Below are 121,896 nucleotides of genomic sequence, written 5' to 3' on the forward strand. Positions count from 1 at the left end.
TTAAGCCCCCCAAGGAGTGTTAAAGACCCTTCTCAGTCACATACACACACACAAAGCACCAGGAGGACCAAACTAATAGCATGAATATTCAGTGACCCATAATACATGTACTAATTATTGTCATGAATATTAATGCAATCAGCGCTCGTTCTCCAGTCAGGCAAGTCCGAAATGAGCTCTAATGAGAGGGAGAGAGAGAGAGAATGAGAATGAGGGAAGGAGCGAGGGAGTTGTAGAGGAGAAAAGAGAGATAATTCACAGTGGTACGGCAGTCAAGCTTTTGTAAGTGAAGTATTTGACTGTAGGGCTGGGTCAGCTGCGTGAACACATGCACCTCTTATTCCTTTGGTTTTAACATCTCATTTTTGCGAGAGCTCCAATTATGCACCGAATCCATTATAGCATATCTTCACACACTGCTGTTCTTGCGCTGTGTGTGTGTGTGTGTAGACCCTTTTCTGCCCTCATACATACATAGTGTTTATTTTCCTCCAGACGACCACTGATGTAAAAATGTAGTTTATCAGGGCTCTCCTGAAGTATGATCAGCATTTGCCATTTACCCAAAGGTGCTGCCGTCTGATTTATCCGCTACAATGGAGATTAAATTGAGTCGTGACATTTCATTCAGTCGAGTTTGCAACGGGCCAGTGGAGGCCCGTGGGTACACCTTTTTGCAACAACAACATATTAAAAGCCAGAAAATTAAGTATTTACTGAACCCTCTTTTTTGTGTTTAAACTACATTGAGTATTTTGTGTGTGACTGTAGCTAGAGCAGACAGTATCATCAAATCAGCGTTATTTACATTTTGTTCCCCGCTATTGGACAAACTGTTAGATTTGCTCTGTTTGTAAGCCCAGAAGCCTTGTGGTCGATTGTGTTTGAGTATGTATGTGTGTGTCATATCATATCCCTCCCGCGTTCTTTTGTAAGCAGTTGTGGTGAAATCTTATTAGTGCGATTAGATGCGGCTTCCTATGATGTCCACTTTAATTTCCACATCAGACAAAGCTCTCCCGCAGTTCAATGATGACTCACGGTGGTGATAAATAATTAACCTTCGAGTAATCTGATGTCACTATTTATGCACTTTGACGACAACAAATAAAGAAGTTCTGTGCATGAGTGCTAGTAACACTTATTATTATTATTACCATTAACAAGCATTAAAATTGTAACAAAGACGCGCTTGGAATAAAAAAAAAGAAAAAAGAGGGATGCATTGATATTAAAATTTTGGTCAATATCAGTAAGCTGATAATCACAGTCGTAAAATTGGATACTGTCTTGTTTGTATAAATTAAAGCACTAAAAACGAAATTATTTGGAATGCCACTAATAATTAATGCATTCCAACAAAAAAATAATAGCCCATTTTTTTCTGCATATTTTGTTTCATATTACATTTTAATTGGTTAGTTTACCACAAAATGCAAAAAATTATCATTATTTACTTAGCTTAATGCAATTTCAAATCCATAAGATTTTCATCCATTTTTTGAATATAAAAATGCATTTTTTTTTGTTCTCTCAACCATTAATTGAAAGTCAAGGTAACCTAAATTTAAGCTTCAAAAAGTTCATAAAGACTTGTAAAGATTTGTCGAAATGACCATACCATATTAAATAACTGACCAATACTGCTAAAAACAAATTCTAATATTGGCTGATAACCAATATATTGTGTCAGTATATTTTACTTATTGTAAAAATATTTTTATAAACCATTATTTGCCAAAAAAATAAAAAAATTAATAAAAACTACACTCTAAATGTACACTAGAATACCATCAAAAACTATATGGCATTACAGTTGACAAGAACAAATCAGGAAATTTGGTGCATTGGGTATATTATATTAATGGTGCATTAATTTTTATGCGTCTCTCTTGAAGGATCTGTGACCAGTAGTTCTTCAGCGTCTCAGATGGCGAGTGGCATCAGTCTGGTGTCGTTTAACAGTCGGCCGGATGGGATGCATCAGCGCTCGTATTCTGTGTCCAGTGCTGACCAATGGAGTGATGCCACAGTTATCGCCAACTCAGGAATCAGCACGGGTAAGTGTAAGGACACATTGCCATGTGCAGCCCCTCGAACTGGTGCAGGGGGGTTTGCTTTTTATGCATGTCGTCGTCTTGAAGGTTTTTCTTCAGAAGTGAGAACAGATCTTTAAACAGTGATTTGTTATCCTATAGTTGTAAACACACACATACACCCACTCCACCTTTCATTGATCCTTGTGTCAAGCTCTAATGCTGCTTTAACTGTTCATCAAAGTAATGGCCACTCAGGAGAACCACATTACCAAAGGCTCATCTGTCGACGGCTAGCAGAAGAGAAATGTTTGGAGCATGATGTTTATCAGTCTGTCACCTTTCTGTTGTCAGAGAATTTCATACTTGGCTATTTTTATTAAATCTTTCATGTCTAAACAGCCACAGGGCGGGAAATGGGCATACACACAGAGGTCACTATTGGACTGACAGCTGTCAGGCACAATGTTTTATGTGTGCTGATGAACTGCAGTGACATGGTGTGACTAGTTTTAGGTCTGTTATTTGACCCCTGCCTATAGTTTACTCTTTGTTTCCCCCTGATAACAATTAAAGCTGTGAAACACTTAAATGGGCTCCTGGCCGTGTTCGCAGCAGGACACTACTTGCACACAGCTGAGCCACAGGCCCCACATGACTTCAACAGTACATCTTTTAAAATGTTCGGTTTTTTTATTCTAATTATTTTCCACAAAACATGTGGAACTCTAACTCTAACCTAACCCTAACCCTAACCTAATTCTTACCTAACCCTAACCCTATGTTTTGGTTTTTAATATTTTCTGTCACCTTTAAACCTGTTTCACACAGCACACATAAACACAGGGTTTCCGCAGGTCTTAAAAAAGTATTTTAAGTCTTTACCTTTTCATTTTTTAGAAACAATTTCAAATTTGTCAGTTTTCAATGATATATGTTTAAAATATCAAAACATTATTTATGTATTAAAAGTTTAAATATTCCATGTCCACAAAGCTGCATTAAGCAGTGTGTAAATGCGTCTAAATGGCACATTTAATGCCGCTTCCGCTTTCCAATTTTGTTGATACTAATTTCATTTGCTTGGTAAAAGCCCAAATGCAAGAATTTGACTCAAAAGATGGTGCACAGTTTAAGAAAAATGGCTTAAAGGTAAAAATGGCCATGCAACTATATGGAAATGATTAATATCTATTATTGCTGTGAACTTACCACACAGAAGATGAAGAATATAAAGATTCAGGAGCCAGCTGTTAGCACAATTAGAGATAAGATATCAGCACAATAACACTATAGCAAAACATTATTTAATTACCGTTATCGATAAAATCCCAGAAAATGATTGAGATATCACTTTTTGTCGATATCGCATAACCCTTATTTATATTATTTAATTGATATAATATTTTATCGATAATAATTGTTAAAAATAATATAATAATCAATACTTTTGACTTGTCCATTTTCTTAAAATGGTTTAAAGGCTGAAATGTAAAGTTAGCTTTTTATAAAATGTTTTGTTTTTGTGAAAACTTGGGTTGCACTTTATTTTACAGTACGTGTTAGATTTGTACATGAGGAACAGGACAGTAAAATAAAGTGCTACCAACTTGTATTTGAACTGTAAATTATGATTTTTACAGTAACTTTACAGTTTAATGTGGAACTATAGACATTGCCCAACCTCGCTAATATGGTATCAAATGAATTTGTCCAGGTCTTAAAAAGGTCTTACATTTAAGCTTAAAAATCCTGCAGAAACCCTGAAACAAAGCTGCAGCATTTGTTTTTCTCCTCCAAGAGAAGTGCCAGTGAAGAACAATCCCCACCTCAAAACTGATTCTAAAGATTTCCATAGTTATTTTAATCACAGTGCTGATTGTCTACACAGTGCTAAAACATATACTAAACACTAACCATGGGCGAGGCTAGACCCTTTATAGGGGTGCTTCAGCACCCCTAAAAAGGAGCTCAGCACCCCTAAAACTTGGAGTAAGAAATAATCCAAGTTTTTTCGTTTTACCTAGAGTTGTTCCGATTCCGAAACCACATCGGTGAGTACTGGAGTCAGTATCCTGAATCACAATGGTACACCTATAATGAGTGTTTATTTTCGGACTATTTTAGTCCAGCGGGTCGCCGCCGCTGTGGAGGAGCACAGGACCCGGGTGACGAGAAGTAGCGCCGGTTACAATGTTCTTCCACAAGACGCATGCAGTTCTGTTTATTAACTGATAGAAAGCGTGAAACAAAAATAGTAGTGCGACAAATAAACTGACTACCTGTGTAGTGCGTACGTGTATCTCGGTTGTTAAAGTCTATCATTAATTTGATACTCATTTTAACAATCGGGAGTCATGTAAACATAATTTACAGAAGATGAATTACATTTTGTTGTCCAAGTACCTGTTACTTTGTTCAATGACAATAAAGTTGAATCTAATCTAACCAATCTGATGACTATTGATACAAAAGGAGGCACATGTAGTTAACAGTCAGGAAAACCAGCTGAGTGAAGAAAGTTTTGTGTTTGTTACCGGGAACTTTCTGTTTGAACTCTCACAATTAAGATGTTGTTCTGAAAAGGTTAAAAAGAATTTAAATCTGGATTTTGGAGTTAGTTGAATCAATGTTAAAATGATAAAGTTATTTTTCAATAGATATATTTTTTTGTTTTTGTGTGAAAAGAGGGTGGGTGGTGGCAGTGGGGCTCATTGGGTGCTCAGCATCCCTAAAGCTCTGACCCTAGAATCGCCCCTGACACTAACCCTTAAATGAAAAAAGTAACCTCAGCCTTAGTTTAGCATTGGTAGCAACTGCTTTAGAAGAAGAAAAAATCATGCCAACATAACTTCATCAGGAGAGGCAGTGACATTTCCTTTAATAATGTCCATTAATGATGGAATTCATATTTGAAGTGAGCAACTGAGAACTGTTACAAAGTTGATCATCTAATTTACAAGATCAAATGAAGCACAATAAATTCCAAATCCAAATCACAAATACACCAAAAATGTTAATAAAGATAAAAATGTTAGTGTTTGTTGACAGATGCCCTTTCTTTGGAACAGTAAGCATTTGAATAATTGTCTGTATGACATCAGCATTAAAACAGCAGTGGAGATGTTAAGAGAATCCATCAGTGGCTCTTCTTCAAGTGACATTCAGTGTGGTTGTTCGGACACTGCGGCGCTCCGGAGGGCTGTGTTATGAGGCTGTGTGAGTGCTTGTATGCATCTCATACAAATAACCTTTCTGCTGCTCTAATGATGTGTCTGTCCACGGCCTGACTGAATCAGATCTGATGGCTGAATGACTGTAGTGCTGGACGCTGATTGCTTGTCACCTCTTGCCCCCAGGAGCTGATAGGAATGAGAGCCAGTCTTTTTTCTGAGAGAAGTGAAGAGAGATAAGTGGTAGCAAAGTAATTAACTGACGTTCCTTGCTTTGCGCTGTGAGAGCGAGATTGTTGACTAACCTCAAACACTTTTTGTCTCTATCCAGGAAGTTGCATAATTTTTTTTCATATTAGCTGAATGAAATCCAACACTTTTTTATTACTAATTTTGGGATTCTGTACTGAATAATTCATAGAATCAAGAGTTCTCACAAAAAGTATGTGCATTTTGCAGCATTTTGGGGTGAAGAAAGATATGATCCTCCTGTCTTCCTCGGAGCCAGTTTCCACTATTTGTTAAATTCTCAGCTGGTTTTCATGTATGAATTATTCCTAATGACATTATTTTATGCCTAATTATGCATAGAGTAATGAATTATGACCAGTGACAGAAGAAAATGCAAACATGACCCAGATGTTTTCTGCTACATCTGTGTGTTTTTTATTACTATTCATCCAAAGGGTGACAGAAAATTACAGATTGTTTGAAAGTAAATTATATATTATATATCTTTCAATTATATATTTATAAGTTATATAACTAAAAAAATTTTTTTTTTTTAATTTTTATAAATTTTATAAATTTTGTTGAACTTACAATTCAAAATGTTTTGCAAAATGATTTACTGTAGTGGTCTAAAAGTAAGCTTGCTTATTCCTTTTCCACAATGCAATTCTTTTGACTAAACACATACTGACAGCCTTGTGCTTTATATACAGAATAAACTGAGCCGGTTTGAACTGAGATCATTTAAAACTACAGAGGCCTTTAAAGTGTAATTGTAAGAGGGTCAGAGTTGAAGAGAGCTACAGTGGTTGACACTTGGCTGTGTGCCGTCTAAATGAGTTGGATCAGATCAGAGCTGACTCGTCCTGACTGGACATGGCTGTCATTTGAGAAACACAGCCTCAGTAATGAGCTCTTTTATTCCAGAGGAAACAAAGCCAAGTCCATTTAAAGGAGATAAGATCCCCTCCAGTGACCGGGCTCTCTGTGTCTTTTTGTCTCACTCCGTGTTGTCTTGAGGGCATGGGAAATGCAGTGACATCCCTGTCTCTTTACCTGGAGCAGACCTAGCTCCAAGCAAACAGTTGCAGAAAAAAATATCCCCTTTCTCCCTCCCACTGTGGCTATTCTTGATCCTCCCTCTCTTTTGCTTAATAATGAGAGACAAACAGCAGAAGTAATGAGTGTCTCTTTGATTACCACTGCTGTGTTTAGGTGCTCTGGGGTACATGCTTTTGGTTTGACCTGCCTTTAGATTCTTTAGATAAGTTCTTGGCCGCGCTGATGTCATGTCACCCAACTTGTTGATTAATGCTCTTTTACATAGGGATTTCCCTTCGTCCTTCTGTCGTTTCCAAGCTAGTAATGGCCCAGCAACAATCTAGAAAAATGCACATAGCTAGATATGTTCTCTTTGTATTCATGTTGCATTCATAGTGTTGAAAAACTTACATGTTATTTTAAGCAAGTGTACACTCTTGTTCAAAAGGGGTTTGTGATGGTGTTTTTTTTTCTTTATTTGTGAATGTTTCTGAAAGAAGGCTCTTATACACACCAAGACAAATTATGGTTGCTTATTTTAATATATTTTAAAATGTAATGATTTTCATCAGCCAGTCTCCAGTCTGCCTAATTGGTGCTCAAGGATTTTTTTTAATGAATAGAATGTTTAAAAGAACAGCATATATTTGGAATCTAAAATTTTTTTTCTAACATTATAAACATCTTTACTGTCACTTTTGATCACTGATCTATATATGACTGGATCGCTCATGCGTTCTAATCTGCCAGCAGACAGTGAAGCCTCCGAAAGTGTTCGATCCGCCATTTTACGAATCCCTACCAGCAGAGAGCACCATTGAGTCACATGCAAACCGCTGACCTAAAATAACTCGATTTGAAGCAAATCAGTCAAACCTGACTAGCTTTTATGTTATGTGTATGTAAAGCTAAAGCTTTGTCTTTAAATCCATACTGTATATAGTCAAATATTTCTCTGAATAAATTCAGATTTCAGAACGGGCACTTTGTTGAGGTTGTGTCCGTCTGATGTTTATCATGTTCATGATGTTCGCTACTGTAATGAACATAGCTTTTTAATAAGTAGGGGAAATTCCCGACATGTAAAAAAAATTACCGCTTAAATACCTAGGGTGTTTGCATTGTAATAATGTACAGAGATAATTCAGATTTATAAATGCTGATTTGTTAGGTGATGTTTTCTCTGTGTAGTAACTGCCGCTCCACCTGAACCAGTGTTGCCAAGTCTGCGGTTGTTTTCCATGTCCACGGTTCGAAGCAACCCCAATACCAATAACATGATATTTAGCCCCTAAAATGTGAATTTTACCAAGACAACCATGCCAAAAATCTCTCGCTAGTCTTAGTTTGTTTCGTTCTACATAAACGATGACAGCCATTTAGCCTTTGCCTTGAAGTGGATTATTCCATGATGATGTATGTGGTCTGTTTCTCCTCCTTTCCTCCGAAATAACTGGATAAAACAAAACCTAAAAGCAAACTGGCTGTGACTGAATGTCTGCCAGAATTATAGCAGACGAATTAATGCCTTTTTGAGAAAGCATTGAGCTTGAGAAGACAAGGATGGAGAATATGAGGGAGAGGGAAAGGTGTATTTGACGTTGAGGTGTGTGTAAAAGGGAGAGCTCGGACAAAGCGGCTGTTAGAACGAGGTGGTTAATTGTTCACTTTGGGATGGCATCTTGTCAGCAGAGATAAGTTGTCACGTTTTCCACTTGAGCTGAGACTAAACGATTGTAAAATAAGTTACGGCCATCCTTGAGGCTGTCTGCTGATGCACAGCTCTGGGAGCATGCTCAGTGCCAGCCTGCCATCCCCCCACCCCATCTCAACATCAGCGCTTTCACTCCGCCTGATATTGATGCGAACTGAATGTTATTTTATTCTGCCGCTAGTCACAGCTGTCAGTGCCGCTTATGAAAAGTGAAGCAGCCTTCTGATAGCCTGAGCCTGAGAATCCAGCCAAACGCCAGGCAGAACTGGCCTCACACGAACACTAGCGCTCTATCATTTAAACCAGAGCAGACACCACAGAATATTCTATAGGCTTGCCGTAAAATAGAGTTGAATGTTAACATCAATCTCTCTCTTTTGTGTCCAGATACCGGTCTGGGAGATTCTGTGTGTTCCAGTCCAAGCATATCCAGTACCACCAGTCCTAAGATAGATCCACCTCCATCGCCTCACGCCAACCGCAAAAAACACAGGAGGAAGAAGAGCACCAGCAACTTCAAGGTGGATGGCTTCTCTGGAAATGCAGAAGGTACTTCCTGTCTCCGTCCCACTCTATCTGTAGTCTTCTCTTCCTCTCAGATCTGGTCAGACCTCTGCTGATCCTCCCTTGGTCTCTAAATGCAGCCATGTTCCTAAGAACCACTGTAATGCTTTGATTCTTAAACTATCTTTAACATTCTAACTGCAAATGTTATATGATATTTCACAAGGTTAGTAATAGTGTGAAAAACTATTGCAGAAAAGTTCACTCCGAAAAACTGTACATTTTAAACCTGTTTAAACCTGAAAAACAAAAATTCTATAATGCTGCATTTCTAGGTCACTAATCAAATTAGTATTCATAAGAAGCCAACATTTCAAAAGTACTAATACCTAAAAACTTAAGCGAGCAAAAATTAATGTTATTTGCTATAAAGTGGGGGAACTATGAAGTCAGAACCTGGAAGAATAATTCACCGCAGGTTCTCCTTCGAGATTTTAATATGGGGTTTTATAATGGGTTTTTTCAATTTATGAGTAAAATAACTGATTCCGAATTTTAGTTTTGCGTATGAATGTGTGTAATTTACATTGTAGAACAAAACGTAGAAGTCTCGTCAAGTTATGTTTACCACAGGCTTTATTTTACTCATAAATTCAAAACCCCCATTATAAAACCCCATAGAAAAATCTTAAAGGGGAACATTAGTGAAGTGAAGTGACATTCAGCCAAGTATGGTGACCCATACTCAGAATTTGTGCTCTGCATTTAACCCATCCGAAATGCACACACACAGAGCAGTGAACACACACACACACACACTGTGAACACACACCCGGAGCAGTGGGCAGCCATTTATGCTGGGGGTTCAGTTGGGGGTTCGATGCCTTGCTCAAGGGCACCTAAGTCGTGGTATTGAAGGTGGAGAGAGAACTGTACATGCACTCCCCCCACCCACAATTCCGTCCGGCCCGAGACTAGAACTCACAACCCTTCGATTGGGAGTCCAACCCTCTAACCATTAGGCCACGACTTGACATCATACTGTAGTTCCCCCACTCTATTACACACTGCATTTGACTATTTAACTTAAGTAGGTATCTGAAAGTTAATCATTTTAAAAATATAATTCAAATAAATAATACCTTAAATGTATATATACTTAATACAAAAAGTCAGTGATTTAAAAAAAAAAAAAAAATGCAACAGAACAGCGTTTTTTAAGTTTTTCAATAGAGGTATAATTAAAGGTGCTTTATGTAAGATTTTGACTCTACTAAAGCATAAAAATACCATAATATGTTTGCAGATATTTAAGAAACGTGCTAAGTTAACATGCTTCCTTATCTGGAAAACAATGCTACAGTCAGTTAGTGGCCCGCATTGTCATGTCACGTCACTTCCTGAAACAGAGTATGTTTTAGTCCACTGGCTGAGACTGATTTTAACCACACCCATAAATATTCCAGTGTCCCTCTCTCATAGCTACTAGGTGTGAGTAGATAAGTCTCTGTGATCGGAAGATAGATAGGAAAATGTGTTCAAAAATCAGAAAAATCTGTGTGTAACTTTAAGGAACGTCACTACTGAACACCTTTTCCCATAACATTTAGTTTGTATATGTATACCACTGTTCAGAACTGTGCTAGCTAACCATGTGCTGGTTAAAAAATATCTAAAATTGTCACTACCGAAACGTGGGGGAGTTTTTGTATTATCTTTGTTTTTGGTTTTTTGAGATGTTATCCCATTTCAATGTCACTACCAAAACAGTCACTACCATAAAATGTCATCATTGTTTCGGTGGTGACCATAGGGAACACATAATCCTCATATTTGCAGGAAAATAAACCAAATTTTACATTTGAGTTTTGCTTTTTTTTTTTTTTTTTTTTTTTTTTTTTTTTATATATTCTGTAATGTGGTGTGGTTGCTACCAAAGCATTACGGTCACTACTGAAACATGGGATGTTTTGTCAAAAAGAAATGAAGTATACTGAATTATCAGCAAAGATGTTATGATAGTTTAGTTTTTAGTATCTAGATGTTAACAAAATCTTTTCAACTCTGTCTTTGGACCAATTTATCTGTACATTTGATTATAAACAAAGAAGCCTTCCCATATACCAGCATGTATACACAAACACACTGCATACACTGCTGATGTCACACCTACATAAACGCAAGTGAGCACACACCGTCATGCAGTGAAGTTGTTTCTGCTGTGACGGTGCAGTAGAACAGATGTTTCTGAGCAGCAGATGTGTAATATTTTTCCTGCTGTCAGTATGGATCAGGCAGCTGACAGGCCTGCGTGGAGCAAGATAAATATGCTGAGTGATTATTACACACTCACACAGACAAACCAGTTAAACGCCGTCTGTCACTCACACACACACACAGACTCCACTCATCACTGCAGCCACCCATTCTGACACAATAGATAGATATTTGTATTTATTTTATTATTCGCACTCAGTAACACACCTCCATTCAAAAGTTTTCTTTTTTATTAACTTTTATTCAGCAAGGATGCATTAAATTAATAAATGAATTAAAGTGACGCTAAAGAATTTTACATTGTTGCAAAAAAATCTGCATATTAGATTGATTTCTGAAAAATAACGTGACACTTATGACTGGAGTAATGATGCTGAAAATTCAGCTTTGCCATCAAAGAATTAAATTAAATTTTAGAATGTATTAAAATAAAATAAAAAACTATTCTTTTAAGTTGTAGTAATATTTCTATATTTATCAAAAGTAACATACTTGTATTGTTCTTTGAAAAATGTGGATAAATAAATGGACCTAAGAATTTATTTATTTAGGAACTAAAAAAAAAGAAAAAACTTGAATAAGTAATATTTAGGATTTTATGGACATGCCTTGCATTTTTATGATTTCATGTATGCATTTATACCAAACAGTAGCACTTGGGTAAATGGGTTTTCAGTTTACAGTAAGTAGTTCATAACCTCTTGACAGGGTGAGAATACAGTACTAAAGTGTTGTAAGGTGGTCTGTCTATGTGTGTGTGAGAGAGGAGTGATGTAGGAATGATGGATGAGTGTGTGTCAGCTCAGAGAGTGTGTGATTAATTAGACTACGCTTGTATGGGTAGCCGCGGCCTCTTGAGAGCCGAGGATCAGTGCTTGTTTAAAATGTTCCCAATCACCCTTATTGATCCTCTCCCAAAGGGGGCCAGTATATTGTCAGTGAGCGAAGAGTATGGATGCATGCATGTATACACATCAGTGTGTTACATGCAGTGTGTATCCGAATGAAATTTAATCAGCATATTTCAAGCAGTATTAAATACCATAGATGTATGGGTCACCAATCTGTTACCGGATAGAACACAAAAACAAGGAAATCAAGGAAATCTCTGTAACTCATGTAAGATTAACAAAATAATCATGTATAAGCAGTGGATTTGATTGTATACACATAGGAAAATGTTTCTCTTATAAAGCATAGATAAGATAGTAAAATATATATAGGTGTCACTTGGTAGAAGCAAGTCAGATAAGACAAAAACAAACATAGACTGGCTCCATGATGGTTTTAAACCATGCAAAATAAAATAAAGCAAAGCCAAGACTAAATATTGACACAGAAAACGGCTATTTTACATTATAATAATATTGCATAACTTTTTTTATACTAGTGTAGTGTAGCCTAGGTGAGCATTAAAAAGTGAAACCGTTGTGTGTTAAAATGCACAGTGATTTTCATAGTAATGCATTGTTTGATTTTATAGACTTTATTTGGATTGCCATTTGATTTTCAGTTCAAAATCTGTGAATAGTAGCAAAACCAATTGAGAACCACTGATCTGATGCACCATCTCTATCATGACGTTAGCATTTGAGAGTTTTGAGAGACCATCTGTTCCACTTAATTTATGGTGCCACCATGTGGTCATGGAAGAGTGGAATCATGGGAAATTAGAACCCTGTTAGTCCTTAGGTTGTAGAAGGCAGATACATGAACATTGTGCAAAGATTTTATTTAATCTTGGATGGTAGATCTCTACACCTAACATTTTTCAAGTCTAATCTGGAAAGCAGACACACATAATCTGTTGATGAAGCTTTGATTATTATGATTGATATTCTGGGGTTCATATGAAAATTGATCCTATTTCTTCCTTTACTGTGTGAGACCTGTTTACAACAAATGCAGCAAATGTAAAGAAGAAGGATTCATATTTTTTGTATTGAAACAGATTTTTCTTGTCATTTCTGACCTGTAGGAGAAATGGGGTTACGTTAATGTACCTCACTCGCCCCCTCTTTATTTCTCGCCATCACTATCTTTCTTTTTTACTCTTTCCCTATCCTCCCTCTTCCCTTTCCTTTTTCCTAACCCTGGAGAGCCACTTTGTCTTGCCCTGATTCACGTTTTTTGAAAAGGTTGAACGTTGTCAGACGCTGCCCGGGCCTCTTCCCCAGCCCCCATTCGTCAGGCAGGCACTTAAGTGAAATATTATAAATAATCTACAGTATTGAAATCTTTTATCAGCTGTGTCACTTTCATTATTCAATAAGCGATTAGTAACAGTCTCCCAATTTAGCCATTAAGCACTTGTGCGTGGGGCCGGGGAGTGCTGTCACGCCGGGGGCCTGCTGAAGGATAAGGCTGTCAGCCTCTCTGTTATTCATGAGCTCCACCAGCCAGGTACCGTGCTCATAGTGTTTTAAATAACACACACACACAGTCAGGTACTGCACCCGAGGTGTTTTATAGAATTCACACACACATGTTCTTTCATATGAGCGTTGGAGTTCAAGAATACAAAATAAATAGCTATAAAACTGTCCATATGATGCAAGAGATATATTTCAACTCTCAAGAAGTCATGTGATAACTTAGTTTGAAATTAGTTTAAGTAACTCTAGACATCTGCTGTCCTACATTCAGGAGTTGATTTGAGAACAAGTTGCTGTGCACAATATTTTTTAAACCAGTCTCTTCAATGAATTGACTGAACCCAACTAGCCTGAATGATTCATTTACAAAATCAGATTGATCCAGCTCTCATGTTCAAAACTAGTTAACACTGATCACGTGATTCAATCATTAAATCATGGATTGTGGATGGTCTTGGAATTATGACTTCAATTTTGGTCTGTTCCTTACACAAAATGCAAAAAATAGGCTTGTTTTTGGTAGTACTGTTCCTTTAAATTCTATCAAAATGATCCCGCAGTGCTTTTAAAAGCTTAATTTGCTTCATTTTCTTTACGCAATATATTATTAAGTGCAATATGACCTAAAGATGTTTCCGTAAGATTCACCTATATATTCAATAAGCAGGTTTTGGTATTTGACTTTTGTTATGTACCTGAAACTTTTATCCAAAGTATGCTTAAAATACACTCATAGACACTGATATTTTGATCTTTCAACATTTGTGTTACAAGTTTAGATCTCAAATCAGCCACATCAAAATATTATGCATAAGTAAAATTGACACATTTATAAGTCTCTTGATATGGTCACTTTAATAATGTTCCTTTTATTTTTTTTATTTTCATCTTTCTTTCATCTTAAATGCTGGTTGTGTTACTGTTTTAGGAGAATAATTTTAGAAATCTCAACATGCTGATGATTCTCAGCTAACATTATGGCAGCTCAGGGGTCTTTCTCTAATTCTAGCACACCTGCTCTTCTCCTTTCACTGAGACAAAGTCTTCCCACACACGTTCTTCTGAAGATCAATAGATCCCAGCATGCCGTGCGTTTTTACAGTCCTCGCACCCCCTCCACAGAGGGCCGCTGAAAGCCCACCACTCAAATGGCAAACTTACTGCACGGACGATCACAGTTTATCAATTACCGCTGAGCTGTAGGGCCCTAAGTGGCCCTTGTTAAGTAATTACTACGTTTGATGAGAGCAGGAGAATGTGAGAGCCTTTGAAACCGGATCGGGCGGACGCGGTGGGCTCTGCACTGCGCAGGGACAGCGGGAGGCTTGTGAATGCCTTGATGATCGCACAAAGACGTGGATACCTCAGGAAGGCGATACGTTTTAAGCAGCAGCCAGAAAAAGAAAGACATTCCAGAAGATGGCGGGGCCTCACAGGTGTCCTCAGCTGGAATCGGTCTGGCACGTGGCTGCAACGTTAATTAAAACATTCTGCAGGTGAACAGCTCTGTTACTGACGGGAACAAAGTGTAGATGGTCTTATGGCTTCCTAATGGTATAGAAAAAGGACCATTTATATCTTAAACTTAAAGTTGCTCTCTGTGATCAACAAAAGCCATTTTGAAGAGCTACAAATGAGAGTTAGGGACATTAAGAGCTAACATTCATGGAACTGATGTTATTAGAAGGCGAGGAATGGTTTGTGTGGGGGATCAAGCGTGGCACGCAGACAATAAGACAGAGTCTATTGTGTGGAAAATAGCTTGATTCTGGGCCACGTTATTGTAGTTTTTTTTTTCTGTCTGATGCTGTGCACATGGAAAGCAATGGATGGGACTGTTTTTCCGTGATTACTGTTGTGTAACAAATGTCCCCTTTGGCCTAAGGGGAAAGAGTGAGACTGCATTGAGCCGAAGTGACTTCAGGTCAGTTGTCAGCACAGCTGGGAAATTAGCAGTTATTTAAAGAGATGAGACTAGACCTATGAACACAGTGAACTGAGAACGAAATTACTTTTTTTGCACATCACAGTAATTTTTGAATCATTTGTTTTAGGGAACTGATTTAATTTTGTATTATTATTATTTAATGGGACATCTTTCTGTTATTATTTTCTTTGGGTTATAATTTGATCTTTTATGAAATGCACACAATTATTAATTCATCTTTTTATTTTTATTTTTTTATTTAGACACTCTGCTTGATAACATGGACAATAACCTGTTTTGTCTTGCAGTTTTCCACTCAAACTGTGCTTCATTATGCCTTTTGTAAACTAATGCAATTTGTTTTCAACCCCTGCTTCAAACCCAATGACTTCATTAGCCAATTAAACACTTCTGTATTATTCTCATTTGTTTGAACATTTACACTTTAACTGCTGACTGCAGTTCATCCTTTGATTTCACCCTGCCATTCTGTCATTTATACTTCACTTCTGTGATATTTTATTGTTCATCTTCCAAGTTTTTATCTTTGTGGTTCTTCTGCATTGTCCACTCCTGTCATTTGTTTTGTTTTTGTTTTCCTTTCTCTCCACCTATTCCTCTGCCTTTCATCGGATGCAGCCAAACGTAGGGCATGGAAACTAAATCGCGTCGGTAGTCTGCGCAACATTTACAGCAGTGCCTCCAATGCTGAAGGTAACTAGCTCCAGAAAACAGACTGAGGGGGAAGTCAGCGTACCCCTCTTTTATTTTCAGACAAGCCCCTCACACATGTGCTGAGACCCCATGATTATGCTTTATCCTTCAGTCCTCCCTGACCGTTCACCCCCGCAACACTCCCTGCACGGCACTCGTTTTTTAAAGCATGTAACGACTGTAAAATGATGCTTTGCTTCCATAATTGTCTTTGTACATGTGAAAGTGTCGTGTTAGAGTTTCGATGATTTAGTGCAGTGATGGTAAATTGGATGGAGTCATTTGGTGATATTGGACTCATTGTATGAGGTGATATGCGCTTTGGCCACTCCCCTTCCTACGCCCCCTTTCCTGTGACTCCACCCCTCCTCTGCTTTATTTATTTGTTCACATTTTTCCCTGGATGTGAATAACTCCTGTAATATTTGCCAGGTTATTAATGCTGGATGCTTGAAAGGGGAGGGGATAATATGGGAATTAATGACCTGTGTCACAAAGCAATACTGTGTGCTTTGACATTTCGCTCGGTTAATTTGTGTTTCCAACCATTCAACTCTTCCACTGTACCCCCGAGCACTGCCGTCTAGGCCGGGTGGAGGTAAAAACCCCCTGCCTCATTTCTGTTCACGCTGCATTCTTGCTTTCCGAGTTGATTGTGTGCCGTTTGTCGGTAAAGGTTGCCTGTGTCAGAGTTCACAAATTTCCTTGCTGCTGCAATATTACAGCGCAAGAATGGAAAAGCATGAAAGTGATTGGATACTTTCAGTCTAAATTGTGCGAAACATAATGATTGCCCCATTAGTGGCTTGTGGAATATTGAGAGCAGTACCAGGCACCCAATGAATGATAGCTGCCCCTTTTTAAAGTTTAAGGGCGAAATAGAGGGGAGGGGTGGCAGCCTGATGCCCTGTCATCGCAGTTTTTGTATTACACAATTGTTTTCTTATTAATTGTGTGCTATGGGGAGGAGGCGGAGCCAATCTTCATATTTGCCTCCAAATATCGTCTTTCTGCATTGTTGCTTTTCATAATTGTCAAATACCGCCCTCTCCCCAGCAGCACTGCGATTTAATTAGGGTGAGAACATTGCTGCTGACCCCAGAGGGCCCGCTGCCTTTGAAGGGTGGGTCCAATCTAGGCTGGGATGCTCCAGTGATCCCACCAGCCCCCAAACCTTGCAAATGTTAATAAAAAAAACCTTTAAATGAATAAATAATAGGCTCAGACTCCCCAGCCACTTTCTGTTGATGTTTTGAGTTGACTTTTGCTGTAAATGAGCACATTCTCTAATGTCTGCTTGTTCCTTTGAACCAGAACGGAAAAGATCTCTTTCCTACTGATCCCTTTTCTGAGGCCAGAAAGGTTTAAGCACTCCGGCTGCCAAGCATGTCTTGTCGTAAAGGGAAGAATTTTGGAATTTGAACACAAGGCTCTTTTACAGCGGTGAGGGCGGCCAGTGGCCCTGCGGGACCTTTAATATGACTTGTATGATAGGAGTCCAATTAGGCCTGTGATTGACTGAAGGAGAGGAAATGGTATGGCTGCACAGATTTCCCGCTGATTAAACTTGTGAAATGACCTCACAGGGAGAAGATTCGAAGAGCCGTCTCAGAACATTGTATAGCTGGAAGAGAGCTCTCGCAGACAAATGGGGTTAAAGACTTGTTAATGTGTAGAAGAACAAATAAGCTATGAATACAATTGATCAATTTGTTTTCAACTTGATTTTAGATTGATTAACAGTGCCAGACTATCAGCATAAAATCTGGTCGACATTACTGCTTATTCTAGCAGACACACCTAACCGACATCAAAGAACTAGTATTGACACAAGCTGACTGGTGTGTTGCATCATATTGCCTGTGTCTGGGCTGAAAAATTGCTTTTGAACACACTGCAAATACTACAGCCAACCGCATTCTGGTATAGATGTGTAGAACATGTATGTTCTGTGTCTGTGTGAGAGAAAGCTCAGACTGTGGATATACAATGTGTGAGCAAAATAGTCTTTGTTGGCCCTCTTGGCTCCGTTTTTGCTTGATTCCATCAGTTCTGTTGTCATTGGTGGTCGAATGATTTGGTTTTTTGACAGCCAATGCCGATATCTTGGAAAGCAGGATATGAAGCCGATATAATTATTATGATTTATTTTTTTATTAATATTTAAGAAATTTTAAATCATTTGACAATGGATTAAAAAAATAGATATGTAAAATAAACATACTTTAGATGACAAAGTATTTTTCACAAATACATACATATTTAATAAAAATATAATTAAAAAGGAAGTAAACACTGTAACCAACAGGGCATTCAGTATTCTGGGAAGTCTGTGTGCATAGGGAATCATATTTGTCAAATAAAGCCAGGGTAACACTCATTTTACAAACAGCACATAGTGAAAATGACATAAATATGACAGTGGGCAAATAGATAAAGCACAGCATAATTCGAAATCAAAAATTTAAAGTTTAAAACTTTAAATTCAAACGGACCGTCACACAGAGAACATGCGATCATGTTGTTTAAAAATGCATAATTCACAAGATCTTAAAGTGGATACGACTAAGTTTGCAAGGTTTATGAAAATAGAAGTTCATTAGCCATTCAAAGATATGTTTAAATGATATAAATGCGTATTTGCTTAATGCTGACGGCAAACGAGAAAGGATTATAATGTTTGCCTTTCTATTACTAATAATATAAAAGCAATCGTTATAATATTTTTTGTATACACACCGTCAAAATAAAAGTCTCAAACACATCGGCCAAGCAGAAAAACTTATCGTCCGATGCCGATATTTGAAAAATGTTGAATATCTGCCGATTTATCGGCCTTGGTGATCTATATCGGTCGACCATTAGTTGTCATTATAGCATTGATAATAGTAAGAAATGTTACTTGAGCATCAAATCAGCATATTAGAGAAATTTTAGAAGGATCATGTGACACTGAACTGGAGTAAGGGCTGCTGAAAAATCAGCTTTGCAAACAAATAAATAAAATTGTAAGATATTTTCAAAAAGAGAACAGCTATTTTAAATTATTATAATATTTCCCAATTTAATGTATTTTTGATCACCTTTTCCAAAGCATCAGGAAATCTGAATTATTTCATACTTTTGACCGGTCGTGTTCCAGGGATATCAGCTGTCCGTGAGTGATTATATTAGAGAGTTTATACTAGAATGGCGGCGTTTCCCATTTGTTTCCTGTTCCTGTTTCTCATTGGCCTTGCAGATGTCATAGGGAGCTTGGGGTTTTCCACTTTGTCTGGCATTTTGGCCTTAGGGATACCTCTTTTGTGTGTGGAGGGGTATTACTACCCTGATTACTTCTTCATTATGTAATTGCCCCATCCAGAGTAAATTATAAACAGAATGTGTAAAGTGTGTGATCTCTTTCTGCCTCAGATCGAGTTTCGGGTGGGATTCCTTTGATTGTGACACACCACCACATCTCATCAATGCAGGTTCTCTGTTCGAGCCATCTGCATGCCCCTTCCATTGCTGTCCCCTCTGATCACCCAGTCAATGGCCTTTTGTTCCTAACACTTTCCAAATGTTGACCCTCTGTGCCATTAAATAACCCCCTTCCATGTCTCCATACTTAAACTCCAGAGATAAAGTCTTGAAAAGGGGACTCTCGCTCTCACTCACTCACTCTCTCACTCACTCACGCACAGATTTTCCTAATTGTCTCGTGATTGGCCCATTAACCTAACCAGGGCCCTGGATAGCAGATCCATATGTCAGTTTGCCTAGGGAGCGTTATGGATGGGACTAGCCACACAGTTGGAAAGATCGTGACTCTGGTCTGGTCAGGTTTGTAATTAGTGGCATATCCTGACAAGGGTCGCTGGGTAAGCCTCGCAGGTCAGGGGCTGCGGAGTGTGTCCCGCAGCTAACAGGTGCTCTACAGGGGCGAGAATCCTTCCTTTTGAATTTTATTATAGAACAGTACAACTAAAGTGTTTGAGTTATTCATTTATATAATTGTATGAAGATGCACTGAGAAAATGGTAAATTCAAAACAATAAGACCGAAATAGTCAAAGATGGCTTGCATTACTTTTACTCTGTTGTTGTAGCTGTTGAGTATTAATCATCTTGACTCTTTTCTCCCATCTCATCTAGAACAAGAGGACAACTTTGAGTTCATCATCGTTTCTCTGACGGGACAGACCTGGAATTTTGAGGCAACGTCCTATGAGGAGCGGGACGCATGGGTTCAGGCTATTGAGAGCCAGATTCTGGCGAGTCTGCAGTCCTGTGAAAGCAGCAAACAGAAGGTAGAAAATTGACATATAGTAAATGGATCAGTATTTGATGCTTATCCATTAATTTATGCAAAAATGCACAAAATATTCAATTCATACTTACAGTAATCTGAACACTCCTGTTCTATGCAGGGACGGGGGAGTATAAAGTAAAAATTGTCATCAGGCAATAAAAGTGTATAACAAAATAATAATAATAAATGCGTGGCTTTTTTAATTATTATTTTTTAAACTGCTGCATTTCTAGTCGATAAAAGTAAAACATTTGTTTGTCAAAGTAATATGATCCAACACAGTATTAAAGACAAAAACACTTTAAAAAGAATATTCCAAAGCAGTCTTGTAAAAAAAACCTTTCAAGTTAAAATAATTGTAAAGATGATATTAATAATGTATATTTTTTCCCCTCTCTTAAATGGTACATATATTTCCTCAATTTGCTGACATCCTTTTTTATCAAAGTGCTGATGTTGTATCATGTCCAAAAGATAATTACAATTATACGCCGCCTTATTGTATGACTGAATATATGTACATATGACTAAACAGTATGTAAATCATACATGCATTAATGCACACATTTAGAAATTGTAATTACTTTCGTTCTAATATTACCCTTTTGCAGTATTACATTCCTGCTTCATGGCTACAGTCTTAACTCCCAACCCACTGTGTGTTTATGCCTCAGGCCAGGGCAAATTGCATTTCTCTGGACCTTCTACTGAGTACCTCTATTCTTTTCATTTAGTTCCCCTTCTTTCCCTGCTTTTGAATCTCATTTCAGTATAAAATGCAGGGTGACATGTTGCTGTATAGCCAGAATTGTCTAATGATGCTTCATAATATGCTTTATAAGTCATTACCATTCAAATAAACTTTAACTTGTGTGAATGTGCCCACAGTCTCGTCTGAGCAGCCAATCAGAAGCCATCGCTCTGCAGTCAGTCAGGAACATGAGAGGAAACACGCGCTGTGTGGACTGTGAAGCCCAGAGTGAGTTTTGTTATAAACTGAGACCTGCATGTACCCTTTTTTAATGTACATTATGATTTAATGATGTACTCATCTATATATATTGGAACACCCAGAATGACCATTCCATATGGAAAAAATAGGGTTATATATGACATATGTATGTGGTTATGCTGTATATAAACTCTTTGTTTCTGTCTCTGTTTGTCTGGCATTCTAGACCCTGATTGGGCCAGTCTGAACCTGGGGGCTTTGATTTGTATAGAATGTTCAGGCATTCATCGCAACCTGGGTACTCACCTGTCTCGTGTGCGCTCTTTGGACCTGGACGAATGGCCTCTAGAGCTCATCAAGGTCATGTCGGCCATCGGCAATGAGTTGGCTAATAGTGTGTGGGAAGCCAATGCTCAAGGACGCCTAAAGCCTGCCCCTGATGCCACCAGGTATGCATTTACATCATTTCCTATTTCAAACATGTATCTGTTTAAACTTTGGTCAGAATCAATGCATTCTATAATTTCTGTAATTTTATACTTAAAAAAACAAACAAACAAAAAAACATTAGCTTAGAGGAGCGAGTACTACCATGATTTTTCTTTGCTGTTTGGTGATAATGCCTGATCAAACCACAATAACAGTTTCAAGCAGTGGTCATATAAGCAGTTGAATATATGCAGTTTATAAAGCTAGTTAGATTTCTTCATGTAAGCATGTTATCACTTCTAGAATACCAGTGCATGCAATGAACATGTGACAGTGGGTTTGCACCGAGCCAGAGAAATGTAATATAAAGATGACAGATAAAAATCTACAGAAAAGTCTGGAAAAATATTTTAAAATGGAAAATGTTTAGGAACCCTGGAAAACCGCACACTTTTCCATGACATAAACATATTTTCTGAATAGTCCAGCAGTTGATATTTGTCATATTTTTCAATCCGCCTTATGTCATATGTGTGTGGGGTTCTTTGGAAAAACCTAAAATCAGATTTTCCCTTTTCCTTGCTCCTCCATCTTTAGCAGTGTAATTATCGGCAGAGAGGCTTTAGTCCCACCAGCCATCATAACAAATTAGTGCTGACTGCTGGCCGCCAAAATATCGACTTCCCATTCCACGCCGGCCTCATTAGTCACCTGAAGCACCTTTTAATTACTCCCCTCCTCTCTGAAAATCTTTCGATATGGATCCGCCATTTTCAGCCGCCCGTTGTCAATGTGCTAATGCGATTATAGTTCCTCATGTAGCTGTTTATTTATGTATGTGAAGCCATGTGGCCCCCAGGGTGGGAAGAGGAGATTACAGAGAGGGTCAATATTATCTCAATTAACCTCAGTCACTGGACACAGTCCTGCAGTCGTCTCTCTACTCATACTCAATACTCCTTCTGAAATAGACAAAGTGTAATTCAGTTTGATTCCTTCATGTTTTTGACTGGAACTGGCTTTTACTTAGTGACATTAAAAGTTGCTGTGTAATACATTTATAGGCTAAGCAGTGAAGCTACAAGAAAAAAAATAAAATAAAAAAAGAGTATCGCACAATCTTTTTTCGTTTAACATTTGTTTGGAAACACTTTTTGTTGAAAAAAGAGGCTTTAACGAAAATAAATGTGGTGTCAATAACAAAAAAAAAAAAAAAACAGACACGATATACTTCAAATGTTTGGAAATAATTTTTCTGAGAAATGGGGTTTGTTTTGTTTCCAATAGATTAGGAACAGATAGGCTACCAGCCTATATAATTTCCGCAGTACATACATTTTTTTTGTGATATTGTATCGGTAAAAGGCCAATTGGATGGAATCAGGCTGGAAACAGCAATTCTCAACTGAAAATTAAGATATTGTTTTAAATTTTTGATCAATGATGTCTTAAAATTTTAATTATAATAATAATAATTATTATTATAAAAAGTATTTTTTTGTTTTTTTTAGATTCACTTTCTGTCAGATTCTTATTAGCCCCCTGCAGTTCCCTCATGAAACTCTAGATGGTCAAGAAGTCTGATTGGGAAACCCAATAAAAAATTCAGTGTGATACTTTAAATCAATGAGAAACGTGTAGAATTAGACTTGCATTTTTGAGACTAAGTTGACCACCCTTTGATCGCACACACGTGTGATTGTGTCAGTGCTCTGTTGCGAGTAATTTTCTATCTTCCCGTCTTTAACTGGGCAGTTGAATTGATTTCGCTTGTAACCGTCCAACTGGCTTCAATCTGATTTGAAAAAAGCACATTTGACCATAATAAATGTATCTAATGCATATTCTCTTTACATCTCTGAAAATATTGAGTTTTCAACATGATTTGTTTCCGATGCATATGAAATTCATGGTCTTCTCCATTAGCGTGTCTCAGGACTGAGACTCTGAAGTGTTGTCTTGTCGCTAAATGCTGATATTCAGAGAGCAGCTCAGGCATTAGTGTGTGCGCTCTGCATCCAGGATTGGTGGCTGATAAATGAAAACCCTCCCTCGTGGTCTCTCAAGTGAGTAATAGAGCTCGAAATTTCATTTTGCAAGCGACTGATTTAATGATCCAAAGGGTAATTAATGGGCTGATTATCTTAATGTTAAATATGGCCAGCAGCAATTAGACTGACCTCCCGCCTGTCAAGGTCTGGGCTACTCTCGTCTTTCAATTAGGGGTCTGTTTGGGGGGTGTGAGCTGGAGGTAAGGAGGAAAAGAGACGCTGTCTTCCACACCTCTGTCTCCGTATGCATCACCCCTCATTCCGCAGGCTGGAATTATGTTTGAGACTGATCATTCTCAGTCCACCTGAATCCAACAAAAAAGACTCGTTTCCCCTTTTTCTTCTTGAACAAGCTGTGTCTGTACAGTTTTGTTTAGCATTTAGCCTTGACAACCTCTGCTTCCAGCACTCTCTGTTATTTGTCTTTTGAGAAAAATGTCTAGAGCTGAATTAAAGGTTCTGTATGTTAATCATTTACTGATTTTGACACGCACCCTATTTTCAAAACCCCACTCTACAAGGACATAGTTGTATGGTTGTAAACAAAACACGAGCATGTTATCTCAGTGTTATCAAAATGGTCAAAGATTGGTTGAAAAAGAAAACAGGTTAAAACCTTACATGGCTGACGGGAAGAAAGTAGTTGAAAATCTTTAGTTTGGCTAAACAAAGAATCTGACTATGTACAATATTCTGGTGCCATATTGTTTATCATATCTGTATGATTTTTTTTTCTTCGTGAGTATGCTAGTTTCCCATATTATTTAATTTCCCCTATTATTATCTAGTGTCCCCCATATAGGGGCGTCCTAATGTTTAGTTAATTAAAAAAAATTCTAAAGTTTAAAAAGAATTTGCCTGAATGCCTAAACAATTGATTTAAGTTTGAAGTGTTTTATTTTTTATTTATTTTCAATTTTAAAGTTGGCTGTTTATCTGTTTTTTGATTTAGCATATCAATTATTTACCTAATCATTTTCATCCAAAATGTTAATATCGGTGCATCCCTAAATGACAATTTAAAAAAAACAAAAATGCATTTGTATTCTTATTGCTTAATAGAGCTAATTTCTACTAATCAAATTTTTTTTTTAGCTTTTTAAGTACTAGAAAAATCAGTAAAAAAAAAAAAAAAAAAAAAAAGACTATTTAACCATAAAAATTTGTTTTCTGTATTTAACCGTTTACTTCGAAGCCAATGGAACGTTTCTTCCTGTTGCCTTGTGGGCTGCTTGGCCGTTAGGTATGATAGAGCCCGAGAGAATCTCTAAACATACCCATTAACCTTTTACTGCCTGTGATAAATTCACACCTCCACTGCCTTTAAAAGTCTATAAGGTCACTCAAAGACACCGCTATGGGCTTATTTTGGGGACTGTTTGACCACACACACACACACATTGACACACTCTCTTGTAGGCGATAGGTTTTGGCATGAGTGCTCTTTGGTGGCAGCTAGGCCATGTTGCGGTCTCATTTTTTTTATTAGTGTGGTGCTGCCATGGACACCAGAGCCCCCACTCCCTTGCCTCACACACTCGATGCCGGTCTGTATTAGCGGCCCAGGCAGGGTAGGAGTGACAGCTCTGCTAATTGCGCCTCGTGGTGACTTATTGGGAGGGTGGCGCTCGCTGGCATCTCACACTGCCAACCCTCAGCGACACTCTGACGTTTCACAGCCTGTCACCAAGCGTGAATATTTTAAAGTGTGAAATACATGCATTGTGTATGTGTTTCACACACCCCTTTGTTCCAAGTGAATATTAGTGATATACTTGTTTTCCCATGTTACCATGTAATGTAATGGCTCAAAACCTTTTTTACACAGTAGGGTTTTTGTGACATCACTCACTATATTTTGCTGCATGTTTATTGAGTCGAAAAGAAAGTATGATATGCTTCAGGGATGATGTATTTTTGTATGCCAAAACCTGCAAACAAGTTAGAATTTTAGCACCTCTGGTTTCATTTTTTTAAGCCAGTCGGGTGCTTTTTAAATTGGCTTTTTGCTTCAGTTGATTATATAAAGTATGTGGTTAACGCAAGTTCAGGATATTTTTACATTTATTTCTACAACACGTTATTTATCAGTCTTGAAAAAGGCAGTTGCTAACAAGTGGCTAAATGGGACTAGTTTTGTCAGGGACATTAAATGCCAATACGCTGAACAGGTATGGTAAACTCAACTACCTACCTCTCCTTATGTATATCCCTATTGTGTTTATAATTGCACTCTTTCAAACTATTCTAACTCAGAATTTGATGGAAGATTTTTTTTAAAGATAAACATTGAAAGAGTTGTCAAAAGCTTAATGGTGGTGAATGACATTCGTCATGCGACAATGGTGTAGTTTGTGTGTAGCCTGTATTTAACTTTTCTATTTTGTTAATAGTATTACACAATTTAAGATATTTTTGATGCGTTCCGAGAGCTCTCTGACCCTCCAATTGATGGCAAGGATTCTTACACGATCAAAGCTCAGAAACATAATAAGGAGATCATTTAAATAATCCATGTGACATCAACTGTAACTTTACAAAGCTACGAGAATACTTTTTGTGAGCAAAGAGAACAAAAATAACTTAATTCAACAATTCGTCGTCTCTGTGTCACCCTTTAGCACAATTTTGTAGAGTATTGCATACGTGAACAATGTATGCAACGTATGTAGGCGGATACGTTGTTTACATTCAGATCAAAGCGTAAACAATGTTAACAGCATATCCACATACAGTGCTGCTGACACAGAACAGTATACGTTGCTTACGTATGTTATACTCTCCAAAATGGCGCTCTAGGGTGAAGCGGAGGAAACTAATTATTGAATAAAGTTATTGAATAAAGAGTAAACTAACCAACTTGCTAACAAACTTACTTTCTCAACCATTGTAAAACCTACAGGATGATGAAATTGGGTGAATGGGTTGCTTCTGGTGCCTTGTTTGCATTTACCGTGTTTAAAAAAAATAATAATAATTTATACAGAAACTAAAAACTCCTAGAATCGCTAGCTAACTTTTTCCGGGTGTGCATCGAGTTTCTTGCTTTTGTCTGACACTTCCTCTGACATGATATTGTGTTGCAGTAGTAGCTACACAATGTGTTGTCATCTATTTAATGACTGGCGTCAACCAGCATTCAGATGCAGTATCGTCACCTGCTATGTGTAGTGTTAACATGTTATCAATATTTCATTTAAAATTTCATGGTTATTATCAGTTACTGTATATTGCGACACCTCTACACACAATAGATGTAATTATAAAAAGGACTTTAAGTAAAGACTTTGTGTTCTACATGAGGGTAGTCTGTTCTAGCGGGGTCTTACCTCCATCAGACAGCTGAGATATTGAGCTCAACACACCGCCTGACTTCCATAGCCACATGCGTCATCATGAGCAATGCCTGGCCTATAATAATTCAGCAGTAAGTGGCTAAAAAAGAGCCTCTTTATGACCAGATATCGGTCTCTGAAAGGGCAGAGCTAACAGATTTCAAATTAGACCCGGCTCTTAATCTGGGCCGGGGTGCAGGTGTGCGTCCCCAAAGCTGAGCTCAGATTGGGCCCTGGGGACTAGGATGAAGGGGGTGAGCTGGGGAGACCTGCTGGGTTTCATTCTTCCTCAAATCCAGACGTAGACGGAGAGCGATGTGCTATTAATGTCCCATGAGCCGCTTACTCGCTGAACTTTCTCTTTGTGGGGAAGGAAAGAAGAAAAATCACATTTCAGATTGTGTATGTACCATACACCTTGTTTCTGTCATTTACATTCTTCTTTTTCACCAGCGTAATCCTGTCAGTGCCTTCAGGCATACACTGAAGTCCATTTCTTCAGCATTATCTAGCTGATCCTGTGATGGTCAGCCTCTGACCTCTTTCCTCCGAGAAAAGCGTTGATTTGAGCCAGACTCGTGGCGTGCATGTTAAACAGCTCTCAGTGTCGCTGTCTCTCCTTGCCTTTTTCTGTCTCACTGACAGAAAGCGCTACGCAAATGTTTCAAATAATTGGCTGCCCCATTCTAATTCATCTGTAAAAGGACTTCTTGATTAGATTAGGCTAATAGACATTATTTTTTACATGACTGCCTACCATTGCCCGTAATCATGTCCCAACTAGGTTAACAAGCCTTCCAATTTACTATTGACATTAAACTGGCTGACAAGAGCCAATCAGAGCACAGCATAATATGAAGCAAGAGGTCATTTAATGCCTGAATCATCACAACGTCTACCTTTTCGTCCAATTTAGTACAGAATTAATAATGTGTATATATTTGCGTGGCAAAATGTTCTCTCCCTCTCCTTTGCTCTGTCAGTGTGGCGTTTTCATGGGTATTTTTTATTTAGGAAAGTAAAAGCTACGAATAAATGTCATTTTTCATAATTTTTTCGTTTAAATACCTCTTTTTGAAGTGTTAAATCTGTTAATATGAAAGATTGACAAGTATATAAGTTAGTCGAAGGCTGCAGAAAATTCGTCTTTGAATCCAGCCTGCGTCACAACTAGTTCCCATGCTTTCTTTCCATCATACATGGAGCTGTTGAGAGCGTATCGAACACAGATACTCAAAGATAAAGCCCTATGCTGTTTTACTGATGCTTAGCACATTTCATTTTTTGTCTCTTTCTATCTCATACATGCTTCTTTCATCTCTCTTTGCCCTTTGGCCTCCATTTGCATGCTGCCACTGAAGCGTTCTGATCCAGTTAATGGAACCTCATATGAGTGTGGCCCATTGCCTCCAGTGGGACTGATCTGAGTGTAGCGCAGGCTAGAGCTCAGTCAGAAGCAGAATCGCTAAGTGGCCGTAATATTAAAAGAAGCGCTGAGCTTAATTATCTGTGTCTATCCAAGGGCAGCTAACGACTAGGCTGGAGAGGATAATTGATTTCAGGTCCTTGTTTTTTCCTTGTTAAAAATGGGGGGGGGGGGGGTGTAGGAACAGAGCAGCTCTTGTAGAAAAATTTCCCCTTTGTGGCCTTATTCACCCCATGAATGCTGTCAGTCAGTGATGTTTCTTTTTTGCTAAGTTTTGTATGTTTTGCAGAAAATAGTGAGTTTGAGAATCATTGGCAGCCTGTTTTTAGTTTTTTTGGTGGTCCATTCACTTTTTTGCCTCGTGTACACCTGTGACCTGTCATACACAAAAAATGATTGTATACATAAAACAAAATAATAATAATAATAATTATAATAACTAATGTGTATTATAGTTATACCTCTTCAATCTTTCTGCTTTTAAATTTCATGTTCATATAAAATCAGTTTAGTTGCAAAAAATACTAGCAACTTCTAAATGAAATTAGTTTAATTATAAATCATGTACCAAATTTTCGTTTAATGTTTTAATGTGTTTCATATCTGGATAGATTTAGTCTAGTTGCACTTACACATTCACTCCAATGTAGATCAACTAGAGATCCGTTCACGCTTGCCTGTGCAATATATAAAACGCCATATTTTTGTTTTATACTTAATTGAGATAATTGTGGAGGTTTTGTAGCCTTTTATTTGGGCAGAGTGATACATAAACAAAATTACTTTGCAATCCACCTAAACAATTTGATAAATTATCATATTTTGTTGATTTAAAACAGTTTTCAGTCCAGTTTCAGTTAATTCATTTATAAAGCACTCTTAAAACAACAGAGCGCTGGCCAGAATGATCCAATTGATTCATTTTTTTTATCATGGCAGACTTCAACATGCTGTGACACAATGCCATGTGATAATAATGTAATAAAATCTGATCACTGATTGGTCACAAGACATGTATTTGAGACATAGTAAATATTTAAGGTAGGCATGTGTCTTTTGAGTAAGGGTTAACGCTCTGCGATGAATGAGCATGCATGTCCGTGTCTGCGCATGCGCAGGTAAATGTGCACCGCTGTCTGTTTGACAGATTTAGCCTGTCAGAGTTCATTACCTGTGAGTCAGTGGGGCACTAATGAGCTGAATTAGTGGTATAATTAGCCTGAAAGAAAAGAGCATCAGCGTTGATCTCATCTCTATGAATTTCTCTTTCTTTTGTTTTACTCCGTACAACCTGAAATTGGTGATCTCACACAAGGAAGTTAGCATCCGATATGTGGTCTCTCTGAACTCTCACAGAAGTTCAGAGGTGTGTGTGTTTGGGGTGGGGGATCTCTGGGGCCAGTGGCAGCTGGAGGGCTGTCCTGTCATGGGCGGCTGCATTAGCGGACGCCTGTCAGTGTTGGGTAAACAGCCGCTGGCTTTGAGCTGGACAGGAAGCACTGGCAAGTAGGTAAACACAAGCCCACAAAGTGATCGTCCAGGGAGAACACAAAGTGCATACACACTCACAAACAGGAAAGCATCCTGACAAGGGATTGATGTAGACTCCCGATAATTCCCCTGTGACCCGGCCTGTTGCATTCCAGCAGCGATGAAGCTACTGTCTCATCCCCCGTCTGCCCCTCAGGTAAACATCCCAAACCAGCAACGCAGCACACTTTTTATGAAGCTGTCCCACAAACAGATGTTTGCCATGATCACAGCGTTACAAACACAGTAATTGTAGTTTGCATCAAAGTAACTAACAGTTACTATCATTATCATTACATATTAAAATGACAAAGATTCTAAAGATTTCTTACAATGGGTTACAAGCAAATTCCATATTATTTTTAATGGTTTTACTGTAGTCGATCACACAATGTACTTTTTTAAAATAAATCTATCTATTAATAATAATAATTCCTTACATTTATATAGCGCTTTTCTAGACACTCAAAGCTGATCTAATGATTAATTTAGAATGCATTAAACATTTAATACATGCGTAAAATGGCTTGAATACACCTCTTTTGTGATAAACATGTTTTTCATTTTTTTATCAAAATTCTTGAATACTTTGGTGCTCATAGTGTCATAAATGTGTATGATGGACTTACTGTCCTGTTATCATAATAAAGAAAAAAGTATGAAAGCTTATTAAAAGGACCATATTCTTGAGTAGTTTGTAATATTTTTAAATTTCAGATAATGTGACCTTTTTTGACAAGTCTCTTAGTTTTTTTTAAATGTGAAATGTTACTACCACCTTAAATAATTTTTTATTCAAGTAATGATAAAGAAAAGTACACTTGCACTGCAGGTATTGAAGGTGGAAATAAAATGTAATTTCTTTTGGTTTAATGATCACACTGCATTACATTAGTTGTGAAGTTAAGATGAAATTGTTTAAATGTAGCTTTTTTGAAGCCATCTGAAACCTGTATGAATACAGAGAGTACATGTATTTTAAACTGATTTTAGAGATTTTATTTTTATCGTAGACTGTTATATATTATTGAGTAAGAAAGTCATTTCTGGTTTTCAGTCACTTTTCTGCACACAAAACTTTACATTACGTTCAGACTTGTTGTCTTATTGCTGGTAACCATTTTGGATCTAATGTGCATGGCCAGTAATTTTTAATTAAACTCCTGCTGAATCCTGCAGTCGGCTGGCAGCAATTTCTCCCCAGTATGCCTACACACACACACACACACACACGCACACAGTGATACATGGTCATGGAACAGAGTTGCTAATTAATTCAATTAGCCATCCTATGTAAGGACAAGTTCCCCAAGATTCAGATGAGGTAATAATGAGAGTGTGTGTGTGTGTGTGTGTGTGTGTGTGTGTGTGTGTGTGTGTGTGTGTGTGTGTGTGTGTGTGTGTGTGTGTGTGTGTGTGTGTGTGTGTGTGCGTGCCCTGATTACCCTTTCCTACTGACACCAGGTGGTAAGCAGCTCCCGATCTGACCCCTGGGTGTCATTTGCTCTTTTTTTTCACATTTGTATGTGATTATCTTGTCGTCATACAGTACTGTTGTCTATCTTTATTTGTGAATTTGACATACAAAGACAAGGTAGTTATTTTTGTATAGGTTTTTTATGTGTTGAAATTAAAGTGGTAGGGTGGGCTTTAAGACAAAGAGGCAGCAGGTGACCTATTTTCTTCTCTCTGTGTGTGTGTGTGTGTGTTTTCAAAGAGGTTCAGTCGTGCCGCCCATCCTCTCCCTTTACACTAGTGACCATGACTTCTGAACCATTTTTGTTGCCTTTTGTTGCCCATTTTACATTCCATATATGTGTGTGTACAGGTGTGTTTGTGCACATTAAGAGAGACAGTCAAACAGTAAAAGCTGTTGTCTTCCTCAAGGTTTGTAAAATGAATAGTAATTCAAATCTAACCCCAAACAGCCCCACAAACGCTTTTAGCTGCATTTCTTTTTATACATAACATTTATGAGCACTGTTGTTGTAGTTGATCTGATCTGAATTTTATTTATTTATTTTTTTTCTCATTTGCCAGCCAGTCTTGGCACTTAGCAACGCTGCTAAATGGGGAAGGCATGCGTTTCAGGGCAGTGAAGTGCTCCACATTTCCTCTGGACACAGAGAGGCAGAGGGGCAGTGGGGAGACCCTGCCGAGCCTCTTCCTCTCTGTTTTCCCCTCCCTCCTCTATGGCTCCCAGGATGCTTTGTGTGGGGGCTGTGGTCCGTGGCCCTCGTGCCAGCCCTCTCACTCACCCTGTGCTGACCAGCAGCACCCGGAACATTCCGTGCTGCTAGACCCCCCTCTCAAAACACACACAGTTAATAAAATTCTTCAACTTTCCCACAGAAGCTGTAGCTTTTCTCTCCTCCTCCGGACTCATCTCTTCACCATCTCTCCTTCCTGCTCTTTCTTCTCTCTTGTGCTTTTTTCTACTGGTCCTACTGTGAATCAAATGATCAATGCTGCAAGCTCTGTTTAAGTTTCTTGATATTGTCTGCTTTTTACTGCTATATATTTGGTCTGGATGAATGGCATTTCATAGCATTTTCTCCTTTTCTGTTTGACATTATTCTCAACCATGGACTTTGATATACACTGTAAGTCCAAAATTTGGGATAATTCTTTTTTTTATTTTTCTTATGTTTACCAAGGCTGCATTTAGTTGTTCAAAAATACAGAAAGATCAGTAATAATATAATATTATTACGGTTTAAAACTGCATATAGATTATATGTTTTGAAATGTCAGTTATTCCAGTAATGGACAGTAAAATATATTTGTGTAAACCATGACAAAATGGCATTCAAAGGTTTGGGGTAAGAAAGATTTAAAGGAAAAATAAATGAAATTAACTTAATGTAGCAAGGATGCAGTGAATTGATCAAAGGTGACAGTGCAGATATGTATGTTAAAGGGGTCATATGATGCCATTTCAATTTTTCCTTTCTCTTTGGAGTGTTACAAGCTCTTGGTGCATAAAGAAGATCTGTAAAGTTGCAAAGACTAAAGTCTCCCTCCTAAAACTGCTCGTTCTAAAACGCCCCCACATCTCTACGTCAGTATTTGGAAAGATTTGCATAACGCAGCCCAGATGTTCAAGCAAAGAAAGAAGGCGTACCTTTTATTGTGATGGTAGTATTGTTGTTGCGGTTTCTTTGAAAGCGAAACTACTTTGTTTGGCCTTCCAAAAGAGGACGATATCTGCTTCATCATGCCCCGGAGCTGATCCGTGCTGGTCGCTGAGGAAATACTTCAACTTTGCACTGTGGATCGCTGGATCGGCTTTCACTGTGGATGAAGTAGAATCGTTCTCAAGCCGGTCCACCTCTGCTCACTCAAACCGGCCTCTGCTCACTCAAGGCTACAGTGTGTGACGCTGTTTCGCTGAGAAAGCAAAACTACTTTGTTTGGCCTTCCAAAAGAGGACAAAACTAGAAATCATATTTATATCACATTTATAATAGGTTTTATGTTTATATCTTGTCGCACTGGGGAGACATGGCATCACAATATGTTAAGGCGCATAACATTTCCTTCACACGCTTTAGGTATTCGGCCAATCACAATGCACTTGATAGCTGGCCAATCAGAGCACACCTCGCTTTTCAGACCAATGAGCCTTGTAAAAATTGTCGCGTTTCAGAAGGCGGGGCATAGAGGAGAGACAATAATGTAATGTATATGGAAAATTATTTATTTTTAACTTTGAACCACATAAATACATTTCATTACACTAAATAATGTTCTTTTTGGCAGCATCATAAGACACCTTTAAGATTTCAATTTCAAATAAATCATTTTCTTTTGAACTTTTTTTTAAATCAAAGAATCCTGAAAAAAACTCAATTTTCTTTACAAAAAAAAAAAAAAATCTGCAATAATGGTTTTAAATATTGATAAGAACAATAATTAAAAAAAATTATTATTAATTTATAATTAAGCACCAATACAGCATATTTGATTCCTGAAGGATCTTGTGACACCGTGTGCTGAAAAATAGCAGGACTAGTCTCATAAGAAACAAACTGTTATTGGCTGCTTAAAAAAATCGCTTGGACCGCCCCTTCCTGTTGTCTTCAGTGTCAAAGCAAACTGAACCAGAAGTTATGCTTATAGGCAAATGTCTGACTTTAGTTTAACATCAACAGGTGATTGCAACTTGCCTCTTTCCCAAGTGTGTCATGTTTGTGTGTGTGTGTGTGCACTTGTGAGGCTAGCTGTGACCTTAGACAGAAAATCTTTGAATGTGCTGTGGGGGGTTCAGGTCCGTCAGCATGGCTTCGCTGCTTTGATTAAGAAGGATGTCACTAAACCATCGATCCCCTGGGCTATTGATTACCTATTTTTATCCATCTGCCTCTCTGATAAAATGTTATCTCCTCTGCACTCTGGCCCCTGACATCCATACATGGCTAATTTGTAATCAGGGTGTCAGTTTAACCCTTTGAGACACAGTTGAGTTCATCTTTCAAAGCCCATCATGGCTGTGGCATTGAGCAGTGGATAGACCGTATCAACTTGGAAATAAATAAATTGGGTAATTTTTACAATCATTTTAAGCATGATATTTGCAATCTAATTTATCATTTAATTTTTTGTGTATTTAAAGTTATTGGTGAATTTTAATTCATTTACAATAATAGATCAGATTTACACACTGGTGCAATGTTTTTCAACCTTCTTGATTTCATGTATTTGGACTCCCTGAGAGGCAGCTGTGTTTTAGGGAACAGCTCAATATCCTCTGCCCAACTCCCTTCCCCTCCTTGGGGGTATCAGAACTCCCTCTGCCCCTCAGATAGGAGCTGAAGCTGAACTAATCCTGAGTTGTCGGAGAAAGGCTGTTTACTCTGCGGGGATTAACAGAGATTAAGTGCGATCATAGCACAGTTTGAGGAGGGGATGCTTTAAATGATCCCTCTCTTGTTACCCTGTCAAACACACACTTGCATTTTACACTTTTATGCCACTTCATTCAGCCACTTCAGTATGTTGCTTGCTTCCTCTCTGTTTGTTTCTTGCTGAACCTGCAGAATCGAACCGGTGTGACATCACAAACTAAATCAGGCCAAACCATTAGTTTGGAGTACATTTTGGGAATTTGAAAGAGAAACTCTCAACAAGTTCTGTCTACAAATTTGGTGATAATACGCAAAACACACACAAGTAAAAATATGAACACACTGGAGAGCTGCTTAATAATAAAAACTTAAGTTGTAGTTTTAATTGAAAGCCACACTGTTTCTTCATGTTTAATACTGTAAAGTGCTTGCTTTAAAGTATTCTCTTGTAATAAGTGCTATATACAGTAAATAAACATAATGTGACTCGACTGAAGTGCTGAATTGCAGAGCTGGTTCAACATATCCATTTCACATTGATCAGATGCTTTCTCAACTGCTGTTTTCTCAACACTGACGTTTTTGTATGTTTATTTATACATCTGTTTTGTTATTGAGCCAGAAGCACAAACTGCTCATTAACATATTTAGCTTTTCAGGTATTCAATTTATTATTTTTGCACCCCTAAAGCCTGATTTATACTTCTTTAAACCAACAATTAATGGTCTGGTTTCTGCAACTTTCAATAAAAGGACCAAAAACCTATTTTTAATTAAACTTGAAAGAGATGAAGACTTATCTTGATAATTAGCGATATCTACTGATATGAAAATTTTTGTCACGATCATTTTTTACCATATTGCTCAATCCTACCCCTAAGTGAGCGAGGATCAAAAAAGATCTTAGATGTGAGTATATTGTACAGTCCATGAAGTGAGACATACATTTACACACATAGACAGCAATCATTCAGAATGTCTCCTGTGGTTATATTGTTTCTGCTCTGCTCAGTATAATATATATATATATATATATATATATATAAATATATATATATATATATATATATATATATATATTTTTTTTTGTGTATTAAGCTATAGATGCTGCTATGTTTAATAGAGATGTTTGGCGCAGGACTGGGAACGAAATCAAAAAGCTGTACACGAATCCCATCAAATTTTAAATGTCAGTTGGAATGAGAGCGAGATCAAAACATGCCACCGGTGTGAACCATGTGTTGACAGCGCAGCATTAATTCAATCCTGAGCCTTAATCTGGTTTCTGTGTTTGTGTGCTTTCAGAGAGGAACGTGAGCGCTGGATCAGAGCCAAATATGAGCAGAAGTTGTTTTTGGCATCGCTGACGTGCACAGAGCTGACTTTGGGACAGCAGTTACTGCGGGCCACGGCGGAGGAAGACTTGCGCTTCGTGGTCATACTGCTGGCCCATGGCTCCAGAGATGAGGTCAATGAAACCTGTGGGGAAGGTGATGGCCGGACAGCCCTGCACCTGGCCTGCCGCAAGGGAAATGTTGTGATCACGCAACTGCTCGTATGGGTAAGTGCTACACTTTTTTTTTTTTTACACACAAACTAATGGCCAGGGTGTGGGTTTTGAGTAAAAACCTTTTCACCACAAATTTGCAACCTAAAGAATAAACTTAAAGGGGATCAGTTGAATAGTAAGTTTTATTATCTGTCAATTCAATATTCTGAACACATTTCATCTGGTCTGTTGGCAGACTGGCAAGCAAGTTCATCTTTCTAATTTCAGCAGTAATAAAAAATGGAATAGACACGACTGTTATCTACAATAATTAACATTTCTGATGGGATTAAGGTCAACAACAAAGGTCATAAGTAAAAACATTTGTGCATAGTTCATAAAGTGTTTTGTTTTGTACATTTATTACAATTCCAAATAAATTGTGCTTTATGTTTCTAATAAAGTATTTTACAAATTTCATTAGGTTAATGTGCGTATGGAATGATAAATACCTGGTAAGGGTTTTTGAAATGGCAGAAATAATCATTTTCTGGTATTGTATCAGACTGATGTAGATTGTTTTTTAATATTTATATATGTATCTATTCAGCGTTGGGCGCATTGCAAGTAACTTGAGTTACGTAATCAGATTACTTTTTTCAAGTAACTAGTAAAGTAAGGGATTACTTTTTCATTTGCTGTAAAATATCGGAGTTAATTTTTCAAACATGTAACGCCAGATATTTATTTTCCCATTTATTAACTAACAGCTCTGTTACCATGTTGAGAAAAATCTGCTGTAAATGCAGAGACGTTGTGTGAAATGTGTTAATTCAATAGTTACTATAGTTCTAGACTAGATATGAAGACGCATTTACTTATCTCACTTGCACAAAAACAAATTTAGTATTCCTCAAAATCAATAAAAACTTAAATGCAAACTCGGAATACTACGCAAACCTGCAATAATTAAATGTTAATTAAATATGTTAATAATTGAATTTACATTTCCTTCAGCCTGAGGCTTATTCATTTCACTTTTAGTGTGAAAGGGCTTTTACATATATTCCAAAAATATAACTTTTTTTATGTTAAAAACATACAAGCAGGCCAATCTCCGATAAGAAAAATTATTTTCCATAAAAATTTACTAAGTAATGCAATTAGTTACTCTTTATGGAGTAACATATTATTGTAATGCATTACTTTTAAAATTAACTTTCCCCAACACTGTATCTATCTATCGTATTTTTACTGTTAAGATTAATGTGCATATGTATCCCAGTGCGTATGTATTTCTCTCTGTTCAGTTTGTTCAAATCTAGTTTTTAAGATAATAATAATAATAAATGTTCTCTTGCTAACTTTCTTTCTTTCTCTCTCTCTGTAGTACGGTGTTGACATCATGGCACGGGATGCTCACGGCAATACGGCACTGGCATACGCACGGCAGGCTAACAGTCAGGAGTGCATGGATGTCCTCCTGCAGTACGGCTGTCCTGACGAGCGTTACCCGCTCATGGCCACCCCAAACCTGTCACGCAGAAACAATAACCGCAATAACAGCTGCAGCAGCATGAACAGTGCAGTTATATGAGAAGTACACTCACATACACATGAACATGTATTCTGGTCAGCACTCCTCCTCCCTCCCTACACACACTCCTTCACATGTACAGCTGCACCACTACATCAGAATCATGAGACTATACCGGACTCAAGGGAAAGCCCCCGACCGACACTGATGAAGAAGCATGAGCAGAGCTACTGTGTTTGCCTGACTTTACAATCCCACTGGTTGAAAAAGTTGTCATGGGCAAGGGCTTGGCCAGTCATGTGTCATCCATTTTTTTTTTTTTTTTGGGAGAGTGTCCCACATCCAGTGTCTCGCTGCATTGTGGAACAAAAATTCAAACAATCCCGGAAAACACCAGGTTTTCTGACTGTGCCAGGTGCATGCTGGGAGAATAGAGTGTGTGTTTGGTAACTGATGAGCAGGTGTCATATCAGTCTAATAAATGACAAAGCAAGACAGGAAATGATTGAGCAGCATGGGATACTTTTAAGCTGGATCTTTAAAATGACCCAGAAGAACCAGAGAACTTCACTTGGTCGCCGTGTGTTTCTGAACTTCCATCTCACCACTCTGACACTGATTTTTCTGTCTGATCTTATTTTCTCAGACTTGTTTTTGCATCCGTTCTATGCCCATTAGGACTTTTTTTTTTTTTTTTTATTGAGCCCTGAGTTTGAATCTGACATGGTCTTTAAACTGTTTTTGTTTTACGTTGTTGAGTAGCATTTGTCTAAGTGCTCATTACTGGACCAACGGCAGATTCTTAAAAACAAGTATTTTAAGATTCATGTTCCTCAGAAGTAAAAGGGAATTGTGTTTTTATTTTCATCAGCTTTTATTCAGCAGATTTTTTTACCTTAAAACATTAATCTAGCCATATATGTCGCCCATACGTCAACTCGCTGTTTACTTGAGCTTACAGTAAAGTTTGCAGGCATTTCAGAAGTGAAATAACCCATCCAGAATCCAGAAATTAGAAGTGCAGGACTGAAGCTCAGTCGTTCAGATCTCCACAGAGTATCAGGAAAACATAGGACTGAACCTCATGTATCTCAAAGAAGAGAAGGGCTCTCTGGGTCTTCAGTCCTGATCTGTACATACTCTTCTTCCTTTTTTCTCTCTTCTTCTATTTTTTTTTTCTAAGTAGTGTACTATATAGTAAAGCTTTTCAAGAAAACTCTCCCCCTGACAAAAGGCGTTATTATATAGTTTTACCTCACCCCCTTCTTGTTTCAGTGCAGTCTGAAGTTGCAATTGTGCCTGTCTGAGTCGACTTCACTCTTTCCGCTCCCTTTCTCTGAATCGTTCTTCATAGCTTAGTTTTCCTCTTTGCCTTTGTCTTCTTCCTTTATCACGTGTCAATGAGTATTAAAGCAATACAAAGTCAAGATTCAGCCAGGTAGACACATGAGTAATAGTTTTTGACCGCGTTTTGGACATCACCACACTAGTCTGCGCTGCCGTTGTTATTAAGAGATGTAAACCCGATGTAAGACTCTGTCTCAGGGCGTATATGTCATTACTAGAGATCCCATGAAGGCTTTGATATTGACTTATTCCATAATGTGATTTGATGGGTTTGATCATTTAATCTCAGCTGCCATTGATTTTACTCTTCACTTGGTAGTAGAAATGTGAAGGTACTTGTCTTAGGGTTGAAGATGGGAGAAGATCTGTGTTGTCGAATGTATATTCCACAAAACAAACGATCTGGGAAGTCGATTTGATAGACATTTGGGACTGTGTAGAGAATCTTTCTGAGCTTTCAAAGGCTTTAGTGAAGGATGTGAGAATAGAAATAAAGATAGAGGTATGTTGATTTTCAGCTCGTAAGCGTGCAGTTTTTGCATTGTGTATATATAACGTAGCAGGCCTTTAGAGGCTTTACCACAATAACCATTATTTATGACTAAATGCACTACAGAACACAGATCACTTGTTGTGAAGAACCCACAAAATAATGTCCACTCTGAATCCTTTTTGTGGAAAAACACTTGTTTTTGATCTTTTTGCATGAATGGATGTAAATGTTCTCTTCCTTGTGTAAATGTCTTCGTCTTCATAACAATGACTGTACCCTGACAGGTGACGCTAAAGAGTCTGCCATTTTAATCTGAAAAAATACTTTTTATCAACTTTCTTCTTTTTTTGTCTGTCCTCCCATCTGCTTCTTGTGTAATTCTTCTTCTTGGGTAAAACATCTTTTTGGATCATCTGTCCATCTGTAACTGAATAAAGAAGGCATGAATGAGCAAAATAAACAAAAATTACAAGCAAATAATGCAGACTTAAATGGGGCTTTATCATTACGTTCCAAGTTGCTTGAAAAAATTCTCAGTTTTATTTGCATTTCCATTCACCAGTCATCGCTTTGTGTAAATAGATGTAAAAATTGAGAAAAACATAGTGTTTTTACCTTGTTTTTGTTTGTTTGTTACCTCATTTCAATGACAGTCTCCATGTTAAGTTCAAACCCAAGAGACCTGTTTAATTATTTATGAATATGCTAATCTGAAAGGGGAGGAGCTCTCGCACACTACTTGGGTTTTGCATTTGTTCCTTAATTTAGTACATTGGCATCACAACTATCATTCTGATTCAAATTATTGGTGTTGTATTTCTAATTATTATTGTTATTATATTGAGTTTGTGTCAGCTGTACAGTACTGTGTTGAAAAATTATACCTGATGCAGAGTCTTATACTGTATGTGTCTCTTTTCAATAAAAAGCTTCTTAATATAACGTTCTCTTTTTTGATTTCTACCCTTTTATTTTGTGTTCTATTTATTGTGAGATATACTAAATTACATGGGTTCAAGAAGAAAGAAAGTACACCCACATTATGTAACTTTGTAATATTTATTCATAGGATTTATACTGGTTGAAACTTTGTTTTAAGGTGTCCTTGTTACAGTGTAATTATATATTTAAGTCAAGTCACCTTTATTTATATAGCGCTTTAAACAAAATACATTGCGTCAAAGCAACTGAACAACATTCATTAGGAAAACAGTGAGTCAGTAATGCAAAATGACAGTTAAAGGCAGTTCATCATTGATTCAGTGATGTCATCTCTGTTCAGTTTAAATAGTGTCTGTGCATTTATTTGCAATAAACTCAATGAAATCGCTGAAGATCAAGTGACCCCAACTAAGCAAGCCAGAGGCAGGCGTCAAGGAACCGAAACTCCATAGGTGACAGAGTGGAGAAACCAGGCTCAGTTGGGGGGCCAGTTCTCTGACCAGTCGAAGCCAGCAGTTCAATTCCAGGCTGCAGCAAAGTCAGATTGTGCAGAAGAATCATCTGTTTCCTGTGGTCTTGTCCTGGTGGTCCTCTGAGACAAAGTCTTTACAGGGGATCTGTATCTGGGACTCTAGTTGTCCTGGTCTCCGTTGTCTTTCAGGGCAGTAGAGGTCCTCTCTAGGTGCTGATCCGCCATCTGGTCTGGATACGTACTGGATCCGGGTGACTGCAGTGACCCTCTGATCTGGATACAGACTGGATCTGGTGGCCACGGTGACCTCGGAATAAAAGAGAAGTAGACTAATATTAGCGTAGATGCCATTCTTCTAATGATGTAGCAAGTACATCTGGTGTTATGGGAAGTGTTCCCGGTTCCGGTTTACCTAATTAATGCAGCCTAAAAATCCTTTAACGGATTTGGATATTAAAAGCATATTAGTATTTCATGTGTAAGACAGGTTAAAGGGATGGGTATTTAATCTAGATTTACACTGCAAGAGTGTGTCTGCCTCCCAAACAATGTTGGGTAGGTTATTCCTGAGTTTAGGAGCCAAATAGGAAAAGGATCTGCCGCCCGCAGTTGATTTTGATATTCTAGGTATTATCAAATTGCCTGAGTTTTGAGAACGTAGCGGATGTAGAGGATTGTAATGTAAAAGGAGCTCATTCAAATACTGAGGTGCTAAACCAGTCAGGGTTTTATAAGTAATAAGCAATATTTTAAAATCTATACAATGTTTGATAGGGAGCCAGTGCAGTGTTGACAGGACCAGGCTAATATGGTCATACTTCCTGGTTCTAGTAAGAACTCTTCCCGCTGCATTTTGGACTGTAGTTTGTAGTCTGTAGTTTGTTTACTAAGCGTGCAGAACAACCACCCAATAAAGCTTTACAATAATCTAACCTTGAGGTCATAAATGCATGGATTAGCATTTCTGCATTTGACATAGAAGCATAGGCCGTAATTTGGATATATTTTTGAGATGGAAAAATGCAGTTTTACAAATGCTAGAAACGTGGCTTTTTAAGGAAATATTGCGATCAAATAGCACACCTAGGTTCCTAACTGATGACGAAGAATTGACAGAGCAGCCATCAAGTCTTAGACAGTGTTCTAGGTTTTTACATGCAGAGTTTTTAGGTCCTATAATTAACACCTCTGTTTTTTCAGAATTTAGCAATAAGAAGTTACTCGTCATCCAGTTTTTTATATCGTCTATGCATTCCATTCGTTTTTCAAATTGGTGTGTTTCACCGGGCTGCGGAGAAATATAGAGCTGAGTATCATCAGCATAACAGTGAAAGCTAACACCTGATGATATCTGCCAAGGGTAACATATAAAGCGTGAAGAGTAGCGGCCCTAGTACTGAGCCTTGAGGTACTCCATACTCACTTGTGATCGACATGATACCTCTTCATTCACTGCTAGGAACTGATGGGGTCATATAATTATGATTTAAACCATGCTAATGCACTTCCATTAATGCCAACAAAGTGTTCAAGTCTATGCAAAAGAATGTTGTGGTCAATTGTGTCAAACGCAGCACTAAGATCCAATAGCACTGATAGAGAGATACAACCATGATCAGATGGTAAGAGCAGGTCATTTGTAACTCTAAGGAGAGCTGTCTCAGTACTATGATACGGTCTAAATCCTGACTGGAAATCCTCACATATACCATTTTTCTCTAAGAAGGAATATAATTGTGAGGATACCACCTTTTCTAGTATCTTGGACAGAAAAGGGAGATTCGAGATTGGTCTATAATTAACTAGTTCTTTGGGGTCAAGTTGTGTTTTTTTGATGAGAGGCTTAATAACAGCCAGTTTGAAGGTTTTGGGGACATATCCTAATGACAATGAGGAATTAATAATAGTCAGAAGAGGACCTATGACTTCTGGAAGCACCTCTTTTAAGAGCTTAGATGGTATAGGGTCTAACATACATGTTGTAAGTTTAGATGATTTAACAAGATTATACAATTCTTCCTCTCCTATAGTAGAGAATGAGTGGAATTGTTCCTCAGGGGGTCTATAGTGCACTGTCTGATGCGATACTGTAGCTGACGGCTAAATTGTTAAAATTTTATCTCTAATAGTATCGATTTTAGAAGTAGTTCATAAAGTCATTACTGCTGTGATGTTGGAAAATGTCAACATTTGTTCTATACTGAATAATATTAGTTAGCAACATGTACTTACATAGGGTTAGATTTAGGATTATTGCATGTAATTATGCATAATTTTGTGCTAATATTATAGTACATGTAACATGTAACAAGGACACCCTAAAATAAAATGTTAGATTTGTATTATATATCTGTTTTTACACAGTATCAGTGGGCTGTATACAGTACAATATATTCATATTCAGCATAACTGGATTAATGATGCTGAAAATATAGCTTTGTATCACACAAATAAATTATATTATATTTTATATTATATTTTAAAAGTCAAATAGGAAATAGTATTTTCAAATTGTAATTATATTTAACAATATTAATGCTTTACTGTATTTTTGATCAAATAAATGCATAAGAAACGTCATTAAAACTATTTAAAATGTGTGTTTTCAAACTTTTCAAACTCATATATTTAATATTAAGCATTGATGAGTAGATAGATAGATGAATGGATAGATAGATGGATAGATAGATAATATTTATATATGAGCATTCATATAAATGTGAATTTTTTATTATATATAAGATATATTATGATAGATAGATAGATAGATATTTATAAATTTATAAATGTTATTATATATATATATATATATATATATATATATATATATATATATATATATATATATATATATATACAGAACTAACTTTATTCAAATATATAATTATTTATTCAGAATATTTATTGATTTTACATTTACTTTGACTTTTGCTTCAAAGTATCTCAGTGTGTTTTACTTTACAGATCTCAAATACAAATCAACTTTGTATTGTTTCTCTGAAAAGGTTCAGGCATGTAAAGTTAATTGCACACGTCCATGTATGTCCTGTGCTTCCCGTACGCCTAGTTTGGGTTTGTCAGCGGGTGCGGCCCGCTCTCTGGCCTCCGCGGTGCAGATGAAGGCGTTAAAGCCGGACCCTGCCGGCTCACTGTGTCTCTAATGAGATAAAGATCCTCTAATCCCCTTCTCATCCTCTCCCTCTCAGGAAGAGAGCTGCAGCTCCACAAAGCATCCAAAGAGGGGATGCAGGGCTTGATGCTGCCCCCACAAAAGCCCCCTGACCGGGAGGACAAAAGAGGCCTCAGCAGCCCAGGAAAACAGATGTAATTAAAGAGATTAGACAAGGCAGAAAAGCAGAGGGGGAAAAAAAGAGCAATCTATAGAAAGAGGAAATGTTTTAGGGTTGAGAGGGGAAGTGGGAGCGTGATTATAAGTTAGTGACAGGAAGTGTGTTTGTTTTCTTCTAATTCCTTTCACAAACATTTGCAGCTTGTAAGCTGTTGGAGGTTGACAGGCTAAAGGAGCCATGGGAAATGAATCCTTAAAATGTCAGTGGTGCTCCAGAACCACGAAACCCTGAAGCATCTTGTCCAGATCTAGTCTGATCATCTTTCATCATAAATCAGTTCCACTTAGAAATCCAATGAGCCAAAGCGCTGGTTCAGTGCATTAACAGAGCTGTTCATCTATCATGATGTGTGTGTGTGTGTGTGTCCCAGCTCTCAAACACACAATAATGGCATTAGAAATGCTAGAGAAGCCCTGAAATGAGGCATGAGCTGCACCATCATGTTGTGATGATAATCCAAATGTTCAGAAAGAAAGAGCTGGAAAATCTCATCCTCTAAACTTGGCACACATGGCGTTGTCACATTTAGCTTCAATCTTAAATTTTGTTAACATCTGTTAAATCTGTGTCTAAAACTTTGAGAGGACCCCATATTTCTCTGTTACAAATTGAAGTAGTTAATAAATCTATTTCTAAATTGGGTTATTTAATGTGACGTGCAAAGAGTGCTGTACTTGACACCCACTTCCAGGAGTGTGACACTTCAAAAAAATTAAATAAAAAGAAAGTGCAAAATGCATTAAATTGCATTGTGCCTGTCTTAATTTTGCTGTAAACAAATGTATTAGAAATGGCCAAAATATAGTAAATTCATTCCAAAATAGAAAATTGTATTCAAAATTGTCATTTAAAAACAAAAATGTTAATTTAATATATATTGCAAATGTATTTAATATATAAATGTATTTTTTATACATCAAATTAAACAAAAGTCCTTGGATGATGTCTGTTTCTATCATTTAACATCCATTGACATGATCAGGAATAACTATATTCCTGACATGAAATTGGAATTACTTATATACCTTACATTATCCAATAAATCCTTTATATTTTACAAAGAATCTATAAATATGATATATGTATGAACTGTATGACAGTGTTTTCATATTCTTAGCTTATTTCTAATTGTTGTTTGGTTATCTCACACCACTCTCACCTGTATCCACCAACTGACTGCTTGACGCTCATTGAAAAACCATATTTAATTATTAATAGCAGTTGTGCATGTTGCTGTAAAATAATAATATTGGGATTTTCCCGTATTAGCCTAATTATATTTATGAAAAATAAATCCACGTAAACCGCTGCTTTATTGTGATGCATGTTCTAGTTCTCACATAAATCACAGACAGTTTATTACTGGTAAAGGATTCAATAAAATTCAATGAACAGAATTAGGTACTTGATGTTTTGTGTTTAGGTTTTCTGTCACATATCTATAAATGAAAAGAAAAATCATAAATCATCTTTATGATAACAAACAATACATTTGCAATAATTAAAAATGTATTCAAATTTAATAAAAACACTCCTGTATAAATGACTTAGAAAATTGTTTTATATTACAAAAAAAAAGGGTCAGATGTATCCTTGTCTTCCTCTTATTATTTTGTTGCTTAATATAAATCTGAGAGAAACTTCTCAGCATATGTGTGTTTGAGTGCAGCCAGTGCTCTCCGTCAGGATTAATCACTGGAGGTTAATTTGACGCTGTTCATTTAGTGCAGGAGGGACATGCAGGAGTGAAAAGCTGAGGCCCGAGCCAATCCCCCCTGGGCCCATTTATCTGTCAGACACGGCCAGCCTTGATTACAATTTGCAAAAAATTCATTAGAGTTAAGGCAATTGTCAGATCTCTCTCTCTCTCTCTCTCTGTCTGTCTCCCACCACTGTTCCTCTTGAAATCTCTTTCTGCTTTCGTGTTTCTCATAATGTCTATTTTCAACATCAACCAGGGGTGCATTTCCCAAAACCATAGTTGCTAACCTGTTAGCGACTATTTGTTGGTTGGATTGCATCCAACTTAGTTGCAACTCTGGTTTTGGGAAACACACCCCAGACCAGCACATTTCAATTGTCTAACTGCTGTGTGTGTGTGTGTGTGTGTGTGTGTGTGTGTGTGTGTGTGTGTGTGTGTGTGTGTGTGTGTGTGTGTCATTGATGATGAGGCACTGATTATGTCTGATCTATTTAATTATACAACTATAAATCTTCTAACAATAATTAAATTCCTCTGTTAAGAAAAATGTGTATTCCAGTTCAATAATGCAACATCAGCTTGTAAACCAATGTAGTATTAATAACTTTTTACACACATTACAGTTGAAGGTACACTATTAAAAAATAAAAAAAATAAAAGTAAAAACTATTTAATATGTAATGATTTTGCAAAGCAGAATGTAATTGCACATTGTTTGTATCACACATTGTAATTATTAGTGCATTCATTGTAATTATTATAAACTAATTAATTACATAATGTTTATGTTGTAAGAATGTTTTTTTTCTCTCATTTACCAAGTGCTTAACAATTTCTATTTGCTTAAAAATCATATTAATAACAGGTTAAATATGTTACAGATGTTACTTATATTAATTATATTTCAGTAAATTATATACTTATAATTGTTGTTATGAATCTGTAAAGTTTAGACATTAATTGGCATAAGTGGGTTGTTTTCATTAACATAAATTCTAAACTCGTTTATAATCGAGTGTGTATAAATTGTTATATCTGGCAGAATAATATTATATTTCGTGGAGTTTTCATGCAGACGCAAATGCAAAGTTAATATTATATATAGATAAAAACAGCATTAAGAATGAATAAATAAATATTAATTAATTAAAGTACTACAATTATCTTTATTTAAAAAAACAAATATATTTTATTTTATTGATAAACTTTGTCGAAATGGGTTTTAAAAATATGAACATAGGCTATAGAAATGTCAAGAGCCCCGATGTGTAAATGAGATTATTGTGCTGTAATCTACTTCGTATACCGTAGAGCCTGTTTATGCGAAACGATATTTGATTTACATTTGCGTCTCAATGTTCCCGACAAATCCCGTGTGGGTCGAATAAGCTCGTTCCGGTTCTTCCTTGCATGAGGCAGGTCCGGAGATCAAGACTGGCACGCGGCTGAGGGTCTCTCAGTCTGACCCTGAAATCTATTCATCCTGTCACAGCACCGCGTTCAAATCATTTCAGATCATTTCTACCTACAGGACAGAAACAGCGCGAGCACAAATCCGTTCTGCTAGTGCAGTGATATTAGTAGAAATTATAATAATAATAATTGTTATTATCGTTGTTATTATTAAATGCTGTTTCAAATTATATAGAAAGAAACTGACAAAAGCTGCACAAATAATGTAAAAAAAGAAAAGAAAAAAAAAGCTTGTTAAAATTAGCCCACTCAAACTACGAATATGTTTGAAATTCTGTTGGCACAGACTGTATGAACACTTAGTTTATTTCCCTCCACGCGCACTCAACGTGTTGCATTTAAAATAATAATAATAATAATAAAAAGAAGACAAATTTCTTTACAATTGTTTATGGTCCATCTTTAATCCACACAATATTCTGAAGTCAGTAAACTCATGAAACGTTAGCAAGTTTTTTTTTTCTTCCTCACAATATTAAATAAATTAGCAGCGTGCCCGTGACGTATGAAAAGGTTACAGAAAAGGAAAAAGAATGCAAGAAAACAAACTAAATAAAATAAAAAATAAAGGCTATTTACCATAAGAAATAAAGAGCACATATTTAACAGGTTGTTTTTGTAAATTCGAGGGAATGGTGTTAATTTTACTATTCATTGAATTATATTGTGTTCTTCAGCAGAGACCAGAAGTGCTCATTTTAATAATATTATTAATATTATCACTCCTTTTGATAATATTAATCTCTGCCAAAACACAAGAACTAGACAGTCACACAGAACTAAACATAAATACATAGAGGGATTTCCTGAACTAAAAGTTGTTCGTGGTTTGGTCCAAAGTTAGGAAATAAAACTGCAGTTTCTTCCAGTATGTGGTCTTAGTTTGAACCTTTCGTTCGAGTTGAGTCTGTTGCTTCCTTTTCCTCGTTTGAACAACGCTGTCGTTTAAACGAAAAACTATATATATATAGTACAAACTATCAGCTGGATAGCTTGCGTGTCCTGGGTTCCTCAGAAACATCAGCCTCAAGAACAGTTTGCTCATATTGAGTATTCGCTGATGTGTCTCTTAGTCCTCTATCTAAACCCAGTGTATCATGGTCTGGCCTGTTCTAACTGTTGGTGTTGGCTGCGTATTGCAAACCGACTAACATGCACCGGAATGGGCACCACAATTTTGGGGTTTCTGGAGGGCTCTCCGGTTTTGGAGTTCACATTGCCCGCTTTGACCCGTTTCCACTTGGCTCTCCGGTTCTGAAACCAGATCTTGACCTGCACCTCGCTGAGCTTTAAGGCATGGGCGATCTGTGAGCGTTCTGTGAGGGATAGATATTTCTTACAGTGAAACTCCTTCTCCAGTTCTAAGAGCTGCTCGCTCGTAAAAGCGGTCCTCCTCCTCCGATTTTTCCCGGTGGACGTGGTGTTCCCGGCCCCATTCCCGCCGTGGACGCCATCGTCCAGTCCTCCGCTGGCGTCTCCATCTTCCTTCTGACACATGGCGTTCCCAGGCCCGTTATCATCGGAGCTGTAATCTAAATCACTGTCCATGGAGAAGCTCTCGTCTTTCCTGTGACATTCATCCTCCTTCGTGTCGTCTTTGTTGTGACCTCGCACTATATATGGGAATGAAATAAAAAGCAGATTTAATTTGAGAACCGCCCGAGGCTTTGAGAGTAAAATATCTAAACAATAATTCGCTGTGGGGAAAGTTGTGTTTATTATTTTTAAAGTGTGGCAGGAATACTAGTTGCGTTTTCATGAAAATCTTATCGGGTCTTGTCTCGCAAGACGTTCTTCCTGTTTATTGCAGCCACTTTTACGCGCAATTACGCACGGTGATGGATCCCTTAGGAAGGCTGTTTGTACACCTCAGAACAAGACTTCTCAAACCACCTTAAAGTTTATTTTCCCCAATACACATCTCTTTCGATTATTTCACCTTTTTTATTTTTCTGAAAATGTCATGTACATAGGCCTAACATTTTTTTTTATAAAAAATGTTTTTTTTTTTTTTTTTTTTTTAAGATTATACCTTTATCTAATGTCTATTTTTTGTACGTTGCAGCCAGTCATAGGCTAGTAAATGTTGGACTAAATTTATTTTACTCTGCATAAATATAAATGATACAGGTGACAGTGAATTTTGCTTAGTTTTATGGACATTTAAACACCGCTGGCCCTCCGATCCCTCAATTAAAACGAGCTAATTTAGTCATTGATGGCAGCTCGGCCTCAGGCGCTATTCGCTGAAAACTTGATCATTCACGAGTGTTACACAGAAATTCTTTAAGCCACAATCTTGACATTTTATTTCCGGAGGATTTGATATTATTATTTCTGTCCCACATTCCTGTCCCTCATCGGTGCGACTGGGTAAATTGAATTTAGGCGACAAAATTAATAGCGTAAAGCAGACCGGTAAATCATACAAAGAGAAGCCTGCACAATTTGTTTCTAGAATGCAGAATAAAACGTAGGCTAAAACATGTCAAGACGTAGATTGATAAATAATTCCAATAATCTCTTGATTATATATATATATATATATATATATATATATATATATATATATATATATATATATATATATATATATATATATATTAATTTTGATAAGTGTTTGATAATTTAAAAATAGAGAAACAATAACAAGATACGTTTTTTAATTTCACCTTATTATATATATTTTTAAAGATAGGCTAATTCAAAACCAAAGTCGGAACAGTAACGTAAACTATACAGAATGGGCACTAAAAAAGCGTGTAGAGTTCTGCAGGCTGTTTTGGCCTCACCTGTAGATGTGTGCAGGGACTGCGAGTCGTGAAATGACGGAAGGGTCGCTGAATCTTTCGTTGGAAACGTTTTCCCATCCTCTCCATCCAAACGAATATCCTGAGATTTATCGAACATGGCGTGAATAGACTGAGAGCCGAGCTTCCTCGCTGCGTCCTGGTGCTGCTGGGATGGCGAGGTGGAGAAGCCGCCGGGTAACGTGGCCATTAGCGTGGATGTGAGCGCCATGCCCTGCGCCAGGCTGGAGCAGAAGCCGCTGGGTAAGCCCGGGATCGGGTGGTGCGGATGGGTCGCGGGGAGACCGCTCTGAGGAAGAGTTGGAGGAGGTGGTGGAGGAGGCGGAGGTAACACCACTGACCGATAGGGCATAAACATGGGGTAGCCCGTGTACACGAAATGTCCCGGACTGGGCTGCGGTGGACCTCCGATGAGCGAGTCAATGCTGAACGCAGTGGTGCTTCCCACCGGACGCTGCATCATCATGAACGGCGTGCTGAAAGCTGCACTCATATGATCTTATATAGACAGTTTATGAAGTCCTGAAGTCCTGAGTGCTTCTCAGATGAGGATGTCACTGCTGCACAGCGTCACACACTGACTCTGGTAATCCTGTGGACGACTCTCTGTATGCGCAGTTCACAAAACCGTTGCATCTGTTTCGTCTTACTTCAGTGTCAAACTATTCTTGTTGTTGAAAGAATAGAGCGAGACAAGTGCATTGAAACGCAGATCCCTTGCTGAGAAATATCTGGTCGAGCATCTCAGATGAGTTTTATCGTCCTCCTTTGAGTTATTTCAGCGTCCTTGTCGCTTCTGCTTGGCCGCGTTTCATTTCGACCTGATGGGAGTCACAATAAATTGCTCCTCGCTTGTAGCATCAGCTGTGATCATCTGCTGAAGTGTGAGTTTGAATTACGCTCCTTCGGTTTAAGCGTCTCCACCATGCGCTCTGGCCACGCCCACCGCGACTCCGCGCATGCCATTGGTCCGGTTTCATCCGTTTATGTTGAACTGTCCTGACGCTCTAGAGCCGCGAGCTGTGCGCTGGCTGCTGTCTTTTAAATTAGAACGTCACTAACACAGTCTCACATTCCAAAACAGTCAAAACAAGAATCATGTGAGATGTGATCTGATGTGTATTTTGGCACTGCAATTGCATTTAATAGTTGTGCTAATGTTTTTCTTGATGCAAACCACCCTTATTTGGCCACATTTCAGAAATGTAAATTTGTAAAGGAAAAAACAAAACAAAAACAAAAACAAAAAATGTCAGCTTCTTAAGAGTATTAATAAAGCAATGCATTTTTAAAGCATTAGACATTCTAACATATTTCTAATTTTTAGTTAACCAAAGTAGACAAGCATCAAACATACCCCATTAAACCTTCTCAGAGCTATTATGTTAATAACAAACATATTTCATACAGATTCAATCTGCTCCGCATGAAGACATGCATGAAACTGAAACCTGAAACTAAAGACATAATTCTCTGATGTTACAGTACAGTGTAAAAAATGCATCAGTATGCAGGCTTAATTTTATTTATAAAACCATGAAAAAACAGGGGGGGGGGGCATCATAGTGAAATTGTCAATGTTTTTGGTGAAGGGGATTAAATCATGAATTATTCAGGAGGATTGCTGATCAATAAATGTGTCTCCATGTTTGTAAAGTCTTTGGTCATGTGTGCATCATTTGGCCCATAATTAAAAGCAATGCGTCCGTTCTATGTGTTCACAGTGGTGATTAGTCCTAATCTTTGGGGACCTTCCTTCCCTGCGCGCTCCCTAAAAACCTTGACCCCGAACCCCCACTCCTGCCTCCATGCCAAATCAAGGGCGATCCCCTCACCCCCTCCCGAGGGTCACAAGGACACAGTCTCATTAAAGACAGGCTGATACGCAACTGCAATGCAGACATTAAATAGCAGTATTTTTCAATTAACGCTGACAAATTCAATCAAAATTCCATAGATTAGGATGAAATGAGGCATGGGTCATTTACAAGGGGATTTAATTGCACTACCATTAGACAAATAGTACAGCAGTCACCGTTCCATTATCAATCATGTTAAGGCATCAATAGTACAGGGAGAGGATGGGGGATGGGGGGTGCTTTCTGATACACTGCAATTGAACCAGCACCGCAGAGCAGCTAATAAATACCCTCTTTTGTACTTATAAATTATCCAGTTTAATTAACAACATGGATTATGATTGGAATATGATTTAATTAAACCTTTCCTGCATGGTGGAGTGCAGAATCATCCATTATGTAGAAGCAAGAGGGAGCGTAACCGTGGGCTAAATTAAGAAAGGCCCAGAAACACTGACAGCCCCTGAAGATCTTCTGAACGGGACAATATCTGCAGCTGTGTAGTGATAAGATGGGGAGAAGTTCTGCGCTTTAAAGCCCAAAACATGCTTTTAATTGTGTAGCATACAGACGGAGAACTGAAGAAAATGCCCCACATCTAAGAAAGGTTTACTCAGTGGGTAAACCAATTAAAGACCTCTTATTGCTACTCAATGCAGTTTTGCAGGGGAAATGGATTTTGAAATGTTGCCTGCAGCATTTGACCATTCAACATTATTTAGTTACTGTGTCTCAGGCTCAACCTTTTCATCAAGATCCAAATGTCAGCTATAATTTATTCGGCACAGTTCGCCTCTCCCAATGAAAACATGAGTCGCTGTTTCCCTCTCTCTGATCCGGTCGCATTAGGAAAGGGCATAGGCTCCAACACTTTCATATATATGTTTAATTTGCTCTCAAATTGTTTTGGTCATAGACAAACAGCTATTAAAGCCTGACCTTCGATTTCAAAGTATGAGATCTATTTGAAATCAATTGATTAACCTTTAAATGATCCCCTGATGATAGGAGATCAGACCCATGCGTGACTGGTAGGGAGCTCGGGTTCTCCCTGAGGCTGAGGGCTAAGCACAAAGATTGATCTATCTCAGTCAATCGGTCTCAGGCCTCCACACTATTGGCAGTCAATAACCACTGAGTCTAGAGCTGCTCATCATCCATACACTCACAGCAAAAGTTGTGCTACACACTGATGAGTAGGTTAAAAGGCAAAAGAGAACATAAAATACCATATTAACTTAATATGTTGTGTTCTTAATTCTGTGTTCATTCACAGCAAATTCGTTCCTGGAGCGCCGCAGTCCTGCAGAGTTCTGCTCCAACCCTGAAAAAAACCTCACATGCCTGTAGCCTTAGTAATCCTGAAGACATAGATGAGCTGTTCAGGTGTGTTTGATTAGGGTTGAAGCTGAACTCTGCAAGACTGCGACTCTCTAGGACCTAACTTCCCTACCCCTGTCATAAGAACTATAAATTTAGCTTTCAGCAAAGTACAGTGTAACAGAGCTTCATTGTTGTTACTTCCCTAATGACTCTCCATTGTTATTGGAGAAATGTGAGCACACTCTGCTCATCATTTACAACAAATCTATTCCTTCCTAATTACAGAAACAATTAGTTACACTATGTCTATTATGCATGTGCCTCTTCAATGAACCTAAAATCATTTTTTGTGAAATATTTTTTGGCCACAGTAAGTTATTTATTTTTATTTTTTACCCAAAAGTGTCTCCTTTCAACTTTTAAACGTTATTAAAACTACAGATTTCACTAAAATTGAAGAATTAAGATAATAATGACATCATGGATCAGAAAATGCGCTCATCATTTCCGTTTGAAAGAAATACTTATCAAAAAGATTATATACTTTAAAATAATATGCACTTAGATGCATATTACCTGAATTATTTAATCAAAATGTATTTTAGTTAAAAAATAAATGCATTTAGTTGTGCATAAGTCTTACTTACATGGACCAAAAAGTACATATTTACCTAATTTAAATATGATTAAAGTGTACTGTTGAATGTATTGATGATCATTTATACCTTAATGTCCTTTCTATTGAAACTGTTTACTTCTATATAGTTTTAAATCAATCAAAAAATGGTTGAGAATGATTCCATTCAAGTCTTTGCAGACAGAAGCAATAATCCAAACAAGCGCAGACTAAATGGAGTGTAAAAGGCAGGTCAGTATCACAGCTACACAAGGCATTTTTACATCGGCTCAGACTCCCACTTAATTATGTCATTTGGTTTTGTGAGACATTTATTTATATCTAAAGACACATTTTCAGATATACTTGGTAAAAAGACACAAACCTCAACACAGTATCCCTACAATAAAGTGCAATTCAAACATCATTCCAATTTTAATATGCCTCACATTAAAGGGATCACTCCACGACACAAGTGTGTACCATGGTCCAATTCATCTTGCTTTATTAAAGTGAGGAAATGAGGTGAGGCATCAGTGCTTTGCACCCCCAGGGCACGTTCAAGACAGATGAACAACAGGGGCAAGCACAATGATAGCACAGGATTAGCACCCCACACACACTGGAGCTCTGATCAAACACACAAAGCAGCACAGAATGGCTTCACAAATCCTCAAAAGCAACATTCTGATACTGTCACCATCAGTCTGCCAGAAGCACCTCACAGACGCAGTCTTGTACGGCTCAAGGAAATCAATACTGCAACTAAGTACATCCATAAAAGACTGCCATAAACATTGCATGCCAGCTCATTCAGCCACGTCACTGGACTCAGGAAACAGACACTAAGAATTGACAGTGACTGCCTTATCTTTAAAATTATTTTTATGTATATTATTTTTTCTTGTTCCCATACTAACAAGTTATTAAGTCATGTTAATCAATGATAATTGACAGAATTTATAGCTTCTCAGGGGGCTTTCTTATTTAACCTGAAAGAAAGAAAGAAAGAAAGAAAGAAAGAAAGAAAGAAAGAAAGAAAGAAAGAAAAAGAAAGAAAATATATTGTTTGACCATGATGAACATGTAAAGTGTATTTGCTACAGTGGTTATTTAAAGATACTACTCACACATTGTTATATTTTGAGTCACTGGATAATGTTTTATGAATTTCTTTTATATTATTGTCCCATTTTATTTGCTATTTGTCTTTTATTTTATTATTATTTTATTTAAAAGCTTAAAATTAAAAGAAAGATGGGGATAGTGATAGACTGATAGACTACATATTACAAAGTAAACATATTCACAATAAATTCATACAAAAAAATGCCAATTGGTTTAACTGGTTTTAGTAAATTTAGTAACAACCACTCTTTGGATATTGTAGACAAATTTAAACCTCTACTTTGTGAATGAATAAACAGTTTTCCCCCCAGATATGTATAAGAATATTATTTCAAATGCTTACTTTTTTGAGTTACTATGGATTACTGAATAACAATGCGTTGACAGCACTGCTCTTCTGCCTAACTATTGCACAGCACATAAAAGATTTAGCCCACGGTTCCAATCAGTCAGATTAATCCACAGCGCCGCCTGCAGGTCATGATAAAAAATACAATTTTGTTTCAGAATCGGACAGTAAACCCTTCAAAGTGTAAAACGTATCAAAAAAGTATCAAAGTATCGATCTCTGAGATTCCCCTCAGAGTCACGGTCAGTAGTGCACAGGTAACTTATAGAACCTTATTGTATAGACTGATATAGCCTACAAATATAAACTCTCACATAAACACAATTTCTACATATTAAGGAACTGTGAAGAATTAGATTAAAAACAGAAACGGGAACGCTGAAACCACAAATTAAATATCCTCAATTGTCTTGCCCCTACCATCAACTCTAGGCAAAACTACCAGACATGTCAGTCACAAGCAACTTTTAAACGCTCATGAAAGGAAAATCCAGATGTGCCTTAATTATAGTCATTTCAAAAGCATCGGCAGCCTTCACTCTCCACAGACCTTTCAGAACCAGACAGCATGCTCCATGACTAGACATCAAATTCTCGCTTTAACGAGCTGAATTGAAGCCATTCTGCCTGAAGACATCCACGGGATCCGCTGTCCAGACGGTCAACATTCAGTGCTGAACGTTTCAAAATTAGGTTTCCTGAGAGTTCAGCCTCAAACGGCTCTCCGACACTTCACAAATAACATTTATTATTATAGCATAACAGCACCCATAAATAATAGCTCAAATAAATAAGTAAATAAATAATTCAAGCCGTTTTGTGACACTAAAAGTAGGTTAAAACAGACCAAATTAGAGTTAAGAGCAGTCGGTTTGATTAACATAAGTACAGTACCTTAGACCGAGTTTGTCTTGTTATTGCTTGGCTAGACAAGACATGAAGTGTTCATGTGCTCTTTGACACGTGAAAACTAGATTGCAGCACTCACGTTTACAATGATCTTCCACTTCTGTGTGAAGTAAAAACTTTAAAAACCTCAGATGTCAAAGGGAAAGTAAATACAATCTTTAACAACATGGTTAAAATTGATTTCTTGACTTGAAACATTATTTGAATAATGGTTGCTTCATGATGCTGTTTTTGACAACTCTGAGAAAGAGCTTTGATGAATTTAAGAGCAACCTTACTGCCACCATTTAGTTCAGCCTCATCAGTGGTGGCATGAAGAATGAAAAACTCCAGGCAACCTACGAATTAACCTTTATTCGGCAGAAAAAATGGATAGGTATTTTTTCCCCCAAATGAAATAGACAACAAGATTCAGACTGTGACAGAGACACAGAGAGATAATGTAAACTGTTGAGTTAACCCTTTACAGAAGTCTGTTTGATATAATGTAAAGTGCCTTCAAGGCTTGTGGATACAACATCATTATGAGGAGAGGGCCACGATTTGCTCAGACCTTCAGAGCTTTAATGAGTTTTCCTTTGCTAATTAATTCTGTACGACTTTGACTATTGCACTCAAGCCTCTTGCTACTGAAACACAAACCCACAGAAATCACAGAGACTGTCACAGACATAAAGCAATTTATTTCTTGTAGGTTTACAAGGGTTAGTGGCATGGCACTCTTTTTTTCCACCCCAGATCTTTTAATTTAGTAAAAAAAAATACACTCAAAATTCAATTCACACATGACGATCATGTTTCTAAATTCATTTAGATTTTTTCTTTTCATAAGATCAAAAATGTCAGAATGAAGAAAAAGCTTCTCATTAATATTTGACAATCTTGGGTATGTCAAGTCAAAGTCAGCAACTTACAGGAAGATGTAGAAAAAAAAGCATAAAACAGGAATTGAGAGAAAACCTCTGCAGAGTCTTGTGTCTAAATCATGAAGTCTTTTAAAATATCAAATAATTTGACCTTTTCATGAAAAGACAACTTTTTTTGTTGTTGTTAATTTAACAAAGAAAAATAGTTCACATATATTTTTTTTAAATAGCTTTTTATTTTTTGATGATAAAAGAATAATTGACCCAATAATTAAAATTCTGTCATTACTGACTCACTTTCATGTTGTTCAAATCTCTATGACTTTCTGTCTTCTGTGGAAGTGAACATAATAAATAAGATATTTTGAGATATGTCTTAGTACTTTTTGTCCATACAATGGAACACAATAGTTTTGTTATTAGGGTTCTTCAAAAATATAATTTGTGTCTCGCAGAAGAAAAGTCTGTAGTAGAACTGTAGTAACACAAGTAGTGGCAGAATTTTTGATTTTGGGTTACAAGTTCTTTCAATGATTATATAGCTTTTTTAGATTTTCATGAAATATACATATAGTGTTCCTGTAGCTCAACTGGTAGAGGGTTGTGTTAGCAAGCAAGCTAGCGCAAGGTCCGGGGTTTGATTCCTCGGGAACACATGATAGGTCAAAAAATTGATAGCCTGAATGCACTGTAAGTCGCTTTGGATAAAAGCGTCTGCTAAATGCATAAATTTAATTTAATTTTAAATTTAATATATATATTTACAAATATGAAATACAATATGAAACGTACATTAAAAATTGGCACATATATTTTATAATTTTTAAAAATATATATTTATTTGTATTTGTCTTGGACACTTACTTGTATGTCATCTGGATTCTCCTGTGGAAATCTGTAGAGCTTTCTATAGCCACAGATTCAGTCTGGGTCTGGTCATAACAACATTTTAGCTTCTTCAGCATGTCTGCACTTGCAAAATAATGGACGGATCTTCTTCCCTCTTGCCCTCATGTTCTTCTATAATAATGATTTAATCCAAAAGACCATCTAAATGCTTTATCTGCTTTCTGGCGAGATGTATCTTCCCTTTCTTACTATGGTTGAGTTATGTGTGTATATTTTTTTCTTTTTTTGTGTGTATGAACATTTGCTTGGAAACATATGAGAATATGTGTGTAACCATGTGTGTAAGTGCAGGTTTATGAGTGGTATGGGTTTTTCTAATGTAGCTCTAATGACAAGGGGGTGTGAATTCTGTATGGCCGTGGTTGGCAAGGTCACTGTGTCAGATTGGGCTCTATAATGTTTCCATGATAATAATAACAAATCCTCAAGGTTACAGTATGTTGATCTCTATCACAAGGGGGCACAGGGGTGGAATACATTCAGAGTACCAATATACCACTCAGATCAGAATTATGCAACCACCTGCATTCCTTATGTTAACTGATGTCTTTGAGGATTCAAAAAAAAAAAAAAAAAGAAAAAAAAAAAAAGAAAATTCCTGAATGCCGGGACCTTCACGTGCAGAACCTTCTGGACCCTCAGGATAGAGTTGGTGATGTGGAAAACATGTTTTACAGAAAACTTCAAATGGTGTATACAGGAATCTTGTTGTGAAATTGCATAGGTCAATTTAAAAAATAAAATAAAATAAAATAAAAAAACACGAAACAGCTGAGAACTGTAGGGTAAAATGTGTTATACAGGGTCATAAAAATTAAATGAATAGGTCCCTAAAATAGGTCAGTAAGAGATCTTAATTTAAGTTTTAGAAGGTTGTATTCATTTGATCAAAAAAAAAAATAAATAAAAAAAAAATAAGTAATATCGTGAATTATTCTTACAATTTAAAATGTATTATGTTTATTCCATTATTTTAAAACGTTTTTTATTCCCCTGATGGCATAGTTGAATTTTCATTGTAATATGGTTCTCAAATAACATTTATACTTATTATTATTATTTTCACAGTTGAAAGCACTTGTGCTGCTTTTTTTTTTTTTTTAATGGAACCTGTGATATACTTTTTCAGATTTTTTGATACAGTAAAAAGAATGTTTAAAAGAACAGCATTTCTGTCATCACAACCCTCAGAGAGTTTAGCGAGGTAATATACATGGTTATGTTAATGTGCCTTTATTTTGGGAGCCTGAAATGCAAACATTTGAAAACAGTGGAGATTTTTGAAAACCTTAGCATTACCATTACCAGCGTAAACTATAAAAACTATATTTTTTAAGGTGTGACATCATGCACATGCATATTACATGTTGATTACAGTAATGTGTGTTTCTTTAGTGGCATTACAAACTACTGACCGTGCATGCATAAAACAGTTTTGTTGTTGTTTTCATGGATCCATGTGATCAGGGATTGTTCATAGACTGTTGTCTGTATATGAAACTTTTCAAAACGCAAAGTTAAAAGTTTTTAGGACATAGTTGACATGTGAATGTACCCTTAGACAGTCAGACTTTGACCTGGCAAAGAAGAAAACTTAGACTTAGAATAAAGAGTCATGCGGATAATCACATGCACTTCTGTTTCTCAAGGACGTAAAACAGTCATGCTAGGGCTTCCCCACCCCTGTCCAAAAAGGCGGCAGCAGAGGCCTGTGATTTCCCAGATTCCCCTGCTGGAGCTTTACACTGGGTCAGGCTGGTTGGTCATTAAGCAGCAGGACAGTGGTGTAATTGAGATGAAGCACACCTGGACTTTAATTGCTCACTCACCTGGTTCAACAGCCCCCTGTGTAAGTAGCACTGCCTACCCTGTCACTCTCACTGTGAGACTGAGCCGCTAGCAGCATAAACAGTGCTGTCATACAGACGTTAGCTGACCTTTTAAAGTATTTATAAAGGTGTAACCAGTCTGCTCTCCTCCCCAGGTAAGCCCTTGTTTGAGTAATGATTATCAGAAGTGCCTGAGTAGCTAAGCCTCTCTCATCCACACAAATGACCTGAATCCTAGACAGGTTTAGTGAGTCCATTTTCCACTGTTTGACAAACGGCTAGTAAAAAAGCATGTAAATTGCTCCCTAATCCCAAACATCTCTTCAAACTTGGAAAAGCCAAACGATTTTAACTGTTCAGTGGACTCCTATTGCATTTGCAGAAAACGGCATTATGTAAACAGTGTGTAAAACAGGTTGAAGTTGAATTAAACTCATGCTGTGCAGCTCTGCAATGTTTTTTTTTTTTTAAGAATTTGTTCAAAGTAATCACTCTTGATTTGCTGCATTAAAAAGTCAGACTAATTAACAAATGATTAGCAAATGATAAAGAATTACATGATGTTGGGCTAATTAGCATAGCATTAACTGCTTTGTTTTATAATACCCAGCTGGCTAATTGTTCTTTCCCTCTCTTCTCCATACTTATTCCAGCAAGGAGGTGACTGTGGTTTCTCTCCTCCCCACTGAGGGGTCCTGAAGCCCACGGTTAGCTGCCTTTAAATGAAATATTCATATGAGGCTGGTACTGCCACAACATCACTGTCCATCACCAACTGTAAAGCAACCACATACACAAAGCAGCAGGTTTAGAGCCCAAATTTTTTTTTTTCAAAATGACTCAAATGTGGAGGTTAAACCAACTCCAGGGTAAGGCTAAAAGCAGCCAAAATGTATTAAACATCATAAAGCCGTCTTTTTAGGCAAGAACCAGACATGAGTGTCATGTAGGCTAATAAAATATGTTTAATGGGACTGATTTTGTATTTAATGTGATTACAATTCAATAAGAACATTAGAAATTTATAATTATATAACGTTTAGTTTCCACGGTTATTCAATATGCCCCAAATATATATTATACAGTATAAATACATAACTGCAGATAAGAAGTTGGCCATTGAGAATTACTACAAAACTGAATGATCTATTTGATAAAACATACAGAAAAACAGTAATATTGTGAAACATTATTACTTTTTCTTCTGAGTGATAACTTTATTCCTGTGATAACAAAACAACATTTTCAGTAGGCATTTTATTATAAGTCTATCCATCCGTCTTTGTAATTTAGTAAGCTTTTGAGTCTTCTCAGATGCTCTCCTGCTTTGTCTTCTTCAGAATAACACCGTACGCCACCAATTCTTTATTTTACATATTTTAAAAAAGCCATTTCGAAACAGCACACTAGCTCATAGGCAATGCATGTGTATTCCCAAGGAGCAAACTGTGCACTCTGCTCACAGGGATATAGTCAAATGTGACAGCTTAAGAGAGGCTATCCTGTGGGTCAGTTTCCCAGTTATCTCCTGTCATCTGGCCTTTTTAAAGGCTCACTTTAACAATCTCCATTAAATCAGGGACAACTTCTTAATGGCTCTGTCTCACCCTTCAGCCCCTAGGGCAAACCTAGGGTTGCTAAAGTTGTAAAGGCCCGGGCAGGCTGCATCACTATTAACAGTACCTCAGAGGTCACCGCTTGCTGCAGGAAAGGCAGTCCTGCATAAGAAAGCCTAGGACCCTGGAGCCACAGGACAGGGAAGTAAATAGTAATTGCAAAACAATGGTTAAAAGGCCCCTTGAAATGAGGGAGTTGCTGTACTTTATTTTACAGCAACGGCCACAGGGCGAGAAGGGTCTGCGCTCAGGTCTCAGGGAGACAAAAAGATGCATCTGACTAATCCAATCTGAATAATGTTTAATTATTAGCGCTCCTGAAGGGGAGAAATGTGTAGGGGAAATGACCTATGAGAATAATGCACAGTCAAACGAGGCATTTAATTAAAAACAGTATGAAGAGCACTGCAGGAAAAGATGACTTCAAATAGTCTTTTTATTTTCAGTAATTAGGTGTGCAAATATAATAAAAAGCCAGTGCACATGGGCATAACTTCTCGCATTTGAGTTAGCAAGACAAGAAAAAAATAAACATACTCTTAACATGTCACCCCCAGGTTTAGGGCTCTTTTTTGTTCTTTGGGTTAGAAGACACACACACACACACACACACACACACACACACGTATTCCTGATTAATTCAATTAGATGTGATCTGAAGCTACAAAGAGCACATTGAGGTGACTATGTTTGTCATGCCCTATAAACCTGGTGAGAAGGAGGAGGGGCTCCGGTAGGATCAGAGTTGAAGAGTGGAATAAAGATAGAACAAGGCAAGCTAAAAAAAAGCAAAAACTAAAAAAGAGGTTTTTCAAAGAGGAGAGAGGAATATACCAAGAATGACCTGGGATAAGTAGTGTGGGAGTTGATTATGTTGCAAAGAAGGGGTAGCACACAGATTGCTGAGAATGAAGGAATTTAAACAGGCATCTGCTCCCATGGGATGAGGAGTCTAAAGGAGGAAGGGAAGTGGGTCAGCTGCTTGGAAGGGCAGGCTGTTTTGTAAGCGCTGAACACTAAATACTCTGAGACCTGGGCAGAGATGTCACACAGCAGCCCTTCAGGCAGACACAGTATGACTGAAGAATACATGAGACAGTAGGCTCTGTGATACTGAGAGTTTTCATATACAGCTTGTGTTTTGCTCTCTCTGTCTTTTTACAAATGAGCAAAAAGTTGCCCTATTTAACTAATGAAGTCATAGTTCATCTGTCATCATTTACTCACCCTCATGTCATTCCAAACTTGTATGACTCTTCTCTTTTCTGCCACACACAGCAGAAGAAAGTCAGTCAATAGGTTTAGAATGATATGATGCTGAGTAAATGATGATTTACATTTTTGGGTGATTTTTTTAGCCACACTTTAAAATGAATGAATTTAATTTCAAGGCGACATTTTATTTCAGAACTAAATTAAAGGTATAGCTAGTATACCCATAAATGTAAATGCTGTTTTCATTTTCTCTCCCTCATGTCATTCCAAACATGACTTTCTTTCTTCTGTGGAAGAATGTTGCTGGTTACCAATAGTTTTGGTACATAGGTTTGTAAGATGTAAATGATGAGTTTTCCCTACCCCTTTAACCATTTCAAAATACTAGTTTGATGACCACAACATTTCCAAATGTCTTAATTTTACATTATAAACATTATCCCCCGATTTCACAGACAAGCTTTGAGCCTAATCTCAGACTAAAATCTAAGGCTGAGAAGTTTCAACTGAAAGAAACTTGCTCTAACTGATCTTAAAATGTATCAGTGCCTTTATTTTGTCTCAAAATGCACACCAGTAATATTTTTTCTAAGGCATGTTAATAAAAATACTTAAATGTTCTTAATGAACTAAAGCCTAATCCTGGTTTAGTTTAAGCCCCGTCTGTGAAACCAGGACATTATCTATTATTTAATCAATTAAAATTGATAAAATTATTAATTTTTTTATAAATGAGATTTTAATTAAATTATCTATCTAAAAAATGTTTGCATGAAAGGTATGCTGTTTGCACTAAAATAATTTCCCTTTGATTTCATATTTTGTTATTCAACACAATGACATTTATACTTTATTATAATTACAATGTTTATGTTATTTTATTTTATATTATAATTTCTCAAGTGTGACATTCAGATTTCAATGTTTTTGCCAATCATTTCTGGAAATTGTCAAGAGAGAAGATTTTAGGTTAGGGTTGTCCTTTAATGGCTCTCTGGCTTCAGGTCAGTTTTTAATAAATCAGATTATTAAAAAAAAGTAGCACAAAATACATTTTAAACAACACACTCAGCTTTGTACATCATGATAATGTTTAGTGCAAAACTACATAACCAAACCTTTTATTTCCTGAAAAAAAGAAAAAACAATGCCCAATTTGCAGCAAAAAACTACAGCAGTACATGCAAAGTCCTTAATTCAAGTATGGTATATCATAATTAGCCAACAATACAACTGAAGAGAAGACACATGATGCTAATAAAACACACAGATGAGAACCAAAGTCAAATACAACAAAGAAAAAACACCTCACAAAAAGTACTTGTTGAGCAAAAAAGGAAAGAATTAAACATTCAGTACTTAAAGACACACAGTAAGCAGACGCTTCTTTGGAAGATGGCTCATGCCCTCTGCTGGCCAGAAGAGAAACTGTGGCTGTAATTGAATTTAGGCTCTGATAGGATGACCACAAACTGTGTTGCCTATTATGTTAGTTTAAAAGTGTCAATTTTCACTTCTTTTTCTTTCTCTTTTTAGTCTTTCCCTTCTTTTCTTTCTTTTGTGATTTTCCTCCTTTAGTTTTCCCTTTCTTGTGATCCTCCTCTTCACTGGCCTTGGCTGCTCGTGCCCGTTTTTTGCCCAGAGGTGTCCGGGTGTACCATGCCTATCAATACAGAAAATACAAACACAATGTACACTCATTATATAAAGCTGGTTTCAACACATGCACCCCTCCAGAAAAAAAAAAAATCACAAAAAATCTGACCTTGAAGGCTTCCTCCTCTTCTTTGTAGACAGGATCTTGTCTTGCAAGAGGGGGGATGAACTCCACCGCAGTGAGGGGTCTCTTGGTCTGCTGATTGAGGCGGTGAGAGTTCAGGACAGTTTGGATCGCCTGAAGGATGTGACCCTGAGTGTAACCATCTGTTACTTTAGCTAGAGAGCTCAGATCCAGCTTAGGGCCCAGCTGAGCACCACCTGCTTGGAGCAGCTCCTTCCACAGAGCTAAACATTAAATATACATATGTTTCCCACCTCTTAAATTCATATAATATACATAAAAATAAAGCAGATTTTAGTATAGAAATGCAAACTAAACTGTACAGTAGTCAACATTTAAAGTGGATCAAAATCTTTCATCAAAGTTGTCCTAAAACCTAACACCAAAATGCATTCTTGTCTTAGAACAACTTTGATGAACATTTTTCAAACGTTGACTACTGGATATAATTAACTTATGTGAAAGACACAGATGTTTACTTACTAAATCTTGAAGCATAATCTGGTCTAGGGATCAAAATGATCTTCTTGTAAACTTTACAGAAAGGTTTTATGTCTGCATCGAAAGGTCTACGAGTCGTCCCCACCACTAACACTCGGTCCTCTGATTTAATAGATTTCAGGACCTTCGGCAGGCTTTTCTTTAGTCTTTTGGGCTCCATCTAGAAATTAACAGAATGAAGAAAAAGCTGAACTGAAGAAAACTATAGAGTTATGGAGAGTTAGCTTTAAAGCACTTCTAGTGCCATTGTGTCTCAGTCAAAGTTTTTTTTTATTTTTATGGATTTTTGGTTGAAAGCCTGAAATAAGGTCTGTGTTTAACACAAGCCTAACATGCTTTTATGTTTTATTAATCAACATGAACATCAGTACCCCTTTGTGATAACTAAAAAGTGGCTACTAAAAGTTAAATATGACTACAGGTGTTTCTGGGAATGTGTAGTTCATTAATAGCTACCATTTAGCTGTATTATATATGTTGATTGTATTTAGGCTTCACAAATAATTTTGTTGTGTTTACCTGTGATCATAAAACAAAACATGTAAGAATCATAAAGTTTTGATGGTGACGGAGCTTATTTACTTTAATAATCCAAAAGCTATTGGAAAAATCCTGTTGGTTTCTGACTGAATCTAATGCTAATTTCCAGGTTGGCCTACAAACATGTCATTGCTGCACTACTCTATTAATATTAGCACAGCGTATCTTCATCTTTAACCACAAGAGGTCAGCAGAGGCCACCTCCTCACAATAACAACGTCTTTAAAAATGAGTTTGCATACATTGGCTGCCAGTGAATGAAGGACTTAACAAATGCAGAAGAATATCACAGCTGATGGTCTGATATTGAAGCTGTATGCCAGGATGGATTAAAAGTTATGAGTATATGTGTTCTACTGACTGTGAACAGAAGCTGACTTGTTCTCTTCCTGCTGCTAGACAAACCTCTTTCTCCAGCTTCGGAACTTTCTTGTAGAATGTTTTCTCAGCGTCGCCAATCCAAATGACTGAGGGCTGCAGCTGCCGAGCCACCTGCCAAAACACGACAATGTTCCTCCAACGCAGGCCAAACGGTACAACAACACAAACAATCATCAGCTCTCTCTCTCACAAACAATCACTTATCTGCCAGAGAAGAAACAACACTGACTGTTATCAACTCTGCCCCCAAAACACATAACACCACATTAGTGAAGTCAGTGCATGCTTTAGATAAAAATTAAATGTATACATTTAGCAGACACTTTTATGCAAACCGACTTAAAGTGTATTTAGGATAACAGTTTTTACCTAACATGTGTTCCCTGGGAATCAAACCCACAACCTTGCGCTGCTAACACAATGCTCTACCACTTGAGCCACAATATGCTTTTTAATATCATTCGTCTGAAAACAATGTTTCCTGTTCACTACTGATTAACAAAGACATAAATATATATTCTACACAGGTATGTATGTATAGGTTTTTATACATGGAAATATCTAGCTGCTTTTGTATTTTAGAGGAAAGGGGGATCATCATACTTGCCATCATACATCCTTGGAATCAAAAAAAAAAAAAAATAGAAGGTCAATCTGGTTTTCTGCATCTATAAAATTGTCATACTATAGTATACATAGTAGGCTATATTCTGTAATAAGATTTAATATGCTATAGTAGTATGTTTTTGCCTTCTGTCTTGATTTCCTGTCCGAAGCCAAATATGGCTTCTGTGGGTTTCTATATGTTTGGAAACTGTCAATATAACTCTTTCTAGTGCTTCATTGAACTTGAAATCTCTATATGCTTCTGTTTTATGATGTAGTCATAGTGAATTAATTCAGCAAAGCATATTTTCACACAAGATTTCACAGATTCAGTTCCATAATGAGAATCAATGGACATGGGATTGACTCCAGTAAATACGCTGCTCATTTATTTAGCTGTAATTCAAGAAAACACTAGCTCTTTTTCCCACACATATCTGAGTTAGCCTTCTGGATTTGCAGATTTGTTTTAGTCTGATTTATTTTGGCCTCCACAGCAGCAAAATCAGAAGTCCACAGAACAGTACCTACAAACAAACTTCCCTAAATGAAACCTTCATCTACTGCTTATAACAAGAGAGCTTTGCATTGGGCAAGAATTTGGAGAAGTGATTCATCTCACAAAAGGGATAAGTGAGAAGGAAGTCATGTTGGCACCTGGTTTAATTCCCAGAATGCACTAGGAGAAGTGCTGAAAGATCACCATAGCCTTGCCTCATCCTGCCTTGTTTATCTGCTGTGCCAGATGCTCTCAGGAACAGTTCTTTAACTAGAACTTCCAAGCCTGGTATTTTCCTCTCTTAAAGGGATAGTTCACCCAAAAATTTTAATTATGTCATTAATAACTTACCCTTCATGTTGTTCCAAACCCGTGAGACCTCCGTTTATCTTTGGAACACAGTTTAAGATATATTAGATTTAGTCCGAAAGCTCTCAGTCCCTCCATTGAAAATGTATGTATGGTATACTGTCCATGTCCAGAAAGGTAAGGAAAAACATCGACAAAGTAGTCCATGTGACATCAGAGGGTCAGTTAGAATTTTTTGAAGCATCGCAAAAGCTACCACTTTATTCATCATTGTCTTCTTCTCATTGAGTTCAACACACAGTAGTTTGTGATATCCGGTTCGCGAACGAATCATTAGATGTAACCAGATCTTTTTGAACCAGTTCACCAAATCAAACAGAATCGTTTTAAACGGTTCATGTCTCCAATGCGTTTAATTCATTTACTCAAACAGTTCACTGACTGAACTTCTGTGAAGAGAGAACTGAAGATGAACACCAGATAATGACTCGTTCACGGTTCTATCACGGTTCAACGGTTCTTTTGCGCTTGACGTAATGGCATCATTGGCGATGATTTCCCTTGATTCAAGCCTTCGGTTCAGAGCTGAAGATCTTTGCCTGAATCCTATGGGACCCGATGGGACCTAACGGGTTCGGTCTCGTTCGGCCTTAATTTATATCATCTTATGTGGGCTTGGGTCGGGCTTGGGCTTGCGCTCCGGTCATGTGATGTGTTTCGGTTAGTGCGAGAAAGATACGAAAATGGAGAAAGATGTGAAAATGGATGCTGAGTAGGTTTAACGGAGGCTTGCCTCTGGCGATTATGTTTTGGTTGCACCAGCAACTAAAGAAAAGTCTGAGGTGTGGAAAAGTTTTGACCATGTTTATAATGAGAATAATGAGTGAATAATGACATACCATCATTAAGTGTAGGAATGCGCTTCGGGCTCGGGCCGAAACCTGTCGGGCCTAACTTTTAAGGCCCGATTACAGCTCTAATTCGGTTTACCTGGGCTCATACAATTAGCACAGAATCAGTTCAGAATCAATCACCAAAAGAATCAGTTCGGTTCAGGCGCTCTGTGTGTCGATCTGCTTCACACTGAATCACACATGCACAGTATCATCAGCTCCTCGGTTCTCGAATCGGACACGTCTGACAGAAACGGTTCTTGACTCGAGAACGAGTCATTATCTACTCCAGGATATTGGTTTGCTTGAACTCGGAGTGTCAGCCACATTAAAAAAGTTAACAGCTTAAGTCATTTGTGGATTTTTTAATGCGTATTGGAGACGCGAACCGTTTAAAACGATTCAGTTCGATTTGGTGAACTGGTTCAAAAAGATCCAGTTACATCGAATTGCTTTGTTTTGCTCTCTCACAACAGACACGGAAGAAAAGACAATGATGAATAAAGTCGTAGTTTTGCTATTTTTGGAACAAAATGTATTTTCGATGTTTCAAAAAATTCTAACTGACCCTCTGATGTCACATGGACTACTTTGATGATGTTTTTCTTACCTTTCTGGACATGGACAGTATACCGTACACACAGCTTCAATGGAGGGACTGAGAGCTCTCGGACTAAATATAAAATATCTTAAACTGTGTTCCAAAGTTAAACGGAGGTCTCACGGGTTTGAAACAACATGAGGGTAAGTTATTAATGACATAATTTTGATTACTGGGTGAACTAACCCTTTAAGGACACAAATATTGGCACAATAAACTATCCTAACTTTATTACTAAAGCTTTATTACTAAAGGGAAGAGGTAATGTGGGGATAAAGTTTTGGCCTTCTAGGTTAAACACAAGTTTATTTATGTAACGTATTTTCCGGACTATAAGTCACACTTTTTTTCATAGTTTGGCTGGTCCTGCGACTTATAGTCAGGTGCGACTTATTTATCAAAATTAATTTGACATGAACCAAGACAAATGAACTAAGAGACATGAACCAATAGAAAACATTACCATCTACTACAGCCGCGAGGGGGCGCTCTATGCTGCTTAGTGCTCCTGTAGTCTACACTGAAGACATAGAGCGCCCTCTAGCGGCTGTAGACGGTAATGTTTTCTCTTGGTTCTAAATATATGCGACTTATAGTCCAGTGCGACTTATATATCTTTTTTTCCTCATCATGACATATTTTTGGACTGATGCGACTTAAACTCAGGTGCGACTTATAGTCCGAAAAATACGGTACTCTAAGTACTAAACACTTCTTGAAATGTTAAGCATCAAGTAAACAACGTCTTGTTTTAATTATTTTGTCACCATGATGACACAGATAGGAATGTTTTTCCATTTGCATTAGTGGTTATGTTTGGAAGCCATGCCAGAATATTTCACATAAACGAAAAACATCACGCAAAGTTTGAAGTTTCACTCCATTTTAGAAGATGTATAAATCTTAATGCAAAGCTACAGTACATGCACAGCAATCAATCGCATATGTTGATTCTATCAGTTTTTATGATATATGGAGCTAAAAGAAGCTTATAGAATTTCAACATTGGAATCTTGGCTTTCTATATTCCCAGGAGGTATTTTTAGAGATGCCTCAGATGATTTCACCTCACCTTAAAGACCATGTGCAGGAGGTATTGCAGTCCGCTTTTGCCTGGATATTTACCAGCTAGTGTTGCAGGGGAGAGGTCAAATAGGTTCGCCCCAGTCTCAGTGCACAGGGAATGGACCAACATCTTCTTTCCAACACCTGCCGGCCCCGTAAGCAGCAGAGCCCGGATTAGGGGCCCTCTTTCATGGACGCACTGAGAGCCTATGGAGACCAGAAGAGGGAGCAGTGAGTGTTCTATCCTTTTTCTATGTTCCCATCATCGATCTTGACCTCTTGCACTTTTATCATCATTAATTTGACTGACATTATTCTGCACAAATACTGTATATCAGATAACCATCGGTATACACCAGTGGAATAATAAGAGTAATTGTTCAAAAGTCATCTCAAGAGGATTGCGAGATACTTTGCAATATAATATTGTTGTAACAAAGAAGGAAAATCCCCTTTGACTCCAGCTGTTTAAACTCTAATACACCTCACCCAATAATTCATTTATATCTAAAGACAGGGAGGAACTATACTGCGAACTCTATACTCATTTGATTAGGAAGTCAGATGTCAGGAAAGGTTGATTGCTCTGGCTGCCGGTGCACAGTAATAGAAGAACAATAGTTTAATGGCTCTCTAGAGCTAAGACACAGGTGGTGTGAGATCCTTCTGATGGATGTCGTGGTAAAAGGGCTGCGATTGAACAGAGCTCAGGATGCAGTGAGCGGGCATGAATGTGAGACCACACAGACACACAAACAGAAGCATACACAAACATACGACTACCAGTGCACACACAAACATCCGGCCACACACACACACATTCGCATAAACAAACACGTCCGCACAGACGCAGCATGTAACAGGTGCTGTGCAATATCACGTCTCTGTTCTCAATGAGTCCCAAAAGCACTGTAATGTATACCGGTGGTCCATGTTTGATAACATTATATTAAGTAAGTCATTATTCACTGAAAATCTTGGCATGCACCCATCTGTTCTTGCTGTGTTCATGATAGAAGTAGCAATGTCTGTTTCACTGTTTTGAGTTAGATCTTTGTAATGAATAAGTTAATTCAGTTCACAAAACTGATCTGAAAGATTAGATAACAAATTGGAATAATCAAAAATGTTAAATGCTCACTGGAAGGGAAATTAATAACATCTTCAATTTCTGTTTGTTCATCACACAAAAAATTGTAGCAAATATTATAGTAGATATTAGAATTCTTTTACTTTGTATGGCCTATTCTTAACATACTTTCATGGCACCTAATTTTTCGTTTCGAAGCTTCAAAGTCTCAGTTCATAACTTCATATTCATTATAAGTGAATAGAAAGAACATGATCAATCTTCAGAATTATTTATTTGTGTTCCATGGGAGAATACAAGTTTGGATTGATATGAAGGTTAGAAAATTATGTCAGAATTCTCATATTTGGGTGGACTACTCCTATGAAGTGAAAAGAAGTATGTGTAACCCACCCTGAGATAAGAGCATTGAGGGCATAGAAAGAACTCTAGTGATACATATACATGCTCATATTTTGCATGTGAGGGTATTTGTCCTCACATCTTCATCTCTCAGTGATAACCAGAATCATTGCCCTTTTAAGGAATAGTTCACCCAGAAAAAACAACAACATTGCAGACATTCTTTGCCCTCATGCGATACATGCTATTGTAGATGAATTTGTTTCTTCATCGGAACCGATTTGGAGCATTTTAGTAATCTGATTTAAATCAGGAGAAAATATGCACAGATCAAGCAATCATGTACTTCTTTTTTGTCCAGAAGGGATGGTTTAAAATGAAAATGCCTTAATAATGGATTTGTCATTCAAAAGCACAGGTTTTCACTCCATAAGAGGTTCATTGAGTTGTGTACATTACTCATTGATTAATGTTTTGTGAGCAGCTGATGTACTGCTAAATTTCACAAAATCTGTTCTTATAAAGAAACAAACGCATCTACATCTTGGATGGCCTGGAGGGTTATTAAATTTTCAGCTAATTTTTATTGTTGGGCGAACTATTTCTTTAAACAAGTCACATTTTCATTCTCATTGGGGTGTTATAAGATGTTTGTGCATAGATCCCTAAAGTTGCAAAGACTAAAGTCTCAAACCCAAAGAGATATTCTTTATCAAAGCCTTATTTAAACATGCCCCCACGTCTAAGTCACTGTGTGGGAAGATTTGCATAACACCGCCCAAATGTTCACGCAAAGAAAGAAAGTGTGACTTTTATTCTCGCTGTAGTATCGTTGTTGACTTTATTCAACAATTTGTCTCCTCTGTGTCACTCCACATCAGCATAGCATCATTTAGGCGAATCTGAGCTGTATACAGGCAGTGTACGCTCTTCTGTGTCAGCCGCGCCACAAGGATACAGTTTCTATGTATATTTACGCCTTGATTTGAAAGAAAATAGCACAGCCTGTGTCGCGGCTGACACAGAAGAGAAAATGGTAAGTGATTAATGACAAAATTTTCATTTTGGGGTTGAGTATCCCTTTAACAACACTGTTCCAAAACAGTTCAACCCAAATATTCAGATGGGGGCATAGAGCAGTAACAATAATGTACATTTTATGGAAAATAATGTGTTTTTAACCTTAAACCACATACACCAATTGCATTAAACCAAATATACAACATAATGTTTTTTTTAGCAAGGTCATATGACCCCTTTATTATCTGTATGCAGCAGGGGGCGATACAAACAGCAAAATCACCACAGTGTGCAAGCTGTGTGTTGCACGAGTAAGGTATAGATTATATCCAAATTCAAATACTATCGTAAATAATATTAAATTGTAATTTTAAATTAGACTTAAAATATCATAAAATCATAATCAAGTGGTATAATACTTTATGTGTGCTTATGTTCATGCTTTTGGGGCTATTGTCCACTTTTGACATTTTTTGAAGTTGAAATGTGTCAAGGAATGCAAAGCCAAAGCTGCTGCTGCATTTTTCTGTTATATAAAGTTTAAAGTTAAGAAATACTATTACTTATAAGGTAATAAATTGAACGTAGCTATCAAGATACAGTATCTGAATACTGTTTCACCAGACTTGCACAAACAAGGCTCAGTTGTCTCAACTGGATGTATAGGTTGGATCACAGTTGTTTTTGTAAGCTGAATAAGTTTTTAAAACTATTTTTATAAAAACTTTAGGAGTTCCAGCTGTGTCTCAGGTATGAATCCTTAATTAATCATTTGAACAAAATTACTTTCTAGTGTACAAATGGTTCCAGTAAAATAAACATCTCGAGTTTTGCATGTGGTTCAATGGAGAGTTCAACTTTCCAGGCCGGTAAGCGCCCCCTTGAGGAAGCTCATTTGTCTCTCATAGGACATTTTTATTTAGCCACCCATTGCTGCACATTCAAAAGTATGGACTTCACCATCACCAGTGAGTGCCTATTTTTACTACACATTGTAAGTGTGCAGAATGGAGCATAGCCTATGTGTATGTTTATGCATGAATGAATGTATATCTGCGTGTACACTTCCCATGCACCACGTTTTAAACATGATTATTCAAAACTGGATTGCACTTCCTAATCTCCCCCGACAGACCTGTTAAAAGGGCCATTGTGTTATGGAGGAAGTCCATTTGACCTTTGAATACCTGCAAAATTTATCAAGTATAAAACGGTTTACAGACAAGCACAATGAGGGACACTGAAAAACATGTGCTTTTCTACAACCATCTATACAAAACAGTTGTTCTAAACAACACTGTTCCTGTGTTTCACACTGTCCCAATTAACCACTACCAGTTTAGATATGCTCAAATTAGATTTGCTTGAGTCCGCCCAGTAAAATGGTTAGAAAATTAAATCTAGTGGGTAGATCTAACAAGACTTGGTCTCTTTAGAGAGACACATACTTCAGACCAATTCAGGTCAATTATCAAAAATACATAAATCTAGGATTTATGTCTTATTAGAAAGCACATACTGAGTAGGAATTGAGAAGGTGGATAATGATTCTAATGATTAATCTTGCTCTATCTCTCTGTTCCTCTTTTTAGCAAGACTTGCACTACATCAGTTTTGCTTCTAGGATAAATTAATGTGTGTAGAATCAACCAAAAATGTCCTTAAAATAAACATTGAAAATTGACCATAAAAAATGTCAATTTTGTAAATGCATTTAACAGCCTAACATGTAAAAAACACTTGGCCAGATATTGTATGAGCATTAGTCAAATTATAAAGTAACTTGTGCCAAAATACTGCTAAGTTTGATGAGCCACAATCTTTGACATCAGTGACAAAAGATAGGGAAGATTTTTCTCCACCTTTTTAAAGTCACAACAAAATGGAAGTAGCGACAGATCTTTTTTTTTGTGATGCACATCCTAGTGTGAAGGATTATCAGGAAAGAAAAAATGTGGATTTGGTTCTATGCATCGATTGATAATTATATTTTTAGATTTTAGCCATTGCTCTCCGAAGTAGATGCAGATGAAGTGAGTTTGTAGAGTTTAGGTAAAAAAACATTTGAATTATCAGGATATAAAAAAAAAATATAAATCACAATAATATTGCACAATAGATAGGATGAATTTTCATTGCATCCAGACAGAGTTGATTTAGTTTGCTCTGCTTTTGCTGTATTGGGAGCAATCCAGGTTTGTACTTGCATCTACTTGTGTAGATGATCTATTACTCTCCTCTGGGAATGCCGCAATGAGGTACCTCTGGAGAGACATCGCACTCTTTTATACCACAGAGATCATTAGGGAAATAGACGTTCGACTCCTGTGTGTGACTGTTTTGCCGCTGCTGACTGAGGCGTCTTTGTTTAAGCACTGAACTCTGTTTATGTGGTAACCCTTATCTGTCTAGGGCCACGAATCACAAAGTGTTGTTAAGGTTACAGCCCACCAGTACAGCGTGTGTATGATCTGCCTGGTCCCTGTGCTGATCCCATTGAGCCCATGCTGGGTTATTAAATGAGAAGTGAGTGGTATAGCATGAATGTTGGTGTTGATAATGTGATATGGGACACCAGGCATTGCTATGGCAATGAAGCATTCGCTCCAGAGAAAGTTACAAAAGACTATGAGCAGCTTAGGGTCAAGTACAGTTCAGAAGGGCAGATAGAGTGCGTTCTGTTACCTACTCTAACACACACACACACACACACACACACAGCCAAACGTGTGCATGGATCTGATAGTACTGCTCCTGAAAAATTGATGTGAGCCACTATAAAGTTCCTTCAAGGTTTTTAAGCCCAATGGTGGAAATTTTTACCCTCAAAAGCCTAATTATTATAGTTTGACATTGTTTGTTGCTTCATAATGCATCCAGGTGAGCTCGGTTCATTTTTGGAGGAGATACATGACATTTTTTTTTTTTTTTTAATACAGGAGCAATCTTTTTAAAATACTGTAAAAATAAAATATTTTATATATTGTTCATTATATAAAATTAATTGTCGTTTTCATCTGAAAGTGAAAGTTTATGTGAATGTTTTAAAATATTAACAAGTAATATCAATAGTTTTGTTAATAGTTGTAATTCTCAGACTTTAAGTTCTTAAAATTTTAATATAAAGATATATTCAAATAAAATATCTCATGATTCTAAATTTTTTTTTTTTAAATTATTCTCAATTTTTTTAATAAATAAAAAAGGGGTAACTGTAGTAATGACATGGTAATACATGGTAACAATCAAAACATACTTTGATTATTTGATGTCTTACAAGGCAAAAACAAAAGCAAAAAACTATTGCTAGATTGAGAATGTGTTTTGGGTATAAAATCTTTTTTTTTTAAAATATATTTCTCTCTTATTTTGCAGACAAGCAAAACGTACGTCATTATAGTGGCATCACCGGAGTAGTACCAGACACCAGGTGTGTTTGTGCATTTTATATGACTAAAATGAAGGGAAGCAGTGTTGACTAGGCCTGACTAGTCAGAGCTGGTTACACTCACCCAGAGGCAGGACGCCATAGAGTGCAATGAGCTGTCTGACATCAGACAGAGATGGCATGGGCTCAATATCTGCTTGCCGCAATGTTGTGCCCAGGTAACTGTATTCTCCTAGAAAGACAAGGAAGAACATATGCCAGACTGCTTTAAACATGTTATGAAACATCAGACATCAATGGCTTCTTGCCAGCATTGCATCACATCATCATTACAACCCTGGTTCCATGGAATGTAATAAAAAAACAATGTCAGTTGTTTCATCTCATAGCAGTCGATGTGGTTTCTAAACTTGAAACACCACACCCTGTTCCAGTAAGAAGACACTAAACAGAAACAAAACTTTGAGGCTTCATATTTTGTGCCATTTTAGAGCAACATTAGGTTGCTACGCTGTGGAGTTGAAGCGTTGATGAGTCATAAAATCCATTGTGATACACACACGTTCACAGGGATGTGATTCAGCACTTGCCACGTGTCTGTGATCAAGTTGCTTTAGCAGTAAAATCCAGATTGAACCGCTGGCCAATCTATTGCATCATAAAACATCATTTACACTGCTATACTACTGAGTTAGCTCTGATTTCAATGTGCTTGTGAGATGTAAGAAATAGTTACACATGAAAACCACTGAAAGGAGTGTTTGTAAGTTGTTCTAGAAAAGACCTCTCAATGCACAATAAATGTTCACTTCAAAGATACAGCTCTGAGATTGGACTTTATGTACTTTATGTGATTTAGCTATACTAATTATTTCCAAGAATTATCAGCAGGAATACTGAAATGTTTAGTAAACATATGACTTCAGAGGCAGTTTGGAGTCCATAAGTGTGACCACAGCCATTGAACTGGGACAAGAGCTCTCTTTTCATGTGGCATTACACTGTGCCAGGAAACAGAGGGGAGGGAAATGATTCCTAAGGGGCCTTCAACTTATTGTGCCAAATTAAGATCTAGTCTTCACAGCTGACAGAGAGGACTATAAGATCTGACTGTCCAATAATAATAATAATAATATTAATAACAACAACAACATCAAATGAATGAATGTAAATGACTTTTTTTTTATAAATTATCCACAAAAAATAAATAAATAAATAATCAATTTATTTAAACATGCTTAACTTAGCTAAGTATAATTATATTTCATAATAGTTTCATAGATCTAAACTTTGTTGGTTATGGTTGATATGCTGCTATATTTTTAATACATTTTTGTTAAATACTTAACGCTTTTTCAGAAATATGTACAACATTTATAGACTATTCAATAGGAAAAAAATGGTCATATAACTGAAATGTTTACATCTTCAAAACAGAATGAAATATTTTGGATTGTAATGTTTAGTTTAATCAGGGATAGTTCATCCATAATTAAACATCCAGTCATTATTCACTCAACCTTATGTCTTTCCAAACTTGTGTGACTTTCTTTCATCTGTGGAAAATAAAAGAGGACATTTTGGCCACATTTATACTGCAGGTCTTGATGAACAATTCAAATTTGTTGACTTAATCAGATTCTTTTGCTGACCAGTTTACATGACTTACATGACAGATGCAAATGCATGTGTCCGATTCATAACAGAGTTCACATTTCCACATTTGAATGAGGCCTGAAACTGATTTGAGAATGCTGGGATCAATGTGTTTTCCCTGCTTATATGTTCATGGGTCATATCTGATCTGTGCCACATGGGCACAAAAAAAATCAGAATTGGGATACTTGAACCATGTAATGTAAATGCAAAATAAAGAAAGTCATACAGGTTATGAACGACAGGATAAAGGTAATGACAGAATTTGCAATCAATTCAACAAGAATTGACCAATGACACCAGTTTTGGGTCAGGTAATTACAGAATGTCCAAGACTAAAAAGAAGTGACTGTTATCTCTGTGGTGATTGTGTTTAGTTTTTACCAATGTAATCTGTCAACTTGATGTTCTTTGGCCTGATTATGAAGCCTTCCATTACAAGCTCCTCATACAGAGATTCTATGGTCCTAGATGGAAAACAAAAAGTTTAAGAGAAAGAACAAGAGAAACAGCATTGCAAACTGATCAGTCATGCTGGGATCTGACGCAACCTTCTATTACATCACAGCTTTCAAAGCCAGCTATGAATTCTTCTGCTCCATATGGACGTCCGCCAGTCACCCCCTGAGCTGACACAATCCCTCTACTGCAGAACTCTTTAACATTTGATCTACATCTCCCAGTGCAAACAGTGGCAAGGGTCAAACGTGCTCTTTAAGCAATGATTAAACTACATTTCAATATTCTTGTGAAACAGACTTTGCATTTTAAACCAGTTTGGTTATTCAAACCTGTCAGCTGTGAGATCTTTCTCTTTCTTCTTCTTCTTCTTTCCAGTCTTTCGCCCCTTCTTTTTTTTCTGAAAGCAAAGAAAACATGTTTTTAGTTATGGACAGCAAGATATGAAAATAATTATGAAATCAACAAGGGTAGTAAAATATTTTGTCAGTATTCATTTTTCTGGGCCAGGTTTCCTGATAAAGATTAATCTTAGAGCTTAAGAGCGTTTTCTACGAGTAATTTTGCGATCGTTCATTATTGTTTCACGTGCGTTTCCCAACAATGCACTTAACACAGTTGCATGTAGCTGTGCTTTAAGTACTACTTAGGAGTCGCTATCCGTTTATCAAGTGCTGAAATGTCACCTTATAGAATGGCTCTTAATTGTAGTACACTATCGTTTATTGACGTTTACCTAATGCTGCACTCCAGACAGACAACTTGAGTATAATAACTATAACACAATACAATACAATATTATATTATAGTCTAAAATATTATACTTTACATAGCAATATATAATATACTTTATATATTTATATATTATGTTAGGTAAAAAAATGTTAGCCGGATAAAAGCGTCTGCTTAATGCATAAAATTATTTAAATTAATTTGCTTATACACAGTGTAGCGAGAGAGAGTGAGACGTTATTTCAGATCAAATACATAGCTGTTTTTCGTGCACTTCAGTAAGACATATTTTTCCCCCCAGTTCTTTAAACATTTCCTACATTACTTATTTTAGTCTTTTTTTTCTTTTTTTGTTCAGTCATTTAATTTAAATGTGTATTTCTATATTTGTTATTTAATTAATTAATTAGAACTAAAATAAGAAAACGAGTCATAAAGTGTACAATAAAGCACAATCAAATCCTCATATTAAAATCACATTGCATTTGAATCAAGTTAAAGGTTTAATCTGCCGATTGCCCTGCAGGTGAACGCATAAATCTGTCTTCTTACGATGCACTTAGGGATTAACAATTACTCCAGAGCACTTGTAGATCTACGATGATTTTCAAGTGCTACTTAAGTTACAATGCTTTAGGGAAACAGACCGTAATATTAAGATCAGTCGTACGATCGTTTTTACGAACTTCTTAGGCTTACCAAGCTTTTGGGAAACCAGGCCCTGGTTTGTATTAAAATAGATTGAAGTAAGCCATAATGTAAATCAAAGTATGCCTAGATTAGTGTCAGACTGTAAAGAAAGTTTATTTTTCTTTTAACAGCAGGGAATATGTACATGTCTGTTTCAGTATATTAAAAATTCTGACTCTATAATGAAAAATCTTAATAACAGATGTGGCATATGTGCTTGCACCCAAAATGAGGAAATCCTGAAAAACATCTGGTGACTTGCCTTAACAAACAAATTACATGATTACACTGTGTGTCACTGTGTTTTCTTGATTATCCATAAAGAACTCACAATACAACCATTTTATTCAGCTTGCTGGAGACACCCTGGAACCTGCTGTAACTCAGACCTTTTCCAAACCACAAATGAACCAGACTAGCAGGACTAGCAGCCAGGTTTTTTTTTTAAATGATAATTTACCAAATGTTCTAAATATTTATTGGATGAGGAATAGAACATATCCACTGATTTTTCTCAGAAACCAAATGGACTGAGAGTACTGTGATTCCCCTAAATATTTTTATGGAAAATGTTAGATAATTTCCTGGCAGGTCAATGATATTAAGATCGAAAACACCCTGCGAATGGAGTAGCTTTCTCCTAAAAACACTGATGCCTGCAATTATATAACTGACAGAGTGAACTCCTGCTAGTATTAGCTCAAGTTAGGCATCGCATGTTCACGTAACAAACAAGCCCTCCCTGTTGCATAATGTTTCATTTGCTGTACCCAAATTGCATGGCTTCCAAAATTCACTGAATGTTTTGAAAATCACAGTAAAGTTCAATATACCAACCATGTGAGAAAATGGAATTTAGTCTTATGCCAGCAGAGCTAAACACGATTTGCATGAGCCTGCATTTGCAGGATGATTAATGATAAAACATATTTGTGTATAAATTACACACGTCAGACAGACAGCGTCTGTGACCGATTTAGCTGTCAAAACCTCTCAGCGTAAAACAACTCAAGCAGATCGCCAAATATGTTGTTGAGGAATTCTAGCTCTTGTGCTGGCATGCGATGAGGCCTTTTTTCCTCTGCGTCTTGTTTTGGAAAAGACACAATACTGACTGATTGCAGGAAATACAGAGATGGATTGATCACCTTTATATTCACATATATTTATAGGTCACAGTTAAACAGCAACACACATATTCACATTTAACTCTGTCTGTGTTTATTATTCTGTCTAGATATTGCTAGCATAATAATTTGTGTTTATTGTGTGCACTTTGCACATATGAATGTCTAGTATTGACCGTTGTGATGCAGTAAGTCGTAAAGTGTCAACATTCTGATAACACTGTTTCTGGGTTCAGGAATTTATGGAAGCATATTCAAATGCCAGTGTCAATAAGCCACATTTAACATTCTTGTGTATGTAAACGTACTTTACCCACGGATATATGTCTTTGCTCCACTAGACATATATTGCTTATGTGTGTGTGGTAAAGAAGGTGGGGAAAAGGGGCCCTATCAAAACACAAGTTGACGAGGGCAAGACACCTTTACTAATTCTCTGTCCAGCCCACATTCCTGGTCATAAGGGCAAATCACTGTATGACCCCAAGGCCCCTAACACAAGGTGCATAAACAGAAGGCTGAGAGTACATCTCAAGATCTGAATCCATCCAGACTAAACGACACGTTACAGGCGTTTACAGACCAGTCACCATCTAGAATCGGAGCAGGGAGCACTGAGCATCTGTACACTGTCACTCATGCAGGGCATCTAGAATGTGCTTAAGGTTGTATCTGCTAGGAAGTATGCATGCCTTTCACCTTTTTACTGCTTTTCTTGACTTTTTTCTTTTTCTTTCCCTTGTCTCTGTCCACCACCAGTTTAAGGTTCTTCAGTTCCTGTCTCATCAGTTCATCCACCTAAGGCAAAGAGATGGAGATAGAGAAAAAAATTAATTAGGCCACAAGGGAAGTGAATGAGCTGAGGTGTTTTGTTTTCATAGGGTGTTATGACTTTTATAAAATGTATTGCAGAGAGAGTGTTGATTTCTTCACTCCCAACCAGGGTTTGAATTCATAAGGGTACAAGACAAAATTATGAAGCTGAGGGCCCCACTCCTCATACTTTTGGAAGGTTTAATATGTGTTTACTGAGCGTCCTTCATCACAGGCCCCAGGATCCGCCCTGATGACAGCTCTACTCCCACCTGAACTCTGAGCTCCTCTTCAACTTCCAATCTCTTCTCCTCACGCACCAGTTGAGCATCAAAACACTGAAGGAAGTTCTGTTTTTCATCTCGGTTATGCCAAACTTCTGCAACGCACAACAAATCCACAGGGTAAGTAAAGATTTAAATAAAACACTTGGCAACAGCAGTGACAATATGATCGTACCATTGGGAAACCGCCATAGTGCTTCACATTATATCCATCTAAAGAGCAGAACCTATAGACATATTCTATACATGTGAAAAATTCGAGTTGGACATAAAGCATCAAAGTAAAGCCAGGAGAACATCAGTCAGCACTGTGTGTAGTGGAGGAAACAATTCTGAGAGAGGTCTGTTGGGCCTCAGACGGAGCTCCTGCGTAGAGGAAGCACAGGTGCTGTAGTCTGGGTGAGAACGTAGCATACGATTGTACTCTGTGCTGCGCTCTCACGAGCCACATCCTGACAGGAAGTCCATTTCCACCCACTTCCTGTCCCGGCTAAAGGCAGTATGCCAGGTTGATTTGGAAACTGGAACTGGACTGAATGACAGGTTCTGACCTCACAATGAGTCTGAAGTTGTTTTCCCTGTTTTGTCCATTGGCATATCATACAGAGGCACAGAAATAAACAGCAAAATTAATCTAAACTTGCTTGGACAAACATTTGCAAAAGTGCTAAAAAATATCTTGTAACCAAAGCAACTTATAGTGCATTCAACAAAAACATTGTTATCAGCTATGATAAAAATACCCTACTGTTTGAGCTACACGGACACTTATGTAACTACAAAAGTCTCATAAACAATAAGGTTGTGTGCCTTTACAAATGGAAACAGAGCTAGTATTGGAAATCACATTTAAATTTAAACCTACAATAAAGATCCCCCCTCAACCCCCTCAGTTTTTTGGTTAAAAATTAACAAAATGTCATTATTGAGCAAGTACATAAAACAATATATACATATCTGTATAGATAGACTTTGAACTCAGGTCAGATTACAATTCATGAAATCCATGAACACGGGCATGGTTTGACTACTATACTGCAGGGTGATGAGGAGTGCTTGTAGTTTGTTGTGAACATAAATAGTGTTACATCAAATTTGAAGTAGTCAGCTAGCAGACGGTTAATATGGACAGTTCATTGACCTCTGGGGAGCACCCACTGATAAAACAAAGAAAGTTTGAAAGAGCCCATGCCAAAAGAAGTTTCAAACTACAGCAACAAGTTTGATACTTGCTCATATGACATTTAATTTTTTTTTTCTTCTGATATACACTTTGTAGAAAGTTTTTAGAAAGTTTTAAGGTTTTGTAGGCCTCATTGAATTGACACACCAAGCCGGAACATTGAGCATCTGTCAGCTCAGTTTTCAAGGCATGTTATTCTGCAGGATCGATATTAGTTGGACCATGTTGGTGGAGTTTTGTCCATCAGTGAACTGATATTCAACATTTTAAGCACTGCTTTGTTTACGGTTTGTATATCTGGAGTCCTAGATTTGGTTTCCCTTTTTGTATAAAGAATGCCTCCTACTGCCTCCTACTGAGTTGGCTGTTGGCTGTATGCTGTATGCTGAAAAGTCTTTGCTGTGTGTTCAAGTGCAACTTTTTGGCTTAGATGCAGGTGACACGAGGCAACACAGTCAGCTTTCATCGCTGCTCATTCTTTGATGTTGGTTTGGTGTGTCACAAGCTTCGCAGATGCTGCCAGTTCAATTCAAATACTGTCTCAGCCAAAACTCAGCCAAATTTTCAGCCAATTTTTTAATTCAACATTTTCCACACAACTCTAATAATCAGTGCTGTCAAGTTCACAAAGGGGTCAAAGGCCACTGATGTTAAAGTTCGCTCTGGTGGAACCTAAAAATAAGCACCAAACTTTGAAATTAGATCTGTTGCTGAGGTCAGAGGTCAAACTGTCATCCACAAAGCCTCCTTTTTAAAGTCACATTTTCAAAACATCCAGGGGCAATACGATCCACATAATTGCCTCGCTCCTTCAGAGGGATGCATTCACACAGCCTGGCCTATTTGTTTAAAGACAACATCCACCTAACTCCCCTAAAAACACACGACTGTTAGGGGTCAGCTTTTTAAACCTTCTTTATTGGCATTGAAGCCCTCTGAGAATGCTTCAACCCCACATGGTGCATGAAGAACAGACACTACTGTGGATGAACAGAAAAGCTTGTGCCATGGCGGCCAGTTTTGTGGGAGGGGGTGGCCACACACATCTGCTCGGGTGTATATACAACACATTTGCCACCCAACCATATGGAGACTGAGTGTAAAAACACTTCAGGGTTTGAGGGTGGTCAGCTGTATCTACTCTGCTAGGCTCCATAGCGACCACTTACCTTCAAGTTATGGTCTATTGTACCATTTGTGAAGATTTTTATGCAGTCAGTATGCAGAGACGGAGTTGCTTTCTGTCTGCAAGCCTGTTTTGCCTGTTTGTCTCGGTCATTCAACTAACAGCAAGAAACATACACTTCCTTAACACGGCTCTCTCTGGCGAGAGACTAAAATGCAATTCATCTGTCACATCCAGCAAGTGCACCGTGACATTGGGATGCAGGAAGGGAAGGGGGGAAAGGGAGTGAGAGGGAAGCAAGCACCAGACAAGCCCAAACAGGCAATTTCAATCTTACCCTGAGTACTACAAATTACTTCCTTTGCCTCTCTATAAGCCATTCTCAACAGCAGTGCGGGTGACTTTCTCAACAGAGCTTGTCCCTCTAGAGATCATGCTGGTTATTGTCTGATTCTGGGGAAATATGGTGTTCACCTTTCCGCCTCATTACAACTAAATAAACCCACCACATGATCATATCCCAATTACAGACAGCTGATAAAACAGTGTGCTGCCGATTAGCTTACACACCAAAGACCCTCCGCTCTAATTAGCTGTCTGACAGGCAGGATGTAGGACATGGACATGTTTGTCTGCTGAACATATCATACAAAGCTTTAGTTATTTGAGTTCAGAATGGCTGCTCACATTGTTTACCGTACAAGCTGTGTGCGTACTTATTATACAGAAATAATATAATTAAGTGAAAACGTAATGTAATGTTTTCAGACACTTAATTGCATGTTAATTGCAATTAAATTAAACTGTATATTAAATCAAATGAGTTTTTGTGTTTTTGACCCACTTTTCCCTTTCTTTTTTAAATATGCTTAAGTGCATGACAAGTACAATATACTTTATTATAATTTCTATTGAAACTATATATATATATAGTTATATTTTATTTTTTTATATATATTCAGAATTGATAAACTTTACATGCAATAATGAATAATACACTACACTCTCAGAAAAAAAGGTAAAAAAGCTGTCACTGGGCAGGTACCTTTTTACACCTTATCAACATTTAATTTTTTACAGTTAAAAAAATATAATCAATTAATTTACATGTTAGTCAACACAGAATAAAAAGAACAAACAATTATTGAAACAATTATTTAAAGTGTTCTTTAAAATAAACTTTAAATGTAATATTACAACAAAGTTAACTTTTTTTAAAGTACACTTTTTTAAAAATGAACTTTTATGTCGTTAGTTTTTATTTTTTACTTTTAAATACTTTTAAGATTTCAAGTACACAAAAAGTGCATATTTACTCACACTTCTTTTTACAATAATAAAAACCAGCAATGTTTAATTTACATTTGACAACTTCATCATCTAAAGTAATAGTATTCTATGGACAATGTTGATGACAGCAATGATTATTGTAGATATAAGCAATACGCTGTGAGAAGGACATCGTTATCCACTCAACCATGTCAAATATTTGGGAGGTAAGCTCTGATCTCTGCTTTTCATTACACCTTTAAGCTTCATTCTTCTGGAATGTAACCCTTTGCTCTGCAGACTGTGCAAGGTGACGTTTAGAGGAAAATCCTAATGAAAAGAATTAAGCAGCTTTGACTGGGCATATAATTGCTTCCTTCAAGGTTACAGCTGCTCGCTGGCTGAAATATTTTCCAGTCAAAAAGGCATCTGTACATGCGCACACACAGACACACACACACACCCAACCCACCCATGCGCACACACACACACACACACACACACACACACACACACACACACACACACACACACACCACACACACACACACACACACACACACACACACACACACAGAGATAAAGATGCATGTACATGACTATCACACTTGACACATCCCATGCTGTCACCTGCAACATTAAATTATTTAAATTTCCAATAAACACATTCAAAACATTTATTGTGATATTTGTAACTTAAAACATACAAAATTTAGCACAGTGCAACAGCAATACTGAAAAATTCACTTCCACTGAATCCAAATCACCACACTTGTGCTGCAAAACTGCAGTAGTATATAATTCAGTTTACATGCTTGCACTGTATAATTATGATGCTGGATTGGGTGCAGTTTTAAAAGTTAGTATACTCTCTATATGTAGTATAATAGTAGTACTGTATATTTGAAATATTTTACACACAGAGGGTTTTATCTGTTCATTGTACATAATAAAATAGCAAAATATAACTATTTGGCTACAATAGCAGCAAATACTGTATCAATAAAGCCACAGTATATGGTAGGCCACTACTATGAAAAGGTTTTCAACTGGAGGCCTATATAGTGACATTTGAAAACTGCAACTGTATCCATGCCAATGCACTGCAGCTGTTACACAAAAACAGCATCTTAATTCACGTTGCAGTGCAGCTGTCTGGGGCTTACTTGTATTGCACTACAAGTATGCTTAATGTTAATGTAATTGAACTTGAGAGTGGTTCATCGCACAATGCAGTGTCATTTTATGCTTCAAAATTGCATTTCTCACTGCATAGATTGTAGTGATATTACAATCACACTGCAGTTTGATGGTTTGAAGGGAAAGATTAAGAATCAAAGACCTGTAGAAGATGGAAGCAACTGACGTGACTTAACGTCAACATGTGTCTCGTGATGAATACATGTGGAGGGGCTTCGAAAACAAAGAACTGCAGCAGATGTGAAGTTGATGATCCGCTTCAGTGAATCTCTATGTTCTTTGAAGAATGATAGACTCATTCAGAGTTACAAGGCAAATGCACAGCTGTCAGATAAATGTAAGATTCAGTGATTTTAAAAAGACAGACGTTTTCCTTATCAGATGTTGACTTTAAAAAATACCTCACATCTCTCTCAGGTAAGAGAAAGTAAATGAGTCAGTTGTAGTAGAAGAGAAAACTGTAGCTGACCCTAGAGATGGTTGGTAATGGACCAAACCACAACTAAAATGGAACTGGTGTGATGTAAAATGCTGTTTGTTGATAGAAGTTCTCTAATCACCGAACACAGGCAACAGAACAGGATGTTGTCACAGCAATCCATCCTGGAAATACTAGAATGACATGTTTAGAATGTGTTTTTGCAGACCTCTGGTTCACCTGCTCCCTACTGACACAAACATTCACAGACATGCACAGAAACGTTCAGTTGTTTCGGAAGATCTGAGATCTAGCTCTCTAACCTTGTCTTCATGGATCATTTAAACACAGAAGTGCAGTCCAGTCTTCTCATTTCCTTTTGCGAGACCTTAAACATCTAAACTAACAGGATGTAGTGTCTCAGTCATTAACATGCTTGTCTTGTCACAAGATTTCAGGGGTGACTTGATACATTTGCTGTTCTGCAGGCAGTGCTGAGGTTGAATTATGGCTCCTAAACAAACACTTTCTTGTAGGGCTGTGCGATTAATCGAAATCGTAATAAAATCACGATTTGCAGCATGCGTGATTTCTAAATCGCTTTATAGCACGACTTTCCGCGACCCCGACCTCCCACATGTATGCTATCCAACCAATCAGAATGCAGCATGCCTAAGTGGAGCACAAGGACAGAACAGACTGGGCATATGCCTGACTCCAGGTTCACACACTCTGTCTGTGATGCGTATTTTTTTCGAGCCCATGTTAACAGATCAGAACGTTCAAACTGCATGCGGTAAAAGATGTGAACAGAAAAGGTTAGGAATAGAAAGGTGCAGAAAGATTTAATATCTAGCGCATGAGCATAGAGAGAGTTGTGAGTGCACAAAACACAGGTTGAGCGAGAGGAGACACTTTTTAAGTGCACGCATTCTCTCCGGGGCAAGAGCAGCGTGTATCTGAGCATGTGCGTCTGGTTTTGTAACAATGCAAAGGAAATCTGCGTGCGAGAGGAGAGATTCGCGCTCGAGCATTATTTTAATGTGCTTTCGCGTTACAATAATGCGCTCTCGTAGCTGCTTCTGCACCGCATACACATACTGTATACACACTGCAGATGGAATACGTGTGAAACTTGGACAATAAATATATTTCAACCCCTGAGGCACCGCTACCATGAGCTCTATGACCAATGCATGGCAAAAAAGAAAAAAAAATCCCTGAACACGGGTGTTATTTTTTTTTTTTTTTTTTGCCAAATGTCTAGACATTTTGTTTTGTTCAGGTCAGATAGGGCATAGAATGTGGCAAAGCCATTTGTGTGGATGGGAAGAATTAAATTAATTTTACTGTTGAAATAAATGGCAATATTTTACATTGCTCTTCATGTCTGAGCTGAACAAATGATTTACAACCATAATAATTTAGGTCATCCATGAAAAATATTATACAGTAAAAACGGTTTACAATTTAATAAAAAAGTAAAAATTATACTTATATTTAAATGATACTTTTACTTTTAATCATTCTGAAAAATTTTCCAGTCAACGGTAGTATAGGTTTATAGTGAAAAACAATAAAAAGGATAGAAATCCACAAAAATTAATTTGTGATGCATCACATATTTATAGTTTTTTTTAACACATTAAATCTTTATTTATTCATTTATTTTTCTAGATGTTAAGAACATCCCTATATTCTTCACAATAAATTATAATTTGATTTGCTATGATTTGCTATAAATTGATTTGATATGATTTGCCTACAAAACTTTTTTCTTTTTTTAATTGACAGTATTATTTCAAATCAAAACATAAAGCTTAACCCCTTACCCAAACCCTAAACCTAACCATGATTGTGACAGGAAAAGAAATGTGTAAAAGTTATATGTTTCCATATAATCCAAGATCCAAGTCGTACTATATCATATGATTTTGCCACTTAATATAATTGTTGTAATCAGAGTGTGTTGGCTACATGTTTTTATATTTTAGTCAATGTTTATAGCAGTGTTTATGTAATGCATTGCCCTGATGGTACAGTTTACTCCTTCTCATGGCTAGTTAACACTATGTCAATTGATAAATTTATCAGTACTGTTTTACAGTGTTAATCGTTTGGAGAGAACTGGATGAACATCACTTCACAAACAAATGTAGTCAGTTATATGGCCTGTGAAAAACTGTTCTTGCCATGAAGCCAAGGCAACGGGGGAGTGACAAACGACTGCTGTTGATTATAGAAAGAGGAGGAGCTGGACTTCAATGTGGCGTCAAGAGACTCAGCTTTAATGAGAGGGCAAGAAAACTTATCTGTAGTCACAAAAGAAGGGGGAAGGAGAAAGACGTGGGTGAAAGACATAGAGAAAGAAGAGGAATGTGGTGGTGGGGAACCATCTGGATTGGTCTTGACCTGAGAATCTGACATGGCCCTATCATTATTGGTTACTTAGACGTATTCCAGACACATTTCATGTCACGATTGTGATGAAAGCTCCCTCGCTCATTGACCTCACACAAACACTGTTGACATGGTTGAGAATCAGTCATTTGGTCATGGAAAAGCAGCATTAATTTTGATGACAGACACGCAGACTGCACCCATTTGCCGTCATCTCCTGCTTACCTTTGTACATTTTGGCTCCCTCAACTACTGTAGGAAGGAAGTTACTGGGAGTCATCTTCCATCCCTTCTCTTCTTCCTGCAAAACAGACGATTTGTATTAAGGTGGGTCCTTCACAAGCACTTCATCACTGTTTTCCTGTATACGAACTTTACACGGTGGACAAGGACAGTTCTCTGAAATAACTGAAGTCAAGTTATGATTAAATCAGAGAGACTGAGATTCCACATGAGTGATCAACAATCTTCCCAGGGCGATGTTCTTGCACGCTGCTCTGGTGCGGGGTCACCCTCAGCACTGGCATTTTAATGATGTGAATACACAGCGGGGGCTGAATGCGACGCTGCGAGCATGATTTACGGTGCCTCCTGTTTTCCTTTCTCTCAACTAGGGGTCGCACATTAAAAGTAAATCAACATCCTCACATACTCATGTGAATGTATGGCTTGCGTGTCACAGGCACATACTCAAAACCGCAGAGTGTGTCTGCTTGGGAGTAGAGCATTTTCAGAAGGAATAAGTCAAATGGAGGCTGTATATCTTTCTTTAAACACATTTCTCCATTAGCAGCTAATGACCCCCAAAAGAGACACAAATCCATCTGAAATATGAAAGGCACTTGAGTGCCTGGGAGCAGTGATTTATGATTACTCATGTGGCATTAGACACAACTTCCAAATGGATCTGGCAGATTATATCAAAGAAACCTGTGGCCAGGTCTAATTACATTTGTCAGATATAGGGAACAAAAACATGTGCATATTTTTTTAAATTCAAAATATACACAAATAAATTGAGAATACGGGTTTTAAAAATGTATTAATTTATTAATTTTTAAATTAAAAAGTTATTTTTATATTCGTTTATTTTTTGGGCCATTTTTATATATTTTCGATCTGCATGTTTTTTTATATTATTCAAAATATACAAAAAGTAAATTTCTATATATCCTTGTCATGTTGTTTACATCAAATAAATTAAAAACATATTTTATTCATTGGTAAGCAATGGTGGAAATACGGTAAATATTTACTAATCACAGATTTAAAAACATTCTTTGTATAATGTATTTGGTACTGACTTTTTTTTTCTTTAACAAGGAGCCTTTGAGTGGCACTTGAACATTTAAACTAACACTAAACTAGGCCAACATAAGAGCTCTAACAAAAATTCCTTAATTAACTATTGAAAGACTCAGCTTTCCAACAGGATGTGAGCCTTTGAAAAAGGTCAGATTGGCTTCATTGTGAGTAGATATCAGTAGTTCGGCTCTCCAATGAGGATTACAGGTGCTCTTATGAAGGGAAGCATGAACAAAGACTTCATTCTATAACTCCGGAATGCAGCCAATCAGCATGAGCGGGCATTTTCATCGCTTGACTGCTTCACAGTAGCCATCGGTCAGCATATGGCATTCAGAGGTCAGCTCAGAGAACATTAATCCTCACATAAACCTAAATCACTTTGGACTTAAACACGAAAGACTGCTGTCTGCCACACCTGAGCTTTAAAACATAATTAGTCTAGTTTATCTTAATGCGTTGTTAAAATAAAATATTGGAACACAGGGAGTCTGGATGTCGTATTAGAGAAAACCAAAGCTATATCTATGTTTAATAAGAGGAAGAGTTCTGAATAGGGAGAGCAAGAGGTTATCAAGGATACCGTCAAAGCTGGGTGGAACAACACAGGAACGCCTTGCTGAAATCACAGATATTTCCGGAGAATGTCGATGAGTTTAACAAACTAATATCCTCAACATTCCTAATCTTAATCTATCCTGAACAAAACACTGGCTGGGATATTACAGTTCTCTAGACATTTACGGTGCGCAATTATGCGTGAGAATATGAGCGTACTGAGTACGTTAAATGTCTTTCTCTAAGATGGAATGATGCAAGTGCTGCTGTGATGTGTCATAATTCTCTCATCTATGACTATTTTACCTTAATAGCTGGAAACTTCAGGCCTTCTCACCTCAGGGAAATCTGTGAAATTAAACTGTCTAGCACAGATGCTGAAAGGAACGCCTATAAACCTGCTTTCATCTAAGTGTAATGCAAAGTAGCTGAGAGGTTAAGAGGAACATGCCTGGAATGGAAATGCAACTAGTATGCAATAATTGACAAGGACTAGAAACACTAAACGAGAATGTGCAATGGAAAACAAAGAGATTTTCTTACAATATTCGATCTGTACTCAAATTCTTCAGCACTATGCAGTTCAACCAATCTGGTTCATTGTGTGTGGGCATGACCACAAGGGTCATCCGAGTCACTGGACACTGACATTTGTGCCACATCAGCTGATTTAATTCTGCAGATACAGATACTTTAAAAATACTTTATTGATTCCTATGCAACAGTGATACGTTTTTATCAAGGCATGGCCCCACCTCTGTATCTCCTTTCCCCTTTTTCCCCTTCATCTTCTCTTTCTTTTCTTTCTTCTTCTCTTTGCGGTCATTCCCTTTTTTGTCTTTCTCTCCCTTTGATTTTTTCTTCTTCTCCCTCTCTTCTTCTCTGGCAGCAAATTCAGCAGCAACCTTCAAAACACGACATGTTAGCACTCTTAAACAAGCATTACTGTGAAAAGTTATTCTTCGTCTAAAAATGAAAATTTCCTTTTGAAATCAAATAATATTTAATAGCAAAAGTATGATGGATAGTCTCTGGATGGATGTTGTAGACTGATAGGATTAATAACCTGTTCTGGTGTCTTATGAGCAAATATAGATGCAGATCCTCCATCTTCAGGATTTGGGAAGTCAGGGAATTTCCCAGTTGCATCTCTGAAACACAAAACAGCAATAATGTCATTTATTATTTCATTTAAAAATGCATTATATTACATGTTTACACTTTGAACTTAAATTAGGTGACTTTCTAGAATGTTTTTAAACAGCAGAAATGTACAGTGCTGTAGTCCAGATTAAAGAGAACATATATAAAATTTATATTTAAGACTATGATCTCTCAAGAAACAGAAACGCCTATTACTTAACTTTTTTGGTTTAAATTTTCTAAACTGAAAATATATGTGAAGAACTCAATTTTCCTTAAAGATTTTTTAAAGATGAGGTAACACAGACTTCATGCCTGTGTGAACATATAGATAAACAAAGCAGATCGCGTGAACAAAGGCAAATCAATCATATTTGAACTGTGAACTTCACACATGGGGAGGATACATTAGCCAGGTCCAGCGCTGACTCTCAGGGGAGCTGGGGCAGGTTTAGAATAACAGGGTAAAAGTGTCAGTCAGAGCCCGGCCCCAGCCTGAGCTCTCTTTGCTCTAGCTAACTTAATCAGTAGCACACTGCTAAAACTCACTTCCAATATGGTAGCTCATGCTGAAAGCTGTACTACTGTAATGCGGAGGATTGAATTTCAACTAAATCTGCTCACTGAAAGGAAAATAAAATAAAAAAAAGATTCACTTCATTTTGAATAAACCAAGTATATTTTTGGATTGTTAAGGTAATGTACAATGAAACTGGTACCTCAGTGTAGAGTGCATTAGTCCCCACACGATTTTCCCATACGAATTAAAAATTGTAGTGTTATGTCATGAACCAAGCCAACCACCTACTAGGTGAATCAGAACATTGCAGAAAAAAAGTAACAAAAACAAAAACAAAGAAACAAGACTGTGTTCTTATCAGCTTTAGGAAGCGAAGGAACTACAATCATATTAAGAATAATCTAATAATATTAAAACAATGAAGAAATGTACATCTATTCAATTAAAGTTGTATTAGAAATGGACGTTCCCTGCTAGCTCTTTTGCCATGATTTGCATGCTATGAATTTCTTGTGTGGAATTTTGTACAGCATCATGGGTAATGTATTCTTTCACCACAGATTCAGTTGTTAAACATGATTATTTTATAAATAATAATAAAAATAAATAATAATGTAAATAGATGGCTTCAACACCATACTGATTCCAAACAACATTGAAACCTCTTTAAAGGTTTATAAGTTAGCATTAAAACCTATTTTCCCTATGGTTTTTACTTCCAGAACCCTAAAATGAAAATTGTAATAATGGTAAAGCGTTTATATGTTTTACAGCATATGTCTGACTGGCTGTTTAAATACTCCACCTATCTCTCTTCCACTTCATCAGCACATGGAAAGCACGCCAACATACTTCACCTTGCAGGTCCTGACCTGGTATCCCATACATCCCTTATACAACCAGCATGGGCCCAGCAAGGTCATTGGAAGGGGCCAGAGAAAGAGGCCACTAACCGGAGACAAAGCTACTGAACTCCCCCCACTACATTGTGTTGTCCAACTGAGATGACTTATGACTGTTGTCTCTGCATTAATGGGCAGCAGCATGCAGTGGCAGGCCGTAAATCAGGCTGGAATGCACTAATCAGACCAGTCTCACTCTACACACTTGAAAATAGCACATGCATTAGTTAAGCATAAACAGCCCTGGGTAAAAGAGAGCATTCGCTTTGACTGCTTACATTCCAGCCTCTTCACAAAAGGAAGAGACGAAAGTCCAGGAATGTACTTTACAATTAAAGTGAAATAATGCATTGAGTGGATGGAGATGAAAGGAAAAGCTGTGAACGCAAATTAGCAGATTAGCAAAAGGAGACGTCTAGAAGAGTGCATAGGTGTGATTAGTCCCAGACATTCTGAGAACGTAATTGAGGGAATGCAGAGGAACAAAAAGCCCTTTTTTTTTCATAAGTGGAAAAAAAATATTATTGAATTTTGTCACAATTTGCTGCAATTCCTTATTTATTTATTTATTTATTTTTAAATATATATTTTTCTGGAAAAAAAGTATTTTACAATTATTAATCTATAAATGTCATTACCTTTTTAGGTCATCTGCATTTTTTTTTTTTTTGACCTTGACATATAGTCAGCAGGAACTGCAGAGAAACGTCTCGGTTACGTATGGTAACCCTCGTTCCCTGAAGGAGGGAACGGAGACGCCACGTCGGATGACCGACGAATATGGGATATCGCTTCGATAGACCAATCTACTTCGAGTGTAAACTAAACGAGCCAATGCACATTGGCATGCAATTATTGCATCCAGCTGCCGCTGATCACTGCGTGAGTATAAGAGGGCAGCAGGTGCAATGCATACCAGTTTTTCGCTGAGGAGCCGAGCCGGGAACCCGGCAGCTCAGCGGCGGTACAGCAACCATGGCGACGGGACGTGGCGTCTCCGTTCCCTCCTTCAGGGAACGAGGGTTACCATACGTAACCGAGACGTTCCCTTTCAGTCGGTCACTCTCGACGCCACGTCGGATGACCGACGAATATGGGATCCCTATCAAAGCGCCATGGGTGCTGCCCCTTCCAGTGCCCTGTGCGAGCCGCCTGCGCCCCTATTAGGAGTAGGCCGGGGCTCAGAACAAGTAGCTCCACTCACCATTGTCAAAGCACTACCTCACTGGGTGAGATTGGATAACACTGGGAAAACGTACCCGGTCCACTTGGAGCCGGGACGCTGCGGAAGCCCCATCCTTCCCGAAGGAGGTCTCGGAGGCAAATACACATATAGCATCCGTTTAGGAGTATACGGAGAAATTTGAGGTGATTAAAACCCTCTTGGGAAGGCAGAAGTCTGCCGGGGAAACACGGGCTCTAAGGCTATACCGTGGACTATACACATACGAGTACCGCTTAGGTCTCAATATGGAGCCCAGCCTTCCATGGTTCTCACGGATTCATCATGAAGGCCTGGCGCCGGACGTTCCGCCGCGTCCAGCTGCCTAGGGTGATGGAGGAACTCAACAGGGTCTACAGTTCGGACACTCTGGAGCAGTTTTAGCAAGCCGACACTAACCGGGGCCTCTCAGTGCCACTACCCGTTTGAGGTGAGAACACAGGAGGATACCGGCTCTACACGAAGGCTATAGAACCTAGCGAACGTGTTAGGGGTCGCCCAGCCCGCAGCTCTACAAATATCTGTCAGCGAGGCGCCACGAGCCAGCGCCCAGGAGGATGCAACACTTCTAGTTGAGTGAGCTCGAAGCCTGAACGGGCAGGGCACATCCTGAGCCTGATAAGCCAGGGTTATGGCATCCACAATCCAGTGGGCCATCCTCTGCTTAGAGACGGCATTCCCCTTCTGCCGGCCTCCGTAACAGACAAAGAGCTGGTCTGAGGTCCTGAAGCTTTGCGTCCGGTCTACGTAGCACCTTAATGCTCGAACAGGACAAAGCAAAGCCAGGGCTGGGTCTGCCTCCTCCAGGGGCAGCGCTTGCAGGTTCACCACTTGGTCTTTGAAGGGTGTAGTGGGAACCTTGGGCACGTAGCCAGGCCGGGGCCTCAGGATTACCTGGGAGTCAGCCGGCCCGAACTCTAGGCACGAATCGTTGACCGAAAATGCATGCAGGTCCCCTACCCTCTTGATGGAGGCCAGTGCAAGCAGGAGCACAGTTTTCAATGAAAGAAACTTTAGCTCAACTGAATGCAAAGGCTCGAATGGGCCCTGCTGTAGTGATTTAAGCACTAGAGACAGGTCCCAAGAGGGTATACAGGGGGGCCGGGATGGATTTAACCTCCTGGCCCCTCTAAGGAACCTGATGATGAGGTCATGCTTACCCAAAGACTTCCCATTCACAGGGTCATGGTACGCAGCAATAGCGGCAACCTGGACTTTGAGGGTGGAGGGAGACAGCCTTCGCTCCAACCCTTGCTGCAAAAAGGATAGCACGGCCGCAATCGGGCATCTTCGGGGGTCTTCTCGGCGAGAAGAACACCACTCAACGAACAGGTTCCACTTCAAGGCATAGGCGTGTCTCGTAGACGGTGCTCTTGCCGAAGTGATGGTGTTAACTACCTCTTGGGGTAGGTCACCTAGAACCTCCGCGTCCCGTCCAGGGACCAAACATGGAGTTTCCAAAGGTCTGGACGCGGGTGCCAAATGGTGCCCCGTCTCTGAGTCAGTAAATCCCTCCTCAGAGGAACCAGCCAAGGAGGGGCTGTCGAGAGGAGCACTAGTTCCCTCGTCCTCCTGGACTTTGCACAACGTCTGTGCGAGAAGGCTCACTGGGGGAAACGCATACCTGCGTAGGTCCCGCGGCCAGCTGTGTGCCAGTGCGTCCGTGCCGAGAGTTCCCTCGGTCAGGGAGTAGAAAGCCTGGCAGTGAGAGGTCTCTGGAGCAGCAAACAGGTCTACCTGAGCGGCTCTGAACCGCCTCCAAATCAGCTGGACCGTCAGGGGATGGAGTCGCCATTCTCCCGGGAGCATTGCTCAAGACAGCTCGTCGGCTGTACGACTGAGCAGGCCTGGAATGTGAACAGCACGAAGTGACCTCAGAACCTTCTGACTCCAAAGGAGGAGGTGGCGGGCGAGTTGCAAGATGCGACGAGAGCGCAGACCACCTTGGTGGTTGATGTACGCAACAGTCGCAGTGTTGTCCAATCGGACCAGCACAGGCTTGCCTCGTAAGAGACCTTTGAGACGGTTCAAGGCAAGGTGCGTTGCTAACAACTCTAGGCAATTGATGTGCCACTGCAGCTGCGGGCCCGTCCAAACCCCTGATACTGCATGCCCGTTGTACGTGGCCCCCCCGGCGGTGGTGGAGGCATGCGTGTAAACCACAGCATGCCTGGAGATCTGCTCTAGGGGCACCCCTGCCCATAGGAATGCCAGATCTGACCACGGAGTGAGGGTTTGGCGACAGGCCGGTGTAACTTGGACCCGGTGAGTGCCGCGCTTCCACGCCCAGCTCGGGACTCGGCCATAAAGCCAGTGCCGGAGCGGTCTCATATGTGATAGGCCGAGCGGTGAAAGTACACGTCCTTCAGGTCGATCGCTGCAAACCAATCTTGGGGACGGACGCACCTGAAAATGCGTTTCTGTGTCAACATTTTGAACTGTAGCCGATAGAGGGCCCGATTCAAAACTCGCAGATCCAAGACCGGTCGTAACCCACCGCTTTTCTTGGGTACAATGAGGTACGGGCTGTAAAGCCCCTTCCTCATATCGGCTGGAGGGACCGGCTCTATCGCGGCCTTCGCCAGTAGGACTGCGATCTCTTTCCGCAAGACAGGGGCATCGGACGCTTCCACTGTAGTGAAGCGGACACCGCAGAGCTTGGGGGGAAGCCGGGCGATCTGAATCGCATAGCCGAGGCTGATGGTTCGCAGAAGCCAGCGAGACGGGCTGGGTAGCGCTGACCAGGCGCCTAAGAACCGTACAAGCGGGACCAGCAGAACCACAGCCGTACCCGCAGTGGGGCAGCGAGGTGGAACACAGGGGCCCAACTCGGGCGGCTTGTGAGCAGGCCGGAGTGTGGTGCGAGTGTGGGGTGCAGGGCTCACCTGGTTCCACGGGTTGGCAGAGGGTGCGTGAGTAGGGCCTTTGTTGACGCTCTCGAACCGCCCGCAGCTGCCATCTGGCGAAGGAGGAGGATGAGTGAGGTCCGGTGCTTGGCCGTCCGCAACTCTCCGTGCCCTCCTGGGACCCAGAGAGGGAGGAAACTACTCTCCTGTCGAGATTTCCAAATTCTCCGCCTGGCCCTCCTCCAGGGGAGGGAGAGGTGCCTACACCATCCCCCAGAAAGCAGCTACCTCTCTCTGGGTCACCCGTCCCAGGGCCTCTTGCTCTTCTGCTTACCGTCAGGTTTGACGGGGGCCAGGACGGGAGGGGCAGCCTGCCTGTGCCCAGCTCAACGGCACCACTTGGAGGCTGCTGCAGATGCGACGCGTGAGCAGGGGCGGATGCAGGGGGCTGCCCTCGGCGACGAGCAGGCTGGGGCACTGCAGCCGGCGGGTGGGTGGAGATAGCAGCAGCTGCCCGCCGGGGCAGGATGTGTCGGATCGCCTCAGTGTGCTTCTGGGCAGCCGAGAATTGCTGGGCCAAAATCTCGACTGCGTCGCCGAAGAGGCCGGTCTGGGACACAGGGGCATTGAGAAACCGGACCTTGTCGGTGTCCCTCATGTCTGCCAGACCCAGCCACAGATGGCGCTCCTGGACCACTAATGTGGACATCGCACGACCCAGCGAACTCGCGGTGACCTTCGTCGCTCGAAGCGCAAGGTCAGTGGCGGTTCGGAGCTCTTCCAGAAGCGCTGGATCGTGACCACCCTCGTGCAGGTCTTTCAGTGCCTTAGCCTTGTGCACCTGGAAGCAGCTTCCCCGCAAGCCACATAGGCACTGCCGGTCAGACCAGACGAGTGCCTACAGGCCCGGGAAGGGAGCACCGGGTCTCCACGCCAGGAGGCGGCGGACTTAGGACACAATTGCATCGCTACCGCCCGCTCCACCGACGGGATTCCTGAATACCCCTTTGCTGCACCGCCCTCGAGGGTGGTGAGGGAGGAGGAGCCCACCGGCTGGTTTCTGGCAGTAAAAGGTGCCATCCACGACTTGGTGAGCTCGTCATGCACTTCCGGAAAGAAAGGCACTGGGGTGGGGCGCTGAGAACCAGCGCGCACCACCCCGAGAAACCAATCATCCAGCCGTGAGGGCTCGGGACGCGGTGGGGGATTCCACTCGAGCCCTACCCTCTCGGCGGCCCGGGAAAGCATAACTGCCACTTTGGGATCCGAATCAGGCTTTGTCACCATCCCAGAGGACGGTAGCACAACCGAACCGTGATCCGACAGCTCTCCCTCCGATGCTGAGATCGACATCTGGTCGGGGGGAGTCCCACTGGATACCGCTGGTACGCTCCTTGAAGAGGGCCCAGCGCGTTCCGTGGGTTGCTCCACTGGATCGGAGGTGCTAGAGGAGTGATGGTCCCCAGAGGGTTGGTTCCCTGCGGGGTTTGCCACCACTGTGATCCTCAAACCACTCGCGCTACTGCCGGAAGTGGTTCTCGTCTGTCGGCCGCCAGAACGAGCCCCAGATCGCGGCCGCGGCAATGGGACTCCGCCCCCCTGAAGGTAGCGGAGCCTGGTTTGCAGCTCCGAGATGGTCATATTCCCGCAGTGAGAACATGACTCATCCACGAAAGCCACCTCAGCGTGCTCGACGCCCAGACACGTGAGGCAGCGATCGTGACCATCACCCGGTGCCAGGTAACGACCGCACCCAGAAACGCACGGGTGAAACGTCATCCTTATAAGGACGATCCGTCGTCTTTACAAAGACGCACCCGTGAAGCTCTTTTAGAGAGAATTTGCTCTTTTAGGAAATGCTCTTTCAGTGCTGAGGCGCACAGGGGGGATGGCCGCTTGCAACACGACAGGGGTAGTGCAACCTGAAGTGTGCAAATCCACTCGACACAGGAACGACCGCCGCTGAAGCGCCGTCTCGCCAACACACGAAGCTTCCGAGAGCGTGCTGAACCCGTAGTTCACAGCAGACACAGTTGAGCAGAGCGATACTAACGCTCGGCTCCGAAGCGAAAAGCTGGTATGCATTGCACCTGCTGCCCTCTTATACTCACGCAGTGATCAGCGGCAGCTGGATGCAATAATTGCATGCCAATGTGCATTGGCTCGTTTAGTTTACACTCGAAGTAGATTGGTCTATCGAAGCGATATCCCATATTCGTCGGTCATCCGACGTGGCGTCGAGAGTGACCGACTGAAAGGGAACTCAAGTTTTATATATGTATATGTATATGTATATGTATATATACATATACATATACATATACATATACATATACATATATATATATATATATATATATATATATATATATATATATATATATATATATATATATATATATATATTCTTGTATATTGGTTTGACCATGTCTTTGTTTGTATCATTACTATTATTATTATTTTAATATAAGAAATAATAATAAAAGATTATGCCAAACTAATTAACAATGGTTAATTTAAAAAATGTCATTATTTTTTTTTGTTAGGATATCAGAACAGTTTTATCATCTGGACTTTTCTCTGACTTTTATATTTAATAAAATAATTTTGATTCTATATTCTCTTCATAAGAAATAAATCCAAGTCACTGTATGTATGAATTGCAATTTTGCTCGATAAAGTAATAGATAGGAAAAAAAACCTATGCATCTTTGACCCACCTTTTAATTTGTTTTTATTAAAATGTAACCCTTCTTAAAACCATGCTAACTTTTTTTTAAATGTATGACTTACCGACACTCAAGAAACCACTGGCGTATTTGTTCTTGCAGGCTCTCTTTGATATCTGGCCCATCGACAGAGCGCACAGACTCTTTGATATTGACCAGTGCCTTCTGGTACTCAGCCTCATGCTCCTCCTGCACATAATGTCTCCTGCTTTCCACCTGCTGGGCATGCAGTTGGGCAGGACTAGGTGTCGTTTGCTGGGCTGGTATCTGGAAACAGAGCACCAGGACACAAGAGATGGAACTGACAACTGACAACAGACAACAAAGGGTACAAAAAGTTCAGAATGTGGTTTGATCAAAAAGAGAAGATATGTACAAAACAATGTAATAAAACTGGCAGAGCATCCTGGTGTTTACCATTCCCAAAAATATCATCTCTTCTAGACACTCCTTGTTGACCCTCGTCCTGTCCCAATACCCCCGCCAAACCTGGAAGACAGAAAGAAAAACACTTCATAATAGCAGGAAAGACAGAAAACTGAGGCTGAGGACACATACCAGAAATGATATTATCATATTCACTCTGACATCAAGTACATCCTTTGGCTTGTGTTATCTGGTAAGAAACAATCTACCGTCTACTTACATTCAATGTGGATTTTTGGATGAGAGGAATGTACATACAGCAACCAAATTCTGATCTGACAAACAGATTTTTATCATTCAGGTTGTCATTGAGGATGTGGGGAGGTTCGTATTTAGATAACCTCAACAACTAAGACAAATCAATCTCAAGACTCAGTTTACAGTTCATAAACACAGGCAAGGATTATTCTTATTATCTTATTTTTTTAATAAATCCCCCTTTTTAGTTTGAACGACAATGATGCTTAAACAGCATCTGAAGAGAGAGGATTATGTTTCCAGGGTTTCACAGCACAGAAATCTGTTTTGCTGTGAGCTACAGAATGAGAGCGAAGGGAGGATTAGACCTTGTGAAAACAGCCTCGCAGTGAGAGAGCCCAAAATCTCTGTTTATCACCTTCTGTAATCGCATTCACTACACGGTACAAATGCTTGTTGTATGAGCTATTTGAAAGAAAATTCCCCATGAGCTACCCATGAGGACTTTCGTCGATGCTTTTCTGTAAGTTTTCACTCAGCAATGTCAGTTTCACACCTGCACTGCAAAAAAAACTTCAGAGCTCTAAAATCATATCTGCTATCTCTTTCAGGCTACATCTATGTCTGGGTTCAACAACCGTAGCGAACACTCACTCAAAAAGACGTCAGGATACATGAGCTCAGATTTCATGATTAGGATGGCACTGAAAAACAACACCGAAAATCCAGGAATGCTTTCCTTTCCCCATCTCTCAGCACTACAATGCTGATATCCCTCCTGCCGCCAAAGGGCCTACAAGCACATTATTCCCACAGATGACATGTATCTTTTATGCTTGGATGGGATCGCGTGTCATTCCTAGTCCTTTGTTGAGCGGACTTCATGTCAAACAACTGATGACAGTGATAGGAGATGGCCTGACCTCTACAGCATCTGAGTTCATGCACAGGTAGGGCAGCAGGCATTACCTCACTGTATAATGCTAGACCATCAACTTCAGTTTAAATAATGATATATTTATTCATGCAATGTTATGTTGTGTTTATCATCTTCAGGGCAATAACAGTGTTTTTTTTACTTACTAAATAGCCAATTGGCATACTCTGATGACACTGAATGTGTACTCATAACCCGTGAGACCTGTGAGAAATGTTTACCGACCAACAAAATTTTTTTAAAAGATTAAAAAGATTAAAAAGTCAGGGCAACATGATACATTCATATTCATATACATTGATAGTTCTCCTAATGATTGTATAAATTGCCCTAAGTAACGCTACTTTGTTTAGTCAAAGTGAAAATTTTAAAATAACAACTAAAATTTTGTTCAGCAAACTTCCAGTTAGTGACACACTTTTTATTTTTATTATTTTTAGAACATTTGACATGTAAAGTGAACTAAGCTATCTTTGTTTCTGAAAGAGCAATCACAATACAGAGCAAAGATATTTGGAATAAAATTTTAAATGACTGTAAATAGATCTCTATACACAAAATCTCAAGAATTGTGACAAATGTAAAAATATGAACCTTTAACTTCACAACAAAATGACTAACAGTAATGACAAACCAACAAAAGAAAAAAGGAGAAAGTTATAAAGTCAGCAACACAAAAAATATTTTGAAGAATGCTTCAACAAAATGGACATTAAGCTTAAAATGGGTTTAGTGTTCCTGTAGCTCAATTGGTAGAGCACTGTGCTATTAAGAGCAAGTTTGGGGGTTCGATTCCCCAGGAACACAAAAAAATTATATAAAAATGTATATGCACTGTAAGTTGCTTTGGATAAAAGCGTCTGCTAAATGCATAAGTTTAATTACATTTTGAATTTTAATTTAAAATGAATCCATAAAACTCAACAGGTACACCGTATGTCTTCTAGTTTGTGTCACCATATTTGATTTAGTGTACGCCTGCAACTGTTCAATTAAATTAACTTGATTTGAGAGTGAATAAAGACTTAAACTTAACTTGTTCATCATACAAACTAATTTTAAGTTTTGCTTAAAAATTCTTGGAATATACCAGTGAAGACATAGATTATTTTCATGTCCTATTAAGAGGTTCAAAGTTCTTGAAAGCCATACAATTTTTGGAATTTTTAGGTGAACTATTCCTTTATACAGTAACATTTAATTCACTGCATAAAAGTTTTCTAGATCATTTATTATTATTTTGCCAATTTCAAACCCATCTATGCAATGCATTAGTAATTTTGCTGGAATAGAAAGTTTTTGTTGAAAAGCAAGTGATGATGCTCGATACCTTCTGAATGCAGGTGGCTGCCTGGTTTGGGTCCAGCATGCTAGAGTTACCCTGAAGTCTTCTTTGTTCCTCCTGCCGAATTGTCTTCATGAAGTGAGCTCTCAGTCTTCCCTGCCGAGCTCGCTCACTGACCTGCAGCAGCCACACAGCACGCTCCACAGACAAGAACTGAACTGGCACCTGCTTAACCAGAAACCAGAACCACAAACCTCCAGTATTTGGCACAGCTGTTATTATGTGACTTGTATTACATGTATTTGTATTGAGAGCTTTTATATTTCATTGACTGTGACACACTCACAGTTTTAGGTTTCTGATGTCCTCCTTTAGCCAAAATATGGGCCAGCATCTTTTCTCTCTCTTTTAGGGCCCTTATCTTCTCCCTCACAAAATAGCGTGGAATAGGCACCTCAAGATCCTCCTAAAACAAGATTCAAAAATGTTCAGCCATTACAGCCCTGACTAGAGAAGGTCATATGTAAAACCTGTGCACTAGTGACCCCCATTAGCATCCACTAAATTCAGAGAAAAACAAGAGGCTTAGCTCACTAAAATCCACTTTGACATTGAGCAGCTAAATCTTCCCCAAACCCAAATCTCCTAAATTCCCTCCAGGCCCTCTGCTCTGAATCTACAACCACAAGAGACTAAAACAATCCCAGCATTCTATACATGCAACAGTATATTTTGTTATCTCACTCACAGGTGTCATTTTGAAATCCTGCAATATGTCATCAAAGTAGTGAAACTCGGAGTACTCCAGCTCCACCATCTCATTCTTCAGCTCTACAAGACGTCCCATCACCCCCTCAAGAACCTGGTGCACAACACGCCTCTTTTGGGGGTGAACAATCTGATCATAAACCTCCTCCAGGGCACGGAATATCTTCAGGTAGCGCAGGTAGAAAGTTGCCAGTGTCTGAAAGCCCTGAAGACGGTCCTTTTGAGGACGGAGCTGCATTGTGGGATATTCATCCTCCAGAAGGTCCGCCAAAGCTCCCTGAGCAGCATCCCACATTTGCCCGTATGAACTGGATAGAGGAAAGGGATTATATTTATGAGATAACAGTTCTGTAAATTGTATATTTTACTTCTACTGTCAGTTTATTTAGAAGTGTATGGATAATGTGGATTAAACAATGATTACATTTTCACATGAAAATTGGTTTATTGTATCTATTATGAATGCCAATTTATATAGGATTTTCCAGATTTAAATTCCATAGCAATCTGTCTTTGAAATACATTTGGCAGAGACATGTAAATCTGCAGTGGTACTTGTTAACAAGGCCTAATTACACCTGTTGAAAGCACCTGCCCTCTGGGAAAGTTTTTAGACCCTCAGGCCAAAATTAGCACCGCCTGTGTCTGACTGTGCAACCTAAATGTGGGAAACCACAAACAGAACGCACATTGAATTCACTGCAAGTCAGCATATTAAGCCACATAATGGAAGATATCCCCTGACAAACATTATTTCTCCATTCCTTGTTTTCTAAAGTTGAATACACATGAATTCCACAGATGTCCTCTGACCTCTTTGACTCCCTTGCGTGTGGGTGCTCCTTTTGTGAGTGTTGAAAGAGTTCATGGCGAGGGTGAAACCACCTTCTTTTCTTATTCTGATGGGCCCATACAGTATTGTTCCCCTCTGGGCATTAGCACTGCCAAGAGCTACTCAAATTTAAGGGATGGCAAAATCAAAGGAGGGGACGGGATAGTTAGAGGGAGGGGAGCTGGGGAGGAGCTGTGGGAGGAGGTTAGAAGGGTGGTTGTAAAACTACATTTGCAATCAAATAGAGAGGCACCTCTTAAAGATATCTTAAATATGGCAGACAACAAAGGCAGAAATACAACAGTTCACTACAAATAAGCAATAACTAATGGATGTCCACGAAAAATAATGAATGGTAAGGAAAAATCCCCTTGCTTGGGGTAAAAAGTGCTATGAAGTAGCTACTACTAAATGTAATTCTCTTCTTTAGAAAACTGATGTTGTGGGATGACTGAAAATAGCATACAGTACCTCAACCTACACCAAAGCTGATTTGAATAGCTCCTATTTGAGGACAAAACTACTGCTGGTTCTCAGTTTGGCTCTGTGTTGTCATAGGAACTGCAATTCAATGTAGACTTTCTCCTAGTAGGCGTTCTTACTAGAACTCTTTTCTTTTGGAACTTCCTTTTTTTGCACATAGAAAAGTCGCATATCCCCTTGGTATCAAGTTATACAGACAATTCCGAACGTTACAGCGTTAATAGCAGTAACAAATATTCACTTTCTCACACAGACATTACACATTTATCGTTATTTATAAACTCTGTGGTGGTTCTTGGCATCACATTTTACAGTGACGTGCACAAAGTAAAAAGGGCAGTTATTACTCACCTCTGCGACATCCTTGGTGATTCCACGCGCTAGTTTATTTGAATATCAGAGGGAAAACATTGCAATCCGCCGCTTTCGAAACTGAAGTGGTTAAACGAGGCGAAGTAAGGCATCCAAGCAGTAAGTCTTGATTAGAATTTAGTTAAGCCAAACATTTCTAAGTAGAGTTGGAGAAGTCTCGCGCCAGGCAGGCTGTGGTTTGCGCCGCGCTTCTGACAGCTGCCATGGCAACGAGATCAAAGCCTCTTCACTGCTTCTGAGAGAGGGGGCATGGAGGCAACTAGTTAAAAACGGAATACAATACTCTATCAACTATAACGCATAATGCGATTCTAACACATAATGATAACTTTAGCCGGTCATTTTCACCGTTTTCTTATCTTCTCCGATAAGCCACGAGAAAAGCGTCTGTTACTAACAAGCTCTTGTTTGGCATCCCGCTGTGCAACACAACACAACAGGACGCCACGCTTGCGTAGTTCAGCTCATTCAATGTATGAATGCAGGTCGGCCGTTTGTTAACAAAGCAATTTGGAAAGTCTTCTGACGCAGCATGTTTTGAAATAATAGCTGTCACGATGGAAGTGAGCTATTCCTTTGCTTGTACGATCTGCCACATATTGTTTGAATTCTATAGCCAAAAGACCATGTGGGCAGGTAGGTATGTAAACGCAGACTGTGGAAGTGCAATGTGAAATTGATTTATCAATGGATGCATCATTTGTCCTTGTCTCGTACTTTCCTGGTGGTCCCACCATGGTTAAAAGTTTCTAAAAGGGTTCTGTGTTCCCCTACAGGCTTCCCTCTATGATGGGTTGTGAACAGCTACAGACTGCTGATAGCAATTTGTTAATAAAACTGTCAACAAAGAGGTTTTCAAAAAATGTGTGATATTTTTGTTTTATAGACAGGCTGTGTTAAACACTGCAAGTATTTGATCCAAAACCAGTGTTATTTTCTGAAAACCTTTTTCTTTCCTTTCCTGCAGACACAAAGAATGGACTCCAGTGAAAACGTAATAGCTAAGATGGAAAGACCATTTTAACAATCTTTAATTTGGAACATGTCTCGTTTTACCAGACTACGCCCCTAACTAAAACCAAATGTTTTTCAACTGCTGGATTTCTTTGCATGCTTCTCACAAAAAGACCTGATGGTTTCCACCCTGTATGGTCTTCAGAAAAGAGACCATTGAACAATCAAATGTGGGTGAGTCTGGTGTGAAGTTGCCTTTAATCAGGGAACTGTTATGCTGGAAAGTTGTTGCGTGTGTAGTACGTACATTTAATGTGTATTGTCCTATTTCAGAGGCAGCTCCACAATTCATGTGCATTGTTTTGGCAGGTGTTCCATCTCATTTTATATGTTTACTTGGAGAAGCACATTGATCAGTCCCCCCTTAAAATTATTCACACAATCAAAAAATAATGCTGGCAAGACTTAACACTTTCCGTGTAATGTTGTGGTTACAGCTGCATTCATCTGACTTATCTCTTTCCATCAGTACCCTCACATTGCTAGAGGAAGCTAAATTATGTTTTTGCAGTTGAATCAATGCACTACTGCTTCTACAATCAAATGCATCATTTCAATCCATACTTCTGAACAATTTATCCCATTAAGATTCCATTGATATTGCTGAGAATGTTTCATTGCAGTTTCCACTTTTCCATATCACACACAATAGGCAATGGCCATTAGCCAGAAAATATAAACAGAGGCCAGCTGAAGATTCAGAACAGGTGAGCTTCCTTGCGCTTAAATTTAGCCGACTGCCTGGAAGTCTTTGAGGGATTGCCAAGAGGATGCAAAAAGAATAAAACAAGCGTGGGACAGGAAAAATAACAAAACCAAATTGACCTGCTACTAACTAAAGCAAGTTGCATTTTAAGTAATTCCTTAACATGAAGTATTAAGTCATATTACAGTAATATGATATTAAAATAATTAAGTCATATCAATATGATATTATGCCCTATAATACTTGGTACATTCAAATATGAATATATTAATTTATTTATGACATTTTTAACTATTTCTATGGCATGTTAGCAATATACAATATTTATTGTTACAGTAGGACTATTAATGATTGAAAAGTGCAAAAACTATCTAAAATGCTTTACTGATAGCTTATAAAAATCTTGAGAATATTTATACACGAAGCAAATTTCATCCTGTGAAACTGGAGGAACGTAGAAGTCCTCAATGAAACTTTCGCATGCATATACTTCTATTTCTAAACAACTCTCGTGCGAAAACAAAAACACAAAAGCTTATTCTGAAATTCGAACAATCTTTTTGTTTATATCGCTCTTTAAACAGGCAGTGGAAATCCGATGTGTCGCACGTCCGCCACTCACATTGTTGTTGGACAGAAACTCGAGTGATTCACTTTTCCGATCGGCCTCGGGAGGCGTTACTCGCAGCACTATATGAGCAAGTGCAGTCTGAGCGCAGAGGGACAATCACGCCATCCTCTCGAACGGATAAACCACAAGACTTTGACACTTTCTCCAGGCATCGGAGTTACCAAAGTCTACATTGAACAGTCCAGGAGCACCAAAACATACCGCAAGGATTGTAAGTTTATATTTACGTCTTGTTTGTGTGTGCACGTGTTTGTCATTTAGAGAGATTTTGGTTTTTAAATACAGCCTTTTCATACGCGTGTTGGACCATATGATATCCAAACACTTAAAACTAATGATATAAGGTGTTATACGTTATACGTTTTAATAGAAGCTTTAGACTTAAGTAACTTGCATTAATTTTACACTCTGAAAGTTAAGGTAGCCTACTTAAAAAGCACTCTTTAACGCGAGCCCGAAACTCTCAGTTGGAGGTGTGGATTAGTGTCGCATCCCGCGGTTTTGTCCCTTTAATACCCAGGTCCACTTGTATTTCATTTAACATAAAATAAATGCTATTGCACATTAGATAATAGGTTACATCATTTCAAATCCCTATTTTTAAGCACTGTTGTGTCTTGTATAAAGGGGCCAGGAAGAGGAACTCTTTCTTTCGAGACTCTTTCGGTCTGTTTTCTCTGTTCCTGTGAATCCATTCATGTGAAAAGTGAGGTTGCGTGTTGGTTGAGGTATAGAGAAACCGCGTTTTTTTTCATTTTGAAAATTGCATGTGAATTTTTCGGGAATTTGGGACCAAAGGTGGTTTCAGTTATATACATTCACTTCTGTAATTGGAACTCTTCTCCAGTCTTTATTCAACTAGTTAATATTATTAGTTATTTTGCATTAGTTTCTATTTATAAACAAAAATATATTTATTAAAAAAATATGTATTTCAGGTTTTACTAGTTACATTATAGTAACGTTCTGTGGGATTAATTAATTAACATTTATTTGGTATATTTTATCCCACTCTCAGTTTACTTTCATGGGATTTGTTTTGCTCATTGTACTGTTCATTGCATTGTTGTTACATTATTTTCCTCACAATCACACTTACAGTGAAGATTTCATGCTATAATAACCATGACTGATGATACACTTCATGATTGCAAAACACTTGGAGTGAACAATACTGAGTTTCAACTTAGAGACTTCAAGTGAGAGAGACAGGGAGAGAGGGGGAAGGAGGGACTGGACGGAGAGTCGCTGTGTCCGTATGGCTAACTCTTTGTGCGGGCAAGTGTGCTTGTTGCCTGGGGCCGTGAGATCAGGTGAGGGGGCAGTTGTGTTTCAGCAGTGTTAATGCAACAGTTTTACAACAAGGCTGTGGGACATGATGGTGGTGCTTGAGGCCGTATGTAATGTAATTTTATGACACCTGATTTTTTTTAATTGCACCTGGTAAGTCAGGTTAGAGGTTTACGCTGCCCTCTCGTGCCTATGATGTCAGAGTGGAAAGCTGTAAAATAAGTCCAACTCTGTCTTTGTTTTAGAAGATCTTCCTGTAGGATCACAGGATGCATTAAGAGCAGCTGTGTCACTTCTCATATTTCCTTTAATGATATTAAGGTCAGGCGCTAACTGTGTTCCAGGGTCAAAACAACGGGTTGATTTGGAATGAAAATAAACAAGCCTAAACAAATTCTATCACTTGATGGTTCTTTAGCAAAACACAAGTTTACAGTTTTGGAAACTGATATTTTTTTTTAATGAAACTTATTTCTTCATGTTTACTTCAAAAAATGAAAGATTGAGAAAGAGCGTAACTGGGTTTATCATTTCTGCTTCACTGCACAATTTTTTAAACGCATACCTAAATGTTGCAATGTTTATATTATTCCGAAAGCCCTGAAGGTTGAAGATCAAAAATGTGTGATTAGAGACGTGCACATGTGTGTTTGGGAACGTGCAAATTAAAAGACATAGAGCCAATGTGTGTCTGTTCTCTGTTCTTTTTAGCTTTTGTCAGTTCAAAGCCTGGCATCCCGTCCTCAAGCTGAGCATATCATATTGAGAAAAGAACCTTTCACCCCATCCGCTACCCATCCTCCTCCCTTCTATCTTGTCTCATTTCTAATGGGCATCAGTCTCTCTAATGCCTCCAGAGGTGTCACACTCTGTTCTTTATCATTGTACTTTGTCGCATGGCCCATTGGTTGTGTTGAACTTTTTGTATAGGGAAAATGCCTCCCATTTGCCATGGATATCTACTTAGATTTTAACGGGTCACTGCATGGCAGAAAAGTTTTTACTCCGCCATCTGAGTTTTGCTTCTGGGCATCTAGTCCTTATGTTCAGCTGAGTAGTACAGCACAGCCTTTAAGCAATGAAACACTATTGCTTTTTCATTAATTTAGTTGGATAATATCACTCACAATGAAGTAAGACTAAAACAAATGTTGAACAATTTGTTAAAACTTTGTCATATGGTGCAACCAACATGCAGAAGAAAACATGTGCAGTCATTCATGACTGTATTTCAAAATGTAACATCTAAATAACCTCCTAAAAATTGGACCCTTTTAAGACAAGGGTGATTCATGTTGTAAAATGTTGTATGGTGTGACAATATTTCTTAATAAAATTTCCTATTTGTGGACAAAACTTTTTAAATATATATTTTAAAATAATAATTAGGATGTATTCAATATTCAAGCAGAGAAAAAATATGCAATCGCTTTTTACTTGATGGTTACACCACATGACGTGATTTTGAAGTCTTCAAGATACAACAAGTGAATACAATAAATGTGAAAACTAAGATTTTTCCCTCTTTATTCTTGAAACTTTTTTTGTTTTTGTTATTGACCCTTCTCTCTTTGATTTTGTGAAATTGATAGCCTGAATTTATTCATATATTTAGTGCAACCCAGTAACCCTGGAAAATAAAACCATGCAGTGACCTCTTCAAGAAAAATCCTCTTATGCAGTACAAGGTCCTGCCCTTTGACTAGGGACCCTGGTGTTCGAGATGTTTCAGATTATGTATGTTTTATAAATAAACTTTCTTTGTTATACATTTTTCTGTCCCTCTGAGTTTAATTAGACCCTATTATTGTTATGTTTTGTCTGCCTATGTGTCATAACAGTGCCTGTTTTTTGTTTCAGGTCACTGCTGTTGTGTCCCAAAAGTGTCGATAAGGAAGACGTGCCAAGATGAGTGTGAACGTGAATGACTTCAATGACATTTTGGACGCACTGGGTGATCTGAACTTCTCAGCCCTTGACGATAATGTCTCCCATGTGGAAGTGTGTTATAGCACCTTCAGCCAGAAGGCTTTGCTCTATGCCCTCTCCATTCTCTACATCTTCCTCTTCATCATCGGCTTGGCCGCCAATGCTCTGGTGGTATGGGTGAACGTGCGATCTGAAAGGAAACGTTATGAAACTCACCTGTATATCCTCAACCTTGCCATCGCTGACCTCTGCGTAGTGGCTACTCTTCCGGTCTCCATTAGTTCTCTGCTTCAGCTCGGCCACTGGCCCTTTGGTGATGCCATGTGCAAAATTACACACCTGATCTTCAGTGTCAACCTCTTCAGCAGTATCTTTTTCCTTACATGTATGAGTGCGGACCGCTACCTCTCTGTGAAACTTTTTGGAGATGCTCCCAGTCAGAGGAAGAGAAGGACCAGGCAGCTAATCTGTGTCGGCGTTTGGCTGCTGGCATTCTTTGCTGCCCTCCCTGAAACATACTTCCTCCAGGCAGAAAAATCCAGCCATTCAGATAGCATCATATGTAAACCAGTGTTCCCAGTGGACAGTACTAAGGAGTGGATAGTTGGAATCCAAATGAGTTTCTTCGTCCTCGGCTTTGCCATCCCCTTCCCTATCATTGCTGTGTTCTACATCCTCCTGGCCGGTACCATCCAACCCTCAGCTGACCATGAACATCGTATCAGTCGTCGCCTCATCTTCACCTACATTGTGGTCTTCCTAGTGTGTTGGCTTCCCTACCATGGAGCCCTCTTGCTTGACACTCTAACCTTTCTCAATGTGATTCCCTTCAACTGCACATTGGATAACGCTCTCTATGCAGCACTGCATCTCACCCAGTGGTTCTCTCTCCTTCACTGCTGCTTGAACCCCATCATCTACAACTTCATCAACAAGAACTACCGTTACGACCTGATGAAAGCCTTCATCTTCAAGTACTCTACCAAAACTGGCCTCGCTAGGCTTATCGATGCCTCACATGTGTCTGAGACAGAATATTCTGCTGTGGAGAACCAGGGACCATTATGAACATTCACTGATGGTGTTGAACAACACCAAACTTGAAATCTCAGAGATGAAAACAGGGAACAGTCTTGTAAATCTCTGTGGTGGACGTCTTGCTCTTGAGGCATTGCCAAATTAGATGTTTGTAAAATAGTGTAACAACTTTGTATACATACAGTTTGCTTACCTTTATAAACAGATGAATGTTTATTCTTTTTGTTCAATTCTATGACGGTTATAGATGTATTGAGAAAGCACTTGTATTGGTTTGATTTGTAAGAGCATGTAAGCGTAGTAACTCTAGCTAGGCTTTTATGTCTGTGAAATTGGTGGAAAAAGCCCCGTTCCGGTCCTGGAGCCACAGAGAGATTTATATAACCCTTTCTCCATTTATTTGTGGCTTTCCTACATCTACTGGAAAGCATCCAGCATGCTTAAACTATAGGTCATGTTTTCATACACATTAATGTACAGTTATGTTATGTCTGGTCAAACGGAGGGGAATATTGAAAACCCAAACAACTGAGTGGAGAGAAACGAGTCCAAATCAAGATTAGATATAGCTATTGTAAAGTGATGTCATGCTGTATGCAATGCGTGGGGAAAATGATACACTTTTTTGATAAGTTGTACATTTCAAGAACAATGATAGCAGCATTTGTAAATGTTTTGTAAATAAAATTATATTTATATACTCTGTGTATGTGATCAGTGTTTTGAAGTATTGTCTGACGTATAAGAAATGTGCCATTAAAAGATATATCAATCTTCTCAGAATTGTCTTAAGGGTGTTTTTTTGTGTGTTTATTACAAATTAACCCATAAACACACTTTATTTTTTACCATAAACACAATTAAGCTAATTAAGCATTAGCTTAATATTTACACTGTGCTATGCCTATTTTATGCTTTATATCGTTTTATGATTTATATCGTTTGTGTGTATCTTTTACAATACATCTAGAAAGCTACTTGTGATATGTAAGATGAATTATTTACAATAGGGTTGAATTTGTTTACATTACTAAATGCGTTAGTATTAAGTTAAGTATTTGTTAATTAGGCATATGCTTACAAAACAATTTTGGTTATTTATATATATATATTTTTTGCCATGTTATGCATGTCAGGCCAGTAGTTGCCGACATCAGAGAATTACACAAATTCTCAGAAATGTACACAAATTAGCATTTTTGCAATAGAAGATAATGCATCAAAAACTTGCTCTTTGAAACAAGTTTTCATTTTTAGACCTTCAAAACACTGTTTGCATAAAAATTAATTGGGAATTGGCAATGCATAAAATATTTTACGCTTTTTAGTTGAAAACAGTGTCACCTCATATATATATTAGTTAATAGGATATTAGTAAATTAAACCTTACTTGATAATTTACTTATATTTTGTGAATTCGCATTCATTTCTAAATTAAACCCTGTGCATTTTTCATTTTATATTTAACTTAAGCCTACATTCAGAATTACATTTGATCAAAGTAAAAGAAATGTAAAAAAAAATTTTTTTGTTAAAAACTGCCCATGTGGCTTATATTGCCATGATGAACAGACATTACTGAGCCTGTGGCTATGGTTCATTTGGGTATGCCTGTGTATGGTCAGACTCATTCTGTATCTTCAGTGAGTTTGTTTAATCCATATCAACCATTCAAGGAGCCTCGTTTTCTTTGTAGTTCTCAAGAAGTTCCAAGTGTTACAACTATACCCTGCTGTTGTTCCCTGTGAATGGGTTCCTAGACAGTGCAAATTAGAGAAGGCATTATTACCCTTCTCTTGGAAAGTCCACAGAAAATAACAAGGCTTATTCTCTCCCATAAAAAAATAAAATAAATAAATAATATGAAGCGCCAATTTATGATTTTCACAAACATTAATGTTTTGGAAGGAGAGTATTATGACTTGGGAATCAAAAGATATATAGAAACACAACCTGACCTGTTTACTATGTGCGTTCAAACCTGTGATTTAAGAAGTATTACTTACTGGATTTAATTAAAAGACAGAAGGTTCTTGTTGCTAAACAGATTTGTCTGGTCACGACACATCTTTCACAACCCACTGTACCACATTTGGATGATTTTATAAACTGTCAGCACAAAAATTAGTTCTAAATAGAATCCCAGTGAACTTTCCTCTTGAAAGACAGCTGTATTTAGTCCAAACTGTGATTTCAATATCTGTAAAGATGGATAATGAGAATGAATATGTAAAATATTAATGTGTGACACTCTACAATAAACCTTTCATAGCATCTTCATATGGGCTGGATATTTGCTATGAATAAATGCAGTTTATCTGGTTTTGTGGGTGGCAATTCTACACTGAAAAAGAGATGTTCTTTTTTAGGCATTGCTTTTGGAACCATTATCCATTGTAGAGAAACAGAATAAATGAGACTTTCATAATGACAAATGAGACTTTTTCATAATTCTTTGACTTCAAAGTTAGACAAGAATATTGTTCCAGGACAAGAATCCAGATTTTGTTCTTTCCTTTAAGACTTTTACAGTCAGAATCAGCTTCACTGTCTGCAGAGTTCAGTTTCTGCTGAGTGATGCAAGAGAACACCTCTCCAAAGGTCTGACTGATTCAGAATGTGCATGTTTTTGTGTCAGTATTATAATTTATCATCTGGGATATTCCCTGGGCCCCTCTAAATCAGAGAAAGGTGGCAATGGCAACACGGTGCCAAAGAGAATGGCACAAGTGAAACAGAGAGAGTGATACAGAGAGCCCTGAGAATCAGACAATAGAGTCACTTCTGGGTGGATCAGTTTACAGGTAAAGAGAAAGTGAAGACTGAAAGGTCATTAGCACTCTAAGGTCATTAATAAACCCTGCTGGGAACCACCCTATGAGAGAAGCTAATGGGCCATCAGACATCTCACTGTGTTAAGCCTGTAACACTGCACTAACTCGCCCTTCAATTCCATTGTTTGGAAATGAGACCACAAGTTCAATTTCACATGGTTTGTGTGCGGGTCGAGATCTGCCTGATTGGGCCGAGATTCTGAACCAATCACAGTTGGGTGATGAAGAGGACAGCTGAATCTGGAAGTATGCGGGCAAAAGCGGAAAAGGAGTTCCACATGATTATTTTCTTACAACAGTCCTTGCTGAACAGAGAAGGGTTGGTTTGGCAGAAGAACAAAGATGGGAAGAAATTTATAACAGTGAATTACTCTCTGGGCATCAGATACAATTACATCAACCCACAAAAAAGGAGATGACAATTTCCTTTCCTTGGTTATTTGTACAAAATTTGCATGCAACCACAGTATCAGTGAGGTTTCAATGTGTTTAGACATATTACATGAGAAACAAGAAAGAGTGAACTTGGGTGAACGAAGAAACAGAATAAAGAGAAAGGGAATAAGAGACAGACAGAACAAAAAAGAGAGAGACACTATTCCCCGCCTAGGGTTTTTAGGCATTTCTCTTCCCCAACAGTTTTAACCTTTGATACAATAATAACCCTTTGTTAACGTTGATGGATTTCACCAGTAGAAAAATGTTGACATCTTGAAAATGAAAATTACAGCAAGAAATGTAGAAAATTCCTGACTTCTGGATGTTGACATTACTTCGAGCGATTATGTGCACCAACACGCTTGGCTATGATTCTGACATACTGTCTGATGTGCTTGGATGATCTCATTTTTGAAAACAGAATAAAAATTGGACCAAGCAGCTGAACAGCAGCATAAAACATGCTAAGACATTAATTTATGGAACAGTTCTGCACCTAAGCATTTCCTGTGAATTACTCAGCATTCATAATGCCAGTGAGTATAAGTGGCAGGCTTTGAGCTCTGGTACTGTTCCTTTGAGTATGTGCCTAGATGTATTAGGAGAGAGCGGGGGCTGCTCATGTCGCTGACAGACGTGTGGGCGGAGTCTGAGTTTGAGTGAAGGGCTGGGGCACTGCTGTTGTTCTGTGGAGAAAAAGAGTTCACAGGAGACCCATGGCCTGGAGCTTGGGGCTTTGGCAGAGAAAAAAAAAACATGGCTGAATTTTAGCATGAGGGAAAGGCCTTGTGCTGGCCTCCAAGACACGGTGCATTTGTGTTCTGAAAGCTCAAGACATAGTGAGAGGTTTTTCATTCTCCCCGCATGGTTTAAATGAAGCCACAGATTTAATTCATATTGAAATTATCTAATAACATGCAATACAATGGACAGTAAATCCACCATCACACACTTAGACAGCCAGGATCGAATATATGGACATCTATATACTGTATGTGTGTGTGTGTGTGTGCGTGTGTGTGTGTGTGTGTGTGTTGGAAATTTGTTCATTAAGTGCTCAGTAATTATCATCTATCATTGGTGCTCAATTATTATTAATGCTTCTTTTTCTGATCAACAGTTTTTGCTGCTTATTTTTTTTCAGGTTTCTTGATTGATAGAACGTTCAGCATTTATTCGGAAAAGAGATCATTTGTAACATCATAAAGGCCTTTCCTACGGAGCCCCGCACATGACATGCAAGAAAAAATAAATAAATTGTGCGCACGATTTACTAATTCCTTCCATCACTGTACTAAAACATGCACACGATTACTATTGTGTTCCCTCGATTTACTATTGTGTTCCCTTGGTTTGCTAAATCGTGCACACGATTTAGCAAATCGAGGGAATGAATTAGTGAATCGTGTGCACAATTTATAAATCGAGTGAACTAAATAGTAAATCGAGGGAATTTAATAGTAATCGTGTGCACGTTTTAGTACAGTGAGGGAACGAATAAGTAAATAGTGCACACGATTTAGCCTACAATTTTTTCCTGCATGTCATGTGCGGGGCTCCGTACTTCCCTGTCACTTTTGATCAGTTTTATTTCTTGCCCTTACTCTTAAAAATGAAGATGCTTCATGGTGCCATAGAAGAACCCTTTTGACTAAATGGTTCCATAAAGAACTTTTAACATCTGAAGAACCTTTCTGTTTCACAAAAGGTTCTTTGTGGCGAAAGAAGGTTCTTCAGATTATAAAAAGGTAAGGAGATGGTTCTTTAAAGAACCTTTCACTGAATGGTTCTTTTTGGAACCAAAAATGCTTTTGAACCTTTTAAAGCACCTTTATTTTTAAGAGTGTTGTTCTTGCAGTATTTATTTACTTATTTTTTATATATATTTATTTCTCTTGATTTTTATTTATATATTTATTTTTTACATTTTGATTGGTTTTCAGAAAAATATTGAGCAGCATTCAACAATGATGATAAGAAAGGTTTCATGAGCGCTGTTTCAGCATATAATGACTTCTGAAGGATCATGTGACACTGAAGACTGGCAACTACATATTATATTATATTCAAATAGATTTTTCATAGTAGTATTTAAAAACATTTCATTAATGTGTCATATATGTATTCATGTCTTCAATAACATTGTCATATTAAAAGAAAGAACAAGCATATAAAACCATTCACAAAATTAATTTAATTTATTTATAAAAAGAAATTTGTGGAGGGAGGTAAGGGGTTTCAAAATATGGAAAAGTGAAGTAAAAACTTCTTGGACTTTCCCATTGGTAAAAGTGGAACATGTTCATTTGTTATTGTGATTAATTAAACGTGTGGTTATTTAGCTTGGACACTTCAGACTTAAGTGACCAAAAATGTCCATTGAGGGCCACTGTGTACTATATATTTAACATAACAACTGTTCAGTTTTGAGTAAGATTAGTAACAACTTACAGTAAGCTTCTACACATGAACAACAGTAAAAAGGTTAACACAATATAATAATGAACAATAGAGCATTTATATCCTGTGCAATGTTATCTACATATAATAAAACTTAAAAGTTGACCTATTTTTAAGTATCATAAATGATCATGAGTTAATGTATTATCAATGAGCATTGATAAGCAATATCTGTATTTTCTTGTCAATATCTTGATAATTTAGCAATAACTATTGCTGTTCATACATAGTTTCATACTTTTCTTGTAATTCATACTTAATGTAAATATACTTCGACATTATTGTAATGTGCTACCTTTTACTTTCTTTTATGAGGATGTAATTTTTCTTATAAATATTATATTTGGATTGTACCTAGTACGTGTCTAGTACCCCACATGTTTTCACTTTCTTTTTGAATTCTTCTTAAACCAATCATGCATTACGTCAGAGAGAGGTAAATGCTGAAAAGCTCACGTATTAACTTGGAATGACCCACTGCCTAAACTTTACACACATCCTCGTTCATAAATAACACTCTGGCAAACTGTCAAACCCTCAGACTTCTGCTTTCACAAGCATTACAGTAATTTAAAGAGACAGGTTTAATGTTCATTTGATACTACTTATACTATTGTGCCCTTGCTGGTGTCTTACTGACTAACTGAACACTCCTAAAGGACAAACTGTTTCAAGACAGAAAGAGATAGAGGTGAAAGTTTCATACTTAATGACGCATATAACACATTTAGTTTCTTACATATCTCATTACAACGCTCTCTCTTGTTCGCTGTCACACAGCATTAAGGAAACATTACACCACCAAATCTCCTATAAGGCCAGTTAAACTGGCTTATTCAGGTTCAACAGTTCCTCATCTCACTTTTCTTAAAATCTTCTCTTACTTTTCTGGCTCTCATTGTAAGAAGTGGGGTGGTGGCTTTTGTCTGGATTCCACTTCGTTATCAGGGATTGTTTGTCTCCCATCAGCTCTAGCTGCAGCTCATGGTGGCTTATCAGCATATAGCTTTAGTGAGAGATGTCTAGAGCAGTGGGCAATTGTGAGATCATTGTTGCTGTCCAGCCTATGCCAAGTGTGCAGGACTGTATGCAAAGCCATTAAGAACTATTCTTTAATGCTTCGCTAACTCTCTGGCACAGTGAGAGGCAGATAAGGAGAAAAAGAGAGAAACAGTGTGAAAAGTGTGGGCACATTCAATTCGAAAACAGCGTGGGATATGATAAAAGAACAGGGTTTTGACCTTGACCAGTGTTGTTGCTGTGGCTGCTTAGCAAAACTTGACAAAATTCCACAGAGCCACAGATTCGAATTGCTAATGCTAATTCATAAGCCTTTACAACAAAATAGCATTTAAACTGTTCTTAAAGGTTAAAATATTATCTTTTTGTTTATGTGAAATATTTACAAGGCAATAAAATTAACATTCCATTCCATTTCCACAGCTAATATTGCAGCTAAAAGGATGAAAACCTTAACTTGTACAGCACTCTACTGTATGCTAACAAAAGCATGTACTCTGCTCAACTGTGATGATGCTGCCTCATTTTTTTTAAAAGTAACCTTTACATTCCACAATAAGAAAGAAATTACAGTAATTTACAGGTATGTTGCACAGGGAATACGAATACTTTTTAAAATGATTATTATTATAATGAGACATGCGGACAATAAATGTGACACAGCTACTGCTGAAGCTGGTAAATGAATGAATGACCTTGTACTAGAGACAGAACTTCCAGACTGATACTCTAAGGAGACTACACCTCAGATCAGGTGTGAGAAATCTGTTGCCCCAAGCTCTTTGTGGACATTCAACACCAAATCCCAGCACCTGGACACCTTATTCTTTCCCTTTCCTCCACTCTCGATCTTGGTTTCCCATTTTCTTCCTGATCTTTTATTTCGGATCAGCCTACAGCTATGAAAAGCCACAATATCCCATCCATGACATCCTGAAGCCCTTTTTTTTTTGCTTTAGCAGGCAATCCCTGACCTTCGAGATCCCACTATGTGACAAAAAGCTTCTTGTTTAAAAAAATAAAAAATAAAAATTCTTGTCAGCATTTACTCCCAGTCATATCATTCCAAACCTTGAATGGCCTTCTTTCTTCTGTGGAACACAAAAGAAGACATTTTGAAGGATGTTGTTAACCAAATGGTTTCAGGTCCCATTGACTTCCATAGAATGGCAAAAAAAAAAAAAAAACCTTCTTCCTTTTGGTTACCAACATTGTAGAAAGATATACATACAGGTTTATAATTACAAGAGTGATTTTTTTTTTTTTTTTGGTGGACCTTTTAACTTAGAATCTTAATTTAACTTAGTAACTGTATTACATAGGCTTTTACATAGGGTTTTATTTCATGATTTTATTAGATAAAGTTTTATCAAGATTTCTTGTGTTAACCTGCAGGCTTTAAATGTACTCTACTACTGTAGGTGTGAGAAACTCCCATATATTGTGTGAATTTAGTAAGTTAGTCATTTAGAAATGCACTGTGATCTAAAAGGAACAGTTAGTGACATCAAAATGCATTCCCACATGAATTTGTTTGAATAACATTTGGTTAAACTGCATTCTGGGGTAATTCAAACAGCTCTTGCTGGTTGGCACAATCTTTGAAGGCTAATATTGCTTGAATATATATTAGTCAGCTAATCTCATTCAAAGCAAATGAAAAGAACCAGAGGTAGAAATATTTTTTTAAAAGAACTAAAAGCCAGAGCGAATGTTTTGCTTTACGGTTGTTTTTACAGTATTGCCTGACACATTAAGAATAATGACATTACACATGATGTCATGTTCCTTAAAACCCTATCATGAAGACTTATCCCTCACTCTCCACAAGAAAAATCTCTGAGCTCATATGCAAGGTTTCTTTCAAAGACAAATGAATGCAAGAACTTCAGTGGCTGTACAGACCTCACCTGAGTGTTGAGTGAGGGGTTTACTAACCTGGGAGGTCTCTGGTCAGGCCCAGGCTGGGTTTACTGAAGGCAGGTGTTGGATTAGTGGAACAGAGAGCCCACACATTCCTTCATGAGAGACGCTGAGGGTCAGCTTTAAGACATGCTCCATGGCACACAAACTGGCCCATCCTCCATTCTACACAGTGAGACCCAGACTAAACGACTCCGAGATGGTGGGGTGAGAGCACATACATGGGCACTCATGCACACACACACCGGACACACACACACACTTGGAGAGACAGAGCAGGGCAGAAAAAGAAGCAGCATTTCTTTTCACAGAAAGGGAGAAGACAGTGTTTCTTTTTGCTTTTCATTCTCCCAAAGAAGTTTCATTTGCTCAGAGAAGTGCAAATAAATATGTCAAAGCACATTCCATGGGTTTTCATTTGTAAGCCACTTTTTTGTGTTCCCAGTCTCACAATAAAAAGGCTGCAGATAATCAGGTGATATAATCAATGCAGTTTGTTGAATCATCTAAATGCATTTATTTTTTTGTTGCTTGCTTTATTAATTGTTAATGTACAAACATTAATTGCATTGCACCAGAATTATTTTACATTTTCAATTAATATTTATATTTTATTTTATGTTAGA

General features: G+C 38.2%; 4 protein-coding genes and 1 long non-coding RNA gene across 10 annotated transcripts in view; 3 read left to right on the forward strand and 2 right to left on the reverse strand.

The window, feature by feature from the left end:
- The window catches only part of agap1 (ArfGAP with GTPase domain, ankyrin repeat and PH domain 1), a 184,740-nt gene extending 144,080 nt beyond the window's left edge, over positions 1-40,660 (forward strand). For 4 of the 5 annotated variants that reach the window (XM_026262123.1, XM_026262124.1, XM_026262121.1 and 1 more), the window contains 7 exons: positions 1,899-2,060; positions 8,583-8,744; positions 20,129-20,283; positions 21,174-21,264; positions 21,464-21,686; positions 36,161-36,416; positions 37,735-40,660. In XM_026262123.1, coding sequence (XP_026117908.1) covers positions 1,899-2,060; positions 8,583-8,744; positions 20,129-20,283; positions 21,174-21,264; positions 21,464-21,686; positions 36,161-36,416; positions 37,735-37,941 — 1,256 coding nt within the window. In that variant the 3' untranslated portion in view covers positions 37,942-40,660. Of the gene's footprint in view, positions 1-1,898; positions 2,061-8,582; positions 8,745-15,917; positions 15,993-20,128; positions 20,284-21,173; positions 21,265-21,463; positions 21,687-36,160; positions 36,417-37,734 lie in introns of all 5 variants that reach the window. The other variant, XM_026262125.1, reaches the window with a different exon arrangement.
- Positions 40,661-48,038: 7,378 nt separating this feature from the next.
- gbx2 (gastrulation brain homeobox 2) lies at positions 48,039-51,500 on the reverse strand. The gene is made up of 2 exons (XM_026262126.1): positions 50,453-51,500; positions 48,039-49,273 (listed from the first exon to the last, which is right to left on the reverse strand). The coding sequence occupies exons 1-2, from the start codon at positions 50,961-50,963 to the stop codon at positions 48,756-48,758; spliced, it is 1,029 nt and encodes a 342-aa protein (XP_026117911.1). The 5' UTR covers positions 50,964-51,500; the 3' UTR covers positions 48,039-48,755.
- A 12,565-nt stretch (positions 51,501-64,065) lies between these two features.
- On the reverse strand, positions 64,066-106,603 carry drc11 (dynein regulatory complex subunit 11). Of its 2 annotated transcripts, none has more exons than XM_026262127.1 (19): positions 105,967-106,603; positions 104,281-104,608; positions 103,879-103,998; positions 103,578-103,757; positions 101,104-101,175; positions 100,751-100,953; positions 92,391-92,475; positions 92,080-92,229; positions 89,687-89,762; positions 81,854-81,960; positions 81,468-81,566; positions 78,552-78,619; positions 78,145-78,227; positions 76,229-76,336; positions 70,272-70,471; positions 66,316-66,402; positions 65,353-65,530; positions 64,855-65,093; positions 64,066-64,752 (listed from the first exon to the last, which is right to left on the reverse strand). In XM_026262127.1, the coding sequence occupies exons 1-19, from the start codon at positions 105,975-105,977 to the stop codon at positions 64,600-64,602; spliced, it is 2,547 nt and encodes an 848-aa protein (XP_026117912.1). In that variant the 5' UTR covers positions 105,978-106,603; the 3' UTR covers positions 64,066-64,599. The 2 variants fall into 2 exon arrangements, with proteins under 2 accessions (XP_026117912.1, XP_026117913.1); XM_026262128.1 differs by lacking the exon at positions 105,967-106,603 and adding an exon at positions 105,114-105,233.
- LOC113096845 (uncharacterized) lies at positions 101,174-103,714 on the forward strand. Its single transcript, XR_003288668.1, has 3 exons — positions 101,174-101,305; positions 101,922-102,260; positions 103,591-103,714. It is a non-coding gene; the product is annotated as an uncharacterized LOC113096845 (long non-coding RNA).
- Positions 106,604-108,397: 1,794 nt separating the features above from the next.
- Positions 108,398-113,378, forward strand: LOC113096829 (atypical chemokine receptor 3-like). The gene is made up of 2 exons (XM_026262129.1): positions 108,398-108,549; positions 111,489-113,378. The coding sequence occupies exon 2, from the start codon at positions 111,537-111,539 to the stop codon at positions 112,623-112,625; it is 1,089 nt and encodes a 362-aa protein (XP_026117914.1). The 5' UTR covers positions 108,398-108,549; positions 111,489-111,536; the 3' UTR covers positions 112,626-113,378.
- Positions 113,379-121,896: the final 8,518 nt, after the last annotated feature.

Source organism: Carassius auratus, chromosome 6, assembly GCF_003368295.1.
Source record: "Carassius auratus strain Wakin chromosome 6, ASM336829v1, whole genome shotgun sequence".
NCBI classification, from domain to species: Eukaryota; Metazoa; Chordata; class Actinopteri; order Cypriniformes; family Cyprinidae; genus Carassius; species Carassius auratus.

Bases quoted from the DNA above. Each gene is read 5' to 3' on its own strand.
- LOC113096829 (XM_026262129.1), top strand. From the start codon at position 111,537: ATGAGTGTGAACGTGAATGACTTCAATGACATTTTGGACGCACTGGGT.
- gbx2 (XM_026262126.1), bottom strand. From the start codon at position 50,963: ATGAGTGCAGCTTTCAGCACGCCGTTCATGATGATGCAGCGTCCGGTG. The intron at 49,274-50,452 runs GTGAGGCCAAAA...TCCCATATATAG, and splicing joins GTCCCTGCACACATCTACAG to TGCGAGGTCACAACAAAGAC.
- drc11 (XM_026262127.1), bottom strand. The intron at 103,758-103,878 runs GTGAGTGTGTCA...CTGGTTAAGCAG, and splicing joins GACATCAGAAACCTAAAACT to GTGCCAGTTCAGTTCTTGTC. The intron at 100,954-101,103 runs GTAAACACCAGG...CTCTGTTTCCAG, and splicing joins AGATGATATTTTTGGGAATG to ATACCAGCCCAGCAAACGAC.